This window comes from Grus americana, chromosome 7 (assembly GCF_028858705.1).
Source record: "Grus americana isolate bGruAme1 chromosome 7, bGruAme1.mat, whole genome shotgun sequence".
NCBI classification, from domain to species: Eukaryota; Metazoa; Chordata; class Aves; order Gruiformes; family Gruidae; genus Grus; species Grus americana.
In genome coordinates, this window is record NC_072858.1 from 5,152,913 (window position 1) to 5,294,251 (window position 141,339).

Genomic DNA, 141,339 nt, shown 5'->3' on the forward strand with positions numbered 1-141,339 from the left:
GCTCCTTCCCTTCTGCATTTGCACCGAATGAAAAGAGATTATCTAAACGCGGATGCAAGATCTGCCCCCTTTTCTGCATTATTGTAAGAACCTGATGGAGAAGGGAAGGAGACCGAGCTGGGTACGAGCTCGCTCGATGCCTCCTCCTTGTTGCTTCTACACCATCCTCTTCGGTCCGCTATTTGCAAGTCCCTCTCCCTCGAAGGGACTTCCCAAGCCTCCCACCATGCTCACCGCTGGCTATATAATAGTTGGATCCCGGTTTGTGATCTCCACTAGCACGTGTGCCCGTGCAAAGGGAGGGAGCAGCGCGACCCTTTGACGGAGGAGGACTTGGTGCAGAAACGAGAGGTTGCCCAGGGAATGGGGCCGGTTCCTTTCCGCCCGCTGTAGCACCATGTGCAGGCTCTGGGACTTGAGTTTTCAAGTTCCAGCTTTGATCTGCCTGTACAAAATAACCGATGCAGACAGGTACAAGGCTTGAGCTCCTGCGCAGCAATCAGCACGTGCATCATACCCTGAGAGAAATCTCTCCTGCATCCCCACACAGCTACCACATTAGGGGCTATGAGGGCATCTGTGAACTAATGCTTATTCCAGACAACATCTACGCTTAAAAAAAAATGGATTATTAGGTGCCACATCACACCTGGAAAAATGCTTATGGATCTGGGGGTTACGCTAGTAATTGTGCTGAACTTCTGTAACTGGCTGATGCGAGACCTAAGCAGAGATGGTGTAATGAAGGGATAAATATTCATGCTGTCCAAGTGCCTCGTCTTCTCTCCAGCCGGCCTTTTTACAGTGTGCTGCATTAAATCCTACAGTAAAACAAGAACCTAACACCCACTGCAGGGAACAACGGATTAGTTTCTAACAGGAGAAAAACTCACAGCCTAACACTTTTTCAGAAAAGTACACAAATATCTTTCCCCAAACTCATGAGATTACTTTCAACTTGTTTTGGAGAAGACAAGGAGCTAAACCACAAATAATTCTGGATTTTCTAAACATATTGGGTTTGTTCTCCAGCTTCCCCAGAGAGTGATCATAATCCTGTTCCTTTTTGTCACTGATATTTGCCACTAGAAGACTTAAAATTATGGGTCTATTTTCAGGTTTCCTTTCCACCAGTGCAGGCTCTGCAGTGGTCCCATCACCAGAAGACCCATGGTATCTTAAGCACTCAAGAAGTGGTGTCTGGAAACAGAAATTAGTTTAATTTCCACAGAAAGGACTTACATTTTCTTTTATTCAGTTTCTTAAAGACACTGACACTGAGATGAACAAGAATTTTATGATGTTCTAAGTAATTTCATTTGGTGTCATAATTACATCTTGATTAATTCTATCCACATGGAAAATTATGAGGGTTTTTTTTTTCTTTTTTTTTTTCCTTATCTGCAGGGTACATTTTAAAGATTTTGTATTAACTGCAAGTAATGTGAGTTGGGAAGACTGTAGCACTCTGCAAACAAAGCACCTTTAGTGGCTGAGAAGGGATAAATGACAGGTATAACTGTCCCACTGATCTCTGCATTGACATTATGAGAATACAAAGACCCTGGAAGCTATGGTGCAGAAGAAAGTAGGCTGCTAATACACATACCTCTGGCACCTCGCTTCTTCCACCGCTGGCACTGAACAGAACATGTCTGTTACTATCTTTCCTTCTTGGAGAGAAGCTCCTTGCAATTTATGGCATGTTGAATGATTGATCAGAGCTCAGCAGCCCCAGCCCTGCAGTACCCAGTGGGACGCATGCTGCAAGCGGTGCAACTCGCTTTTGAAACGAGAGGCTGGAAGACTGGGATTCTTGTAGGTTTTCTAAAATCGTAGAATCCTAGAACGGTTTGGGTTGGAAGGGACCTCACAGCCCATCTAGTTGCAACCCCCTGCCATGGGCAGGGACACCCTCCACTAGCCCAGGTTGCCCAAAGCCCCATCCAACCTGGCCTTGAACACTGCCAGGGAGCCAGGGGCAGGCACAGCTTCTCTGGGCAACCTGTGCCAGGGCCTCAGCACCCTCACAGGGAAGAATTTCTTCCTAATATCTCATCTAAATCTCCCCTCCTTCAGCTTAAGGCCATTCCCCCTTGTCCTGTCACTCCATGCCCTTGTAAGCAGTCCCTCTCCAGCTTTCCTGTAGCCCCTTCAGGTACTGGAAAGTTGCTATAATTAAGATTATTTTAATCCCTTTACCTTGGCCAGTTGACACCACTTTTTGAGTTTGGCAGATATTGTAAAAAAGTAAAATTTTAATTGCCTAAGCATGCAAAGTTGTAAGTTTTTCTCCCAAGTTCTGCTGTAGCCCCAAAAAGAACAATGAGAAGCCACGGAGGCTGCAGGACATACTTGCCCACGCAGGTTTGCTGCAATGCAGCTCCGACCATGCTGAATTCCCCGGCACTGGCAAAGTCTGCCCTTACTGAAAGCACTCACAACTTGTTCCTGGGAGTTTCCGCATGGCCTTCACCCCCTCATGATTTGTATGAGAACAAGAGACTGCAGCGCCTTGCAGGATGAGTCCCGAGGAAGAGCTGTGGATACTCAGAAAAATCCTCACAATTAATATTCATTTGAAAAATAGAATTGGTATCTCTTTTCCTTCCCCTCCCTGCCATTCTCTCTTGCGAAATAGCTTTGCAGTGAGGAACCTATTATTGGCCATTGCACATCATTAATTTTAGAATCATTTCTCTTCTGCTGCATCTCACGGTCCTGCACTACACTGCCTAACATTGTCATCCCAGCATAGGAAGCATCGCCTATTTCCAGCAGAACACTGCAGACCAGAATTACTCAGTCTAAGAGAGACCTAAGCTAGACATCGCAGAGCGGTGCAGGGGTGGAGCTGACATACAGATACGCAGTCATGAAAAGACATCGTGGATGAAGAGATGTTGCCGTGTGTAAAGGGACTGGGAGCGCAGGCAATGGCTGCAAAGCCTGGGACATTTCTCAGCAGTGTCTTGCTTAGAAATCCAAATTTCAAGAGTAGAAACCAACCCTATTAAGATATAGTTTACTGCATTTTAAGACTATACAGAGGTCTCAACATCTTATATCTTTGATAGGTTTATGACAGAGAATACATTTAATTTTACCTCTTTCAGCACCAGTGAGCCCATGAACAGACTTCACCGCTTATTGCCCGCTCCGAGGGCTTTGGCCGCTGGAAGACTTCACGGCTGCTAGGCTTATGCCAGAGCTTATGCTGGCAGAGCCGACACCATTCCTCACACCTTCCTCCGAAAAGCTGAAGCCGAGACTCACCCAACCGAGGCCCGCAGTGTGTATTACATGTAAAGGGGCTTTGGGTGCCAGGCAGACCCCACCAGTCACTACAGCTGCAGGACCAGTTCTTACGCAATTAACCTGACTTCACTCGCAGGGACAAAGCGTTTTCACTACGGCAAGCGAGAGGATGCAGGGCTAGGGATGCTTTTTTACCAGTACACTGCTTCTGCTCACCAATTTTTCTTAAAAATAATCTAGACGCTGGTTTACGTTAGTCCATATCCAATCCTAACCCAGCCTGTAAACACTTTGAAGGAGAACTGTCTTTTTTTTTTTGCTTTTACCCAGATAACAGGGGTCTATATGGATCTTCTACAATGGGCCATAGCTAGGGATCCTAGATCAGTACAAATAAGAGTGAAAAATAACACTGTTCTAAATTGCTATGACTAATTCCTTGTATTAGTAACACAAAACCCAATTCAATCCATATCACAGGTTTTTATCAGCGGCCAAGTACTAATCCACAATTTTACCAGCGTCTGCCTGTTTTTCCATGGAACAATAGCAAAATGTATTTCCAATTCTGATTTTGACTCATTAAATCCTGTTGACAAGATCGCTCAAGAATTAGATGAAACCCTTTTCAGAAGAACTCTCCTCAAGGTGCACACATGGAGAGCAGCCCTCAAATATGTCATTCCTGGAAAACCCAACACGACGTTAGGAGACCTGCTACTCCTGCTGCAGTGCCTGGGCAGAATACGGAGCGCAGAGTAAACTGACAAAATAATTGGATTATACATGCACAATTCAGACTTTCAGTTACTGGGTGCTTTCTTGCTTCTGGTTTCCACAGAAAAGTCAGGTTTTTGTTCCTTAAGTCCTCGTACTGCTTATTTACATATGAAAAGGTAAGTTTATAAAAGAGCTTTCCTATTTTACTGCATCTAATAGTTAATAATTTAAATCTGTGGCCATTATCATCATATAGATTGACACAAATGGCATATGGATCAGTCTGGGGATGAGGGTTAGTTTCTTTTAAGAGAGAATTGTTTTAGTTTTTGCAGGAAATTAATCAGGGGAATGGGCTTTGTGGAGCATGGAGCAAATCTAATCTGTTCTTTGTTCAAATTTGCCTTGCTCCAATTCCTAGCAATTGTAGACAACATGCTCTTTTGTTCGGGAGCCACTTGTTACATGCATAATTAGAGACTGCAGTAGCTGTGTTTAAAGAAAAACTGTTTTCCAATGTAATGTGTGATCTTGATAATAGTATTTTCATCAAAGGTAGCAATTACATTCATTAAGCTGGGACTGGCAAGGCAGCAAGGAAATTAAGTGGAAGGTGAATAAAAAGCTCCCCGTTTCTTTTTAAAATCTCTGTCTCTTTATAAGTTGAAATGCACCATGTTGAGCTGCAAACTGGAAAATACATACTGAATATAAAAAAAGAAAGAAAGAAAAAAAAATAAAGTCCTCCTTAACCTTTCTGAATAATGATCCCGAAGATATCCTAGGGACACCTACTATAGATGCACTTTTCAAATTAAAGGGCTTTATTCTACATTAATTTCTTATGCAAGTTTTAAACGAGCTCAACATATGATTCAGGTCTTTAAAGGCTCCAGGGCTCTCTAGGATTAATTCACTGTTCTTTTCACACATAAATTAATTGTTTTGTGTTCTCAAAAATAGCAAACAGCACATAAATCAACCAGTTTAGAAAAGACGCAAGGCTGGTGCCTTCTGCAAATCACTGAAGTTTGCTATTTACACTTCATTATTATAATATGTAACTTTTAAAGAAAAAGCTGGAAAAGTAGGACATACGTGGTTAATTCTAAGCAGATTTCTTGAGTGCATAACTCATGTTAGCAATTTGATTCCTTGAAAGACAAAAGTTGTGGTGCACTGAAAACCCATTCTTCCATCGCTCTAATTATATTTTTCCCAGTTCATAATTCAATTATGCATCACTAATCTATTTGCAAACATTGTCATATAAAAATAGCTAGTTGGTTGGGGTTGGCTTTGTTGTTGTTTGTTTGTTTTTTTTTTTCCCCTCTTTTTGCCTTAAGCCTTCTGAAAGTGAGATTTGCAGATGGAAAAATGTGAAAATCTAAAGACCAGAGCCCCAGGAGGGCTGTGCCCAGCCCGTGGCTCCCCCAGGCACTCCTGCTGAGCACACACACAGGAATCTCATTTTTTGACTCCAAAATGTAATCCTCCTTTTTTTTTTTCCCCCAGACACTGTATCGCAGGCTGAGAAGCAGGGGAAGCGGCTCCATCCCTTCATAGCTTTGCCCTGTGCGGACAGCCAGGGCAGCACACCACTGCAGAGAAGTCGCTGCTTCAGATGAGGGCTGAGCCCTAATTTTGCATGCAGGCAAAACACCCCCACTTCAGGGATCTCAGCAAGCGTCAACCAAAGCAGATGACATTGCAGCTAGTGGGGCAAGTTTAATTTACCAGCTCTTATGGCAGGACAGGTACCGAGAAGCAGGCGATGGCAGGTACCGTGCTCCCTCCTGAACAGGGATGTCCCAGTGCACTCTGATCTCGAGGTAAGAGAGGAAAACGAAGCCAGAACCTGGTTATCCATAACTCCAAAAATAACTGTTTCTCCCTCTGCCCTTCCCAGAAATAGAATATGAAACCACAGCATCTTGGACAAATTGGAATTTGCATAGTTCTGCGAAGCATTTCCTTCAGTTAGGAATGATTTAATTATTCTTCACTTCCTCTTCTAGAAATCATTCCTGGATAATGAGGTTAGCATAGAGCAGATATGTTTCAGTCAAGAAATAGAAGTAATTCAGTGCCAGAAGGCTTTTACAGTTTAAAAAAAAAAAGATTTTTGGACACTTCCAAATAGAAGCAGCAGTATAGAGAAGGTTGGCTATTAAATTACAGTACTCTGAGACACCAGATCGCCGGGTGCTTTAACCCTGTGCTGTGTCAGCACCCTGAAGTATTAGAGGACAACCACAACTCTCTCGCAGCCCAGATTCTTACACAAGGGTAACAAGACACATTTTAAATAATTATTAAATAATGACAAGCTATATTACCTCCAGAGAATTGTTTATCTCTGCAAATTGAATCACTGTAGTCAAAGCACAAAGCATGAAGAGCTAAAATACTTCTAACAGAAAATGGAAGACCTACTGCTGCACCTTACTTTGGACCTTGGAAACCAAATTCTGCATGGCAGTCAAATCTATTTTATGACAAATAGCTTGCTAAATCTAGCTTTTATTATTCAAGCAACAATCAAAACAACCTGCCATGTCAATCAAAAGTAGCCATTGCTGCAATTAAACCGAGCAAATTATTTTCTCTTTAAAGTGTGGTTGGACGGACATTGAGAAGACCAAAGTAATCTGGAATTTAAGAAGGGAGCGTAACAGTTTGTGTTTGGTAAAATTCATACAGTGGAACATAAGGAATTTTTCTCTGAACATGGGGAAAACAAGAGTATGAATGTAAATACAGCCTTCATCTCATATAACCATCTTCTAGTACATAATAGGGAGTCATAAAACATTTTCAAAGTTCAAAAAGTACCTGAGCTGAAAAAAGTGCTTTGCCTCAATTCTTGTGGGAACAATTGGAGCAAATGCTGCATTTGGTGCGTAAACATCCTCCATCTCAGGAAGAGAATGTCTAACATTTTCTTTCCCAAAACAAACAGCATCAGTTCCTCCACTAAAACACATTTGCTCCGTACCAACTGTATCTTCAACAGCGCCATTAACAAAGCGAGTTCTGTGAAGCTTTTCAGTATATAACTACATTTCCAGAAGCTTAACTTTGATTTCTGAATTATTCCCCAATTCTTTTTGGGTCAGTTTAGCAGAGCTGACACAAAGCTGTTCTGTATGAGATAAAAATGCAAAAAAAACCCCAAAAAAACCCCAGCATTGTGCCTACAACATCATTGCAAAGTTGGCTTTTTTTGCTTCAGCTTGTCCTTTAGCTGGTGTTGGGTGCACGATACAGCAAATCCATAAACAAAGTTATATCAGCTAATACTTTTTAGCATAAATAACATTTGCAGCTTCTGGGACTCTCAACCTTTCACACTCTCTGTTTTTTGTATCCCTACAGAAAAAAAAAAATATCCTGAGAAGCGAGTGTCTTTCTAAAATGTAATTTTCATGTTTTTGGGTACCATCTAAACAAAGGCAGAAAAATTCAGCAACGCAGTTATCAAATTAAAACTGGATGACTGCTCTGGCTATATTGAAAAATTTGCATTTAATTTGCATCTTTAGGATGCAAATTGGTGAACAGAAAAATCTTGCAGCATGTCCTAGAAAATAATTAAATAATTCAGGCCAAAAATATCCAAGAAACTTGCAGCAAAAATGTGATGAAAAGGATGATCAGAAAATTATTCTGCTCCTCTCATGGGTGGGTCATCATTTTGGCTGGATGTTCATAAAAGGAGGCAGGAAACAGCCTCTTGACCAGGAGAACATCAGCTCTGGGTATGTGTGTCAGAGCTTCTGGGGTGCTGCGAAGTGAAGACCAGCCCAGACTCCTTCTGCAGGCTCCAAAATGGAAACTTTCCCATTCAAACTTACCCGGCTCAGAGAGGCACGAGATACAAACTCCACACAAACCCATCACACGGCAGCTCAGCTCTTCCCTTCGTTGCCTCTACCCTAGGAAAGAAAGTTGTCTCACAGCTGCCAAACATTAAGGCATCTCTTGATTTGCCAACTTGTATTTGGCCCCAAACCAAACTGGCAGTAACGCACCATTTCAGCTCTTCCCACCGTGACCCTCCAGCCAGCGTTGCAGATGGAGCGCAGCTCGTTTGAAGTCCTGCTCACGTCTGCAAGTTGACTCCTCTCCTGTGTCACACACACCCAAAGCAGTCCAGCCCTGCCTTATCTGGTGATTTCTAACAGGCGGTTTTAAAACTGTCACCAGTTGTGACAGTGGTTTGTGCAACACTTCAAAACTGACTGTAGGACCTCCAGGTCTGGCTGGTTAGAGAGTGGAATTTACATTTCGGCCCACACATGCTAATTTCCTGATTAGGTGACCCCCAAATAACACAGCCTTGTAATGTTAAAGTTGGAGATTTACTGCTGTATTTTAGGTTGTCCTGTTGCTATTCTTTTTTTTTATTATTATTTTTGTAACAGAGTGGTTACAGCTTGTAATAACTTTCCTAAGAGATCCCTGCAAAATTTTTAATGGACAAATGTTTCTGCACATATATATTATATATATAAACCCAGTTCTGAAAGTGCTGGTTACTTGGCTATCGAGACACAGCTTCCTGTCAGGTGGGAAGCTTTTTCTTTAGGATCTTCAGTGAAGTCACCTTGAGATTTCTTTATAGGTAGAGTCTTCCAGCATTAGGAGCTCAACAGCTAATAAGATACACAGAGGAAAAAGTTTCAGAAAGATGTAAATCCAAATGACCTTGAAAGACAGAAGAATACATAAAAATGTTTTTGCTGCCTGTTGAGACCATCCATCTTTTTGATTTATATTTTAAAGTATTTTATCCAAAAAAATGTTACACTGTACATTGCACGTTCTTTTGAACATTAATATACCCATACAAATGGATATTTGAATGCTCCATCTATGAAACAAGCTATTATGAAACAGAGTGGTTAGTTCTACTCACCTAATGTATTAGACAGTTATTGCGCATGAACAGAGTATTTTTAGAGGATAATAAACGCCGAGATTTCAAAGCAGCTTAATAAAGTCTCTAGTATCAGATAATGAGACATTCCCTCAATGCTTTTAAGCTGGACTTTGTTAATTATAGGAACTGATCTTACAACTGGCATATTTAACTGAAATTATTATTGTAGTTCCTATTTGTTAGCCTGGATTCTCTATGCATTGATGTTTGGCTGTCTCTGGTGTGGGCTCAGGAAGAACTCTTGCTTCCTCTCACCTGCGCGTACAGCCCACCACGCTACGTAGCTGTAGGCAGTCAAAACCAGAAAAGTAAGACACTTCCTAACCATGCCTCCTCACCTGGACGCAGACCAAGGACTTACACCTCAGGGAAGACAAAACACTCTGTGACAACTGTATTTCAATACAACATAAAATGACAAATCACATGAAAATTCTTTGGGAATTGTACAATACACGTTGATCTCCCCATCAAGCTCTCACCTGATTTGTGCCTCTGCCAACGGTTTGCACAGTGGTAACAGGTAAATAATTATGAAGTATTTGTGGTAGCTGTTAACCACATCCATGCAATTCTCTTGGGAGAAGATCTATCACAGTGGTACACTCAATACATTCTGGGGTTGAGGAAAAACGTTTCTTCAGCTTTCATGTATTCAATAAGCAAGCTCAGGAAAGTTAAACAGCTGCTTTCAAACCAGCCTGTGATTCAAATCAAGCTTAGCTTGGTACGAAGAACTTGAAATGTGTCTCTCACCGAAAGCTTTCCAAACGGAAATGCAATAACATGTTAATTAGAAAATTCTTTACATAGTGAAAGGCTCCCAGTGAACAATTACTTTATATTTCACATAAGCCTTTTCTAACACAATCTTTATATGGGGAAAGGAAAATATGAAAGAAAAACCAACAACATAGAAAACATTATATAAAATGTTGTATTTGAGTATTTCCCATGTAGCAATTAAACCTTTCTGTGGAAACCTGCCTCAGACCTTTATCACAAACCACAATAATACTAAAGAAATCTGACGGAAGATATATTCATTCTCTCCCAGTACAAAAACTGCAAGATCTGGGACACAATTTAAAATGACAGATTATTAGAGAACCATTACCTGATGTACAGGATTAGCACTGTATCAAGTCAAATATAAAATTCAGGCACTTTTAATACATTCTCAATACAGGTCTTTTCTTCTAACTGTGGAAGCCCAGATGCAACGTTTGATACTGAAAATGCTGTTCCAGGGCAATAGGCTAGACTGACTAAGGGCATATAAAAGGAAAACTCACTGACATAAATACATATGGTGTATAAAGCAGCTTTGAGCCCTGCCATTAGCACAGGAAGCCTCATAGCCTTGACCAGGCCAGCTCTGCAGCCCTACACTGACTGGTGCAGCCAGCACCACCAGCACTCCTGTGCTCACAGTGCCAAACGTAGAACTGCCATTTATGACAGTCCATAAATGCCTGTCCCAAACTGAACAGGGGGTGAGGAGCACAGGCAGCTCTTAACAGCTCCTGGACAATGGCACAACACATCTACTAAACCAACGTCTGCGTTAGTGCAGCAACGGAATCGGGCTGAAGGGGATAAAACAAGTTAACTCTTCCCAGAGTCAGTGACCAGAATAGCTAATGTTCTCCACAGTGGTACGTGCCCTTTAAAACCGATGAAAGAAACTCAGTGGTTATAATTAATTTGTGCGCATATTCCTCCACAGAATTTTCTAGACAAAAATCAAATACAATACATACATTTCTTTCAAAAGTTGTTGTGTATAGCATACAGCATATAGAACTGAGACATGCGAAATATTTACAGCTGTAACATTAGTTAAAGGCTTGACCTTGCTTTTCTGAGAACTGTTGAGCAGCTGATGAGGCTGTTCAGGTTGTTTCCCGGACTATGGCATCTGAGTTCAGACTGTAGGAAATCACATTGTTTTGATTTTTTCCTTATTATTTTTTCAAATAGATTCCTGACACAGTTCTACACAAAGAGACAGTCCTTTTACATAATCCTGGATATCCAGCCTTTAATAGTCCTTCAAAGAGCTCTGCACTTTCCTCCATAAAGGGTTTGCTTTTAGCACTATATTAAGTCAGTTAAATATTGCCTCTCACTTCCTAGCCCCATGCAAAACTGCAGAAGCCAAGCTAAGACAGTATCTCAAACTAGGAGACCTATTAAACACTGTGAATCAAAAAATGATCTCTGCTGACACTCATGTTACCAAAGCAGGCTAAACTGCAGCAGCTGAAGACTGCCTCACATTAGCACAACTCATCACATTAATCAACACTAACTCAAGCATTTTGTAGTATGGTTATGATAATTTTAGACTTGCAGATAGATTGTGTTGAGCAGAGTAACTGTAGTTAACTGTTGAAGTGTCTGTAGTCTTAATTCTAGTCTAATAATCTCCCCAGCTGTTTCAATTCAGCTGAAAGAAAGCCTGCAAACAACCTGAAATGCATTAATAATGATAATTATGATAATGGTAATAATAATAATTCTAAAAGAAAACTTCAGAAATCATCTAGTCTACCCTCCTACTCTTGTATTTTGAAAATCTCAAAGCTGTTGATCAAACTGATATGGGAGGGGCTTTTTTATTGGCTTAATGATAATTACCACATTAATTCTTCGCCTCTCAACAGGCAAAGCACGTCTGTAGGGGGAGTAATTCACTACAGTAGTTACTTCCCTTTGAAGCTGACAAAGTCAGAAAACTTTTCCTCCTTGCTTGTTTCTTTGTATAAGGCACTGCAGTCCGCTTGTTTTACAAAATCATACTTGTTAAGTGTCATTTACCCTAGTTTTGCTAGAAAATCCTTTGGGAGTCTCAGTCTGTAACATTCTAAGCTCCCCTCGAAGTGAATCATCACTGACTAGCAAGCTTTAAAAATTAGATTCTTCTAAGTCAGCCAAAACCAGAAAACCAATCCTTCCCTCCCAAAACCACTTGAAACAAATTGCCAACTACAACAATTATAATGATTTTTCATATATTAAGCTTTCTATCTCTTGATTCTTAGTTAATTAATTCTCCAGCACTGCAGAGGTTTCTGCCATAAATAAAATGTCTGATTTCAAAGTAAACAGAGAGGGACAAAAAAGCAAATACCTCTCAACCCACCCCCCCTCTCTAAAGGAGAAAAAACTGCTTAGAGAACGGCTAACTTCTGTGAGGGAGTTTTCTAGTCCCTCCCTAACTCCCAGGAAGGCTCTGAGGATTAAAGTTTGCAAAATGCACCGAGCATGGAAAGGCCACTGTGAGGTAGTATCACAGCATTCCTATTACCTAGCCTGTATCTCTGTCTTTTTGCAGAACTACTAGAGCCTTCTTAACCCCATTTCACAAAGATTTCAACTCAACCTTTTCTGAAAAGAGAACTATAAATAGCCTCTTAGATTAAAACCCTTAACAGCTGAGAAGGCTGGAAAGGGAGGTAGATATTATCCACCTTTCAGTACTACAAATTGGGGCTGAAAGGGCTTAATTACCAAGATATACTTAAGAATACACTAAGGGCTGCTATAAAAATTACTCCAATTACAGCAGCTCCACAGACATGGCTCCACCTGGAAAAGAGGAAACCATCATTTTTGTCTCTTTCCACATACCTTTCCTGTACCCCATGCTAATAAAGAGCATAATGAACAAACAGCAGCTTCACACCGTGCAACAGTTCTGCTGCACGTGTAGAGTCCTTTCTTCCAGGTGGCTTAACGGAACCTTTCACATCAGGCAAACCGAGGATTTGGCTGCTTTTGTTTTCACTTTGAAATCTCGAAGTGGAGATACACTGTTTGCATAACCTAAAGCAAGAAAATAATTTCAGGCAATGTATGAGCTTAGAAGTGTCTTAGGCAGAAAGAGATACTTTTTACCCATGATTTGGATTTGAATGTGGAATTCATGATTTCACATAAATTACACACTCACTGTCCCGAAATGGGGAATTCATGGTTTTCCTTAATATTTTGTCTGTGATGATGTATTCTTATTTATGATTTTTATAATTACAAATAAATGTGTCATTCACAATGAATGTTCAGTGAAATAATTTCCATTAACAGTCAAGAAGTCCTTATGGTTTCAGTACTCCTGTGCTAAGTTTTTTGCAATGGTGCTCAACTGGATATTTGAAGTTCCTTCGTATATTGTACCTGAAATCAGAAGAAAATAAATTAGAAGACTATAAAACCACATTGAGTATATAAATAGAGACCAAGATATTGTTCTAACAGTCCCATTAGAACATTTACAATTATGAAGTGAAGCTTTACTAAGCAAGTTGTAGAAACAGAATTATTATTTACACAAATGTTCATATTTTATTATCTGCAAAAATTAAAATACTCTTCTGCTGGTACAACATAATGACAAGATGTTTTCCTGAAAAGCAATTCCTAAATAAGCAACACAATTTAAGTATTTACAAATGCTATCAGCAATAAAAGTCTAAGGGTAATACTGTTAGAAATGTCAAAATGTTAGGTCCAAGGATTATACTGGTAAACAAGGAAGTCTTGAAAATAAAACTCCACACAGATTCAGATCTTAAAGCCAAAGAAAGTATTTTCAATTTTTTTGAACTGGAATTTTCTTAATAGAATGGGACACAATGTGTGTGTCTGTATTTTCTTGGTATCTAATTAAACATTTTAACTAGCCTTACATACACAGGTATCTATACCTAAAGTTTTACCTTCTTATATCTGAGCCTTTGAATCAGTGTTGATTACAGTCTCATGGAAATGAGATCTTAAAAAAAAAAAACAGTCATTCATCCCCAAACTTTAATGCTACTAATGCTACAAGAAATACTTGTTAAGAAACTATCACTCACCTATCTTGCAGTCACGATAGTACTTTTCTATTGGATAATTTTTTGTGAATCCAACACCACCCATCCATTCAATGCATTTACTAGTTGTCAGTGTTGCAACCTACGGAAATAGTTTCTGAGTTAGAATTTCAGGATTCAACTTCATGCAGGTGGTAGTAAATTTTATTCTCTGTAGCTATTTAAAGTAAAATCAAAACAGCAATTAAAGCAGTTACTAGAACAAGTAGGAGGAGGAAGGACTGGTATTTTTGTATTCATCTTATTTATGCAAGTTATTTTAGAATAAAAATGACACTTTTCTAATCAGAGGACGTCAAGAATTCACTAACTGTTATTGCGATAGTTCACATGCTGCACTATGAAACAGACTAGCAGTGGTACACAAGACAGCAATTACAAAGAGGAAGAAGCAATCCAGTTTGGAATCATATTAAGACTTGCAGTTGTGACCAGCAGAGTTGAAATGGTCACAAATGAAGTCTCACCGTGCCATTTCTCCAGCGACAAAAAGAGAATTCTGAGAAAATGAAACCTCTCTAGATGAGCAAAGATATTAATTCACTTTCTCTGTTAATGTTTTTGCTTGTTTTTCAAAACTTTATTTAGGGGTGTGAGTTCATTCTCCAGTGGCCTACTTTACATTAATAAGGTAAAAGTACATTTGCAGATCTCACAGCAAAACATGAAAAGTTACACATTCAGTAGCAGAAGAAATGTTTAAACAGCAGTGAAATAAATCCACTAGATAAAGAAACTATGTTACCTCAGCAGCGTAGTATTTGGCCATGCTTGCCTCCTTTATGAACGGCCTTCCTGTTTCTGCAAGACGAGCTGCGTTGTAGGTGAGCAACCTCGCTGCCTCCAACTGCGTGGCCACCTGAGCTATCTGATGTTGCATCCCCTGTAATAAACACGCCACAAGTCAGACAGAACCGGTACTTAGTACTCAACTGGAATTTCTAGCAAGAACCATTCTTTTCACCAAGGAACATACCTACACGCTAAAATAAAAATACAAAACCTAGATGGACTAGTAATTCTGCACATCTCTGCATCGATGACGTTGATGTTGGAAAACTTCTGGGCCACCAAAGTCTTTTAGGGAACTGCACTCCCATTTTCTTTTTCCTTCTGGGATTCAGCAGTACTGGGGAACTTCTTGCCTGACTGGCTAGACAAGAAGGTCCAATGTGAACCTGTGTGCACCCATGAATATCAAGGAAAATTTCAGCCAAATCTTAACATTCTCTTCAGCACCACAGAGACACGGGTAGGTCAAAGCTGTGAGCTTAACTGAGAAAAACTTGAAAAAAGTACCTCTTAAATATAGCAGAGAAATAGCAAGGTGACAACCACTTCTTCCCATGTCCCATAACTATGAGACAAGAGTTAGGAGCAGCAGGAAAGTCTAGAGATTGTGACTGATGAATGGATTCAAAGGGAAGGAAAAAGGTGACGGAGGTCATCTCTAAATGGTAGGTATTACAGAAGAATAGGTTTATTTAAGGAGACCCAAACATTATGAGGATTGAAAAATGAACATTTATTTGTCTAACTTGCTCCTAAAACACAATGAAACCTTTCATCTTATTAGAACATTAACACTGCTCCCTAAAATTTGCAAAAATATATATGCAGGTCAAAATAACAAAATGATTCAGCAATTATAAATTCCATTTCCCATTCAAAAGACGCAGTTCCAATAATTTCCTAGATATCTGTGGGTGCTTCCTAGAATTTGTATAAATTATGAGTAGTACTAATGTTCCTTCCCTTCATCTGAGATGTAGGTTTCTTTTAACAAGAAAATTACTATAGTAATTACAATTATATATCTTCCTTATTAAACTATACATCATTTTTGCAACAAAGAGTCTTTTTCGTTTTAAGATACAGATATTATCATGAAAACTAAATGTCTTTGTATAACACAGGAAATCTAATAATTCAATCAGTTTTCCTCATCTTTTTATAATTTCTAGTGTCTCCAGAAAAAGGCCTTCCCCTACACCTCATGAAAGGGTATAAAAACTGGAACACATTCAACATACTGTGATATTAAAATCAGAAGAGAAAGGAGTTCCATGTGTATTATTTTCAAAGGCAGTGAATATACTATCAAGGAAAAGGAGTTACGTTAATGATGTTTTGAAGTTTTAAATGATTTATATGGTACTTGCAAAGGCACATAGCACTGAATTTATGTATTTTACATGGCAGATGAATGCTCATCTGAAATTGTTTTGAAAAAATCTTCTCAAATATTGAGAAATAGAGACATGACACAAGACAGAGCACAAATTATGCAAATCAGATTACTCATTTTACTGACTTCATCTACTGTGCTAATTACTACTCTCTTGGAGGAAACTTCGCACGTGTTCATTAACAAGTACCTGGAAATCAAATACGCTTTTCCCAAACTGGACTCTCTCCTTTGTATAGGGAATCGTATGGTCAAAACACCCCTGTGCCAGTCCTAACATCTGTAACAAATAAGACATACTGAGGTGAGTTAAGACAAAAAAACCCCCAAACTTTGAGGAATCAGCCTATTCCTCACTATTCCATTTGTGAAAGAAACTTTCTTAATAAAGGCAAAATATTTGTGAAAACATGATCACTAATTTTTGAGTAAAAGTTATGGGTCAAATGGTTGCACAAATATTAAGTATTTCTGGCAAAATTCTTAATTACACAGGAAAATTACTATAAACTAAAGATCTATAGATCTACATTACATTATGAAAGGAAAAATAATTTGAATGATTATTCAAAGCTATTTTCATAATAAAAATAATGTCTAATTTTATAGAAGACACTAGGCTGTCAGAATTGGCAATTTATATCGGAAGTTAGAAAATTAGTATAATGGAAGGAAACATAACATTTGTTCCAACGTTTTCTAGAAAAAACCCAACTCAACAGAACAATTTTAGAAGACCCATTGTCTTTTCACACACTCTCTTCACTCAGCAGCAAAGACAGCAAAACACAATTGTTACCTTGGAGGACAACACCCAAAAAACTACATCCAAACATTTATAAACAAGTAACTTGCATCTACCTTGGTGTCTGATTTGTTAGCCTAAAGATATATTCTGAAATCTGGAAACTAAACTAGTTTTACATTTTTTTAAACTACCAAATTTTGAGAAGGGTATTCCATTCCAAACAAGATAGTAAAGAATGGACCCTGCCTTTCATCTATCTTGGAATATATAGCTATTAGAAAGTAAGATCAGTTGGTTTCATTATAGAACTACCATCCACCTGAACACATTCGTTCTACCTAGCTTCTTTCCTAGGAAAAACAAAGCTAGGAAATTAGATTAGGGGAAGCATCAAACAAGTTAAAAAACCCCCAAAAAACCCCAAAAAATCCAAAAAGGAAATGAATGGCATGAAGAACTATCAAAAAGCAAAGTAACAGTATATGTAAAATTGGAACCTCATAAAACTTCTCTAAGTCAAGACAGGATACTACAACGTGGCAGTCAGCTGTCACATCAATCACCATGGTCAAACTCTTTTTAATGATGTACAATAGTGTATGGGTATTTTTGGCTAGATCCACATATTAAGCTGAAAGCCAAGGGCCCCAAGAAGATAAAACGACGACTTTGGGTTCAGACATCTAATCCTTAATTATTTAAGGTTCTAGAAGAAAATCCCCACAATACATAGGAAAACAAGTATGTGGGAAAAGAACGCAAGAAAATAATACAGTCTGCTGCTAATAAGCTGTATTGCCAGATTTGTTGCCGCCTTATATAAACTCATATAGATCAACTTCAGCACCTGTAACAATCTACGCAGCTACCTTGCACTAAAACTATCTGAAACTTTTTTCACAGCCACAATTACATTTTATAAGATGTTCATTATCTTTTAAAACTATTACTACTGCAAAACTAAATTCAATACTACAGGGCTTTAGAACTGCTGTTCTTGTCCATTCAAGTACATTTCTCTTCATTTGAAGGTGCCAAGAAAGTAGTAACTAAGATATAACAACTACCTGACCTTAACTTTTAATTAGGTTATAAGTGTAACTTGGAGTAATTAAGAGTAAAATCCAGATCATGTATTTTACTGCCAGAGCCTCTATATTATTTATATCTCTGGGAACAAGGGGGCCCACAGCCCTAGTTTTTAAATGCCATATCAGACCAAGTTTAATCACAGATAATTTTCAGAAATTATGGAAAAGCCAACCCATTTAGTAGCATAGTATACTGCCATGTGGAAAGTCTAAATTTCATGAGGACTATTACTTCCGGTCTGTTTACAAATTAGGGCAAAAGAAAAGGGAGATTGGTAGTACATACATATTACACCTTATACAGCACAACTACATCCACATCAAAGTAGAAACAAAGAAAAGATTAATTTCAAAAGTAAATTAAAAATATAAAAACTTGTAATAAGTAATTTTATTATAGGGCTGAACCTGATTGCCACTGAAATCAGCAGCAGTCTGAGATCCAAACAACAAAACACAACATTTTGAAATAACTCCAAGGTCAACAGTATTATCCCCTAAGATGCCATAAGGTGCAATTTTCAAACACAACAATGAACTAGGATACTTTTGCTATTAAAAAAAAAAATCATAGTTATTTTAAAAATAAGTTGTTGGGAAAAAATCAGTTATCATAAGGTCACATTTGGCAATCCCATACAATCACACTTGGAAGCATTAATATACATTTCAGTGTGTGATATTTTCCAAAGCTAGTTTTCTTTGTAAAATAAATTTGCATAATGGAAGATAAAAATGTTGATATATTTCAGGAGCAGTAAGTTAACCACCAAAGACAAACTAATTGCCATGTAATGTTTTCTAAATCTATTGCTTATGTCACTGAAGGACAATTTTACCATTTACAGTTCTTTCAGTATTTTACTGTAACTTAGATACAGGAATAGTGACATCTAGTGGCAATTTAGCTTTTAATAAAGTATTTTCTAAATAGTTTATTCTTACTAGCTTTAAATATTTTGTAAATGTCAATCCAAATTCACACTTATATACTGGTTGTATTCAGTATTAAACAAAATTACTCACCTGCGCAGCGATACCTATTCTGCCGGTATTTAGCATTCCAATTGCATACTTATAGCCTTGTCCAACCTGTCCTAGGATATTGGTCTCAGGAACCTGAAGAATAAAACCACTCAATTATTCCTCTTCTATTGTGCTTTGCAACTGCTAGTATGGTTCACAGGTGAATCAGTGCACGTTTTATTTACTGTTCTTCGTAACTTAAGGCATAAAACATAAAACTAGACATTTGATTACTAGAATATCTGACTAGAACATTTCCTGATACATGTGATTATAAACTGATCACTGAGAAAAACTGTATCAAAATTTAAGAAACCCAACCCCCCTCAAGACTTCTGTGAAAGAATAGGGAGGAAAAAGTTAAAATATGTCAAACAATCAGTATGTCTAAGGAACAAAAACATACTGGGAATTTAATTAACATTCTTTCCTTCTATATGGTCAAGCTTGAATTAGACACAAATTGTGCTTCAATAGCTAGACAACTTACAATACCTTAACGTTTTCAAATGTTACTGGGCAGGTAGAAGATGCTCTGATTCCAAGCTTGTCTTCTTTCTTCCCTACATGCAGTCCCTCTGTGTTGCGGTCTACTATGAAGCATGTGATTCCCCTGTACCCCTAGGATGAATTAAAAATTAATCAAGAACTGTTTTTTACACTAATATCACCAAATAGTGGTATAAATATCTCATTCCAGTACTGAAATTTTATACCTGCTTAATACTATATTACTAAATAAAACACTGGCACCATCACCTGTTCCTTCTATGCCTGCTAATTATGGTTTAACAAAGGCCAGAGATACCTTCCTATTAAAATATTCCATGTGGAAAATATAATCAGAACAATCTTAAGTTCTCTTGATAAGACAGGGGACTGGTATTCTGTAAATGAAACAAGACAGGACTGTAGTGTCTGTCCGTACTGAAAATCACTGGGAAAGCAAGTTATTGCTGTGCTGTGAAGTTACTGCTTGCTGTTGGAACACAGGTCACAGTCAAACAATGGACTGCAAGACGACATTGGGTATCTTTTAGACTAAAGTAGTCAAACAAATAATGGCTCTAAACCCATCTGTCAGATGATTCTATAGGATGCAAGATTTTACTTAAGCCCAATTACTTCAGCTACTCTTCTCATGGAAGGCTGCATACATACTACTCCTTTTAAGGTTGTCCAAAGTAAGAGCAGCAACTGATGAGACTGGTGTCACTGGGAACTGTGCTTGAATATTCAAAGTGCAGCATAATTGTAAGTATTGTAACAGACCTAATATAACACTCAGAATTGGTGCACATATTCTCCTTGTGATTCCAGTTTGCAGAATATTGACATCACTGTCTCTTCACTTTAGAGAGGTAGTGGGAATATAATAAATAAAGTAGTTTGGAATAATTTTGATGGTTGTTATCAGAAAGCTCAAAGACTTGATTTAGTACCAGATAATGATCTGGGCAGGACACTAAACAATGCATGTGACAACACAGAGATTGTATAGCCAATCTAAATTCTGGCATCTTCTACATACAGGCTTACAACCTTCACATCTTTGATGCCTTAAACTAGATTCTTGAAGTACAGAATGGTGAATCCTGACAGCTGTCCCTTTCTCTTTTTCCCCTCTGTGTAATTCTTATTCCCAATTCTCTTTCCTTTCCACTGCTCATTCCTGCTCCCTCAGCATTCCCCCAGCCAGAACCACAACAGTGTCTCTTATGCAACATGCTACAAGGTTCATGAGACAGAAATGCGAGGTGTTCCTGGCCGTGTTTCCATCTCTTCCTGTCCCTAACGTCCACAGCACCTCCTCTCACTGAGAGGGTGACACTGAGAGGCAGGAAAAGTTCTGCGGTTCTTCCAGAAGAGTTGCCTCTTGTTAAAGAGGAGGCTGCTGTTTCACCTCAATGACAGCCCATCTCACCAAACGGGAGCCGCTGGTGCAGTGTGTACACTGCAGTATGCAATTCTACACTGGTCTGTTCTCTCATTTATACTGACGTCAACTGTTACTTAATCTTTGAGCAGCACTGACTTTTAATCTCCTTCTTAAATATTTAAAAGCAAATTTCTAACTTTAAGAAGACAATGTATTATATATTTTTTAAATGTTACACTAATACAGAAACAACTCCAGATTATAAGGCAATGCACAGCAGTTAACAATTAAATAAATAAAAGTTTTAAACAATTTAGTTTTGTGTTTGATTATCACACTACCGTATTGGTATAGTACATTTTAAAGCCTGCAGTTGACTTTTCTGAATCTACTACCTATATCCAAATTGGTAACAAAACTTGAAACATGCATGTTCAGCTATGTATTTTTTCACCTGAACATACTCTGCTGCTGTATTTTTGTCAGTTTTCCAATGCATGTAGCATAAGCTCTACTTTGCCTTTTAACAACAGCAACTTGTCAGTTAAGTCAGAAGGGTTGGAAAGACTTTGACTGTCTGCTCTTCCATTACTCAGAACAATACCAATGCACGCTGTGCTCTTCATCCAAGCAATTACGATTCTGACATTTTTATTTTCCCTGGTGGGAGGAATTTATTAAATTGCAAAGAAAGTTCTCAGTTTTTGTTGGGAAATATTTTTGAACGTTTGCTGTCAGCTAGGAAAAGGTTCAAAGAATATTAACATTTAATATCAAATTATTAATAAAAAAAATCCATCATTTCATACATCATCAGCCGTTGCTGAAATGCAACTACTCTTTAGCAACTTACTAAGGACGGATCTGTATTTGCCATGACAAAAAAAACTCCTGCGTGTTCTGCTAAGCTAATCCACATCTTTGAGCCATTGATAATATAGTAGTCTCCTTTCTTTTCAGCCCGAGTCTTCAAAGAAAAAGCATCACTGCCAGATCCAGCCTCCGAAAGACAGAAACTGCCTATCTGTCAATTGAAGGGAGAAATTAATTTTACTTTTTACTGAACATATAGGCACAACATGCAACAAATTCTGCAATGAAAACAGTTAGAAACAAACACAAGTCTCTTAAATTCAAACATTTTAAACTGTTGCATCAAAGTAACTAAGTTTCAGATATGGAGATTAAGAATAGAAGCTCTATGCAATTACATGTCTCTCAAAGTCAACTGCTTTAAAGTTCTTTTCCACAGTAAATTAAATTTTAATGAAACTAGTAAGCACCTTTCCATTTTTACCTCTCCACTATGGATGACAGGATGTATCTGTATCTCCACAGATCTCAGCTCTAATCTGTGTTTCAAAGTTCACACATATTTTCCAAAGCTGCAGTAACATTTAGTTACTGAAAAAATAAAAAAAATCCCACTAATATTACTTAGCTATTAAAAAATATGTTAGAGTTTAGTAAAGTGAGACTTTGACTTACTGTATCTTTAGCGACTCTGGGCAAATAAGTTCGCTTTTGTTCTTCTGTTCCATATGTGGTAAACAACTTATTTGTTAGTGTATTTTGGAGTTCACATAGAAGAGCTACAGCCGGATCAACTTTGGCCAATTCTTCTACCACCAATATGATTGAAAAAAATGAAGCTCCAGTTCCTCCGTATTCTTCCCCAAGCTCAATACTCATCAGCTGAAATGTAGAAGATGCAAATATATCAATCTGTTAGTTCTTGTCAACAACTTGTTAGTCCAAGCTGATACTTAAGAGATTAAAATAAAAACCACAGAATGTAAACTATTTCCAGATCCTTCCCCAAAGACCTGTGTTCCTTCAATACCCTTAAACTAACAATTCTTCACAGAAGTCGGTAGTCAATTCAGGCAAGACATAACTAACATGCAATACACAGGCAAATCATCACCCTAATTTGATTACATTTTCCAGAACAATTGCAATCTCAACAGAAGTCTAATATTTAAGTTGTTGTTGTATAAAATGACATTCTAAATACAGACAAGCTTTAAGTTTGACAGCAGGGAAGGCTAAAATTGAATCCAGGAATGATTAACAGGTTATCTGCAACACAAGTCCTTGTGGTTGCCCCATAAGGAACATAGAAGAGTCCTGATACCCTTTTCCAGCAACACTTACCAGAGTCGTCATGGTTCTATGCAGTTATGCTTATCCAATTAAAAAACCAAAAGGGGAAGGGGAGATAAGGAACTCAAAGATAAGAGGAAGAATGCAGTATGGGAGTGGGACAGATGGAAAGAATATTACAGGAAAAGATGGAGAGTAATAATACAGTAAAAAAAAAAAAAAAGAGAAAGTTGCCCTGCTGATAATAAATCCCCAAATTGTAATATTTCAGTTCATTTGAATTATATCCTTCAATCTTTTCATCTAAAAATCCAAAAAGTGCACAGCTAGAGATTCATGAAATGACATCACTTTCTGAATAAAAGATTAAGTAAAAGTGTGCAGACCCCTTGTTCAAACAATCCCTGTATTACAGAGTCTTCCATCTTTGAATTCTGATCCATTTTTTGTACCAAAGGTGCAACTCGTTCCTGAGCAAATTTTGTCACTGTAACAAAGAGAAGAAAGAGTGTAAGTGTTCTAACACCCTGCTTGATCAATATAACAGTAATATGGTACTTCCAACAGGTTATGCATGTATTCCCTGACTCTCCCAGACAAGTTAATAAAACGACAAAAAGCTGCCCAAGTGAAACAAGGTAATGTGCCACAAGGCTCACCTATCACTTCTTTCTGAACTCAGCTGCAACTCTCTAAACCAAAACAAATACTTTCTATAAATTCAGAAACTTTGAAGGCATCTCAGCAACACTTATGCAACATTAGGTGACCAAAAAAAAATTAAGAAAATATTTCAAATACACTCTTTGTTTTATTAGCTGTATATCTTATTTCTTTATAAGTTAAACCTGCAGTTTGGGAAGATGGTCTCAGGCTTTAACACATGCTATTTTGAGTGCACAAAGTCCTAGAAATAAGACTGGTTTTGTTTAACCGGAGCCGTTTATAAGCTCTCTCCCACATGTGCAGGTCCACATTCTTTCACCTTTGCCCTGAGGATTCCCTCTGAAACACGGTCTTCTTTGTGCAGGCCTGGCTGCACGGCAGACACATTACATCTGTCACCATTCTGGGTATACCTGAAATCTCTGAAAACCAGCTAGAGCAGTTAACTGTAGCTGAACTAAACCTTTTAGAAAGGGCACAAGTCAGTGCCAGGCAACTTCACTTCTACAACAGCAACAGTTTTAAACAGTTAATATTTATTTATGCAGAGTAAACTGCACTGTGGTATGTGTAACTGTGCTATGGTAACATGGAAAAAGAACACTGCATTCTCCTCTTGTGAACTAAAGCAGTTTTAACATTAAGAATAAACAAGAACTACAATTAAATAATGAAAAGAAATTTTTAAGCTAAAATCTCCCTTCTGATCAGACATTTCTGAATTTTAACACACAGATAACAGGTACCCATATTTTTCAGCATCGTCTCCTCTTCGGTGAATGTTTGAAGTGGAGCACAGACAACTCCATCGCTGGCTAGATTTGGCATAAGTTCTGATTTGGAGGATCTAAAGACACATGGAGAAGCCCTCCAAGGAGCCAAGTATGCCGGCAAACTTCTTTTCAGCTGTTGACAATAAATACAGAACATGCAAGCAGTTAATAGATTTTGTATTTGCATACAGATAGCAATACACAATTTTACCCAGTGTTTTTATTCAGTAAACAAATAGGAAATATAACTTACATTCAATGTCTAGTTTGAAAGTTTTTGAGAAGGTATACACACCCCCACCCCCACCCCACGTGCTGAAAGAAAACTTCCTTTAACTACTCTTCTTTTAGGCCCAAACAATTTTCTTTCTAGAACTTTGCTAGCACAATGTTACTCTACAAAGTATTCGCAAACATTAGTCAATTTTAGTGTTTACAGCAAATAAACCCTGCTGATAGTATTTATTTTTATAGATGATTTAGCAATTCTGCTGCAATATTCATAGTAGTAAGTGTATATTTTGATAGAATTGGTATCTTCACTAAAAAATATGATGAGTAAATGTGAAATATACACACAAATATTTTTTACAGAAAACCTGTCAACTTTAATGACAGACTTAGGTTTCTCCTTGATTTTCTAGGCATCAGCAACTCTTGTTTCTAAAGCAATCTGATAGCACTTCACCTGGATTATTGGTATTTTGCTGTGAAAGGGTATAACTTTTAACATCACTGTGGATTTTTGTATTCAAACTGAGTTCTTATCTACCACTTAATGGTTTTCAGAATGAGCACACATTTCATAGACAAAGCCCTGGCATTTGAATGCCTCTGAATAGTTAATTTCTATATAGTTAGTTTAAATACTATAGTTAGTATGTTGAAAGTACCATGTAACTAATAATTACTGTGTCTTATTTGGTTGATTTATTAAAAAAAGTACAGGAAGGAACTAAAATTGAGTAACTTATGCATAACCTCTCCCCATTCATCCATGATATACAACAATCTCAAATGATATCACAAAGCACTGATGGACTTTCTGTGGAAGTATCTACAGATCGGATCTTTGCTACAGCTATCTGTCACTATTGCTGTGTCAGTGTGTGGAGATATTCCTGCCTTACCAAGACAACTGCTGACAGAAACCCCCAGCAGAGACTCAGCTGTGCCATAAAAATAACGTATAGGAGCATATGTCTGCCGACATACATTTTTGCCAGCACGCACTCTTAACCCCACAGCGAGCAGACCGACTGTGCTGTAACCAGACTGCTGTTTAGCTCACAGAACACAGGACAACTTTGCAATGCACACTGTGATAGCAGCATTCCCCAAGAAATGGCAGAAACTTTGGGGTCAGGAAGAAAAAATTCCTTTGATCCTTCTAATAAGTCACTCTCTCCCATGCTGGCTTTCAACATCTGTCATCTCCCTGGCTGAAGAACTGATGTAAAGCAGATCTACGGACTCCGTCTGTCTTAGAGACAAGATGCATAAATCTATTATGGTAAGAAAACTCTGACTTTAGCATAACCAGTCATACATGACAAAAAACCCCCAAACAAACAGTATGAAGCGGTAATATAGAAAACAAATATTGGTGTGAACATTCAATGTTCATTCACATTCAACACCTCTGGTCACATAAAATAAATACTGACTAGTGGGGCTGATTCATGAATACAAAGTCTGGATGATCAGCAATAGCTGAACACTTTCAAATGAAGACTGTTACTGGAGTCACCATAGGTCTTCACAGAAAAACAAAGACGGAGTTGCTTTAATAGAAATAAAATCCAAGACAACCATGTTCTGGAAGTTGTCAGTCAGGAATAGATTATTCACGGAACATCCAGCTATGGTAGCGTCACTCAACACCCAGCCGTGTAGCACTATTAAACATCCACCTGTGCAAGTCCATACTCTTAGCAAGGTCTGAGAATGAAAAAACTAAGTATATATATACACATACATATATATATATTTAACACGGTACACTTCCTGAGTAGTTACAGAATTACAAATCACACGTATTTCCTGCTTCTTCCACTACTGTGTTTCCAAGTACAAAAAAAGAGCATTTTTCTTTTCTGATGCCATAACCAAAGGTGAATCAATGAGAATATTTCACCAGTACTGACCAAGAACTGCCAGGAAAAATGCACAGTGCTTTTTCAAGAATACAAAACTTTCTGAAAAGCTGCAAGTAGGTATGCTCAGTAGGCAGTACTGTTGAAACAACAACTGGTAGTACTCTGGGATTACCTCTACTTTGGTTTGATGGCACCTCACACTTGGATGTAGAATTATCGACCACACAGGTGACCACATCACTAAATGCATGCGGAGGACTCTGCCCTGCCCAAAGTAGGAAGTGCAGACTTTGTAGACTAAAAAATACACAGATTTTTCATGAAAATGGAGAGCTGGACAAACTTGATTAAAAACAGCTCAGCAAGGTCAAGGACAAGTGCACAGGGCAGTATTGGTGGAGGTGACCTGCCAAACACCTCGCTAGCAAGCAGAAGCTTTGAAAGGCAGCAAACAGCTCAGCGTTTGTTACATGTTACAGCCATCACAGGAGGCCTGCTCTTGGCCACAACGCCAAAGGTTTTGAGAAAGTTAGCACTGACAGTAACCACCACTTAGCTCCTTTCCCCTCCTTCCCCCTCAGCAGAAACCACCCCAGGCTTTCACTCAGACACTCTCCTCGTGCAACCAACTCACTTGAGCATGGCAGAGAAGGGTGTCCTACTGCAGCAGGAGAAACAAAGGCAACCCATAGCATATGTGTGCAGACATAGTTTGATAAATGCTTGTTTGATACCTGATTGAGATAGCGCTACAGGACAAAAGGAATATTCATAACAAGGTTACCTTGAAAAGTCTTAAAACTAGTAGGACAGCCCCAAGGAGAGGACCAACATTGGCAACACCCACACACTGAGCAGCAACCCACAGGTATGCCAGAGGAACAGCACGGTGTAGAAATGATTTTTATTTCAACATTTAGATAAAAAAAATCAAGTTACTACATTATTGTTTACATTTTTATACTTAGAAGTCATACAGTCATATAGTATTACTAACTTTCAGATAGTTGTTTAAAGTGCATGTATGTTACCCAAATGCTTTGATACTGCTTCACTTTTTTTTTTTTTCTCCTTTTTTCTGTAGGTAAGGTAGTGATGTACACTGCTACAAGATTCAGACTGCCTGCCCTACTAAACACACGTATTTGAAAATTAGTTTCTGGGTTGCTGATAAACAGAAAAATCAATGTTATCTCAATTCTTACGTCCACCCCAGCTCTTTAAAGATTGGTTCTTTTGGTTTCCTTCTGTTTGTTTTACAATCTAAAATGAGATTTTAATGCTGGTGGACCTGGCAGTACCATTAAGATATAGATTTTAAAAAGGCCAAAGCAATACATTTTCCTAAGCTCACTTTGCTTAGGACTTCCACTCCTGTATCTGTCCCAGCTGGCTTCCAGACAGCTCCTATTTCTCAGCAGAGAAGCCCCATCACAGGAAGCTTGCTTGCCCTCATTTATGGGGTTGGTTTTCCTTTATTTCAATTGTCACAACACACCCACAAGTTGCCACGAGAAGGTCCCAGGCCAGCACGTCTTCTCACTCTGCACAGCAAAAGCATGTGTGTGTGTCACAAACCCAGGTTTTCTGCTTGTTTCCTTCATCTTTTGGTTACCCTTACAGTGCCACAAGTCTTCTGTCTGTTTAGGTAACTAAAGGAGACATCAAAGCACCTCTGCTGCTAGAGCTGTGCTGTCCTCTCACAGGCACACCACCCACGGGCTGTTCCAACTACAAGCCGTTTCACCAGACTTGCAAGAACTTTTCCCAGCGGGACCTCATACCACCCGTCCATACAAAAAGCCACAAGGCAGAAGGAGAAAAGGGCTTTCCAAACCCACCCTCATCCTCCTCACCCAGAGCTGCAGCTGAACCGGCCGAGCAGACCCCGCACCCCGCCAGCTCCGAGCCCCAGCGAGCGGCTCCCCGGGGACCGCTGTGGCGGCGGGCTGTCACTCTCATCCCCCGCAGGCCGCAGCCCGTGGCGAACGCGGGGGAACGCGGCACCCCCTTCCCACGGGCGGGACCGAAGGGCCGCGTAACGAACATGCGAGGGCCTCCTCGGCAGCGCCGCGCACACACGGCCCCCACCGCAGCGCTCGGCGGCCTTAACCGGCGGTCTGAGGGGAGAGGCGGAATCCCCCCGCGCCCGGAACCCCCAGCCCAGTGCTCCCTCAGGTGCCCAGCGGCCTCGGCGTCGCCCTGACAACGGGCGCGGCCGCACCCGCAGGCTCGGAAGCACCGGGGAACGCTGGCGCCCCGGTGGGAAGAGGGTGCCCACCCCGCTCAGGCGCCCCGCTTCACCTTCGCGCAGCTCCTCAACCAGCCGCCCGCCGCCGCCATGTCGGCACCCGTCCCGTCCCGCCCCCGCGACGTAAGGGCCACCACCCCCCTCGCCCGCCGGTGCGCGCGCAGCGCGGCAACCGGCGGGCCACGCCCCCGGCGCGGTCTCGCGAGGCTGCGGTGGGCCGAGCAGGGCCGCGAGAGGCACAACAAACATGGCGGCGGCGGCGGTGGCGGGCGGCGGCCGCGGCGCGGGGCGGCGGCGGTGAGTAGCGCCCCCTCCCCGCCGACCCCCGCCGTGAGGGGGTAGGGCGGCAGCGCGGCCCGCGATCCCCCGGGGCTGCGGTAGCCGCCGTGACACGCTTGCTCAGCGGCCGCGGGGTCCCCGCTGGGGCCTCCCTTTGACGTGAGGGGGCCGGGCGGCGGGGGCGCCTCGCCGGGGAAGGCTGCTCTCGGCTCCCCGCACGGAGCGGGTGGGCAGCGGCGGGGAGAGGCGGGCGGAGCCGCGCTGACAGGCCGGGAGCGGGGGGTCGGGTCAGGCGGCTCAGCCCCTCGGCTTCTCCCTTGTTTTGAAGCCGGGGACAGACACACAGGTTTACGCGAAGGTCTCCTGTGGCCGTGTCGCTTCCCGCCCACGCGTGAAGGCGGTGGAATCGCGCGGGGGGGGGTGTTCGTACACCGTCTGGCGTGGAGAGGGGGTGGTGGAGCAACCGGCAGTTTCCCGTGGCTGATGACAGGTCGTGGGGCTCGGCCCGGCAGCCGCCAGCGCTGCGAGTCCTCCTCCCCTTCCCACGGCAGAACTCCTCGGGCAGGGCTGGGAGAGAGTTCGGGATCTTCCTCCTTTGCTATGTTAATTTTAAGTTATTTGCCCTGGAAAAGATGAGACTGGGGCAGAGAGATCCCCCTCCCTTTTCCCCCCTTAATTCCTTAAAACAGAACAGGATGCGTGCCTGTGCTTGCAGTCATAGTATTTTATTCCCTTATAATTCCTGCAGTGTGAGTTCTTACTGCGTGTGTTAAGTGACTGGTTTTACTGTGTCTGAATTATTTTCTTTAGCAGAATTCATTAGGCAAAATATTTATAATGCCTTTCATCCCAGCACATCCAGTGGCAATTCTTCGGCAATAAACTTGGTACACATCAGCACCGTAAATAACATTAAATCCAACAGCGTAGAAAATGAGTAACCAGTATTCTACCCATCAGTGTGTAAAGCTGGAGAAGATGTAGTGATCTTGCAGAAAACATAGTGATCTTTGCAGTAAATACTCTGTGTAAGTAGAACTTGAGGAACATCTGGTGTGATCAGCCTATTCAGCACGTGAAACATGAGCTGGTCTGCTCAGGTTTCTAATAATTAGAATTGTATTTACTAGTTTGCGGTAGTGACATAGCAAGCATCTGATCTGTATCCTTCTTCCCTGAAAAAGGGAACTGCTGGTTGTATAGCTAAAAAAATACCACATAAGATTACAAAAAGTTCTTTTGTGCATACAAATGCAGAGGGTTGAAGCGGTTGATACATTTTGGCAATTTACCTACCTTGACACAATAAAAAGCAAGATGAATCTTCTCAAATCGAATCAATGAGGTAAAGAAAGGAAGCTTTATATAGTTGTTCCCCAAAATAATATCTTTTTCCCAATCAGATTTTTAAAATTTTGTGTAATTTTCTTTAAAAATTAAATGTCATTATAAAAGTAATAGATGAAATAAGTTTTTGTGCCTTACACGAAGGGATTCACAGATTCTTCTGTGAAAATATGGACCTTTAGTGTTGTTTCATGTTGAACCATTCAACATTTAGAATGGTTTAATTCTGAATTGTTATTTCTTATTATTAGAATTTGGTGAAAGTTGCCCTGGTCAGTACTCTGTATTGTCCTATACTTATCTTCCATATCTTTAATTCATATCCTCATATCTTTGTTTTATTGCAGGAGACACCAACAAATGGAACACAAATTAACTTAAGCCTATACGAGGCTGGTGACATCCGAAAGAGGGTAGGGAAAACTGTTACCTAAAGACACATTCAAAACTAACTTAGTGGTGATTATAATGATAGGTGAGCACAATTAGGTATGATGCGAAAGAACATACTTGTCTGGATGCCAAAAATGAACTAATGCATGTAACTAACTTTGAAAATATAGGAGAATGTGTTTAAATGTGGTCTTGAACTCAGGACTTGAGTTTTTGTAGGTCACCTAATGTTTTGTTTAGTAGCTATTGGAAAACAAAAATATATTCTTATTAGAAATGTAGCATTATAAATGATTTCTGATTATAATCTCCAGGAATAATAACGTGAGTGACTCATTGTCCTCTTTCCAACTGAATCCGAAGTTCTGTTTTCACAAATTTATTGCAAATTGAGACTCTAGAGGTTTGCCATTTACAGTCCCAGAAAAGAGCATGACCAATGACTTCTAGTGAATATTTTTATTATTTCAATGCAAAATAATGAAGTGGATCAAGACTTTTATGCAGGATAGGAAACTAAAATTTTGGGAGAACTATGAAATGCTGCTTTCTATACGGCTTCTTTCCATCTTTGCTAATCAGTGACACATTCAGTTGGTTTCCCAACATTTCATTTGCCATAACTGACAACTCTGGGATTTTTTTGGAGTCACATGTTCACCAGAGAAACTACTCAAATGATCAGTGAGGTTAGAAGTAGCTTTCAGTGAGATACATAAAGAAGTAGATGCAGTCTTTGAAAAGATTTTGCTGGAAGTGTAATTGTTTTAATAAAACTTATAGCAGTAGAGTGTTAGAACCTGTCTTTCAAAACATAGATGTTTTTTCAAGTTTCTTTCTTAAAACTCAAGTGGGTTGAGAAGAATAATGGACTTACATTTTTTTCCATTCAGGGAAAGTTGAGAAGCTGTGCTCTGCACCTTCTGTCTGATCTGTTGGGAGTACATTTTGGAGCATGTTTGCTACTTAGCAGGGAACTAAAATTCAGGTATGATCCATTTAAAAAAAAAAAAAAGCAAGTTGATTTTTATTATTATGTCATTTTATCCAATTTGATATTGTCCTTATGTTACTGTTGCTGAAAACAGTTTCCCCAGCAATATGTTTTGTGATTTTAATGAGTTAAAAATTCTAAAAATAATATTCTTAATGTTGTCAATTTGTGGATTGAGTTATGCTGTATGATAAAAGTAATCCTTCACTTAAAAAAAACAAACAACAAAAAACAAAAACCAAACTTGTTTTTATGAATGCATTCAAATTCAATGACACTTGTGATTTGAAAATATTTTTCCTTCTAGGCACAAGAGGTTGTAAACGTAAAGAGTGAATATGGGTGAAAAGAAGCCAGAACCTTTGGACTTTGTAAAAGATTTTCAGGAATATCTTACACAGCAGACTCACCATGTAAATATGATTTCTGGATCGGTTAGTGGAGACAAAGAAGCAGAGACTCTTCAGGGAGGTAAGCTAATTTTGGCACTAACAAATTTTTTTTTTTTTTTTTTTTTGAGAATGACTGTACTGTTTATGTTCCAGATAATTATGCAGACTACTACAATTGTATGGAAGCATTTCTGATAGTCGTTTTCACATCACAAAAGATGTTTATGTACTTTGGTTTTAATCAGGGTTTGTTCGTATAGTTCTGTATATTTGAAGACCAAGGGCACAGAGAAGTAAACGATATATGGCATATTCTTACAGCACAATAGGTCGTATCTCACTGATTCTTGACGTAAATCTCTGTTACATTATACACAGCTGGGACAGAAGGTGATCAGAATGGTCTGGATCATCCTTCTGTTGAAGTTTCACTGGATGAAAACTCAGGAATGTTAGTGGATGGATTTGAAAGGACATTTGATGGAAAGTTAAAGTGTCGATACTGCAACTATGCCAGCAAAGGAACAGCACGGCTCATAGAACATATCAGAATTCATACAGGTATGAAATATTCTGCAGTACTTTGCTGTGAAGCATTGTGGGGATATTAACTCAATGTTATGATTTGCATGTGAGGAGTTGGCATCTTCAAGCAGTGTGATACTTCTTAGAATTACTCAACAATTAGAACTGGTTTTTGGGAGTTTTTAATAGACTATTTATAAAGGTGTGCCATATACCTATTTAAATCATGCAGCTTCCAACTTCCATTTATTATTGCAGACTACTGAATTTGAAGTAACTATAAATGGGAATAAAGTTTAGCATGAAAGCATCAGTGTAAACTGAAGCAAGGAGTTTTTCCCTGCTAATCAGAAAAGTGAAAAATGTACGTGCTGCCACACGGAGATTTATAGTGGCTTTTCTTTGATGTCTTGCTATGAAAATATTCCTGTTTTGCACAACATTCTAGATGTGGAAGTACAAAACATAGTAATAAGAAGAAAGTTTTCTTATTGGTAGAGTATTCAAATGTGAGGGCATATCATCAAATAAGTGATTGATACCAGTAAGGAAAAGAAAAAAATAACTTACTGTGGCTTGTTTAAGCGCATTTGCCCCTGTTGGTTTTATAAAGCTGAAAAGCAAAGCTCTCAATAAAGGTGAGAATTTTCTAAACTGTTCATAAAGTCAGCTCCAACTTCTTGGCAAATGAGAGAAAACAAATGAAAGGTCTGTGTGAAATCTTGACTTTGGTGCCTGCTGAGTGTATTACACCGATACAGAAGACTTTATGGCTATTAACTAGAGTAATAAGAAAAAAAATTGTATTCTGCAAAGAATGGAATTTTTGATAGGTTTCCAGTCTGGTATGGACTGTCACAAAACTTTTTCAGTGGTCTTGGGTAGGTGTCATTCTGGGACTCACTTTGAAGCAAACATGTTGTAACCTGGATGTGATTGTAGCTCTCTTGAGGTACGGTTATTGTTAGTCAGATTCTCACTTTGCTGTGAACCATTGCTTCTACGCAGTAACTCCCAGGAAATATTTTGAGGAGGTCAGTGTTCCTTGCACGTGCCCTGCAGTGTTGGCTTGTTTCAATAAAGCGTAATGGGATAGAAAATGGCAACCAACTAGAAATCAAAGAGTTCTGAGGTTCAGACTCTGAAGATCTTGTAAATTCTCTTGTGCTACCGTGAGCTACCTCTGTGTGTAGCTGTTGCTGTTTTCAAATTCCCTGTGGAAATTTCGTGTAGTTCCAACAGTGGAAAAAATACTATGGCTTGTGTACCTGCATTTGACACAGCGTTAATGCCATGGCTTGCTTCAGATCTGCAAAGCAACAGTGTGTTTTGGAGCATTTTTTTTGGTCTAGTTTTTCATAAAGCAGTTACGGCTTCACCTACCATTTGTCTCATGGTATGTGGACGAGAGATATTTTTCTTTTAACAGATTTATTCTGTGCAGTGCTATTTCTGAGCTTGTGAAATGAAGGTCATATAGTGGGAAAAACTGTACCGATGACTTACACAGTTCATTTTTAAATTGTACTTACAGATGCAGAAGTAACATCAACTTTAAAATTTCATGTCTTTTCAGTAGCATATAGCTATTGCCATCTAAAAACTTGCATCCCCAAGCCCACAGTTACTACTGGCCAGTTGTCAACATGAGCAGATGGACTGCTAGAGCTGTGACGGGAGACATAAATTGCTACTACATGTTGGTATTGTGTGTTTGCTGATTCTTGAGATGTTTTTGATGTCTTTGGTGTGCATGGGGTTTCTCAGAATGACTGAAATAGTGTGTTGTTACTTAATATCAAATGTCATAAATTTTAGCCATAGTAGAGAGCAAAAAATCAAATCTTCTGTAAGTATCAAAATGTGGGTATTGCTATAGGGTCAGCGTTCCTTCTCTTGCTCTAGGAAGTTGCCTACCTTTTTTATGCACTCAGATCCTAGGTTAACAGTTCATTGGTTTTCTCAGAATACTTCTTATCCTGCTGCTACTTTAAGAAGTAGAGGTTGATAAGTGGCTAAAGGTAGCAGAACAATTCCTGCTGCAGATTGCTACCGTTTCAGCATGGTTGCAGCATAATATATGCAAAAGCAAGAAAGATTCCAACCAAAAATTGAGATGCTCAGAAATGTCCTCAAAAATGTCTGACCCAATGGTCATTATTCATAAGCAAACATTCCATAAGCTACACAAATTCGGTTTTTAGGGCAAAGCATAATACTTTGGGTTTGTGCCTTGACTAACATTTTGAATTGTTTCTCATGGTCGTAGTATATGATATCCTTAGCATTATACCAGAAGAACGGAGCTTTACGTGCGGGATGACTGTTGTCTCAGTGCTGCTGCAAGTATTCCTGTTATTAGAGGGTATCTGCATGACTCATTGATCAAAGAAACTTTCACAAAGGTGCTAGGAGAAGGTAGCCAGACCAAAGGCACACATCACTCTACTGAAAATCATGCAGTCTGAATTACTTCTGTTTCCAAAAGCTAGCTCACGGTGAGAGGGGGGATACACGGGGGGTATCAGCCTACTGTCAGTCAAAGAGCTTCAGCAATTTCAACACACATTCACACAGTGAACTCTTTACAGCCAAATTACTGGTTCAAACCTGTCTGATGCCTCATGAAATGCCAGTATAATGATAACAGTTCATATCCCTATACCAATCTGTTCAGTTTTATAATGTAGAGAAGAATCTCAGGCTGCCAGTGGCCTTTTTGTTTTCTGTATAGTTCCCCCTTTGCCTTTTTACAATATATTTCATGTCCTTAATTTTAATACAGCGCTGCATGGTGCCCTGATGGCAACACCTTAATGGCTCTTCAGAAAGCCCTGCTTTGTTTCTTTCTACAGAGGCAGAGAACTCCAGAACAAGGAAGGGTTTTTTTTTGTTTGGTTTTCTTGTTTTTTACACTTAAGGGCAAGGAGATCCAAGACCTGAGTGTCGTTTTGCTCAGAAGCGTGGTGGGGAAGTGCAGCAAAGGGCCAAGAGATGGATTGCATGGACTAGGAAGGCTCAGAGTGACTGAATCAGCATTAAAATAGGGAAGTGATAGCTGACTAGTAGCCTCAGAGCAATGTCAGTAAACAGATAATGCATCCTGGATAACACGCAAGTGCAGCAAGGTATCTGCCAAAGTAATTATGACCCAGGCATGATCATGCAATCATTATTAAGGGCGACTTACTGCAGAATCAACTTCATGCTGAGTCTGACAGGAGTATAATTAGTAGTTCACCAGCTGTGTTGTATTAAGGGCATGCAACATGGGATGCAAATTGTTCTCTCTGTGTAACCGGTTTAGAATGAAATAAGACCATTCAGATCATCAAGTTCTTTGTGAATGCAGGGAGTTTGTCAGTCTTTTGACATTGTTGTTTGTACCAAATCTCCAGATCTTTACACGTGTGTGTGTATATAGAGAGTGCGTATACATGCTTATGGAGAAATCATGGTTTCAGTTGGTGCAAATAAGGTACCTAGAGGTATCACAAAAATTGCTTTCTTTCCTCTTGAAGAGCCAGTGATGAAGGAAAAAAAAGTAATCTTCCATTCAGTATCCCAGGTTGTGATTCCAAACTGTGGGATGCTCAACATGAGAAGGGCTTTCTGTGTCAGTCACATGCCATCTTGTGGGGCCTGTACAGCGCTTGCAGCGTAGCGGTGGCCCTCGCTGCATTCCATCTCTGGCTTTTACAGTTGTTTTAGATGGATTTTGAAAGCCACAAAACAGATGTATTGCCCTGTATTTAAAATAGTAGAAAATGCTTCAAAAACCGCATAAAGATTGAAGAGGAGGAGCCCACTCACATTTTTTTTTGAGTCTGTCATGCTGTGTGGCAAGAGAATCAGTTGCACAACAGTGATTTAGAAATTGCCCTGGCATTCTAGATAGCAAGATAAGATGCTGTTTCATTTCAGCACCTGAACATGCATCAGATCCTTCAAGTCTTTCTAACATTGCAGACTTGGATCTAAAATCTGCTAAAAGATCAGTCTGAAAGGAAAATCAGAAGTCCCAAAGTATTATGTTACATATGTGTTGGCCTGTAATTACGTTTGAAAGTTTTCTAAGTACTTTTAGAAGTGTTAATGTGAATATCTCTAACTGTCATTTAATAGAATAGCAATGTTCTACCTATCAGAAAGAAGACTATCTGGTACTGCCATGTCTGAGAGAGCACACAGCAGTCCAAGAATTACCTGGCTTTTGTTTTCTTTAATAACTCTTTAGCCACAGGATCCTTTTTCAAAATTCTGTTCTTGAGTAGGTGCGTGTGTATGTGAGTTGTTTAGATAATAGCTCCAGGATGTTTAACAGTAGGAATGTTTGGAAGATATCAAAAGGATACTCTCCGTCAACGTTTAAACACAGTTATCATTAAGAATGATTATATTTTTGGTGGTGCAGACACTCCTGTGGCCAACTGCTTATGTGCTTTATAGGTGAGGTAGAGTATGGATCCAGTTAAGAGCACCACGCAGACATCATTGCATGCAGTTCTTGGCATCATTGCTGCAATTCCTAGTCAGGTTATCTGTTAGGCTAATTCTGCTCACATTTTTTTTCTTGTGCTTACTATCACTTGGGTGAGGCAGAAATGTCTAAATTTACTCCACTCTTCCCCAAATACCCAGCTGAACTCAAGACTAGCAGTGACTCTGAAGCTGAACTGTTTGATTAGGAGCTCCTGGTTAGCTACTTTCTGTTCCATGAAAAGCCTTTTTCAAGCACTCCATGAGATGCTATAGTATAATCTATTTTAATTTTCCAGGTGAGAAGCCACACAGATGCCATTTGTGTCCCTTTGCATCAGCTTACGAACGTCACCTGGAAGCTCACATGCGATCACATACTGGTGAAAAACCATACAAATGTGAATTGTGTTCCTTTCGCTGCAGTGACAGAAGCAACTTATCTCACCACCGCAGGCGCAAACATAAAATGGTGCCTATCAAGGGTACAAGGTCTTCCCTAAGCAGCAAGAAAATGTGGGGGGTTTTGCAGAAGAAGACCAGCAATTTGGGGTACAGCAGAAGAGCATTAATTAATTTGAGTCCACCTTCCATGGTGGTTCAGAAACCAGACTACCTTAATGATTTCACTCATGAAATCCCAAATATCCAGACTGAAGCGTATGAGAGCATGACAAAAACAACCCAGAGTAGTGGGTTGCCACGAGATCCACAGGACCTGATGGTAGATAATCCTTTAAACCAGCTCTCTACGTTAGCTGGACAGTTATCTAGCTTGCCACCTGAAAACCAAAATCCAGCCTCTCCTGACGTCGTTTCCTGCCAAGATGAAAAGCCTTTCATGATACAGCAGCCTGCTGCACCTGCAGTAGTTTCAGCTGTGTCAGCAAATATCCCTCAAAGTTCATCTCCAACCAGCCCAGATCCGCGGCCTACACACAATCAAAGGAACTATAGTCCTGTGGCAGGTCCCAGCAGTGATCGCAGCGCCCACACCAGTACTCCCAGCATAAGTAACAGTCAACCAAGCACTCCAGCTCCCACCCTTCCAGTTCAGGACCCTCAGCTTCTGCATCACTGCCAACACTGTGACATGTACTTTGCGGACAATATCCTTTATACGATTCACATGGGATGTCATGGATTTGAAAATCCTTTTCAGTGCAACATATGTGGGTGTAAGTGTAAAAATAAGTATGACTTTGCTTGCCATTTTGCAAGAGGCCAACATAGTCAACATTGACTGAGAACACGCTTTCATTTAGTTTTTTAACATATTACAGTATATTTTTCATACTTGTTGAAGGAAAGCTTGCACATTCCCATAAGGAATATTCATATGAATCAATTCGACAAAGGAGGCAAATTTATTTGTATGTTGTCGTAAAACTTGCCAGGGAAATTTTGTATAAGATGTGGTGGTTATTTTATATGTAGCCTTTCAAAAAAGCTGAGAGAGTGCTGTAAGAGATGGAATGCATTTACATGCTTTCGTTGCAAAATTTAAGTTGCTTGCACTTAATCCCAATAAACATTCTACAAATGTAGAAGCAGAGCACGTGTCCCGAAACATAGGATGCAATTATCGGACTATTTACTAGGCAAGACAAAAATATATTAACCATAAAATATGAAAGGTTAATACAATGACACACATGGTTTCTTTGGAGACATACTTACCCTTAAAAATTTAGCTACTCTAAACTGGGAAAACAAACAGAAGCAACTTTCACATACAAATACAATTTGATGTAAAACTTGCTCTAATCTGATAACGGTTAATAATAAGCTTTTGCTTAGTATAGTCTAAAACTTCATGCTAGGGCTCAAACACTAATTTAACTGTTATTTTTAAAACTCCACAAAACTAGAAGAGAACAGGTTATTGTGAATGAAACTGTGGTAGGAAAAAAGAGTGAGTTAAAAGCTTGTCATTCACTAGTTACACAAAGGAAAAATTAAACATGACACCTTATTTTAAACTACACTTACCAAAATTTTACATGTCGTTCTTTTTAAAATGAGGTAATTTTTAAACAGTCATAATAAAGAGCTTGTAGAACTAATATATATTCCGTGAGATTTTTTAACTGCCTTAAACTAATTTGTACAGATATTTAAAATTTGCACAATTAGACTTCTGTCTTGCTGATAGAAGTTCTAATAGAAACAAACAAGAGGTTTACAAATTAAAAATCGTTTGTTCAGTTTTATCTCGGGCCAAGCTACAGCTGATAGGTTGCCTGTATGTTTGAAAGTTGAATAATCTAGTTTATTGTAAACTTCAGTGAACTTGGAAGTTGGTTTGTCTTGTCCCCTCCGCCAGATTTGTTGTCCTTTTGGTGTGCTAGAAATCAGGGGAAGGGCTTCTGGGTTTTCTGAACTGTTCGTGTAGGAGACGGGCAAAGGAATACTGGCTGATGACATTTGAAGTCATTGTGATGAAGAATTGTAGGTGGCAAGTGGTAACTAAAGATGTACATAAAGTCATTGCACATGGGTTTTTTTTTTGTTTTTTTATACAGTACATCTTACTTTAGAAGCACCTAGGTGGACAGGCACTTTAATATAAACCTAAATAAAACATCCTAGCAAGATTAATAAAAGCTCTTAATGTGCTACACAGGAATTTGTAATGTTTCAAAAAGTGAAGAACTGTTACTTTTCCCATACTTAGACATGCACTTTTACCTTAGTTTGTCTTACTTGAGGCAAATTAAAGCTTCCCTTATGTATTCTCCTTTTACTATCAGCAAAATATGGCAGCAAATATGTTTTGTTAAAAGCAGGAAGATTTTATTAATGTTCTGCAAGTCAGAGGTTGGAATCAGAATAGCAAATGTTTGGCTTATTCAAATTTATACTATTATAGGAGCTAAAGCTTCCTGAAGCCAATGGAAAAACTTAAAATTACTTCAGTGTAAGGTCAACGCAGGAAAAACCACCCTTCTGAGAATTTTAGCTTCAGAAGTAATTTTTACTTTAATGAATTCAAAATTTGGGAACCGAATATCTTTCTGTCTACCTAAGTTACCTGCTGTTGAATTTTCTGTGCTTAAGTAACCTGTTGAAGGAACTGGATTCTTGGCTGCACATAGTCTTGTAGTAAAGAGGTCAAAAATATGCTGTTGAAGTATCTCCGATGTAGTGAAGATGAATGGTAACACACTATCACTCCTAAAAATGTTTTTTGTTTCAGGCCTGGTGGCCTGAAATCCATTTCAGTGGATTTGTAAAACAGAATGTAATTTCCATTTTTTATAATGGCACTCTTTATAATGCCAAAATAGCTCTTTGTTGCTTTATACTTTTAAAATTTATTTTATAAGCAAAGCGGCAACTCTGTATGCATAAACATAGAGTGTCCTTTATTTTAAGGACTAAAAAATTGACTGAGCTGGAATCCAGTTGGAAGTTACTGCTCCTGTACAGGTTTTGTAACATGATGCTTCCAGTCAAAGAATAATGTAAAAACGATAGTGCTCTCTTCATCACATATCGATGCATTCTAAAAATCTAAATTTGGCTAAAATACGATACTAGAACTACAAACGTCATTGTTAAACACATTACATTAAACATTACAGTTAGTAATTTATAGAGGTAATTTTCCTTGCCTTTTGATAGACGATGTAAACTTTTATTCCTAGGCTCCAGCAATGCCAAGGAAACTTCTGGAACGGTGGTGCTCCAAGGAGCACCTTCCAATCCTGAATGGTGCCGATCACAGCAGCCAAGTTCTCCTTGGTTTGTGGCTCCAGCCTTTCTCCCTTAACTCCAGCGTGCACAAATGTTAGAGATTTCATCCTTTCATTCTGTTTATGTGGTTTCTGATCCGTTAGGACTTTCATTGGCAGTGCCTGTAAACATTACAGTCTTGTCTTTTTGTGTTGGCTCATGGCTTGACGATTTAGAAAAAGGACTTCTGAACTGTGGTGCCCCTGAACGAAATTTTAGGTAGGAGTATAGTTAGGTCTCTCACAGAGGGAGCTGGTAGCAAGAGGAAGCCTGCGTGATCTTAGTGAAAAGGGGCCCTCCTTGAGGAGAGGATCTTCTTTTGCAGGGAAACGTATGTTCTTAATAATAGAACTCGGTATGAAAAAAATCTAACCCCAAACCTTGCAAATTGTTGTTTAGAAGTATTTTAATACTGCTGACTTAATACCATTGTTTCTGCTTCGAAGTATTGAAGGAAAAGAAAATTAGCTTTAACATCTATGAACCATTGAACAATGATAAAACTATTTTCCCTTCTTTACTTGTGCAAGCTCCCATTTGCAGGGGGTTTTTTAGGTGGCAGCGGGCTTCAGTATTCATCCCTCGATTCTGCCACCAGGTCCGTGGGGTGGATCCCTGCGGAATAACTAGTCCTCCACAGAGGTTCACCCTCCGGACAAGGATTCTTTTCAACATAATACCATGTGTTCAGTTGTGCCAAACTGTACCCTGACTATACCTGTTTCCTTCTGTCTGCTGAGTAGGTTTGGAAGGTTTATTTTCATATTTGTTTTTCATAATATTGTACATACTATTTACTGTAATTTAAAGGCCAGAATTAGTACTGGAAAGTTGTTTTAGAGTACGATCCTGACGATTCCCTTGCACAAGCAGGCCTTACTCAGAGTCAATGTGGGATACTTGTCAGGAATTGTGGGACTGAGTCCTTGGTTAGTAGGACTTTTCATGTTGAGTTCTCTAGGTGCTACACTGCACTAACTTGGTTTTTAAAAAAACCCAAATCCTTATATTATAAGGTGGTGATCAGCATTTTAACTTTATTAACAGGGAAGTTTGGGAATGAGCTGAAATTTTTCCATAGCTTGACTCTGTTAAGTTCTGTAGTTGCAAAACATTAACTTTGTGGGGTTTTTTATTGTAACAGGCTGTTTTATAGATTTGTTGACATTTTTAACATGCACTATTTATAGTAACTCTTAATACAGACTTATTGAGACTGAATATTCCAGTGAACATGCAAGTATTAGACTGAAGATCTTGGTAGATTACCTCAGTTAATACTTAAACCAACTGTGAAGCAGCTAATAGGGAAAAAATAGTTGGTTTTTTCACAGATACGTTTAGATGAAGAGGATTTTGACATAAAATGTTGATTGGCATTTTAACATAAAACTCAGTGCTGGAAGACACGTTCCAAGAGCATTTCCTAGCAAAACGATCTGTTGCTATTCGTTTTGTTCTGGAATGTTTTGGGGGTTTGCCTGTTTGGTTTTTATTTCTTTTTGACGAAGGGAATGTAATTTAGAAGTCTTCACTGGCAAGTTTTCTATTAATTTTAAGCTTCTTTGAAAATCTATGGCAAATGGATGTTCTGCTGCAGGAAATCTATTCCCTGCTGAAGCATTTTTCATTGAGCAGTCTTTGTGTATGTGCTTCTAAGTACCTGCTTTGTTAATAATATGTATTTCAGTGTAAAGAGCATATTTTGTATGCAAAAAAAACCTGTTAGAGTTGTAAAAATAAATTTTATTGTGTAGTGAATGTTTTCAGATGACAAGGTTAATTCTGAAATAACTCGACTATATCTAGTGTAGTTCATGTCGTGAAGCTTTGCTTTTGTAAGATACGAATAAAATAACTTTCTAATTAAGTCTCGTTAATTCTTAATTGAGCATGCTTCAACACATGGAAGTGGTGAACTGCTCCTGACTAGCTGTGGTCTAGATATGGTAAGGAAGATAAGCTTACCGTTTGGGTAAGCAAAGAACATGGTATTTATGTTTCAGTCTGCTTAATTTGAAAACAATTGATTTTAGAGCTGAACCAAGACACTCTCTAACTCCTTTTCACTGTTAATTTTTCACATTTGGTCATTTTCCAAGTACTTTGTTTCTTCATACTCATATTTCATTATCAAAAGTGCTTGTATGTCTGAAATCAGAGGTCTTACCAGGGTAAGGTGGTTGTTACTGCATACGGAACTTCTGTGTATGTTGTTAGCAACTCTGAAGCAGCACCAAACTTTCTCCTACATGAGTGTGTATGTGCTTGCAAGTCTCCAGACCCTTACTTTATCCGCATCTCACGTTTCTTGTTCTTTGCAAAGTTTCTGTTTGAGTCAAGCAGAGTAACCAAGAGCCTGACCTAAAAAAAGGCACTAGGGGAAATTAAAGCAGGATTTGGGCGGAACTCGGGTGCTGACATCCCTACTTTAGACACTGTGGTTTATCATCAACCCACCTCATGCTCGAAATGCTGAACTCCCATCTCACTACTTATACCTTCCCAGGCATGTATTCTCTGGAAGCACTCAGCTACCCCGGTGACAGAGCGGAGCAGGTCACCACCCACAGTCCTCTCCAGAACCTCAGCTAAAGGCGGCTCCAGGAAAGCTGATCCAGCTTGGAGTCAGTCCCGTTGTAGGCAAGGAATAGAACTGGAGGACTTCCAGGTGTTCCTCCTAGGCTAATGTGTTCTGTGATTGCGAGATTTAAAATCTAAGGATGGTTTGTTGTTGGCTTGATCTTCAAAGTCAAGCGCAGTGCAGTAGACCGTATTTCTGTCCCACAGTAACGGGACAGGAGGTGGAGATGGCACAAGCCTCCAGAGAAGGAAGATGCATCTCTTGGATGTTTTCAGTGGTGCTACTGAAACAGCGTTGCATTTTAAATGCCTGGACTCTTAAAAAACATTCTCTATGTGATTATTTTAAAATATATTTATTAACTATATTAGTTGCCTCATGTTGGAATGAAGAAATTATACTTGTAGCAGGGTCAAAATATTGATTTTGTTTTTTCAAATTATTTCCTTGCCGCAGGTCTTCCAAAAATTCGGCTTTGAGCTTGTTGAGTTCTTCAGCCAGGCTCTTCATCTCACTTGGGAGCACGTTTTTATCTAAAAGAAAATTAAAGCTGAACTTTCAACTTCATGTTTTAGAGACAAAATTTACAGACTTTGGCTCATGTTCTACAAATAACTTTGACCAGATTTCTGAAGGAGATTGCCTTAGTCACACCTGCAGGGTTGGGATTCCTTAACAATTTCATCGGCTTAGTTTAGAATGTGCTGTGCATACCTTTTGCATCCTTCATTGTCTGAGAGATGATGCGTCTGCATGTCTGATCAGCCTGATGGACAGCACTAGCTGCACAGGTTGCTCGATCCGCTTCCTATCCAGGGCGACCAACAGAAAGGAAGAATACATGCAAACGCATTAAATTTGATTTAAGCTGTCATCAGCTTTTGAAGTACTCTTTGAAAACAAGTAACAAGTGAGCAGCAAGTCAGTGACTGGCGCAGCACGCATCTGCTCCTTCGAATTCGGAGGCAGGTCAGTCTGCCTTGCTGCCTGCCAGAGACAGACGTGATGTGAGGAACTGAACGTTATTTTCCTCAGCGCGATGCGACATCTCCAAAAGGCGTTCTTTCTACTACTCTGGAACATATAGTGGTATTTTTAAAGGTCGTTCAGTGGTTTAACTTAATAAGAGGCTAGAAGTACCCATTTCAAACAGGATTAACTTTCTGTGTGTGCTTTTGCAATCAAGAAATGCCATAAATATTTCTCAGTTTCTGTCATCACTGTGTTCTGAATCCAAATCAGGAGTAACTGACTCATTCACCATCAGCTGAAAGAGCCATGACTGTGAAGACAAGCAGTGCTACCTTTTGCTCAGTGTTTTCCTCGTTTTGCTTCACTGGGTTTTCCAAAGCAGTGGTCAGCAAACTGATTATCTGCTCACTAAGAAAACAAACAAAAAGGTAAACCACATTAATCAAACATTTTCACTGAAGATTTTTCTTTTGTTTTATAATGACACCTCATCACCGGAAAAAAAATGCAAGCTTTCAGTTAAATTTATGAGGCAGGCAGTGGAATAATCTTTATACAGCAAGTAAGATGAAAAACAATGACAACTAAAACTACAGCAAATTATTTCCAGTCTTAACGTTTCAGACAATTTTTACATTTTACATTTTTAACAACAGTTTAGAAATGCAGTTAGTCTTGAGGTTAACTCTGCCAAGAATGATGGCTGTGAGTTCCCAAAAACTGGCACGTATTGCATGCAATTAACAGGGTTCCAAAAAATCACCATACAGAATATTTTTTACGCACTGTTTAGATACAGTAAAACCTGCCTGTTTCTGAAAAGAGAACTTATTGAAAAGCCCATTGTCAACACAGGGTAGCATACTTATCCTCTGAAGTACAATCAAAACTTTTCAGAATGAGGCTGTTCTGTTCCCAAGCATTTTTCTTAAGATCTGGCATTTCTATTTTTCTTGCCATTAACAATATTGTCTGGTCAGGTAACGGATGACTTCTTTGATGATTTCTCTGCAAGCAGCATTCAAGTGGACACTCTAAAAATATCTGGCAGAAGCTCAAGGAATCTAAAAGAACATAAATAGAGAATTCTACCTTTAAACTGTTCATGTAAAAATTTCTGAGAAAAGTGTGGGAGAAAGGAACTTCTATGCTAGTTCTGAGCCTGAAAAGAATACAAACCTAAAAATAATACAAACAATTTTACCTTCAAGGCTGCTCAAGTAGTAATTTCTGTGATCAATGTACATAAGAAAGGCTTTGAGTCACCTTTCTAATAATAGAGTAATAAAGTTGATGCTTACTATACTGCAGGAATCTAGCAATTAACAAATGGTCTGCAAGAGTACTTAAAAGGCAGGCAGTTAAAGAAAACTGAATTTCCTACAAAGCTGAAAGTGCTCTTATGCATAGGAACAAAGAGTAATTACATTTGCGAGCCAGCTGGTACACCTCGTATCTCATGCTCTGATAATAAAAATTGTCATCCAAGATCACGTAGAGCGGCCTAGACGTGGCTGCGTGCGTCCGGTATCGGCCAGCTCCGGCCTGACTGTCCGCCGAGGAAAGCAGCCCCTGCCCGTGGCAGCAGGCCAGGAAGCGCTCCCAGGCCGGCTGGGTGGCGGCGGCGGGAGCTGGCAGCGGGTCCCCGGTGAGCAGCGCCCGCAGGAAGCGCTCCAGGCACTGCAGCAACTCGCGCCGGCTCTGCTTCCAGCGGGCCGGCTGGGGAAGAAGGCAGCGCAGGGGTGAAGGCCCGCGCACCCGCGCCGCCCCGCCCCAGCTCCCCCACCGCCGCCGCCGAGCTCCCCGCGGCTTCCGCACCGCCGCCCGGCCCTCGGCCCTCCGCCCTCCCCAGGCCCCGCCGCGGGGGCACCGGCACCGGGAGGCCCCGCATGAGGGACGCGCCGCGCTGCCTGGCAACGGCCGCCGCGCGAGCCGTGACGCTGCTGAGCGAGGCGCCTCGGCTGGCCAATGAGAGCAGAGAGCGCGCAGCGGGCAGGAGGAGAGCCGCACTGACCAATGACGGCTCCGCCCCCGGCTCGCGCGGGTCGAAGGCCTCCGGCGGGATGAGCTCGTCGTAGGTGAGGAGGGCGCAGGCCCAGCCCGGGCGGTGCGGCAGGCGGCGGCGCAGGGCGCGGGCCAGGGTGGACTTTCCGGCCGCCGGCAACCCGCACAGCACGCACAGTCCTACCCGGGTGCGCCCGGCGCCGCCCCGCTCCTCCGCCGCCGCCGCCGCCATTGCCGCCAGAAGCCCGGCCGCCGCTCCCGGGGGCCGCCAGCGGTAGGCCGCTGCTGTGCGCATGCGCGGGGCCGGCCCCGCGGGAGCCCCCTGGCGGGCGGGGTGCGGACCTTTCACGGCGCCGCCGGCTCTGGAGAGCGGTGTGGTAGCGTGCCCGAAACAACCGCTTTCACCCAATTTTAGCTTGATAATAAATTGAATAATGGATTTTAGTGCACCCAGAAGCGTTAGACGGCTGAGTGATCCCGGCTGTGCCCAGCGATGGGTTTTTTTTGATGGCCATAAAATCAAGATACTGCTAAGTATGCTGACACTCATGATTAATGTTAAATTGTATTGTAATATGCTTGTTAATAAGGTCTAAATGATAGGAATATTTAATTGATAATAACAATTTAAGATTCTAAGGAAATAAGAAAGACAACACTTGTTTGGAAGACACTCCTTGCCAAAGCAGGTTTTTTGCCTGTGATATATTGTGGGTCCTTTTGTCCAGCTCTTCTGTGAAATGACCATATAAGGGATGAGAAGTATTTTCGTGGCGAGGCAATTCCATAATTTATTCACTCTTTTTTTGATTTTCTATTCCCAAAGTTGGCATGCAAACACAGCCAGTGTGTGACCTACTCTCCAATGTACAGGTTGCCCAGTATCCACAGTGCTTGCCAGTGAGTCTGTCTTTGCTTATCAGCAAAGGGGTTCTTTCCATCTCTACAGGTTTTCTTTCCGTTGCTGCTGTCCCTCTATGTGGTTACTTTTATGAACTCCCCAAACTGGACACTAGTGCAGCTAGTAGGAAACAAGAGATGGGATCCAGATCCCAGCTTTGATAGGGCTGCGCTGCAGACAAGGAACGCAGGTCTGGGAGGTAGACAGACTGCAGACTTCCCAAAAGGTCCATCTACGTTCTCATTTTCACAGTAGCGTATGATGAGAGATGAATAAATTATGTCTGTAAATAACAATTCACTTCTCTTTGGCCTGCAAGTAAGGCTGCACTTCACAAGAGTCCTGTTCTCTGATCTAACCAAAGAGTTGAACTTCAGGCTTCCAATGTAAAAAACCCAAGAGGTGAGGTAGAAGAGGCACAAATACAGCCAGCAGCAATTAGCAAATTAATGGGACATTACAAAATCTCTGTTCAGTGTCTCTTAGCATCAAGTTTTTTCCAGAGGTACGTGCTTTCAGGTGTTTTGGCTGCACAATGAGAGGACTGGAGGATTGCAATGTTTAATTTTTTCAGATCAGTTACTTGTCAGCGTTGGTTGAGGGTTCCCGAGAAACTTTTCAGACAGCTGGTCTAGGCGGGACTGCAGGTCGCTGAGGTCCTGAATGAACTGCGGGAAACTGGGTTTGTGCTGGCTGCCTGAAGTGTGGAAAACATTTGGTGAAGTATTTCATGACTTGAGACAACTGGTATTTCTAAACTAGTTCTTTATCAAACAGTTGCTAGCATTTATACATATATTTAACCCTCTCTGCTTGTCCCTCTCCCTTTCCCTCTCCCTAGTAGCATTTACATGCCCCATTATGCTGTTTTCTAGCAGTAAAACAGCATTTCTCCTTCAAGCATTTAATCTATTTTATCTCATATTATGCTGAATGAAAAATCCTCCTAGGCAGGACACAAGACATTAGGAACTTCACTTACAATGATACAGCAATGTAAACATAGCAAACGTGAAGTAAAGAAGGTTTTAAATACTACAAACCTTGAGCCAGGGAGATGCGATATGGTAAAAGAATCAGGACTTGACGTGGCAGGCTGGAAAAGTTATCACAGAATATCAAGGTAACAAAACACCCAGATTTCAAAGTGTGGCTAATTATTCAGTATTAAGCTAGTGGCATTTTAGAACTAATTTTCATTTCCTGTGACATTCTTCATATTCTCTTGCAACATTTTGTTTTGATAATTAATTTTGTTTTATCAGAACTAGATCTACAGCCTGGCTAAGCAGCTTCTCTGGTATTTGGCCACAGAATTCAGAGTTCAATCTTTGGCAGCTCTGCTAAGTAGCAGCCTGTTCCATCCCATACTACTCACAGCCTGTGTTGACAGGGCAGGCAGTAAAGCTCAAACTTACCCAAAGAGAACTCCTGTCTTAACACATTATAAATTATTTTAAATACTTGGAAATTCAGATGGTTTCAAAAAAGCCCCAATGTTGTCAGTAATGACATTAGAGAAAAGGCACTGTATAATTTTGATTACTCAACATGAAGTAACGCAAGTATGCATCTATCTTACCTGATTATTTCTTGTGTTGTCACTTGGTCTGTTATTTTGCTTTGATTGCTGCACATTGTTATCCCTGAAATAAAAACCACGTCATCAGGCAAATCCCCATTTGGTTTAATTACCTTCAGATCTGGATTCTGTTCCTGACTCCACCCCTTTCTGGCCTTGGCAAATAATTTCAGTGTGCTCTGCTCCTCTGTCCATGCAATACAATTATTGATATCAGTTAGGGAAGTGCAATGTATTTTGGGAAAAAATGGTTGAGAACTGACAACTGGAGTATCTGGATTAAACCACCTAATAGCAGGGTACTGGCTGTTAAACTACCTACTACTACTAATAGCAGGGAAGTCTTTTCTTTTAGGAGGTATGGAATTCTTTGTATAGGTAAATAGTCTATCTGGCTTGCTAAATTAACCTGCAGCATGCTCTCAGGTATTGAAATACGCATTTCTAGTAAGTAAAATACCTGTGTTGTCTTCTACTTTTCCTGCAAAGCTTTCTTTTTATTGCATCATTCTTAATTACTGCTAATACAGTAACAACTACTGCTGGCAACGCAACGAAGAAAAAAATAAGCAGACCATCCCGAAGTGATGTATCTAGAAAAAAAGAAAGTTATGTAAGATAGTAATCTCGTTTAACCTCATATTAAAGCATTTTTTCTGCTAAAAACATCTTTCTGTTGTAAAAAATACAATCTTCACAGAATTATAGATTAAAACTAGTAAGTCCACTGAAATTTATAGAATGCTATGATCAGAAAAGTAGGATTTGGCCTTACATTATCACAAGTTCTTTCTGCCTTACCCACCCCATGTTGTATGACATACAAACTTTTTCCTTTTCCATGTATTTTTTCAAAAATTCCAAAGCAGACAAATTAATTTGTATTTGCTTACCCACAGTTGATCTACACGTCTTGTTTATCTTCCTAAGCTATTAATAAATACAAAACATGCACATGGTCTCTCAGTGTGAAGGCCAGTGAAGTCGACTTCATGTTCCCTTTGCAGAATTCCGTGGCTCTTACATGAGTCAACTGCTGCTTGCTGCATGCACCTCCTCAACCCCTCTCATTTCTGTGAGATCCTTTCCGTATATAGAGGCTGCTGGTTTCATTCTCAAGCTATAGTCTTCCTTTATCACATCCATTTTATCAGAACTCTGTTTTAAATACCTAAGTAGATATCTAAATATCTATTTTAAAATGTAACAGTAGTTTATGTATTACTTTTAATTTCAGTAATTTAATGTATTGCTTTTTATCTCAGACAAAATAGAAGTTAAATTCTCCCTTGGACCAACTTCCCTGATGTCTGCAAACCTACACATCAGATAATAATGTTTGTTCTTCAAGTCAGTCCATGATAAAGTGTCCCATGCAGCAGAAAAAAAACAGCTGAAAAGAGACTGCCCCCCCCCTTTTAGTTGAAAAGAGACTGCCCCTATTTTATCGGGCACTGGGGGCAGGAGGGAGGCTGGTTTCAGTATCTATCTCACCTATGTGAGCTGGACCACTGTCAACGCTGCCGCCGTAGCCTGACTGGTTACAGAACGGAGGCGCCCATCCGGAATTGCAGTGGCAGTTCCCGTTGTTGTTACACACCTACAGTCAATACAACAGGGAGCAGTCAAACGAACAACGCCCTTCGTGAAGCATCCATTTTCAACCTCCAGTATATATTTGGAGTTACACATTAAGAATTGCATGTGGAAACAAGAAGTATTGCGTAGTATTGCTTGGGAATAAGCAATCCCCCTAAGTAACCCCAAAACACTGAGTGATACTGATACCAGAAGTTAATCCTCTGTAGAAGTTAACCTTTGTTTTGTTATTCCCCTGCAACAGATAACACTCCAAAGAACTCGGTTTTACAACCTTTGGACTCCGTTTTGGTTTTTCACAGAGACATACATAAATCAGGAATGAGTACACTGTCCTCCTCAAAGGAATATTTTCCTTTTACAATTCAACAGCTCAGTAATATTAGAAAATTCCCTAGGGAAATTCAGAAGAAATGTCCTTCAGTATTTGTGCTAAGAGGTTTACAACATGAATTACAGATAAAAAGGTGGACTTCACTTTTCATACCGGTCAGAAAAAACAAAACCATCTGACTGGTTATTGCTTTTACGCAGGGATTTTGCACCTATCTCTGTCTTCTAGAAACAAGGCATGAAAACACCATCTACTCACCCCATTATCATTACACTTCTGCTTCACATCACAGCTGTAGCCCAGATGACTTGCATCAACACATTCAAAACCTACACAGGCCTGGAAAAAGTAATTAGTATGTTTCAAACACAAAACTTCAAAAAATCCCATTCTTTTATAAATATATTGTATAAATGTATATGTTTACAAGTTTACAGTTTTTACTTAATTGCCAAGAAAAAGGGCTGATGAAACATTCAGTACTTCACAATTTTATAGCTGTATTTGTCTCAGATTTTCCTAAGTCTGTGGATGCATTTTGATGGAGTAATTTGAATAACTGACAATGTAGTTCACTAATTTGTAGCATCTCAGTTTTTGAAGAGCTAATTCATTGTTTGTATGTGTTTTATTATATTATGGCATAAAAATAAAAGAGTTATGTCATGCTTTTGAAAATTACAAACTTCACTGTAATGCTGCTGTGATTCATCTTACTTTATTTTCTCCACAGGCTGTTCCATCATGAACTTGAGCAGGATCAGGGACATCTGATCCTAAGTCAAAGTCAGAAGACCAGCATAAAACCCCAGATGCGTTATTGACCACACTCCAAGCAGGAAGATTTTGAAGACTAACAGATGTGCACTGGAGCTTGCCACACAGACTATGCCTGTATTGAACGAATGACACTCAGAGACAAGGTGAACAGAAAAACAGCTGGTATCAGTGCAAATACACCATCCAGTTAAACTTTTTAGCTTGCATTTCAAGGAAATATTCTTTTAAATCTCATGTTCTAAGAGCGTGTAACAGAATGTGTTTTTTACATTGAAGATTTTAGGGATAGCTTTTATTTGCTGGTGACTTACTGAACAGGACATTTCTTGTACACTCCACCTCTCATTCCACAGTTTCCAAACCTATCTCCTTTAATATTCGCTTTTTCAAAGCATACATCAGGTGCTTTTTGTGCCCCTGTACAAAACATAGTGAATCTTAGTAAGCCACTACCCTGTCTTAAAAATATGAGAAAGAAAAAGAAAAAATGGAAATGTCTATTAGGAGACTGCAAGTCTTTTTACATTAAACTATAAACATACCTTTTCCATATATAGCTTCACATTGTGAATCAAAACTCTGGCATACTCCATAGTAGCAATATGCCTTCATGTTGTCGCATGGGTAACCATTCATGATATAAACGTCATCTGGACAGTAGGCATTGCTTCCATTGCAGTATTCAGGTAGGTCACAGAAATCCATTTTCGATCTGCACTCTGCTCCTGCCACCTTAAACTAGAACCAGAGAGGAATGCCACCCTACTTTTAGTTTGCAACAGCAGAAATTCCAACATGAAGCAATGACAACTGAGAACATTTTGTGATTTTAAGAAAGACAAAATAGTTTTTCAGATCAATACCTAACGAATATCCAAAACTTCCCTCAGCTTCATATGCTTTAGCTATGAAGTTTATGAGCTCAGCCTGCAGAGGACTAGGGTAGATTGTACGAACGCATACACAAGCACAAATTAAAAGGAGCCAACTATCAGAGACTTGGGAGAAGCTTGGTGTTGCTTAATGGAGATCACTATACTTCTGAGTCGCTGATTGCTCCTGCCTCCTATGAGGGATGACACAGAGATGACATTCCATTTCTAAGCTACTGGCCAAGAATTGTAGACACAAATTCTCTGCTTACGTGCTCTCTCTACTGGTGAATGTAGTTTGATAACATGAAAATATGTCAAGACTACTATGGTAACTCTTTTTAAACATCAAAAAATACTAGTAATTAGTATCAATGTAGCTTAATAAAGCATAACCTACCTTGCAATTTTTGCAGCATAGTCCTTGGGCGCATTGCGATCCAGGAGTGAGTTTGCAGGTTGCAGCATCGCAACAAGGGTTAGTACATTCCTGAAGAACAGCCATGGACAAGGGGACACAGTGTTTTACCTTGCTACATAGCTAGGAAAGTACATCATCAAACCAAGTACACAAACAAACAAAACTTTAAATACACTCTCTCTTGCATGTTCTGAGAAGGACATCCTTCAGAAACCAGCATACAGTTTGGCTGTGTTTTTTACTACAAGTCATCAGAAAAACATCTGTTTTGATGTGCAATGGCACAGGAGTATAGCACAGATTTACACTTTAAATGGACACTAAAACAAGCAGAACACTTTGTTTTTTAGTTAACACTTCTTACCACCCCTTCCCCTACCTTATTTTTCCGCTACACTAGCAGTTTGACGTAGAGAAATGTTGGTATCTTCTCATGACTTAGAAGGCCTATACAATGGAACCAGGGTTTGCTGACAGCCTTTCCATTTATTGGTGTCTTTTTCGAGACACTTTTATTTTCTAAAGAATGAGTCAATATATCCCATTCTTTGAGGGGCATTTTGACAATGCAGATATCATCAACAAAAGTAATTTTGTTGTGGGCTAAGCTTAAGGGTTACAATTAGTAAACCGGTAAGTACTCTATAGATGAGTAGTCTCTTTTATGTAACAGAAATATCCATGTTGCTAAAATTAGCACAAAATCCAGTGGCATTTCCACATACTATGCACTGAAATGCACTTCTCTTTTAAGCTTTAGCTCAAAGTTCAGTGAAGTCCAGTAGCCCTTAACTGAGTTCATACCAAAATCAAAGTATGATTTTAGGCTTTTTCTAAAGTTTATCATCATATTGCTTGCAAAAACGTACCTTTGCAAGGCAAGCTCCTCAGATATTAATGCAAATCAGGTATACCAAAGGCCAGTATTATACAACTAATATAATATAATATAATATAATATAATATAATATAATATAATGATATAACAAAAAGTATCCAGTTGAATTTCATTCATTACCTGTGGTTTGCCACAGTCACATTCTTCATTGTTATCGACCACGTTATTACCACAGACAGGTTCTTTGTAAACATTACTTGTTTTGGGAGGATTTCTAAGGCAGTTTCCTCCTCCATTTAGAATAAGGTTCTCAAAATCATCAGCACTGCAGGTGCTGAAATTCCTGGATCCACTGGAAAGCACAGTATTTTTTTAAAATTATATATGTTTTCTCACAGGAAAAAATACAACTCAAGCTCTTAAAATACTGTCAATCCATAATAAATACCATGTTTCGTAAAGTTAGGAGATGACAAGATACTTAATTTTTAATTTACTTTGCATTAGAGCACAGTACTAGAAGTTAAAAATACTGTGTATAACATATATGCAAGTACTTTCAGAAGGCAGAGACCATCAGATTATCCATTCTGGTGTCCTCTATAAAACAGGCCTTAGAAATTCATTGTCTGTAATGAGTCTAAAAATGCTTGATTAAAAATTACTTTCCAGAAAGACATTCAGCTTAACTTGGAGTCCCTAAGAACTCAGGAATGCATCTTCTTACAGTAGTTTTGTCCAACGTTCAATTACCCTGAGTTACTAATACAAATATGGATAGATAAAATAATATGATCTTTTTCTCTTAAGGGGAAGCCGAAAAACAAATGAACTGAAAGAAACATAGGCCAAGAGATAACTGCATCACTGCAGGTAAATAACAAGTATTAAAATAAAATAACTGGAAATCTTACTTATCTGTGCTGTGCATAATATAGGACGCAGGACACCTTTTATCGTCGTGTTTCATTCCGAGATTATGCCCCAATTCATGTGCAACTACTGTAGCATGACGTAACATATTGTTATGATTCAACTAATAAAGAGAATCAGTGTTAAAAAAAATTATGAAGCTAAAGAAAATACTGTGTTTCTAACTACTGATTTATTCAAGCCACAAAGCTCTCGGAGGCTATGAAGACAGAATACTAAATTGCATTGCAAAGCAAAAGCAACAAGAGCAGACAATTTGTCACTGTTTTTTTTTTTTCCGGTAGGGCCAGATTCTGCCACTCTTTTATTCCTTCCATTGGGATCATATTCTGAATAATAACACAGTTAATCAGTCATGGCACTGATTTCAATGGAGTCTTCAATGACAGAAAGACAAAGACAGTTGAAGAACAGAATCTGCCTCTAAGATTGTCCATGATGTCGTGGCATCGCTATTGTAAAGACAGGAACCTCTGGAGATACTGGTGCTGTCCCAAGGGTGAAGGAGAAAAAGCTAGTTTCTGGCTAATTTTGCCAAATTTAAAAATCTTGCCTGTTTACAGCTGCATTGTGGAGAATTCCAGACACTTGAGAATAGAGTGCACTATGTTCACTGTCTATCCATGTGAGGATTCAAAAAATCCACATTATTTTGTAGCTGCATTCCATCCCAAAACCACTCTGGTTATGAACCTTAACAGTACAAGAATGGGCTTTTCTTACACAACCTTCAGCTAGCTGAATTACAAACAAGGTGATAAAAAAATTATTCAAAAATCAGCCAAATGGACTGGAATGTGACAAAGAGAGAAACTGGATTTTTTTTTTTTAAATACAAGTGTAAAAATATGCACAAGTCTTTACATCTTTACTCCGAGACCTGAGTGACTTGACCAAATAGGTCAGCAAAGTGCACATTATTGATTCAGATGTTCTGGAAGGTACCTCTGTAGAAAAAATGGCTGGCAATAGCAGTATCTACGACTCTGGATTGTGTAAATGCACAGGGGAAAGCCTGTTCAGGTACCTCCTGGTTTCACTAGCAGCACATCTATGATAGTTTAGCAACTCCTGTGCTAGTTTCTTCTGTTAACCACAACATTATGTACTTACAGTGCTGATTGACCCTCCCTGGACTTGTGAGCAGACAGTACCCACAAAAGCCATTCCAATGGATCCACTGTAAGAGCTTCTCCCTCTGCAACAAAAGCAGTTTGTAGGTGGTATGGAAAGAAGGGCTGAAATTTCATGATTTCTGCTAAAAAACACTGATGAGTCTGAAACAAATACTGCAAATGAAGATTTGGTCTTCTTGAAGTCAAGAAGAAATTTATCATCATATCAGGGTTTCACTGTAATAAATAATGAACATCAGAATAACAGAGCTTGAAAATAATGATGAATCACCTAAATCTGCTGTGTCAGGAAGGGACCTCTGGAGGTCATCTGGTCCAACCCCCCCTGCTCAAGCACAGCCACCTGGAGTTGACTACCTATAAAGAATTCATTACAGTTTCTTGACATTTTTCCAGGTTAAAACAGTTTGGATGCTGAGTGAAGTTTACACAAACAAACGCAAAATCATATACATTAACAACACTGGCAGCATAGCTAGTTTTTCCACTGAACAAACACTTACATGATGAGATGGCTAATATCATTCCGTGATCGTGTAAGAAGGTATTTCTGTCTCCAAGAAACGAATCTACTCAGTACATCTCCGGCTGAACCGTCCATTACAGATATGTGGTTTGTATCTGACCAGATCTCTAATCCAACCAAAACAATCTGGATGTTTAATGCTCTATACATCTGAAAGTAATATAATGATAATGACTGTTCATCAGTCTGTTTCAACTGAATTATGAAAGATTACATCACTACTACTGAGTAAACATTAAGCAGAACATAATGACTGAGATATAACTTTAGTTTCTTTGAATAATTAACAGTTTGATGTGAGGAAAGACTATATGACTGGAGACTATCTACTTCCTGAAGGTACCTAAACATATCTTTCAGTTGGGGAAGTTGGAAACACCATGTTCATTCATTTCCTTAGCTAATTCTCTTGAGGAGAAATTTGGAATAGGTGATCAGAGAACTTATGGAATTGTTCACAGCACTGACAGTTTGCTTAATAAAAAAGAACTACATACACTTGAGCAGTCAAAGTCTGGGAGCACAGAGAAGTGGTTTAACAACATCTTGCATCTCTCCCTCTGTCTACACCTCTACAAGACTTCTGTGTAGATTCATGAGGTACCTTAAATGTGTTACAAATTGCTGTGTAACTTCCAAATACAGTTTCAGAAAATAATTGTTCAGATTTACTGCATTACCTGTTCTTTTGAAAACTATGATAAAGTAGAAACTACTGAATCTCAACAACTTATCTGACCTACCCCATCAACATAATTAATCAGCTCAACTGTTTCCTTTTGCACTGCAGCAGGATCAGAGTTCTTCAGCAAAAACTGTAAAATATCATATGAGAATATCAGAGAAAAAAATTTAATGGTTTGATAAAATGTTTGTAGCATTGGATGAAATCATTACCCTGTTGTTATCCACAACCACAAATAATTCCACATAGCTTTTCTGTGGCAGGACAGCTCGCTTCTTCTGCAAATTAGAAAGCACAATAAGTTAATATAATGAGCGGGTTTTACTTATCTTTCTTATGATTTTCATTTCATGGATTTATAAAGCAATGATGTATTTTTAATGTGGCCTCGAAAGCCAGTTTGCCTTAGATTTCCACATAAATATCTGTATGTTAGTAATTCACATCTGCTCAGGGAGATGCATGGGCTGAATGGCAGCTTCATGCCTTTCATGTCATACCCATGCCTGTCTTGGGCAGAGCTCTGCTTTTCTGCTGAAGGATTGCTTCAAGCAAAATTCCCATTCTGCTCTTCTTCTGTTTCAGGATTTCCTTAGCAGTACTCCCACCAGTTTGGGGTCCATGAAAATGAAGGCAACAAGTGGCCTGCCAGGCCAAAGCCACGTGCAGTGATACCATGCCAAAGCAAGAGTTCTGGAGACCCTTGGCAGCTGGAACACACTGAGGAGATGGCTTGGACTGGAGCTCTCAAGAGAGAAACAGAAAGGTATTTACCCTCAAAAGCTTTTCCCTGGTAGAGGTACTGTTCAATAAAAATGTGTATTTCACAGACTGCTTCACAAACATCTTCTCATGATGAGATGTCCCATTCAGCACACCACATCTGAAGGGGGTATCCTGCATATCTTCCAACTGGTAAAACACGTGTTCAAATGTGCTGGATGTGTTGAGCGGTTCCATTCCATACCATTTGCCACCAATGTAGAGGATTCCTCTAATAATCATAAAAGAATGAAAAATTATTCCACAATTTTTCCATTGTGGTTATGACTAGGTGAGTGAATGGCAGCTGGATGCTTAAAAACTAGAACTGTTCATACCACTATGTTGAAATAAATTATTATCTTAAATTATCTTAATATAGGGGGTAAATTCAAATGCCCAACAGGATCTCAAAAGACGAAACAGAACATCTTTGAAATACTTGATAGTACACAAGTGTGGGCTCCTTGAATCAGTAAGCGGGAAAGCCAAATTGTTACTAAATGAGTCTGGAATGTGGATACGGAGCTGATGCAGATGGTCTCTTTTAGTCCTTATCTTTAGTCTCACTCCTAGCCCCATGCAGCTAAAGTAATCTAGCATTTTAGAAAAAGGTATCTTCTAAGACAGAAAGAGAGGCTAAAAGCAATCACCAGTGTGTTTATAAAGGCAACAGCAGTATTGACTGCTGAGTGCAGTTAAGTATAAAGATTTTGCATCTGTCCATGGCTCAGGAACACCTGGTACATGCCCATTTGCTGTACCAGAATCTTTCAGAAGCTATTATCTTGTTCTCCAGAATCTCAAAACTACATTTAGAACAAGAATTCTCTAGTTAATATCTTGCGAAGAAACTTCTTCAAAAATGTGTGCACAAGGTAACCAGAGGATTTGAGTCTGCCTAAGTTTGCAGAACAGTCAAAATGAAATATCTGTTCTGCTTAGTGAACATGCCATCTCATTTTGCCAACTCACATGGACTAATTCTGCAGGGAGAACACCACCATCTTTAATGCATTAATCTGGCCCCTTTATGTTTCTCAGAAAAATGTAATTTTCTTGTGTTGAAACACAAAAAAATGTTTCAAATTTGGTTAAAACTTTTTCCACATAATTGTTTTTTCTTTTGAAACATGCCCATCCACAAAACAGAATTGTGTGCAGGAGTGTGTGAAGTTCAGCAAAAGCTTAATCAGAGAGCATTTCTTCTACAAAGGTACCTCTGGTCAAGATATTCACATCAAGTAATAGAGGCCTCAGTTCATGCCCATGTTCTGCCTATATTTAGATGATGCTCTCATGTTATCTTTTTTCAGTGAGGGAATTTTGGAAAAGGAATAAAAAGTGGTAGTTAGGGAAACTATAAAACCTGTAAAGAGTTTCAGTTTCATCAAAAGGTGAAATATAAAAAAAAAAAAAAGCAAGATAGGATACTGTTTTCTCTCCAGCTGTATGATGAATACTGTATTTTTACTGTTTTACTTTGGTACTGCACAATTATCCTGAAGTAAAAAGCAAGAGGTAATACCTAAGGCCATCGCATGTGCTAAGAGCAAGCATTGAGTCCGCAATTCCTTCAGCAGTGCCATGATAATAACAGTCTGTCTGAAATGCAACAAAACCACACAATTAATGGCAAAATAAGGTTATTGCCTTCAAATGCAAACTTGTTTTGTAACCAGCCTTATTATTTGCATGACATTATGGTTGGCTTTTGCAAATTTACAGAGTTCACTGTTCTAAAAGTAAACCCAACCTCCTTGGGAGTAAAATACTGCTTGACATGAGTAAGCACAATAGCATTTGGTCCCTTGGTTCTAGAAAACAACCACATTCTTAGTTTAACCCATCACCATCTTTTAGCAAAATCTTTTTATCGACATTGCTCATCCTGTTCTTAAAGAGACTCCTCTCAAAGGTGGATGCATAAAGCACCCAATCAATTCTCACTGAGCTCACGCGCAGTTGAAAGTTGAAATTTAATGCAAAAGCATTTGTAGGGCTTGTTTGATTCAGGACCTCAAAACTATCGAGCTTTGATGCTGCCATTGTACCTTTAATTGCATACTATGCAGAGGTGACCTAATGAAATAGCTCAAATTCAGTCTTGGCATAATCTCCTGGTATCTCCTTTCATACCTTGGAGAACAGTGATGCTGTATCACCACAAACAGCCCAATCCCTCATAAGACATAAAACCTTAGATTTTGTATCAGTGGCACCTGTTAAACAGAAATGCTACAATTGCAAAAATTCACAAAAGCCTCTTTCCCAGCAAATATATTTCTCTTCTGTAGATACTTGATGTGCATCACTTGCAGTTTCCTCTCCACTGCCAAAAATGTAATCAGTTTTCATTGTCCTATTATAGAGATACGAGGACACTTGGAATTAATGGTTGTGCATTCACTTTTGCTTTGAAAATAGATACATACACATCCTTGTTGTCATCCTCAGTTCTACCAAATTTTTAGTATGGCTTCAATTCATAAAGCTTGGCTTCTCTGGTTTGAAGAAACTCTTACACAAAAGGGGAATTTTATTATGTACAGTACCTTGGTTTTTGATTGTGTTGCCTCCATTTTCCCATTTTCCCCATATGTATATAGCATAAAGTCTTCGCTAACAAGCTTTCTGGAAACAAAAATAAACTACTGCTCTTTTTAACAGTCTAGAAAGCAAGAAATAAGTCAAGAATCCTACTAAGTACTACATTGTTAGCAACACACTCATGCTCAATTATTACTAAAATCCACAGACATGAAACAAAATACCTCAAAAATGAGCTGCATTATTTGGAAAATAAGTTATTTCAAAATATTTTAACTTAAATATCCATAGAGTAGGATCTGAACAGACTATGTTGCATCAGGGCATGGACTATTACAGGCTCAGGAATGAGGAACAACAGTCATAGACAAATTTCTTCAAGTACAACACTGCTAACAACCCTCCCCTGCCTGCTAATAAAGAACTAATTTCAAACTGAATTCTAATTTTCCATAAGATTTTTCTGAAATCCATTATCTTGTAGTGATAAGATAAAAAAATAATCAAATTAAATTTCTGTACAACTAGAAAAAATATTATTCCCTTTTATTTGCAAGCTAGTACCATAACAGAGACCGTATTTAACAGAGTCATTTTGTAATTAACTACAATCTGCCATTTGAATGGTTTCTTCTGAATTTTTTCTGTCTGTATTTTTATACTCTGCATACTGTATGCAACTAAATCCCAAGATGGAATGATTTCTTAGAACACCCTATCACATACTTATTTTTCTTCAGTTTTAGGAGGTATGTTCCATTTCTGGTTTTAATTGAGTAAGAAAGATTGTCATCTGAATGCTCCTGAAAACAGAACAAAGGATATCACTTAATTAGGTGATTTTCTACTTGGCTGTGTCAGTTCCATGTTTTCTTTAACAAGAGAAGTCCAACTACTATGTATGTCTTAAGTATTTACCAGATTTACAAAGTACACATTCCTAACCCTCATGTCTTTCAAAGTCTCAGCAGCACACTCTTTCTTATAGAAAGTTTAAATTCTACTGAGCTATAAATTTTCATGTAGAAGACGGAATGAAAAAGTACACAAACTACACAAGAAATGAAATATGTCTGCCATTAGAGATTTGTAGAGGGGAATGTAAAATATGTAGTCTACAGAAAAAAGAAAATGTAAAACTTGTGCTGTTAAAAGAACAAAAAACCCGAGTGTTAGTACAGCTAAACCCAGACTACCATGCTGTGGTTCTATAGGCTCAGGAACAGATGGTCCTCAGACATGAGGGGAGAGGAGGTGATGCAGCTTGGATGAAGGTGGCCAGACTCGGTTGCCCACAAAGGGCACAGCCCACATTTGCACTCTTTGCCCAACTACCACATCATGTTTCGTGACACTCCTTATGTAAATTATTGGGAGCCGGATGAACAACTCACAGATTCTTTCTTCCTTAATTGGTTTGCACAAAGATGATTAAGGCTATTTCATTAACAGTTACTTCATTAATGGAACTCGATATCTGGAACAAAGTTAAGTTACCTCAGAACTGAAGAATTAAGGCCCAGGTCTTTCTCTTTTAACTCATTCATTGAACCTGTGCGACTCTGTGGGACTATTTGTACAAACTGAGCATCAGCCCTTGAAATCCTCTGGTTATCCAAAGACCGGGTACAATGAGCAAAAGAACATAGCATGGATGTTTGTTTGAGTTCAACATCTAATCTGACTTGGAGGAAATGGAAATATTCTTCATGTTCCTTCCTACTTCTGTCTTACAAGGCTGTTAACAGGACTAGAAGTTTAAAGGTGCCAACTTAGATTGAAATCACAGACCTTTGTGGCAACAAATTTACTCAAAACTAGTTGAAAACACTAAGAATCTGACAAGATAGTGCAGGGTACATTTCTTCGCAAAAATAATCTATATTTACCATACATTGTGTATGTAATATAGGACAGTATTGTGAAAAACAGCAACATCAGAAGAAAAAAAATCAGATAGAATAACAAACCTCATGAAAAAATGGGTGATGTTTCTCTCTGCCTGTCAGACTTCGAGGAATAATTATTTCTAAGGTAGAAAGTCTGGATGTCTGTTCAGAAGATACACCTAAAAATAAAGTTTGAAATTTCTAAAGAATCAGAAAGGATAAGTAAGACATTATGTTGCCATCTGCACAGTGTGATTGCCGAAAGACCATTCTGATCTGGCCATTAATGGAGAATTTCACCAGTACAGGACCTGACTGCCCATGCTCAGTTTGGCCTGTTCTGTCTCTGACAAGAGTTCTTGGATTATGCTGGGAAAGTTGCAGAAATCAACATTTTCATTCATGGCCAAGTTACTCTTCATTTCTGAGTGTTTAAACTAAATATATGTGGCCTCGTTCTCTGCAGAAATGCTGTTTTTGACTCTATTCATAGTTAATGACCACACCACCCCAAACACAACTGATGTAAAGTGCTAAAACCCACAAATTTGAGGAAAAGTTTTCTTAAATAGAGTGTCCAAAACTGGCTGGCAATCTTGGCTTTCACTCTTGGTCTTAGTTACTTACATTATAAGCTGGGATAATGGCTCATTCATTTTTTCTCATTCTTTCATATAGACAATATCAAACCAATTTAATTATTGTTTAAACAATAAATCCCTCAACCAATATGACAGTAACATAATAGAAGATCCCAAGAACAAGAAAAATAAAATAAAATAAATCCCTTCCTGTATTCAATGCCTACTTTGACAGTTGTCATGGTTTAACCTGACTGGCAGCTAAAACAACTACACAGTGTTGGCTCACTCCCCCCCGCCCCAATGGGATGGGGGAGGGAATCAAAAAGAAAAAAAAAAAAAAAGGTAGAACTTGTGGGTTGAGATAAAGACAGTTTAATAGGACAGAAAAGGAAGACAACAACAATGTAATAATAATAATAACAACAATAATACACAAAACACTAGTTCGCGAGCCAAGCTGCCTCCCAGCCCACCCCCCAGTTATATATGGAGCATGACGTCATATGGTATATGGTATGGAACATCCCTTTGGCCAGTTGGGTCAGCTGTCCTGGCTGTGTTCCCTCCCAGCTCCTTGTGCAACCCCAGCCTCCTGGCTGGCAGGGCAGCGTGAGAAGCTGAAAAGTTCTTGACTGCCTGGCAACAACTAAAAGATCAGTGTGTTATCAACATTATTCTCATCCTAAATCCAAAACCCAGCACTATACCAGCTGCTAGAAAGAAAATTAACTCTATCTCAGCTGAAACCAGGACAATAGTGATGAAGAAATAGTTTAGGAATGGTCAAACTGATTTAAAAAAAAGTAACTTAACATTAAAGCTGGGGTCTTCTGGAGCACACAAAGAAAAACTATCGAATGATTTAAACACAATCTTAATTCTCACATATTCTGGATTATTAACTTTGTAACTTTGTCTATAATTTTTGAAACATTATTTCTTCCATGACTTAGACTTTTAACTTAATGTGCCACAGAAAATCCATGCAGCTATCTTCTCTGTCCACCCTTCTGTCCCCTCACAGTAATTTTTGAAGTAGCTGGCCCATTAAAATCAACTGTGCAAGACATGCTAACATCTCACATAGCATTAAGTTCCTTCAAGCTGTGTGAAATCACCTCATCGGTGCCAGGAAGACTCTGCTCATCTGTAAATCCACAGCAGGGCTCTCTAGGAGTGGCTGATAGATGTGTAGTACAATTATTTTGAATGGTGGATCCAACTTTGCCAGGATGTTTCAGAACTTGCTAGACAGATAACTGGAGAATGTTGTTTCTCCAGAAGAATAAATTCAGTCCCTAAATACACTGGGGAATGTTTTTTACTGGTTACAGAGCCATTTGCTGTGGTATCGCTGCCTAGCTACTGTTAGGTCCTGTGCTTGCTTGTGTTTCTACTTCCTTCTGTCCTTTCCTTGATTAAATCAGCTCCCCCTTCAGCCCTCTCCTCCCACTTAAATCCCTTTAATTGTATTCCTTTCCCCTTTGCCCCAAATAAGGAATACTTCTGGTTGTGCTCTGGATATAGTTCTGCCACCCACTGTGCACATAACCTTGGCTCACCCATTGCCTAATGCTGCCTTTTGTTTGTTCCAGCAACAGCCAAACCTCCATAAAAAGTTTGTAGCTTTTTACTTAATATCAGAATTATCTCCAGAACATCATGGTAACGCAGGAAGCTAAAGATAAGAATTCTGCTGAGTATCTGGTTTCAGGTAAATGGTTTTATAAATACAAAAACAATCTCCAGTGATGTTGTTTTAAAATTGGCTGAACTTGAATTCATCTTCTTTTGTCTTGTCTGCTCATCAGTCTGGTTTGAGTATTCATGTTGGTTAACAGAGACACAAACATTGCTTTTAAACAGGTTACGGAATCAACAATAACATGGGTTTTAATAACAAAAGCGTTAATTTTTCTTTTATAAGGAAACAAACAGATTTCTTCTCATTCATAGTAGCACAAAGTCACCCTCAGCCTCCTACGTTTCTGTGAAAGGAATTCATAATTGCAAAGAAGCCACAGAATCACCCATTCAAAGCAACGAGGAGGATTCTTCAGTGTAATCATGATCTCTGCCTATTAGATAACATCAGGATTTTTAAAAGCTAGGTGCAGGTAGCATATGTTTAACATTAAAGACTGCCATTGCAATCAAAATGTGGAAGTCTGCAAAGAATATCAGCACTCAATATTTACTTCTGACTTTGCTCTTAATCTCCAATAATTTTTTAATCACAAAATCCATTCTGTTTCATGAGTTAAGTGTATGTTGAACTAACAGTGGAAATGCAGCTCTAATAATTTATTTTTTGACACCCAAAAGCAGGAAAACATCTAATGCATGTCATAAAAATATCACTTTCTAAGAAATATTTCAGGTGTTACATCTAAATCTAAAATGTGAAGCCAAATCATAAATGGAAATGAGGCAATGAGGAAATAAACCAAAACTGTAGGAATTTCCCTCACATAACTGAAGAAGAAATCTTTTTCTATAGTCTTTACTATTGATGAGAAGAATGACAGTAACTGCAGTTGTCACAACCAGTGTCCTGTACGGAAGAGGGTGTATTTACATACCTACTACATCCTGGAAGAAAAAAACACAAAGACCTCAACTATAAAAAGCTTCAACCTGTAATATTTTCCAGATGCCTTTTTCTTGAACAAGATTTTCTCAATTAGCAGGTCAGCTAATAGTCTAATACCTGGGGAGAGCCGTGACTCGATTTGAAAGGTGTGCATCATTACGATCAGGACCAGAGAGTACAAGAAGACTTGGGAGAAACTTTCTGAATATGTAACAAAACCTGAAAGCTTACCTTTTATCCAAAAAGGTTTTCCAGTTAAAGTGAGTCCAAAAGTGAACAAAAGTAGGCTGTATTTTAACATGACTAGAATTCCCAGAGAAACTACTACAGTATCCGAGCAGACGCTGTGTACCTGGCTCTTAGCTGCTCTACACAGAACTAGAAGAACGAGAACCGTCTGCTCCGAAGGTAAACAACAGAAAAAGCGCTCCGATACTTCATCTCTGCTAAGGAAACGGGAAGTAAAATTTAATCCATTAGGCTTGCAAAAAAACTGGTTAGACAGCTTACTGCAAATAAAAAGCAGCAATTCTTAAATGCTGATTGGAGAAAGAGCACCAACCCATGCCAGGATCAAACTAGTTTATTCTAAAGGATTTTGATATCACGGTGAGATCATGAGATTAGAAACATAAAATATTGTTACCAATGGATACAATGTTTACAATGTTTATACTGGCTATTGTCAGCTCAGTAAAAATCTCTAGTATAAAACAATCTACTCTTTGAAATTGCAACTTGTTTTCCATTTTTTAATCTTTACTTTAAAAAAATCAAAAATACAATGCATATGAACACATGGAAATCCTCCAAATAGGGATTTTATCCAGTCCCTTCTATGTTAAAGATAATTCTCCTCACCAGACGTCTGTAATCTTGTGAAGCTCATCATTCTTTCAGGATCAGAATAATCTTCAGAGGCATCATGCAACCGCATTGCCACCAAAAGCAGAAAATAAATGCTTCTAAAACTGGATGAATTTGCAATGCATTTGAGAAGTATGAAGCACATTTTAATTAATTCATTAATTAAAACAGAGCAAATCCATTTTTCCATTAATAGTAAATCACATAAAACAATGGCTTAAGTAAAAAAAAAGTGGAGAGAGGCCGACTGCATTTGTAATATTAGCTTGTACAAAGCCTGTTCAAGCCCATCTTCCTATTTTCACAGATCTCATTAGCGTTCCTGCACCATGCACCAAGTGGAAGAACTTGATATCTGCGTTCCCTGGGTTTACTTCTGTACCGCTGTGTCAGGAGCAGCTCTCCGCGACTCCAGAAGCTGGGATCCTACTGAAAATTAAATGAATCCAATCTTTTATTTATAGTCTCTCTCCTACATGGTACGCTATTAGCATTGCAACTCAGGAGAGAGAATTCCATTGCTCTAAATTTTGCTATTTTATCAAGTTCCGTAGCACTGACGTGCTTTTAAGGCTTTCCCATCTCATCGAGAGCTTTATTTTATTAGAAAAAGGACTAATACTGGCATTTGCCCACACTGTGGGTGTTACTTCAAAGCCGCCGACGGCTCGCCGCTCCCCTCTGTGTCAGCCTTTGCCCGCCATGGGAGGGCGGGAGGCGGGCCGTGGGGTGGGCGAGCGAGGGGATCTCAGCCCGCAGCTGCCACCCTGGGAGGCAAGCCCCGGGCAAGGGGACAGCAGTTGGCGGCTCCATTCCCGCCGCAGTCCTGAGCTGCCGCCGGTACCTCAGGTGGGGCTCCCGCCACACCACCGGGCACCGCCCGAAGCGCGCATGCGCATGCGCAGACCCCCCCCCCCGCCCCGCCGCCTTGCGCAGGCGCCTTCCTCCCGGCGGCCGCCGGTGACGGTCGCTGTCGCCGCCTCAGTCGGTGTCGCCGCTCGGTTCTGCTCGCGGCGTTGCGATGGCGAGCGTCTGCGCGGCGGAGGAGGCGGCCGACCCGTCCGGCGGCCCGCGGGAGTCGTACTCTGTGGTGGCGGAGTGCTCCTGGCCCTGCGCGCCGCCGGACGGCCTGGCCCGGGCTCTCTGCCTGCGGCGGGAGGCGGGCGGCAGCGAGGCCAGGTGAGGGCGGCGGCGGCGGAGGGGACCGCGTCGCCCCGCTAGCTCTCCTCAGACAGGGGCCAGGCTGGTGGCGTGAGGGGGTGCTGGGTTAGGCCTGGGCGGGAGGACGGGCGGCGGGGCGGGAGCGGGCCTGGCGGGGCAACGCGGCCGTGGCGCTTCCCTTCCGCAGCACCGAGGCCGTCGTCGTGGAGAGGCGGGCGGGCGGCGGGAGCGAGACGCCCTGCGAGCTGCACCTGGAGTGCCGGCCTGCCGGCGCCGGGGAGATGGTCTCCGTCGGCATCCTGAGCGAGGCCCGCAACATGGAGGTGTACGTGGGCGAGGAGTACTGCGGGACCGGCCGGGGCGAGAGCCTGGGCGCCGCCCGGCCCCCGGGGTGAGTGGCGGCCTCTGGCCGCGGGCACCGGGGGGTGCCTGGAGCGGGGCGCGGGGGTTTGCTCCTGGGTCCCGAACACCGTCTGGCCCTTCTCTTGCTGAGAACGTTGTTCTCTGTGTATCTGTAAGGTGTGCCTACTGGTAAAGACCTGATGTCTGCACCACGAAAGCCAGCCACCCAGTCTGTCTGGACAACAGATCTGCTCGCCTCTTCAGCAGGTCTCTTTTAGCTGATGTCTACCAAAAGATCTCTTGTCTCTTTGCTACGTAGTCATCTCGCACTTTAAGAACAAGAGAGAAAATAAAGGATTTGTTTTCCCCTTCAATACTTGTTCCATGCTTTGCCAGGGGAATTAAAGCAATGTCTTCTCTTTTGTTTTTAAGTCGTTACATGGCACATCTGCTTCTTAATTAGTTAAATAAAAACAAGCGACTCAGAGCCTCAGGGAAGATGTGTGAATAACGTACTGAACCTCAAAAGCTTCTCTAGTAATGTACGTACGCATACAAATCTTTTTTTACATACGTATCCGATAAGATTCAATACAAGTTGCATATAGGCATTAAAACTGCTATACCGCATTAGAAATATCTTCTAGTCTTGTTTCTTATCTAAATATTTACCCATATAGAGTATTTCTACTAAAGAAAAAAGTACTTTATATAGTGATGTCACAGCTCATTTATTTTATTTTTCTAGCGAAACTTCTGAAAAGGTAACTTTATACAAAAAGTACTTTAAGTTCGAACGCCCTGCAGCCTCCTGTAGAATTAAGGTAGGGAGTTGAACAGAATTGTTTTATTTTTCTTTGTCTTTTTAATCACTTAATTGACTAAATTGCAATGCTCTTAGTCAAATTATTGTTTTTAGACACCTCATATAATCACTTAAAAATGTTAGATGGTACTTTGTCTTGATAGTAGAGCTCTGCTTTTAAATTTGTATCACAGTTTTTTGAAGACTTTATATGAGAGATAATATAGTCTTGGAGGAAAAAAACTTCATAAACCAGATAAACTCCAGATAATCAACCGTTGCTATATAATAAGAACTGTTAACTCTGATGTGGTTAAATAACCTTATGAAAATCTGTATGGCCATTGCTCTTAAGTGCTTGGACGATCAAGGCCTGATTTATTGTTGGGTCACGCAGGCACCTCTGTTCCAGTCAGAATTTTCTGAAGAGTAATAGCAAGGAGAATTCAGCTTAATTTCCTTGGAAAAGAGTTCAGCATTGGTTTTTTCCCAAGACTGAAAGAATGATGTATTGTCCCATACATACAAAGAAAACATGAAACTATATTTTTCCCTAACCAAAATATTTTTTTCCTTCTTGCAATAGCTGCTCTCCATTGGTGAGAAACAAAGAGTACTCATCAGTAAAATAATTGTACAAGTGAAAACAGTGTCTGCAAAACTAGCAACTGATTTTCCTTCACTAGGCTCAAGCATAGATCTAGACAGAGTGCAAACTATAATGGAATCTATGGGATCTAAGTTGTCTCCAGGTGCTCAGCAACTCATGGACATGGTCAGATGTCAGCAGAAAGTAAGTCGTGCTTTTCCATAAACATGAATAGTACTGATCCATGACCTTACCTTCTGTAACAGTTACTCATGTTCTAAACTGATGTGTTGAAAAAGATTTTTGATTTATTTTTTTTAACCCAAACTTTCTGCCATTTTAATTCTGGTTTAGCTATTGCCACTCTTAAATAAGGAGTGCAATGAATAAAGATTGTATACTCAAGGAATCAGTGTGCATACACCAAGTCCAGAGTTAAGAACTCTGTATCATCATCATTTTAAACTTCACTGCCACCCTACTATCCTTTTGTTCATTTTGTCTGTTACTACTTGTCAAGGATTGTGGGCATGTTCCCTGTAATGTCTGGGGTGTAGGTAGATGGGCTGGTTTGTCTCCTTTATTGTTATTGAAAGCATGTCACCTTCAACTAAAGGGAACCTGCTCTTACACAGCATTTATTTGATTTAGGTCCTAATCCTGCACAGTAGGCTATTTCAGCAGAATCCTGAATACATCTGATGTGAATAACATTCAGTCTTGGGGAAATAGCATGGTAAAAATGAAGTCTGTAAAACTGTTGTTACTTAGAGACTGACAAGATAACGAACACATAATATGTACAGGGACAATCTTTTCCTGTGTTTTTCCCTAAGAATACAATTCAGAACTACTTTGAAAACCTTTACGTCACACTAGTAGAATGCTGATTTATAAAGTATCTGTTGTTATTATTGTATAATTTCCAGTATATTTTAATACTTAAATATTAATTGTATTGTGGTTTTTTTCCCATCAGAACAGTTTACCTCTTGGAGACAAACTTAATTGGATCTTTGGGAAAAATTCGGACTTTGGAGGTGACCATGCCATAGATGGATTGCGCAGTGCAGCTCTTCAGATGTCACTAGATCAACCAGCCAGTGAACCTTTGTCTGTTAAAAATGACTTAACAAGTGAAACAGTATATGAAGACTTAAAAATAAGTCATGATCTGAACACGGAGGTACCTGAAGGAGGGAATACTTCTGGTTCTGAAAGACTTACTACCCAGCAAAATACAGTTGACCTCAGAAATTATTTTAAAGTTATGGGATCTTTGCATATGCAGGAACAAGTGAGCGAAACCCCAAGTGTAGCTAACCCACAGGTGCTTCTTCCTTTTCTTCAAAACTTATGTAGTCAAGTAAATCATCTTCGACTAAAAGATGGTGATAGGCGTTTTGGTAAAAATGCAGTGACTAAAGAGGAAGGCATTCAGTGTGATGGGTAAGTTAAGTTTGATACACTTACTAAACTAGTAGTTTGACTTTATTTATTGACAAGTTTAAAAACTAAAATACATAATGTAAGCATTTTATTCTCATTAACAGCAATAGTGAGTCTTAAAATATGTGGTTTTGACAGCTGTGTGGCGATGAACATGATTACAATTTTTCAGATGGAGCTGCTTGAATATAGGAGTTTTTTCAGAAGAAATCACAACATCACTTGTTATTACTAAACTGTTTCTGTCTTTTGCTGCCACTTTTTATCCTTTCAAAAAAAGTATGGTCTTTCTGAAATTTTCATTTACATTTAGTTTGTCTTTCCCATCTGTTAGTACATTTTCATTTTGCCTGCTACTACCTCTTAAATTCTTATCTCCTTTTTTCACACTATGTGCCATGATCGTTTTACTGTACTCATTGTATCTCATCCCACTGATCTTTCCTGTCCCTCCTCATTTGTTGGCATTTACAGTGCAAACCTGGTGGTGGTAGTAGTAGTAGTAGTGCACCTGTACCTAAGGAACAATAGTGGAAATGGGGACATGTAGGAATTAGGGTTCTAATAGAGCCTGAATATCTCCAGCTCTTGGGAAAGCAGTATTTTTAAAGAATGCAGATGCAAAAATAAAGAATTGCATCATTTGTATAACTCTTGAAAGACTTCAGGTGAGAAGAATAAAGTCTGCCGTACTGACAGAATTTGAACTCTGTGTGTACTGTTGAGTTGTGTGTATTTTGTTATATGTAACTAAGCTGTCTAATGCGTAATTGAGCCTTTGAAAAAATAAGGTTGAAAGAAGATGACTGTATACCCTAGCATGTTTACAAAAATTTCTGAGATTTAAAATGTGGCAGGCAGGCAAGGTATTTCACTTGTGCTAAAAACCTAATATCATCTAAAGTTTATTGTCTAATAAAGAAGATTATACATTTAGAAGAAATTCAAGTGCCCAGATCTCTATCATGCTGCTTATCATTAAGAAACAGATTATACTTACTCTTATATTTGCTCTTTTCACAGAGTAGAACAGCAGCCTATTTGCTCCTATTTGGAAAAGATCATCTCAAAAAATATGGATCTGATGGAGAAAAAACTAGTGGACTATATTGATCGCCAAATCCAGGCTCTTCAGACACATATAGATAATAAAATGGTTCTCTTAATGGACTTGGTTCAGAACTCAAAGCCAAACAAAATTTCACAAGCGCACTATGATTCTAACGAGGGGTTCTCTAATGGAGAGAGGTAGATGTGTATAGATACAGGACTTCAGTGTAAGTACTTTAAGGGCAATTACACTTTACAAAGTATTTATGGAGTTAGAACTGTAAAGAACCTCGGTGTTGTTGACTTGCGTTTTGTTACTGTAATTCTATCCACTATTGTACACAGTTGTTAGTTTTATGAAAAATCCTGAGAATGTGTGTTTTTTCCTAAACACAAGAATTTTGTATGCCCTTTGTAGCTTATTTATTTAAACAGCCTTGCTAAAAGCCATATAAAACAGTTTCCCAGTTTCGGTTTGAACTATGGAGAAGTACTCTAAATAAACTGAGTTACAGCTTATCTTTTTACCTACGTGTAATCGGTTCACTTTTTTGTTGTCTTGATTTTTGATGTGCAACGTGTGTAATGTAGAACAGAATGGCTTCTTTGTGCTTTTGGTTTATTTTAATGGCACTCCTGTTGAAGATGTTTATTACTCCATCTATAAGAGGAAGGGTAGTACTGATGTTGCCTAACTGAGACTGTGTAAGGAATCAGGTTTAGAGAGACAGGCTAACTTCAACCCCAGCCCGGGTTCTTTGAAAGCCTTGCTGGCTCCACAGGCCACCTGAGTTAGGAATGTAGGCTTGTTAAGTGGTATCTGAAACAGGACTGTCGTTACACTTTTTCCCTCCTGAATTAATTGAGCCTTGCACGAACAACTGAAATGAGCGTGTACTTGGCAGACTTGTATTCGTCCATGTTTCGTTATCCTAAGAAATGTACGTACTTCATTCATGGTTCCTCTCAAGGGGACTTTGTTGCCAGATAGAACATTCTGGGGTAGGTAGGATCTGCTGCATTTCACCAACCTTAGGCCAGAGAAGTAGCCTTATTACATCATATTTACTTTAACCTGTTGGGATTGGTTCTGCTGTCATTTGGAAGGTAGAAATGTGACTCAAAGCCCCTCTTCTGTGGAAGCTCAAGCTTCATACGTCATTCTGTTCATCGCTCTTTGAATTCTGGGGTGCACCATTTAATTTGGACTTAATGGTAGACCCTTAAGTTGGGTGCGCAGACATTAGTTGTATCTGGTGTCTTAAAATGCATTAGTAAAAGCTATCGATGAGGAAGCAAGTGTTGACTCAACAAGCAGCATAGGCACGTACAGTCCAGTACCCAATATTTCCTTCTCCAGGAAAACTGATGTCTGTTGGAGACTGTCAGATTTTGATGGTAGCAACCTACAGGAGTAGATTTTGAAGAGAGGATAATTTGCGTTGAACAGACATCTTGCAGTTGTTCCTCAGTTTAACTCATGCCAGGTGCAGTTTGAAAGCGATTCATAAAGATAAGATATTTTTTTTTTTTTAAGACAAAAGGACCTAAATTATCTTGTATTCTACAAGTCACTTTACACCTGTAGAGTTAGTTTTTAGATGCCTTCTAAGAAACGCCTTGAGGTAGACACTTGCACTTGTTTTCAACTCAGTGATTTAAGGTAGAGTACTGGGTTGAGAGGTTTTTTTAATTACATAAAAAGTTGAAAAAGTTTCCAAGCACTATGTTCCACCATGTTACTTTATTGATTTTTTTTTTTCCCTTTAGTTAATATGAGGTCTGGATTCTTTGGTAGCTATATCCTGCTTGGTGTTTGTGATATTTTAGTATCACAGCTACCGCAATGATAATATTTGAAATTAAAACCACAAATGAAAGAGTGTAGAAGTTGTAGTGTTGCAGATTTGGGGTTTCTTCAGCATCTGCTTTAGTGAGGGATTCTGTGTAGAGAAAAAAGTGGGTCATTTAAAGTTTTGAATGCCATGTCATTTCAATGGAAATTAAATAAGCATTTTTTCAGATATTTTGGTTCTGAGCAGTTGACCCACACCGATTCGCAAATTCTGAATCTGTAGTACTGAAGAGTTGTAAAAATTTGTAATAAAACAATAGTACAGAAGAGCATCACAATGTTAACAAATCCTTTGGTGTTGCTGCAACTGCGTTTGTCAAGCAGTGACATCGTTATCCTTAGAACCCGATAGATGGGAGACACATTGCTGAAGCAAAGCTGGGCGAAAAAGAAACTCGTGATTCTAGCCCTATGCCTTCTACTGGTTTACTAGCTCAGTAAAACTCACTATTCTGTAAATTGTGAAAGATACTATGAGAATTAATCCGTGCTTTGTAATACTTTGAGCGTGATCTATTTGCACCTGAATCCTTTTCACGTTATATATGTGTCTAGTTTCTAGTATATGGATACAAAATCTTTCACTATTGAAATAAATGGGAACATGTTTAAAATGCTGCTAGAGTTTGGAGAGGTTAATAATTATTAAAAAAAAAAAAGAAGAAAATACACTTATTGCTACTAAGAGCATGATTAAATATTTTTTAGATCTGACACCTGAAAGTGTGTGGCACAATGTGCTTTTCTCAGGTGAAGCTTTGGGCTCAATAAAAGTTAGAACAGTGAGCATAGTGGGAGTAACAACGCAAGCTTTTTAAAGTAGCTTTTCCATGTTTTGTAGTCTACGTTAGCTCTCGGTACTCATCTAGACCACTGTAGAGCAGACTGCACATTGTGCTAAAGAATATGTCAGATTGGGGCACCAAAGCTCAGTTGTCTTAACAGACAGCTTTGCAGCTCTAATTGAAAAGCATGGTGCTTTTGATTTCTGCTCCAGTGGCTGTCCTTTGTGTCTGTGTTCTAATAAGCAATACATACAGTATGAGGATTGAACATTGCTTGGAATAAGTCATCTGTGTTTATCATCTGGCATAGAACTTGAGTGAAATTGAGTGGACTGTTAGAAGATACACAGATTATAACAAAACTTTACTACGAGTTGGAATGTGCTCTTTAAGTAGTCTGTAGCTTGAGAAATGAGCCCTGATCCCTATGTATGCTTCATCAAAATATATCATGTTTGAAAATCTGAAATCTTCTCTTGCCATTCATAACTCTTTCTGAATACATGGTCAGATCCTGCATACGCTAATTTTGTAACTAGGAGCGAGTGCTTCTCTTTCTACTTCAAAGAGCACACCTTAATCCAAACGGCCATTAGTCTGTCAATTCAAAAAGTACTTCTGTGATCTCACACAACTCAAACTTCATTGAACCTGTTGCTCTGATGCCACGTTGGTTTTGAACTACTGTAATTCGCTTATTTCATTAGTAGAATGAAGGTAATGAATTTACAGCAAGGAAGAGCTTAATCAGATTCTTAATTTATGTATTCCTCTTACCTGAGTGATCAGCAGACCTGAGTTCTCTTTTCAGGCGGATGGGACCTACTACGGTATGGGTTTTCCATGTGTATGAAGAAATAGCTCTTTTTTGCCTGGAGATACAGCCTTCGGTACAGCGAGAGTTTGCATTGTTGTTGTCACAAATTAAAATGTCACACTGGAGATAAACTGATGGAAAGCTCCGCAGGAACCTGAAGGCGTTAAATTTGAATCGTCCATAGTGTTCAAGTGTTGGGTAGGTTACCACAGTGTCATCCTTACTGCAACTGCAACAGAAGTTACAGAGCTGTTAAAGTAGTCCACATACAATAATCATTCTTGCCAACTACTGTTAATTGTAACTACAGCACTTAACTAGGGCATTATTTTTACATGTGGATGAACAATGATGTGCTTTTTTTCCTCTCCCCAGTGCACTATGGTGCTTGTGTTTCCTAGCTTATTTATGCATTGCCTTTAAATTTTGATGAAATTTAGCTTTCAACCACAGTCTGCTAAAGAAAATAAGTGGAAGAGAGACAAAAATAGAAGACCTACAGTTGACACTTAGATTATATTTTCTCACATATTAGGAGACAGTAATAAAATTAATTTAGAGTCTTACCCACTTCTGATTAAGTCATATGTTAGCGATCCAAAATCAGGTCGTGGAGATGCGATACAGGTGTCAACAAACACCAGAAGATTTGGGTCAGTGGAATGAAGGCTGACTTGAGCAAAAAGAGTTTGGTTCAGGTCTACGTAATATGGGGACTGACGTACAGGCTTGGAGAATGAATCTGAATCATAAAATGACATGCTAACGTTGTATCTTCCCACAGCAGTTGTGTTTTGGATTATATTACTTTTTGTTATGTAAATGACTTCTAAGGTTGAATTGTTTTCCATTTTACATTTCGCAATAATCTGAATGCTCTTTTGACGGGTGATAATGCTGCCAGTTGCAGAGACAGATACGATGTTGGTGTAAGTGATGCTCTGACCATCATCCTGTAAAAGGAATCAGTTGTGATTATCTGAGCAGTGCAGTTGAAAGCAATTGTATAAAGTTATAAAGCCACCCAGCTGGTCTTATCAGAGGCTCAAGATACCTTTGAAATGTTGAAACAGATTGCAACCAAAAACCCACTATCAATCCTCCTTTTTTTTTCAAAACACTGAACCAAGCCATGCAGCAAAAAGGTTAAGGAATACTGCATGGAGTTTGGAAAGTACCAAAGTTGCGCTTCAGTCATCAGTAGCAAAACGATGCTATGAACTAGCTCGTGGGAATCTTCACATCTTAGGGTTTTCCCCCCCCCCCCCCGCCTTTCCTTGTGACTCCAGGATAAGTGCCAGCTGTATCATTCGCAGAGAATGTTTAAGTTAGGTACCTAACATTGTGCTACTTCTGATAACCTGGGTTGGAGAGGGAATGAAACGTTTGGGTTAATTTGTGTGGATTCTCCCTGACTTCCTTTGAAAGGCTCAGGTTCTTAAAGAGGAGAAACATTCTTTTTGCTTCAAGACTGGAAACGTGCAATTGGATGAGTGAAGTGAAAGTAAATCTGCTGTTAGCTTATTCACATGCTATTTTAAACTGCTTTTACGAGCTCCTGTCATTCATAAACTATTGTTAGCTTCACATAACTTTTATCCCACTTTACCTTTTTAGTTGTTCCACAGCTGGCTAATGGGAAGGAAAAGATCACGGACTCTGTTATAACTGGCCTGCAAGATGGATCATTCAGCTGTAGGTGAGTTTCGTTATAACCAAGGGAGGCCAGATAAGACTTGCTCAGGACAATTTTCATGCTATCTGAAGAGCATGTGAGCAATGCTGCCATTGAAAGAGAAATTAAAAAAACCGTTAACAAACTGTGCTGCGGTCATTTCTCAGTTGGTCTAGATCCTTGGACCTGTTGCATGGTATTCGATTTGTCAGTCTGAAACGGCTCATGCGTGTTTGAGGTCATGCAGAACAAAATTTCATGCTCGACTTCAAAAATGTTAGATAAGCAAAACCATGTAAAACTCATGCTGAACGTTTAATTTTAAACCCAGTAAAACAATGAATTGCAGCCTTTGTAAAAGGGTAAAAGAAATCAAAGTGCTAGTGCAGAATGGCAGGCAAGGAAATTGATAGCAGACATCGAGGCTTTAGAGGCGCCTTTTCCACCTCAGTTAATGAGGAGATGGGCACATAAACAAATGGAACCAATAAGGAAAATGGTCCAGCTCTGGGGGAAAGGGAATTGCAACACACCTAAACGCTGTTTGACTAACCAGTGCAGATTCTTTTCCTAACTAACCAGCCAAAAAGGTTTCATCTTTACATCTCCAGGATGGTAACAATACTTGCTTTGTCCAAAAGAAGGAAAAACTCAGATCTTCAGTGGTGCTGGCCAGAAAAAGGACCAGAAAGTGAAACAACAGGCTTTCTTTCACAGGTGGGTCAGGTAATAACTGAATGCTCTATAGGTGAGACTAATGTGGGATTTTTATATGTAAAGAGGGTTAATGACAACCTATAAAAAGGCTTAAATCCTCAGTATCAACCATCAGTTCTTTTCAGTATTTATAAGGGAATCATCATATGTGAGAATAAAGAGCAGCATCCTATTTGTGCAGCAAGTGTACTTACTGTCAGGCTCCACAGGACCTGGCAGCGGAGCACTGGTATACTGAGCAGAAAATCCTTTGTAGGAGTTGGCGTAGTCTGTAGACAACACAACTGTCATAACATTTGAAGAAGATTCAAATGCGGGCTGAGCACGACCACATACTTTTCCTATTAAGCCAGTGTTAGTGGTGAGGCCATCATAGACTGCTGTGAAGTCAAATTGGCAGTTTTGGTCTAGTTCTAGGCTGTAGACAGAGAAAAAAATAATTATGAGGAAATCTGAGTATAGAGAACATTGCCCATAGTGGAGAGAGGATCTAGTGCAGATACTTTATCTGATGAATTCCAGTTGACTGAAAGAGTGGAGAATAAAAGAACACATAAATAGACATTATTAAACCCAAATAAAACATGCAAAACCCTTAAAGGCAAGAAATGCTTAATAAGAGTGTGATTCTGCTCCCATTGAAATAACAAACATTTTGCTATAGCTCTCAACAGAAGCTGGATCAGCTATGTTTTTATAGCTATGGTACTACATACATTGATTGCTACTTATTTACTAAAAATAACACCTTCAGATACATATTTTTTATATATATATATATGTATGAAAACAATCCTGTTTCTTAAAATAAAGAGCTTTTAAAGTGTAGGGTTGACTTAGCAGGTCCTGAAACCTCTTGTGTATGTCACCAGGGGAAGGTTCTTGCCCTTTTTATCACTCTGCGTGAGAGCTCAGCTCAGTGCTTGCTGCCCTTGGTGAAAAGCACCAGCTGGGCTGTGGTGGGGTACTGGTACCTCTGGAACATCTCTGTTCCTGAGCGAGCAGATGGGCTCTGGCCAGGACTGGTGAGAACATACACCACACTGTGCAGAGTTCATCATCTCAGAGGGCAGTGGTTGGGGTAACAATTTCCTATAGAACCCTAAACATTCCATACTGAATTCTTAGACAGCGTTTTGCAGTCTGAATCTCTCAAGGAATGTTCTTGAAGATACTACCCTTTCAATTCCCTTGATCTTGAGACTTTCCTCCATGCACAGTGTCAGCTGATGCAGGGAAAGCCAAAAAAGGTCTACCAGCCCTCTACATGTGGGACACCAGCCCTGATAAAGAGCAATATGGGTCAGGGAGGTCTGTGCCAGTGTGGTTTCTTTACACCAGTGCACCCATTAGCATTTATACTTGGAAGTGCTTAGGCCAGTGCTACATTATTTTCTTTGCCCAACGCCCAGCAATACTGAAGAGGATGAACTTTGGGCAATATTTGCTTTATTCTTTTGACCCTCAGTTCTAAACTGCAGATACAGTGCACATGATGGTTTTAAACATGTCCCTTATGTAGCAAAAACTATTTGTACTGATGGATTTAAATTCAGATCATTCAGGCTAGCTTAGAATGGACCTGCACCTGATGGCTAGTCACCTGAAATGCTTCCTGCATTTCACTGGCTGGCACTGCAGTAGCTATAGGGTAATGTATAGTGATGTGGAACACACTGCAATTAGTTTATCGTAAGAGTCATCAAAGCGTGTTTGTTTTAAAAGTGTACAGATGTTCTGAAAGTTTGAAGGTGCTTCTGCTTCCTGTGTTTAATGCCTTTCAATGGAATGAAAAAAGTAATAGAGCATTAGGGCATTTACTTACAAAAAATCCTGGAATTTTAAGTTTATCTTCGAGTTTTTTGCTGTCTGTATGTGCCAGACGCAGTATGCAAACTCAGGGTAAGCTGCTGGGTAGTTGGGGCTGGTAAGTGTCCCATTGGGACCAGTTAATTGTCCCCCACAATTTTCAATTTCTGAAAAGAAGAGTAGATATATTGTAACATAATAGTACAGATAATGAGCCATAAATATAAATTAAAGACCTAAAGTTATGTAACTAGCAGGATTGTTTCTGTAGGATTCCATTCATTTGGAAATGAATAAAAGTACTACAGATAGAACTTCTATAGAGAATTTCAGGGCAGGTGGATGCTACAAAAAGCAGCCTGTTGTTACTATGGTATATCTGCAAGGCACAGTGTAATGACATCTGAGATACCTGTACATGAGTTAGCTTTGATATTGTGCACAATTTAGTTATATCTACATTTTGGGTAAGTTAGGTGCCACCTTGAAAAACTGGTAATGAAGATGCTACACCAACCAAAAGAAACCCCGAGAGACTTTATGTTACAGAAATCTATGAGGTCATGATCTATGTAGAAGTGCAAAATCTTCAAGTCTGAAGAAGATTTTACGTGATAGACAAAGGCAAAATAAAATCAAATCAGTGGAAACCTCAGAAAGACAAATGTAGACTAGAAACAGGGCACAATTTTTCAGCAGCACAGTTAAACACTGGAGCAGCGTAAACTAGGATATGCTAGCTACTCTGTAAAATTGAAGCTTTTAAGAGCTTAATACCATGCCACTCAGATCAGCAGAAGCAAGGGATCTGGTCACAAGCTAAGACTGATTTTGTCCAAGCTATTCTTATCTTTTAAGGAAAAACAAAAAGGAGCTTGTTGAATGAAAACCCTGTGACTTCTGTGACCTGTACTCGGCAGGAGTTCTGACTAGATGCTCATATTCTCTTTCTGAGTAAATACTATAATATTTGCAAACTGACTAAATGTGTTTGAAGCCTGTAAATAAAAGTAGAGTCCCATAATGCTTTCTTTGGAATCATTTTTCTGAGTAAAATGTAACTTTTTAGGCTCTCTGCAAGTGCACTATTGTTTTGCTGCTTCTTTCCTTTCACTGATTTCCCCCCACACCATTCTCTAAGGCCTGAAGAACTGAGTGAGACTAATTAAAGATTCCCTTAATAGGAAAGTTTCTTTTAATGGTGCAAATCAAATGGTATTTTAATGACTTACTTGTTTCTGGTGAAAAGTAGTAATAGAAGACAAAGAAGTTTCGTGTGAAAGCCGCAGAGTTTGTTGTTATGAGAAAAGTTAAACTGTCTGAAGATGATTGAAGCACTGGGACTGCATCAGTGTCGTTACATACTTGTCCAAGAAGAGGCGAATTACTTGAGGGACCATCATATACTTTAATACTTTCTGTTTCACAGCTTGACGAAGGAGCAAATCTTTTGAAAAAACACAGTGAGAACTACCTAAGCTCGCTGACAGATACACAGGCTCATTGGAGTCCACAACACTGATTCAATACAGAGAAATATTTGGAGGCAGTACAGAAGCATGTAGAGGAAATACTTACTTAAAATAGGAGAAAATGAGCCTAATTGTTTGGTTTGCGTTCCTCTGGATTTGCCAGACGCAGCTTGCATTTGCATTCAGTTCAATCCTTAATGCTTTGTTGAGGTCATGAAGTGAAGCACCGCAGCGAGGTACACCTAGTGCAGAAAGGCAACAACAAAAAATAGCCTGCGAGGATGTCTCTCAAGTTTTGTCTTGCAATAATATTTCATCCTGCACTATGGAAAGTCCATCATGGAACAGACATGCAAAATGTTGTACTATTTTTATTTTTCATTTATATTACTGCAGTTTATGAAACCAGAAGAATCAAATAATAAACGAAATTAGAATATACATTTTATCCTTGTTTTCCTAGGACCAGAGAATGTTAGGCGAACACATATCACAGATGAAGCCAATGGCAAAACTGGAAATCCTGAGTGATACGGGATACCTCAGCAATTCTCTTTAGCCAGGTTTGTCACCACAAGCACTTCAAGCCTTGGGTCTTCCCCCTACACCGATTTCCTAAAGATCATTGAATCCAGTTCCAAGGTTCAGCCCTTTACTTAAAAGCATTTGTGAACCTACGCCTAGGGAATCAAAAAGACTTTCAGATTTGAGCTTCTGAAGGACTATGTGTAGTATTACTGTATATTTACTGCTGCATGCAGTTCTGACCCTCCATCTGTATAAGTGTACTGCTGAACAGGAAAAGCTTCAAAGAACAAATGGCAACGAAGATGATCAAAAGTTTGGAATAGCTTTGAGACAAGGAATAAGTACGTGGACTGAAGCATTTCAGGTCAGAAAGGGGAGTACTAGGGGGTAAGGTAGGTGCTAGAGGTCTATAAATTCATGGAGAGGGTTAATATGAGATATTCTCTTCCAATACAGTAACTCAGTGGCCTGGAATGAAACCAGTAAGTTGTGGTTTTGAAACAAACAAAAGTAACTGGCTCGTTGCACGTGGATCTTTGCTGCAGGGCGATGTGGATGTTAAAAGTAAAACATAAACCAGGTCAAATCCCTGAAAGAAGAAGCCTTTGGTAACTATTAAACACAAAGATAGCATTTCCTCTGTTTCAGAAGTCCTGAACCACATTTGCTGGTGACTGGGAGAGTATGCTGGGGAAGTATTATGCGGGCTTGTATCCATATTCTTGCCTGAGCATCCGCTCTTGACTGTTTCTGGGTTCAGGATGCGGGGCTAGCTGGATTTCAACCCAGTTCTCTTATGTAAAAACTCACAAACCAACCATGCTTGATATCACTGACATCACCTAGTAAGTTATGAAGTAGTTGCAGTAATGACCATTGTATAGGAAACTTTAGAGAACGTTTATCGTCCAGTGTGGGCATAAGATCTCCTTTCTACTTTAATATTAATCTAAAAATAATGGTCTAAAACAGCAGGAAGAATTTCCTGTACACTGTATGCAGTCCTATATAAAAAGGTCAGGTTTTCTGATTAATTCCAGAGGGAAAAGAAAGGTTTAGAGGAGACCTTTCTCATCACATGTGAAACCTCCCAATTGTAAGAGCGTTACAAGGTCAGCCCTACCCTCCCTTTCATCCCTCTGGACTCTTCTGCAGCCAGGCACCACTAGAGCAGCTCTGCAGCAATATTTCAGTATCCCACAGTAGCTACCCACCATTAATCAGGGAAATTCCTGATCTGAGTACAGAATGGTGATCCCAAATCAAGCAATGAACGACTTTTTATTGCTTCTGATTGAACAAAGGAAAAATGAACAAATCTCTTGTAAAAAGCAACCCTTTCCCAATTAAGTCACTTTATTCCTGTTACTCCAATACAGTAATAATTTATAAATGCAAATTTCCATTCTAGAGTAAAATATCTTCAAAATCAAGTTCTTAAGTTAAAAGTTTGCCATAGGAAGAAATATATTGAATTTTTTTTTTATTTACCATTTTTAACACTTGCTGGCACATCCAGGCATTACTATTGTGCAGCAGTACATTAAAATAAGTTGCACTTTTAGAGATGTTTAACACTTTTCCCTTCAGTTGCCTGTAAAATACCTATTGTGAATAATGAATAAAATTTCACAGATGAAGTAAAGACTCGATTTCCATACCCGTGGATTCTATTGAGTTGTCTTCAACGAGAGCTAGAGCAGCGAGGAGAGGCAGGAGGAGGAGCTGTCTGAGCGTCTGCATTTTGATGGCAGCTGGGGAGGTTAGGCTTTTCTAACTTTTATACCTCCTGCTATTTCTTAATCATCCTGTATTACATGGTATCATGGAGGAAGGGCCTAATCTCTCAGTTACTATTTCTTCTTAACAGATATAAATGAGAAACTAACAGATGTGCCCTTTTTTTTTTTAATGCGTACCACGTGGAGTAAGTTTAACTGTGTTTTGGTCAGCTCTCGTGGGTTCAAAGCACGTTTTTCAGTAGGTTTCATTGACCGTCTGTTTGGGTGTGTTGACATGGGCAGGAATGTTCTGGAAGGGATGTGCAGACTCCCTTGGGAGACACGTTCAGCAGTTTGCTCTTAGCAATGGTCGGCGGGAGCTTGGTTTTACCCACCTTCATTTTGACATCTATGCCTTTAGGTTACACTGGGCAAATCACTCCCTGTCCTTGCTGAGGATTCCTCAGGTTGTAAAGTGTGACTGTCGTAATAGAGTTGTCATGAGTAACAATTCCCTATTGCTGAAACATTCATGGATGAACAAGGCCAGATTCATGTTAGTCACAGATTTAAAGGAAGATTGCACTGCAACCACTTGGCAGATAAAACTTTCTCAGTCCCACAGTAGAAGCTACGAAAAAAAAAAGGAATCAACCTTTCCTTCCCAAGGAAAGGAAACAAGCACAGTCCTAAAAGCCTCAATTCCTTCTAGCACGAGTCTAACGAGCATTGGTTCCAACATATTTACACTACTTTGTCTGTTTTTCCATAAGGACCAAAGCTCTTGAAATCCACAATATTTCCTACTACAGCAACAGATAACCAATCTTTAAAGCTTCTAGAGGCTGTGCCAGTGCCACAGATGTGCGATTACCCTGACCTCGGTTCGGTGCGGTACCTGCCTGGTGTGTGAGCGGCCAGGGTTCACCCAGGAGCCACCTGCCTCTGATTCTTTCCAACACAGGGAGCAGGTATCCCACAGCTGTGCAAACAGGTGTTCTCTCAGCTTTACTAGAGAAGTCAAATTGCAACGCAGACCTTCTTGAAACCCATCTAGGTACTTTTATTTCATAAAATCTTTTTTTTTTTTGGTACAAACCAATTTTTTTTAATCAACAAACTGAAATGCATCTGTAATCATCCTATATTTCTAATCTCAGATCTATGCCTTCTTTAAAATAATTCTCTCTGATTTTTAACTTACTTTGGGGAGTTTGAATGCAACTCTTCATCATGACAATATACTTATATTGCCTCTAAACATGGAGGCACAGAATATGTGTAAAAAGACGTTGCATGGCATTTGAATTCCCTTTAACTTCTGGAAATGCTAAATTTGCATTTAGTCTGTATAGCCTTTCATTTCTTAAACCCACACACATACTTGCAAGGAATTTTCAAATGCTAACATTCATTTTGTATGCATTTAATCTGTGAACTGGTATGTGGAGCCCTGCCAATTAATGCTGTGGCCATCAGAACCAAGAAAAAAAATGCCTATAAATTACCCTGGTAATTTATTCTGGTAGTTACAGGTCAAACTGTTTGGAACTACTTGGGCAGAGAATGGATTGGGAGCAGCCCTGAGGAGAAGGATTTGGGGGTGTTGATTGATGAAAAGCTCAACGTGACCCAGCAATGTGCATTTGCAGCCCAGAAAGCCAACTGTGTCCTGGGCTGCATCCAAAGCAGCGTGACCAGCAGGTCGAGGGAGGGGATTCTGCCCCTCTACTCCACTCTCCTGAGACCCCACCTGGAGTACTGCGTCCAGCTCTGGGGGCCCAGTACAGGAGAGACATGGAGCTGTTGGAGCGAGTCCAGAGGAGGCCACAAAGATGATCAGAGGGCTGGAGCACCTCTCCTATGAGGACAGGCTGAGAGAGTTGGGGTTGTTCAGCCTGGAGAAGAGAAGGCTCCAGGGAGATCTAATTGCGCCTTACCAGTACCTGAAGGGGCCTACAGGAAAGATGGTGAGGGGCTGTTTGTCAGGGAGTGTAGTGACAGGACAAGGGGATGGCCTGAAGCTGCAGGAGGGGAGATTTAGATGAGATATGAGGAAGAAATTCTTCCCTGTGAGGGTGCTGAGGCCCTGGCACAGGGTGCCCAGAGAAGCTGTGGCTGCCCCTGGCTCCCTGGCAGTGTTCAAGGCCAGGTTGGATGGGGCTTTGGGCAACCTGGGCTAGTGGAGGGTGTCCCTGCCCATGGCAGGGGGTTGGAACTGGATGGGCTTTAAGGTCCCTTCCAACCCAAACCAGGCTGTGATTCTATGATTCTATGCATATGAATGATTAGGAAATTTTCTTGTGCTGGAGTTGATATTAAAGGACTGGACCCCTAAGCAGTGACCCACGGGCTGAGCCCTGCTCACACTTGTGGCTGGTTGGCAGCTACATCTGCACAGACAAGTCTGAGTGTTCAAAGTGTTTTCAAATCTTGTGTGTTAAGCCTGTGTTCAGACAATGACGTGTTCAGATATCAGGTGATGCCGATATATTAATGGCCCAATTTGAATTTCCTCTCCTACCTGAAAAGAAAATGGCCACGAAGTCTTCATGGAAGTCCTTTAAGATGAGAAGAGTACAGAAGGTGTTTTAAAATAGCAGCTCCTCAGAACAAATTAGTGTGCATTTTAGTACAAAGGGACAAGGATTCAGCTGTTGTAACACTGTTATTGAAAGGCACTTTCTCTCACTGCCTGCACCTGAGTGCAATAGCAGGGAAAATGTGATTTCAGGCATTTTAAATCATTATCTGTGAGCAGCAGAGCAGCAGGGTTATGAGTGTGATGGCGTGCTGTATGAACTAAGTATGGTTAGGAAATACCCTGGCTCGGGACGGGCACTATGGTCACACAGGATGAAGGCTTTGGCAGTGAGCCTGCTTGGCAATGCCAAAGCTTAACCACCAGGTAGGAGATTGGATCCAGAGCCTTTGTGGGAGTTCTGCGTGAGTTTAGCATTTGAGAGCTGGCCAAGTTATTAATGGAGAGTCTGAGTTTCAGAATGACTGTAATCCCTTATTTTGAAGGGATTAAGCATAAAAGGAAAAGTTGCTGAAAAAAAGTGGGGTTTTTTGTCTTGCGTGACACAGCCTCTAGATGTTAGGCATCCTTATTCAGTACAGGGCATCTCATTATGAGTTTGAGTCGTCTGCATGTAGTTACTATATGGAAACTGAGTATTGGCCTTAAAGATGGTTTTCACCCGATTATCAAAATTTAATCCATCCCTTTCCCTGAGATGACTGCTGCACTCCTGTAAAATTCTGCAATCGACAAGATATTTTTCTCTATTGTGAACTGAAAATTATTAATTTCTTCCCCCCCCCCCCAGTCATTCCAGGTGGGACAATTTAACATTAAAGTGCAGAAATACTTTCTTGGCTCAAAGTGATATCATTTGAACAGATATTGAAAGGAAAAGGATGAAGCAAATGCTTATAATCAGTTCTAATCTCCAGTAATAAAACCTGAAATATGGGAACATTATAATAGCTTATAGGTATGCAGAGATTATATCTCAGTACATGTACAATATTTTTTCCAAATGTTTTTGAGTTCCTATTTAAGGTAATTGCTCAGGCATTCCTGGTTACAACGGATGCTTATTGTTTGATTTATGTTGCAGTGAGCTCAGAAAGCAGCACTGTGGTGTGTGTATCTGTAAGGTAGGTTAACCTCCCTTAAATCTCAGTATTTGAGCTCTTTGGTCCAGTGGGGAGAACTGGAAGAACTGAGAGGGAAACAAAGTCTTGATAAGAAAAATCAGCCAGCTGATCCAGTTACTGTTTGTCACTGAGAGTATTTACTGAAGTTTAGGATTTTACAAACCTGGAATATAGATCCAAAAGATCTGAAATTAAGGAATGCAAGTACAGTTAAGATTAAAATACCTTTAGATTTACACCCCCTAGTATAATGCATTTTTAGAAATTAGTAGCAGATGTGCAACACACTGATCACATATATAAGTGATCAACATAAGGATAGAAGAAGCATTATTTGGGCTGTTATTATTTGGAGACAATAATAATAATGACGTCGTCATCTCTTGCGCTTCTTTTGCCTCTCATCATATAGCCCTGGTAGCGTTGGGAAGGATAACTGTATCTGTTGCATGCTAATACTTTGCACTGTAGGCAAACTCTTGGGTACGTGGGACCTCTGAAATTGAACTGGACAATCCTCTTGCCTGGTGAAAGGTAGCTCCTACAGGTTGGGTCCCTTACACACCTGAGAAAAGAAAGGAAGGAAAAAACCCACGTATAATTGTCATACAAAAATTGTGATATGGTCACTAAGCCCATTTGTTTCATTGGTTGCAAGAAACATTCCTTCAGAGATTTCTAACTGTGATGTTAATCCCAATTCACAGCACAGAACTCCTGAACACAGATGCAACTATATGGAATTTAAATCTGTATGTTGGTATACTATGGAACATAACGTATATAAATATCACACGCATATATGTAAATGTATAAATCTAAAGCACCTGATGGAATTCTAAGTATGTGAGAAAGAGTTACTGTGTAGGTCTGTTATCTTTCATTTCAACCTTACACTTTCTGAAGAGCTATGAAGAAACAATTCCATACCCCAAGTCAACAAAAAACCTTTCATTGGATGCTTCATTCTTCTCTAAAATTTTTATATAATTTGTGAAATACCTTCTGTGAATTTATACCAATTCTTCTTCCCTAGCAGAATATTATGGTGAATTAAAAATAAAAAGCTAACTAACAAAACTGTGTGGTTTTGTCCTAATAGCTAGTTCATTTAAAATCCTGCTGCTTCTTGCATGTGGGTGACTCAAATGTGTTTCAGGACTGTGTATCTTTGGTGTATGTATTTATTGTTGTCCATATGAAGTCAATCACATGCAAGGAATTATTTTGAAATGGTTGTTGAGATATTTTCCTTACTCTTTTCTAAAGAAATCAGATGCCACAGTTGTAAAGTCATGAGGATTTGGAAAGACCACACACGTGTCTGTAAACAGCATCAGATTTGTCTCTGTGCTGTGGAGCGTAGCAGGAACAAACAAATCCTGGTCTGGATGAGATCTTCACTGAATTTGAAAAAGATAGCGAATCATAAAAGGCAAACTTGACAATAAATCATATAGATGGAGTTTACTGGTATGGAGACACTGTAACACTGGGTATCGTGTAGGCACCAGCGTCCCTGTGTGTTTTGCAGTTGAGGTTTGGCAAGAGAATTTGTATTTTTGCTGTAGAAGGTGTCAGAACTGGATCCTTCCATTGTGTTGGAACAGGTTGTGGCTTGATGGGCTATGAGTTTAGAGCTTCAAAGTATGGCTGAAACCTTTTCCTGAATGTCTCTAGAAAGTCAGGCAAGCTAAGGGGTAACAGGGTTGAGCTGTCCATGCTGGGAGGATCCCTGGCCACCGGAGGTGGCCCAACCACAGGTCCCAGCTGAGGACATTGTTGAGTTGTGAGAAAGTCTGCAGAGCCATATGAGATAAGAGAGGTGAAATTACTGATGAATCAATTACTGTTGATTTGAATGCAGTTTGTAGCTCAAGGACTCAAGAGGGAAAACACCAACATGGAGAGGTAGAGAGTCGTAAAGGGAAAAAAAACCATGGAGAATGGCAGCTGAGAACAGTGGAGGATCTGTCTGAAGGAGCCATGGAGGAAGAGCAACCCTTCCCTGCCTGACTGTCGCCTGGCCAGCAAAGGCTTGTTGGGAGTCTCCTCAGTGTGGTGAGCATGCTAACGCCCAGCTCGTTAAATCCTGCTCTCTGTTGTATGTTGGAGTGAATACACCATCGGTTTATGCGTTGCAGCTGTACATAACCCACATGGAGTCTCTTTGTTTCGGGCACATTTAGCTGCCTACAAAGTGACCTGACAAGGGAGGGTTATGAAAGGGAAGTGGAGTGGGGAAGCGAGCGAAATGGGGAAGGTTGATATTATCGTATAATAACGAACTTTTAGAAACATAATTTTGTCGTGGTGTTAATATAACGTCTGTCTATGTGGTGGATGTTCCATGTCAACTTCCCGAGTCTTGGCATTCACAAAGCCATGGGGTCGCATCATCCAGTAACAATCTTTAAAAATATTTTTGAATTTTTTTTTTCCATAAATAACTTTGATAATGTCTTGGCATGTGACAGTTTCAAACCCAAACGCTCCTACCAGCCTTCTTGTGCCACAGCCTTTGCGTGACATGTGAAACATGGCATGGGAGTCAATCCCAGGCCTGCATTGGGGGTTGCTCAGCTCAGGTCTCTGTTCCCTGCACGGTCGCCTCTGGCATTGGTATAGGGTCTTCTGGTGGTCACTGTTGTGAAAATGTCCTTCCCTAACTCTTATATCAGTCAGTGTTTAGAGGATGAAAGTGTATTAACTTTGTTAATATATATTTAGTTCACATTATAAACTGTAATGCAATGAGGTAGTGACATTTTACTGGAGACTCCAGTATTGTTCATGCTTAAGTAAAACGAAGCAAAGGACAGCCCAGCCCTGGAAAGAAGGACTTTGCTTCATGGAAGCTTAGAGCTGTCCATGAAGGATTCCCCTGGACAGCCAAGATAACACCAGCATCCCAGCCACTCTGACACATCTTTGAAACCCTCCCAGCATCATCTGGTGTCATAGATCAGTAACTTCAGCAAGACTGACTCCAGGGGCATCTGGATCAATAGACAGGCAGCAAGAACGCTGCAGCAATAGAGTTGCTTTGCAGAGTTTTACTATGATTAGTAATCAGTTGTGTGAGTGTAATTAGTCAAATAGTGTTGAAGGGTGTAAGAAGCCAGTGCAAAACCATGTTTGGGGTGCCCCAGTTTGGCTGGGACACCTCATGCGCATGAATACTTACCCTTGTAACTTTATGCTTTGCATCCCAGGCCGCCTTGGTTGACACAGGCCAGTTAAGAATCTTAGTAACATCACCCGCATGTATTTAGGCAGATAAGTAAGGTTTTCTGGAGAAGAAGAAATTTAATGTTAATAAACCGTATGTAAGTATAGAGTAAAATGCAGCACGTATTAAACACCAGTGTGCTTTGCAAATGCAAACGTGGGCCTTGCTGCCATACCTGGAAGTAGCAGCTGAGTGGAGAGGAAATTAATTTCTCTTTCTTTGATGGTCACCATTAAAATCTCATTACTCCCTCCTACAGCTAACCCCGAGGTTACACATGTTAGCGCTGTCCGTCCGTTCTCTCATGGAAGAGGGTGAGCTCACTGTGATAACGAGCTGTTTCTTTGCGTTCGAGCCCTCCAGAGCACCCGGGCTGACTGGCTGGCAGCCTGGCAGGCTACGGGTGGACGTTTTAAACGTATTTTTTCAATAAATGCTGCAGACACAGGCCAGCTCATCCGCTTGACACTTACCACCGAGGATGGTCTGGCTGCCAGCCCCTGCATCAGCGACATGCGGTCCCTGGGTAAGCGGTGGCATCCCCAAGCTCTCTGCCTGCTCCTTGCATCTCCAGCTTCCCCTGTTCTTCTGCACACGGATGCCCTCTGCCATAAACCTGCCAGGCTTTCCCAGCTCACATCTCTTACCCAGCGTATACTGCACTTGGGAAGTCATTAAAAAGAAGAATGAGAATACCTTACCTGGGTTTATAGGTGCTGGGTCTGGTTTTTGACGGTCTTTTAACATGGAAAAAAAAAAATAGACTGAATGAGGAAAATGTGTGCTTTTATGTAATCAATTAATATGCATTGTAATCAGCTGAATGTATTAAGACTAGGAAATGTTGGTAGCACCAGTTCTGAGGAACAGAGTTGTCACGGACAAAGAGCTTATATTAAGAGAAGTGTACAGCTTGAATACTAAAGATGACATATTACTAGCACTAATGGGAACAAGATTTAATTCTCTTTGGTCCTTTGTGTAGGCAGATGGTCCCATGCTCAAATGCATGCTTTGCATCTGAAGTTCAGTTTCCTGTATGTTGTCAACACAAGTCTCTATGTTTGATTGATGCAGCTGAGTGCCCTTTACCAGTGCGTACCTGACAGGGCCAGACTTTAAAAGAAAACCTGAGTCTGCTAGCTAAGCATTGGAGGCAGAATATTTTCAATCAATGAACAGAACTTGCAATTCAAATTTTTCAACAGATAAATCCCATTGTAGAAAAGTTTATCTGAGGTTCAAACCAAATACTGCTGAATATGATAGAATCATAGAATACTGGAATGGTTTGGGTTGGAAGGGACCTTAAAGCCCATTTAGTTCCAACCCCCTGCCATGGGCAGGGACACCCTCCACTAGCCCACACTGCCCAAAGCCCCATCCAACCTGGCCTTGAACACTGCCAGGGTTTGTCAGAAGGGTTTCCATCCACAGACTCAAATTCCAGTGGATATACAACTTAGGAAAGTGCAGGGAGGATGACTTCCTAGGAGTGTGATGACCCAGAGCGAATCTGAGTTTATACTGGTGTGGTGTGTCTGCCCCAGCGGCTTTCCCTTCCCTAGTGCTTTCAGCAGTGCAGGTATTAGTTCCATATCAATATCAAGAGTGTTTTCCATCCCTTGATTTGTATGGAAGCCAAAGGAATTATCCCTGAAGTTAATTACTAGATCCATGAGATTATGCACGCAATGGAGATGGGGAGCCATCCCAACACAAAAATCAGATCATGACTTTGCTAGGTAACTAAGGAGTTAATCCAGAGTAATTCTGTATTACTTACAAGCGGTAACAGCTGCTGCTTCAGGAGTTGGAGAGTCTGACAGAGTGGATGAGTTCATTACTGTGAGAAAGGAAAATATGAAATTAAACATTGTCCCTATTTTAAATGTATTGATGGCTTAAGGATATTTGGCAACTTAAATGATTCTATGATTCTGTGACTCACATGAAAAATGCTAAACTAGTAAACTGCTCACCACGGTTCAGGAGATGACCAGAAATAAATACCTGCTATTTCAGCTGTTGTGGACTCGGTCGGGACTGTCAAAGAGAAAGTAAAAGCCAGGCTTTAGTAATTGTTACGTTACTGCGTGAGCAAAGCAAGGCCCCCAGCAGTGCCTGGTGCTGCAGCGATGGCAGCGAGGTCCATGCAAGGATTTCTCCCGTACCAACACCAAGCCCCTTTCCTCCTTTACTGTGTATGGAAGTCAAGGGAGAGGCGATAGGGATTGCCCCTGAAGCCGATGGTTAAATCCACGAGAAATTCACACACAGTGGAGGCAGGGAGCCAGTCCATACATGATCAGAACTTGGGCAGACAGCTCAGCATTGAAGCCAGACTAACACTGTATTACTTACAAGTGGTAATGTCTGCTGGTTCAGGAGTGGGAGAGACTGTTAGTGTGAGAAAAAAGAGATTAAATTAAATATTGCCTGCATTTTAAATGCATATTTTTGCCCTGAGATCCATAGCAGCATCCTCAGCTGCTTGCGATATTGTGCTCCGCATGGTTCAGTAAGTGACCAGAAATAAATATCTGGTGTTTCAGCCACCATGGCCTCCATCAAGACTGCCAAAGAGGAAATAAAAGCCACGCTTTGGTAATTTTTTCAATATTGAATGAGCAAAGCATAGATTGACAATGCAAAGCAACATTATCATTTAGGTGTAATTAGGTCTGGTATAACGAGATCCTCAATCCACCTACATTACAGCAGTTTACCCCATAATTTGGAATTTGTGTAAACCAGCTCGTGGTGTTTCCACTGCCGTTGAGGGTGGATGGAAACCACGTGTATGGTTCCGTGTATCGCCACAGAGGCAGAAGAGCTCAGTGTGGCAGGACCCCTCTGTCCACGGATCCCACCAGGAGTTTGTGTTCACCTCAGCACCTTGAGTTCTTCAGCTAATGATGCGGTAAGGGCTCTCACCTCTGAGAGAGCATGAATTTCGGCTCAAAGCTGCTAAAGTCCAAGGGAATCAGCACTCTGCTGCAGGATAAGTTGTATTTGACTAAACCTGAGATAAATAAACGAACACTGAAGTACCTGTTGCTTCAGGTGTGGTGAGCTTCAGGGGGACTGTCAGGAGAGAAAATAAAAACCATCAAAAGAAGGAAAGCCAGATCAATGCTTTCAGTTGTAAGGCGAGACCAGCAGCAGCGCAGTCAGGGTTCTCCCCAAAGCCGTGACTGAGGTGATGTTTTCTGAAGCCTTGGAGAAGGCTGCAGGTGTTTCTGCCTATCCCTTGGTGTTTCTGCCGTGCCATTCTCCCTGCCTCCCCGTGCAATGAGTACATCTGTCGACAGTGGGGCAGAGAAGCAAACCTGGTGGGGACAGGTATAATTTCTGTCCTGCCTCCTCACCCCGGATGAAATCCAGTATGAATTGCTGCTTGCAGTGAAGTAGTTCCACCCACTGCAAGATCTGCCGGAGCCTGGAAGATGAGCAGTCCATAACTCCTTTTAAATTACATGAATTATGTGCAGCTTGGGAAGGTTAGTTGGGAAACAAACATTTTGTTCTGTATATTACTAAAAATGTTTAAGCAAGCCTGGCTTTTGCTGCAATACAGCCTCTTGATACATCGGAGGAGAAATGCTTTAAAGTTGAGCAAGACTGAGTGGGTTGGGAATGTGGACTGATAGTCTGAACATAATTTCTTGTTAAACGCTTGTCCTGGGGCATGCAGCTTACGTAGAGCACATCAAAGATTTTTTGCAATTGTTTCTCCAATATTCATTGTAATTATTTGTCAGTAACCATCAAGTAAGAACAGTCCCTGGTACCAGGAAAAGGGGAGAGGAGAAAAATAACAAAAATGAAATCAGAATGAAAATGTGAGCCTCTTCAGAGGGGTAGTAAAAGCTTTATTCACTTGTTATTCACTATGTAAGTCTCATGGCTACCGTTATTCATTATATCATTATAATATAATATGCCTTAGCACAGCATGAGTATCACTTCCCTGTAGGATCTCACTCTCTTTTGGGCAGAAACAGCTGAGTTCAAAAAGATGCAGTGACCTGCCAGCCTACACTGATGTCTGACACACCACATTCCTATAGTGCCAGAGCCTCCAGCAAAACAGTTTCATCTTGCATCCTCAGCTAGCATGAATTTTCAGTGTTTTCCTCAATAACTTTCATATAAATATGATGCAGATCTTTGAAAATTACTACAAATTTATAAAGAGAAGAGAAGAGAAGATGTTTATAAATCTGCAAATCTGACACAAGTATTTTGAGGCTTTTGGGCAAATAGTCTTTGTCCCAAAAGCAGATTCCAGGTTGGTCTGCCAAAACCAGTGGTCCTCTCTGGAAGAAAATGTCTATAGCCCTGCTCTTCCCTCTCTGCTTCCCCCAGACCCCGGGTAGAGGAATCCCTTCTGTGAAGGTTGAGATGGCCCCAGGATGTATGGAGCCCACAGGGGCTGGTCCCACCTGTGACCAGGGTGCTCCTGCCCACCTTCTTGGCACTCATTGGCCTCCCCTCTCCCTGCTTGGCCACTGCCAAGGGTCCCCATTCCCATAGTGGCTCCAGCCTTGCACGAAGCTCTTCCTTTCACCCATACTGGCTTGCATGCGTGGCTTGGGAAACTTAATTCACATTAAATAAAATGTAAAAGGTGAGTACCTTCACAGATAACACCAGCATCTTCCTTGTGGTAGCAGTCGTGCATGCCCAGCCCAGCGTGAGAGCATTGCTCCAGGGAGGACTCATCCCCTCTGCACGCCACGTTGTCCAGGAGAATATCTCCTGTGCCTTCCCCAAAAAAGGCATTGATTTTGGCTGAGACTGGCTGCCCGCAGCCCAGATGCCTGCACACAACTGTGGCATCCGTCATGTCCCAGCCGTCATCGCAGACGGTTGCCCAGCTCCCGTTGTGAAAGACTTCGAGGCGTCCCGAGCACATGTTCTCTCCATTCACCAGTCTCAGGGCCATGTCTTGGAAAAGCAGAGGGAAACGCATGGGCACCCAGCAGCCTCAGAAATGGGCTTTCCAGCTGCATTTATCAAATAGCAAAAGCCAACTTTGTTGTGTTGCACAGAAAGTGGCAAAAACATGAAATTAATCTTATTGTAACGAGCCACATTGTGTCAGCTCATCAGCTATCATAAATCCTTACTCTCATAGTGTGCCATATACACTAGGTAGTAAATATAAACCTTTTTTTTTTCTCTTTCAGGCTCTGATGTATATGTCTGTAGCTAACATAACCATTCCTATCGACACCAGTATTCTTTAACAGCAAAACTCTTAGATAAGCCTCAAGTATCTCAGAAACTCATCTTACATGCATTTATTTGCTTTGAAATTTTTACCCATATAATTTTTGCCTTCCTAACAGTACTTAAGTTACTACATAAAATGTATAAGCTGTGAAAACTTTGCAAGACCCATCTAGGGAGAACTCACCAGCTGGAACGGGCTCCGTTGTGACTGGGGGAGTAACTGGCTCTAGGAAAGGAAACAGAAGAGTGAATTTCTAATTTTACTACAGAGGATGCTTAATAATGTTCTTCAGTTCCTGTATGAAAATAAAGAAAGCAGTACTGACAGAGAGCAACCCATCCATCTCTGGAAGCATCACCACCAAAAGGGAGAAAGCTGCAAACCCCTTTTTAAATGTCAGGTGTTAATCGTTGCCGTTACTTTACAGATGTAATCTTTAATTGGTTTAGGTGTGGGACATACACACCAAAGAGACACATGTCTGCTTGGGTCACGTGTTTAACTCCACTTGAGGTCTTTACTGAAAAACCTAACTCTATTAAAAATTTGTTTTGATTTTTCCCCAGGGAAAGGTATCCCCAGGATAAGCTGCAAACCAGCATTCTTTGTGCCAGGTCTCATCCACAACCCCTTTCAGCAGGTTCCGTTTCACCTCGGTCATTTCAGGCTCATAGAGTGCCCAACACGTGGATGAGCTTTGTTCATGGACCACCACTTGCCATGGTACAGAGGCTGCAGTGACTCGGGCTCTCCAACTGCACACGTGTTTCCAGTCAGAATATAGAATTGCTGGAAAACTGGGAATTGATTTGGAAAAAATCCTAAAGGAAGTTACTAAAAATATTTTGCTCCTAAATAAAAGAAAAGGAAATTTGATTTACTAGTCATAGTTCATAATTTATGGGACCTCAGGACTAGGAGGACTGAAATATAATAGTGATGATGTAGAATTATGATTCAAATAGTAATGCATAAAGCAGCCAAGTAATGGAATAGGAAATGGCACCTAAGAAGATTGACAATGATATTCCAGGTAGCCAAAGAATCTGAGAATTAAAATGAAAAATTAAAACACAAACCTGTGTGAATAAACTGCATGGGTTAACAAAAAGAAAAAATGTGGTAGGGACAGCAATTCTCATAGGTCTTTGTTTCAGGCCTGAAACAATTCCACTGATGGAAACAAGTCATGCATCAAAATCTTAGCTGCAGGCAAGCTTGCGTTGCTCACGAAGCAATAGTTTAGGAGACATGTGCTAGCACACCTGCGCAAATGACGCTGGCGTCCTCTTTATGTTGGCAATTATGGACAGCAATCCCTCTGTGGGAGCACTCCCACAGGTCGTCTTCATCCCCTCTGCACTGTACGTCATCGAGGAGGATGTTCCCAGAGCCTGGGCCAAACTGGGCTTCAGACACAGCTAGCAGAGCTTCTCCGCACCCCAGCCTCCTGCACACCACCTTGGCGTCCGCCAGCTCCCAGGCGTCATCGCAGACCGTTCCCCAGCTGCCGTTGTGATAGAGCTCGACGCGGCCCGAGCACTTGCCGTCGCCGTCTGCCAGTCGCAGGGACAGAGCGGAGGTGTCTGCTGTGGAGAAAGAGCCCGCAGAGCGCATCAGTGGCGTTTATCCACGGCAGTGGCCAAGTGCCATCCCGGTGAAGACAGGAGCAGGTAGCCCACAACGTAGTCTGCTCTGACAAAGGATCCTCCCCTGAATTTCAGTGCTGTTGTAGGATATTACAAATGCTCGAACCCATCTTTCTACATGGAATACTCAATGGGCATGGACGTAGTCCTCTTCCACAATGTGCTGATCTCTGGGGAAAATGATCCTCACCCATGCAGCTAGCTGCCCCTTCTTCCCACTTTGTGCAAGGTTTTCAACCTTTTATTTACCATCTTTCTCATCTATACTGTAGTGCTCTCTAAAGGATGAACACAAATACCCAGAACCAACCTTTTCCTGGGATACGGTTTGGGGTTTTTTTGTTTTTTCCCCTTTAAATAATGCCTGGTTCAGCTTCTTTTCCCATCCTTGCTAACCCTCTGGCATAACAGATGGTTGGCACAGCATCATTTCCCCAGAATAGCAGCAGAGCTATTTCTACAGACCATGCTCATTTCTGAGAGCTGGGTACTTATGGAATACTCCACACATTTATCTCACTTTCAGAGGGAAAGGCTTTTAGAGATCTGAAGTTCCAAATTAGTTTTATGGGCCTGGAGTGTATTTTTCTTTCAGAGACAGAAATCAGGGACACCACCAACAGCATAATGGAATTCCTCCTAGTTTGTGGCCATCATAAACTGTACCGAGTGTACACGCCTGTCTTACTCCTTGGTGGGTCAGTGATTATGAGGTTTTCATTTTGGGACATTTTGCTGTCACCTGGCAGCCATTTGTAACTAACTAACGCACATCCATTCAGAACGAGGGCCATGCTTCCTAGGACTCTGTTTCCCCTTAATTCCTTTTTGCCGACCATGATCAAAGCTCCTTCCATCCGAGTACCATGCTTATCATTTACTTCTGCAAAAGTTGGCTGTAAAGAAATGCCAGCAGCAATGTGCTTGGCTCACTTCCCAAGATCTAAGTCTAAAGTTCTACAAGACTGCCAAATATGATTTCAGGGAGAAAAAAAGATAATTGGGACAAAAGATAATTGAGACAAAAGAAAATTACCCTGTTGATCCAGGTGTTGAGTATTCATCAGCAGTAGTGAAAGGAGTCAAATAAAAAGTTTAAGAACTGGACTATATTAGCTATCTAAATCCAGGTGGGAATAGTGAGAAAGAGGCAGATTAAAAATTCTGTATCCAGATCTTGACTTAAATTACAGGCAGAAATAAATTTTTTGTGATTCAGCTGATATTAAAAATGGCTTTACCAGGAGGGAGGCAGCATTCCTATTAAAGTCTGTAAGTAAATGAAGTATTTCATTAATCTGAAATATGAACATCAATCTGAATTTTTTGGGGGCACTTCTTCAGAAAACAAAGGACTAAGTTACAGTCACAAGAATCTTTAATGTATTCTTCTGGGGGTGTCTACAGACAGCAGAAGGGCAACTTTTTACTTTCAGTAAATTAATAAAAGAAAATAATCAATATCCGTATCTCTCCAAAGTCAATGCTTTGTGCTTAGTTAAGTGTAGAATACAGTCAAACGAATCAGTGAGCACTTAGTTTTCCTGAGACTTTAACACAAACAACAGTTTACCTGCAGTATGTACAAATTAAAGTAATGAGATTATTAGTTAGAGCTATAAAGGAGCCTTTTTTCACCTATAACCATTGAACAGCATCCCTGTTACACACAATACGCATAAATAAGATGGAATTGTTTGCTCAAATACTTGGTTGAGTAGACATAGGCAAAATACTTAATAGTTGCAAGCACATAGTTCCATGGTAGTTCTTAGGAAACCATACATACACCATGTATTATGTTCCTTCAGCCTGCATAATAGTCGACAGATCACTCATTTAAGTAATTCATGCTCAACTTCTCGAAGCCGAGCAAATAAAAATAAATCGTGAGGGACCACATTCATTTCTCAGTTTCACCGGTGTATCCAAAGAAGTGCAAACTTCTTTCATTCAGCTGGAATAGAGCCCATTCTGAATAAGTAAGGCAAGCAGCAAAATCTGATCAAAACTCTGTGAAATATTCTCCAAAGTAAAAAAGTTTTCATTTCTATCCTTTTGAAAGTGAAATGACTGGCAGAAAAAAAGTAGAAAAACACTGACTGAAATCTTCTTCACTGTGCTGAAGATTTGTCTGTTCATTTCTAAGGCAATACTTGTAGAAATTAAGGCGGATAGATCCTAGATCTTGAACACGAAAATATTGTTTGAAATTAGGTGAATGGGTGGAACAGTAAGGAAATTGGTATTACACTTTCTAGTGCTCCCGCCACTGGCATTGAGTCACAGCTCTGAACTTCTGACAGCATAGATAAGGCTGCAGAAGATAAGCAGTGTTAAAAGAAAGGTTGTAAAGAGAGGAATGATCAGTTGCCTTGCTAACTGTTTATCGTGTTATGCAGCACGTTGGACTAACAGATGGCATGGGTGTGAAACAGCCAGCCACAGCTACCGTACCATAGGGAGATCCACAGCCCTCGCCACTGAGGCTGGAACAGAGCAGCTAGAATGGCAGAAGTAAAGGCAAGATCTGTGCGCTCTCTGGAGGACACGATGAGAATTCAAAATGATCTTCATAAACTTAATAAATGTCAAAAATCAGCAAGCTGAAATTCAATAAAGGCAGGTGGAATGGGCTGCTCATTGGAAAGAGAAAACCAAAACACAAAGGCAAAATCATCCTTTCAGCTGGCACAGGACCATGGAAAAACTGGAAGCTGGTAACGTTAACACTACAGTGAGCCAGTCTGGTCTCAGCCTTGCTCTCAGAGTGATAGATGGGAGCTACTTATTCTCCTTGGTCCTAAAGAGACCTCAGCTGCTCAGGCGGTGATTGCACGCTTAAGAAAGAGATAATGGGGAGAGCTTGGATGAATGAATCAAGAATATAATAGGCTTGAAAATCATGAGCTCTGGGGAATGCTTTAAAGAGCTGAATTTAGATTTTGTGTGAAGTGTCTTTCACTATTCTGAAGAGGGCTCTAAAGAGGATGGCCACCAGACCCTCTGCTCCTCAGAGTCCTCGGAGAGCTAAAAGAGCAACTGTAGGCACTACAGAAAATGTCCATCAATAGAAGAACTTTGAATACAGCGTCCAACACATTTTTTTGTGTGTCTTGAAAATATCTGTGAAGTTCAGAGTTATCTTCCCTGGTTGAGATTTGCATAGGAGCTTAAAGCTTCCTGGTGCTATCAATTTCTGTTTCAGTAGAAGAGGAGGTAGGACAGCATGTGGTGGACAGGAAGGTCCCAACTCAGCTGATGGCTGATGCTGTCTGGTAAAATTCTGGTTTTAAGATTTTTTTAATACCCAAGAAATTATCATAGATTCATTAAAACAGGTCATTCATTAAAAGCTTGCAAATTGTATTACAAAATAGATGCCAGAATAAGAGCTGCCCCAACAAAGAGAGTGGGGAAAAGGTGGGACACATGCACTCACATTGCAGCACGATCAGCGCTGAAGAAGGGCTGGACCCAACCTCTGTATAAGTTAATTTCCCATCCCCAGCAGGGACCACTGGGAGGTGCTGAGGAGGAGTACATGAACAGGACAAGCATACAAAGTACGCTCAGATTTGTCTCCTGGCTGCCTTTTTGCAACTCAGGGACTTTCTGAGCCCCAAATGGCGCTTTGTGTGGTGGTGCATGACAGAGACATTTCTGCTCCTAAAGAACGCAAGGCGCAGAGGTTGTATCTGACTGTTCCTTACCTTTGCTCAGCGTAGATAGCGATGCTGGAGCTGTCAATGGCTCGGTACCATCTGTGACTGGGGCGGATGTGATCAAGACATCTGTTTCTGTGACAAAACAATCTGTTGAAGCTTTGAGGAAGAAAAACCAATAGGAACAATGAATAATAATGATCAAACACAAATATGAACCAGAATTAAATTTTTGGTTAAAAGGATCTGGATTTGACATTTTGCTAGAAAAGTGTGAAAATACAGGAAGCTTTGTTTCAGAAACACACATGGACTCTATCACCACATAACACCATGATAAATACATATTTAAAATTTGGATTTTTAAGCTTCTTAGCTACTGGAGAATGAAGCAATGTATTCTTAGCCCTTTTTATCAAAACTTCATTGCATATATTTTCCATAGAGTATGGCCTTCCCTTAGCTCGCTTAGACCCAATATTGATTTTGCAACTATAACTTTGTCCTTGTAAGCTGTGTTTAGGATTCCTGGTGTAGATACTACCTTGGTCTCTTCATTTACTGAAGTGGATGCGAAGAAGGAATACAGGGATGTTGAAAGAACTGTGAAGGAGTTGAGGGAATACATTATTGGAGAAAAACATCAATCAGCGATAGAAACCGGAGCTGATGATTGCTGATATGATTTTGATTACGTCCTTGAAGGAAAAGTGAATTGGATCGTAGCCTCTAAAATCTGGTAATTTGAGTCAAAACTTCAAGTAAATAATCACCCAGATAGGGTGATATCTTGTTAATATCAACAATAAGGATCTGGGCAGCAGATCTGGGGGCTTAGGCAGCAGGCATTCAAGTGAACTTTCTGCTGATATTCTCCACAGGCAGCTCCACAAAACAACTGCAGCATGACGTGCTTTGCACTCTCCCATCATTAATTCCTTGGTGAGGGAGTCCAACAGGGATGAGTGGGAATGTACAGAGAACCAGCTGCTGAACTGTGCCAGGTGGTGGCATCTCCATCTTTAAGACTGGGAAAGAATTATCAAAGGTTATTGAATCTTTAAAGTGAAGATTTAATTATTGTTGCTCTCCGCTTCCCAGACAAAAGCACTGATATTTGGGCACTTTTGCTAAATTATACAAATAGCACAAGCAGCTTAAAGCTCCAAATTGTTTATAATTACATATCTCTCAAACTTTGACAGCCAAATATTTTAGAAATGAAGTGTTTAGAAGCTGGATTCTTTCTTCACTGAGATGATTAATTAACAGTTGACTGATCTTCAACTTTATTTAGTTATTGTAATCCTACAAATGTAATCTATTTTAAACAAACTGAAACACTATTATTATTAGATTTTTATGGTATAGTGTCTGTTCTTACCTTCAGCAGCTGTGGAAAGGATTTCTGGAGCTGAGGTACCACCGTCTTCTATAAGTGAACCGGGTGAAATGGATGATTCTGCAGTATTTTCAGAGGCTGTGAGAAGGAAACGAGAGGGAAAGCGCATTCAGATAAGGCTGAATGACTGAAATGAGCTCTTGAATTTAATTGCCTTCAGGCTTTCTGGAAAAGGGAGTCTGCGTATTAGTTGTCTTCCACATCCCCTGACACGGCTCAGAAATGGATCTTCATGTTAATGCTTTGCACTACCAGCATCGAAAAGGTTTCAGCCTTCTTTCACTGAGAGTGAGAAAAGCAAAAGGACTGTGAGAAGCAAAACTAGAAATGGCAGTAACATTTATCGGTATATAGTTTCCCAGCACTGCAACAGGGCGGGTTTTGTCACCTTTACTGAGAAGTTCAAAAAGTGAAGTAACAAAGGGCATTCTGGTTCTATGGAGGGAAATGTTTGTTACAGCTGCTCCTGGCTTATCCGACGGAAAGCTTTTCTCCCAGAGGTACAGTAGTCATTGGAGAAAGGAGGGAGAGGCTGTCGGGACTGACACTGAAATACAGCATCACAGCATCAGTTTTTCCTGCAATTCTCTGCTGGATCTCCTTGCCCTGTGGAGCATCACCATTGGCAGGTGGGGGCTGTATCGAAGAGGAGAGGGATGCTGGAGGGAGAGCCAGCTCTCTCATCCCCAGCTCGCTGGGCTGAGCCTGCAACATCCCGGGCCACAGGTTGGGAGAGGCTGAATCTGAGATGAGAAATTCGCAAGAGGGAGGACAGGACCTGTCCTTCATCCTGGACTGGCTTGATAAGAAAGACCAAGCCTGGAGGCTTACGAATGATTTATAATCCAGATAAGTAGTGTTACAAATGTTGATAAACATAGACTGGGTGGCTTTTTCCTGAGTCATGCTTCTTAAAGAAATAAAAATAAAAATAATGATTTCCTTCAGATTCTGTGATTCAAATTCTGCACCGTTCATCTTCCCTTGAAGGAGGCTTTGCACACAGCATTTGCAACTCCCGATCAGAGTAGTGGTAGTGTGATAGCCTGCCCATGCCTCCAGAAAGCCAGCAGGTTGGTACCGAGCAGATGGAATACATAGACAAGCATTAGCTGTACTGAGAGATGGTGATCTTGCAACATTTCTTGGCATCTCCACTGATATCCCCTCCTAACCAAAACTCATAACCACGTTTTTCTAACATGCTGCATGTTATGCAAATGCCCTTTACCTGTCTGCAGCGTAGTCAGGATTTCTGATGTCCTGCTTTCTTCTGTGATGGCGGTGGAAGCAAGGGAGGCACCTGTGCTACCAGAGGAGTCTATAAGGATGAGAAATTAAAAGGTTGCAAGTAGCAATTAAAAGCACAAGTGTGATTTGAGAAGCACGTGACTTGATTTAGGTCTCAGACTTGATAAAAAACAGTCTGCTAAATAACCGGAGAGGCAGAGGTCCAACTGAGGGAGATGAGTGCAAATGCCTGGCTGTGCTCCTTAAAGTTTCTGGAGATTTTTATGAATCTTGGACACACAAAATCATGACGATCTGGATGATCAATGATTTTGCTTTACAAAATTTTTAGTATTTATAACTATGAGCTCAGAGGTATTAATTATTAAATGCATATATTCCTGATATGTCCTGACAGCTTGATATTTTTAAAGTGAAGATGTTGTAAGGGGGTTGTTCCTTCACAGAGATGTTTAACTTGTAGTTGTCTGCTATGAATATTCTACCGATTTACATGGTCAGATCATAATCCATCTGAAAACCCCAAATTAACAAAATATTTGTTTTGCAAAATGCCTGTTCTTACCTATATAAACTGTGGTTGGGATTTCAGGAGCTGATGTGGCATTTTCCTCTGTGACAACAGTGGACTCAGAAGCTGTAATGGAGGTCAAGAGAAAGTTGAGGAAATAAAAAGGAGAGATTGGCAGCAATTAGGAGTGAACATGTGAACTGTAATCTCGATGAAAGTAAATAGATTTGGGCTTTGCAAGACAGTGAGTCAATGCGTAGCCTTTTACTTTTGCTGAAAAAAAGCTTTCACCTTCATTTAATATTTAATAATAAAGATAGTAGATATTTCTGACTGCATTCTTTTACTACCAGAGATGCAACATTTATTTGGAAAGATACGAAGTGGCCATTGGTAGGGGAAGTAAAGAATGAGATTTGTCTTGTGCTTTGGAAGTGACTTTCAGCATGCAAGTGTGCCTCACCTTCCTCGAGGGTTGTCAAGGTCCCTGGAGCAGCCGGTGTCTCAGTCCCTGCTGTGCTGGAGCTGGGTGCAAGGGAGGAATCTGCAGAGGTGGCCAGGGGGTGGGGAAATACGTTACTAAATAGAGTCACTACCATGTAGAAAAAAAGACATTTCAAGGATCTGGGAAATCATTAATATTTCAGGCTTCATGGAAAAGAAAGTCAGTTTCTTGGACTTTTAACTTTTGGTAATGTGGGTCAGAAGAACATTTTCCAATTAGTAATTGTGGGTGAACTTGGGAGACTGATGGAACCAGTGCACCTCTCAACAGGGTATAAACACACCTTATTCCTGTTCTACCTTTGCATTAACTTAAGAAACAGGAAAATTATGCAAGGTTATTGAAAGAATTGGAGGTGAAGAAAATATCCAGGTAAGAGTGCCTCAGATGAACTGATTGTAAAGATCTCACCATAGATACATGCAGTCCTGATAATTGTACATGCAGGTAGACTTAATCTCATGCCCATTTTCCCTCCAACCACATTTTCCTATGAAAATGAAGATGGTGTTGGCCATTGGCTCTTCCAAGGCTAATTACATGCAGAGTTATTAAATATTTTTTACTGAATTCCTCCTGTCTGCTATAAATAAATTGCACATATTGCTCAAAATTTCCGCACATGACATTTGCAGGTTTTTTTCCCTTGCCTTTGCCAGCAGAAGTCAGGGGTTCTGTGGTAGACGTCACAACAGTGCTTTCTGTGGAAAATGGTGATGTTTATATTGTTTCAAAATAGGCTGCTTCCAGCTATGCAAGCTTTGATTTCAGTTATGTTTATGATGAGTATTAATTTTTATTTTCAATTCCGACACGCCTGGTTCACATCAGGATGTGCTTCTATCTCCTCTTAACTGGTTGCCTTTCTTGTCTTGTGAATGGCTTGTAATCAGATGTTGACTAAAGTAGTCCTGAACTACCTTCTTTTCACCATTTTCATAGTCAGTGCTTGCTGCTACCAATCTTGGTATTTTGTCCAGGACATCATAGAATCACAGAATGGTTTGGGTTGGAAGGGACCTTAAAGATCATCTAATTCCAACCCCCCTGCCATGGGCAGGGACACCCTCCACTAGACCACGTTGCCCAAAGCCCCATCCAACCTGGTCTTAAACACTTCCAGGGATGGGGCAGTCACAACCTCTTTGGGCAACTTGTTCCAGGGCCTCACCACCCTCACAGGGAAGAATTTCTTTCTAACATCTAATCTAAATCGACCCTCCTTCAGCTTGAACCCATTCCCCTTGTCCTGTCACTACACTCCCTGATAAACAGTCCCTCACCATCTTTCCTGTAGGCCCCTTCAGGTACTGGTAAGGCCGCAGTTAGATCTCCCCAGAGCCTTCTCTTCTCCAGGCTGAACAACCCCAACTGTCTCAGGCTGTCCTGATAGAAGGGGTGCTCCAGCCCTCTGATCAGCTTCGTGGCCTTTCTCCATTTGTTTCTCGATCACGCAGACCAGACTAAACACAAGGAACCTCCACATGCACACAGTTCAGCTCTAGTCTGATTTCCAAGCTCTGCTCTGATGTTTCTTGCATTTATGCTCAACAGGAAAATCCAAAGAGATTGTTAAGAGTGCATAATTTACTTTTTTTAAATTTTTTTTTTTACCTGAACAGATGACGCTGACATCCTCATTGTGTCCACAGTTATGTGTGTTCCAGCCGCTGTGCTGACAGTCCCAAAGGTAAGATTCAGTTCCTCTACACTGCACATCATCCAGGTGGATGTCTTCTTTGCCAGGGCCAAAATAAGACCATCCCAAGACAGAGACAACTTCACCACAATCAAGTTGTCTGCATACAACACTGCCGCTGTTCATATCGAAGTGATCATCACAGACTGTCCCCCATTTGCCTGTATGGTAAACTTCAACCCTCCCAGAGCATCGGTCCCCTCCAGATACCAGTCGCAGTTGTGGATCTGAAACTAGAGCAAAAATCATAGAATCATAGAATGGAAGGGACCTCAAAGCCCATCCAGTTCCAGCCCTCCTGCCATGGGCAGGGACACCCTCCACTAGCCCAGGTTGCCCAAAGCCCCATCCAACCTGGCCTTGAACACTGCCAGGGAGCCAGGGGCAGCCACAGCTTCTCTGGGAAACCTGTGCCAGGGCCTCACCACCCTCACAGGGAAGGATTTCTGCCTCATATCTAACCTAAATCTACCCTCTTTCAGTTTAATACCATTACCCCTTGTCCTATCACTGAATCATGCCCCCACCAAAAAAAAAAACCCTGTCAGGTAAACATCTCAATTTGTTTATTCCCAGGATATCTAAACTTCTTAAGTCTAAGCCTGCATCCCTGTCTGTGCAGGGATGGGCTGCCCAGTGTTTCTGTGTCCCCGGTACCCAGGGCTTACTGGGGAACACCTGCAGTGCACAAAGCAGTGCAGGGCAGGGAGCTGAGCAGCAGAGCTCAAATCAGTGCGGTTAATTCAGCCCTGTTCGCATGGCTCTGCTCCGTACAGGACCTGATCTGTCACGGCAGGTTATCGTTGGCTGTGCTGGTAAGATAACCAGCTCACCCAGAGCTTGCTCATGTAACTCTGCAGATGTGCCTGGTATGTTCACACTCAAGAGCATATCTTACCCTCTTACCTTTGGGTTTAAATCCGTCTTTTATCCAGTTTGAAAATTTATTCCATAGTGAGTTTAGATCTCCAGTTGCTGAGTCTCCTGGTGAGTTCCACCATAAACTGCTTGCTGTGGCAGATAAGCAAACATATCAGCACTGATGTAACTTATCACAATTCTAGGTATATTTTATGTTTTGCTATGAGATGATTCCCAGTATTTGTTGATACAGAATTAGATACAGTAAGTGTTGGTATGTGGTGGGTTTTCAAAGCAATCCTGTGGTTTCTCCGTGTGTCTGGAAGGATGTGCTCATTTCCTCATAGTTCCGAGGAAGATGACTGTAGAGGACCTTATTTCATGGCAGCACAAAGAGCAAAGGGATCTGACCCCAGAAATCCTCGTGTACATCCTTCACCTCCAGTGAAGACATGGGCTTCTGGGAGCTGAGCTCTGCCAAATTTCACTGGGGCAGTAGAAAGGGTTATTACCTTTGCCAGACCACAATAGCAGGGGAGGCTGTGGACCATTTACCTCTGCAGACTGTGACAGTTGTTTTGGCTAACAGCCCAGCATGTTAGCTTAAATCTTTGCAAATGCCTGCTCAGGTCTGCATGGGGAGCCCAACTTTGTCTAACTCTGCAGTGAAAAATATACTATATTCTTCTTAAGGTATTTAAAAATGTATGTTTGATTAAACCAGACCATGGCATCATGGTTTAGATACCAGGGGATGAAATGGTCTTCCAGAACAGGATACCAACCTGTTGTCTCATCGTATGGTTTTGATAATCTGTAGTTTTAGTCACAAAAATACCTTTGAAAATCTACTTATAGTCACTGAAAGGAAGAAGGATTTAGGCTGACAGGGGTCAAAGCAATGTTTTAAAATAGCAGCATTTTAAAATAATATCCCTGCTCTTTCAGAATTAGCATGCTCTGAAGAGCTGTGCCTGATTCAACCACTAAAATCAGGAGAAATTTCATTTGGGGATTTTTTTTTCTTTTTTTCAAATTGGCATTGGGTCTTCAGACACTCACTTTCACAGACTTTTACTTTAGAGATACTAAAATCTTGGGGTTTGCAAGACAGGATCCTAAATGATTTTTCCAATCAAAGTTAACCCAGTCTACATCAGGTCAAACCAAAGGCAAAAGTGAACCTATGGAATAAGGACAAAGATTACAGGGTTGCTGAAGTGCTGGGATTTAAACACCTTCTTGAAATGCAGCTTAGTCCTATAAATAATTCAATATACCCAATCCCTTGATCTACACTCTGTGAAATTGTCTCTTTTTCTAAGGGATTGACGAGAGTTTATTCATGGTGTCCACAGTGATAATTAAAGATCAAAGCATCTCATTCAAATTAGCAAGATTATAAGGAAGGTTTGGGCTTTTTATTTTTTGACGTTTGAAGGAACATGGCACTGCAGTAATGCATAGTCCCACCTTGGTCTGGCAGGCTGTTCTCTGTTTCTTTTTCTCTCTCTCTGCATTTTCAAATGTACAGTATAGAAGAATTTAAATTCAAAACTAGAATATTAGAAGAACATCATTTAGAGAACAACTTCACCAAACTATTCCCCTCACAGAAGAGAAACTATTCTTCAGTACCTCCAGTTTTGGAATATAACCTATGGATTTGAGCTGAATCTTTGAATTAGAAGATAAATTAAACCAACAATTTTATGGTACAAAGCTTGTCAGCAATATTCTAGGAGACTCTTTGCCACCACTTCCCAGCAAGCCAGTCTTTATTAGTAACTAATTCTGCCTGTACGATTTCCTTGCAAGCATGAGAAAATTTTAGACGCAGTACCTGGTTCAGAGAGAAGAGTAGCACTTAACAGCAGCAACCAAGTGAGACTCACTTGAAGGTCCATTTCCATTGCGGTTGTCTGTTCTAACCCAATGCAGTTTCAGAATTTATACTAAATGAGTTCTGGTCTACACCAAAGGTGTGTGCTGTGCAATTTGATCTTTCTTCCTGAACTTCCAGATCAATGCCAAGGAAGTGATTTACTGAGTATTTTCATTTCACAGGGTACATCCAGACATCCGGATAAGCAGATCCAGATCACAGCGCTGTTCCGGACTGGCTACCGAGATCTTCCCAAACACTCCCCGGGCATCCTTTTGGCCGTGTGTTGGTGATGTGGTTGTTCCAGGAAGCAGTGATTTACTTTTGGAGATTAGGCTGTTTGGTAAGGATTCTCATACCACCAGTTATGTCGGTTTCCAACTTACTTACAACCATACTAAACCAGATTAAATTGGCGTGACAATGAGGTTGCTGAAGGGAATTAGTCACCTTCCTTACTTTACAGTAACCACAAATGCTGGACATGATGAAGACTCCACTGACAATTTATGCCCTGCTCTCCATCTACCAGTTTCACAGCTCATAAGTTTCTGATCAAACTAGACTGAGATTTTCCCCTTGTCTTCAAAGGACAAGCGTACACACTGTCTGACAGGCCTGTGTGTTACATCCCTCATGAATATAGACCGCACGGAGCCTAAGGAAGTGCAGCATAGAAGATATTACACAAAAGAATATTTTTCAGGTGAAGGGGAGAAACTAGAAACAGGTTTTTATTCTACTGGCAAGGGTTATGCAATCATAGGATGAGAGGCAGAAGATATTGTAGTGCCAGTATAAATACGAATTAATAAAGGGCTAGGAGAAAACAGGAAGAAAAGTCATTGTGAAGAGGAAATGTACAACAGGTCATGCTGGAGATTAGCCTTTGCCTCCTGTTTTCATGGTATCTTTTCAGACTAGGTGACTTGCATGAAAAAAGGGAATCCCACCTAGAAAGGCCATCTTACACAGCTGGAAAAGATTTGTCTCTAGCAAAGCCATGGATCCAGCAGGATCCCTCCAGCCACACAGCTTTCCCCCTGGCACGAGCTGATGGTGTCAACATCACTGTGGCTGATACTCCAAAGGATGCCTCCGGCTCTATCTCATCTGTGCTGTCAGGGAAAAGATGGGTCTCAGCTAAAGAGAGGAAAAAAGCAAAGCTAAATTTTTTTGGCTGATTTAAAAATGACCATCAATTCTTTCTTTCCACAAATGCATTTCTTATTTTCTTAGCACAGTACGATGTGTGACATCTATCTAGATATCCATGTCCTTACCTTCACAGTACCTTCATGAGCAAAACCAGTCACGTCGAGTGTCTAAACTCCTAGTTCCCTGTGTGTGTATTATTTGAATTCAGTGTCATTTCCTGAAGTGACTAAGTGGGTTTATGGTAGACCTTTATCAATATATTTCTATCCACATATCTCTAAGCTAGGCCTGAACAGTACGGTATGTACCAGTTTTCTTTCCTGACAGGAATTAAGCTATTTTATACAAACATTTTTTCACTTTTGAATGAAAAAGAAATTTTAGAAACAGCCCAAAACTCCAACTGAAATGTCATTAAGATTTTCTTCTCAAAACAATAACAAACAAATTCGTTACATCTTGTGATTCACCTCTGTTCTAAGCACTCTGGGTTTAAAGATTTGGATCTGAACAATGTCACGTGGACGGCACAGAAGTCTGATATGCACGTGCCATTTCAGTGCACTTCATATCCACCTTATAATGAAAGTATTTCTTTGGCTGCTGCTGGACTTTCAATAATAGCCTCTCTAGGAAGCGTAGAGTCCTGTAGAAATTGCTAATGTGTCAGTCTGGTGACTCAGCCAAACATTGTGCTCAGCAGTAAAGCCACTTGTCCAAGGAATCCCATGCAGCAGGAGCATGGGTGTTAATGGAAAGTGGGGACATAATTCACATCATCTAGTTGTAGGCATCTAATCTATTTATAAACCAAGCTCTTGATCAGTGGCATTTCAGTGCATCTCTATCTGGTGCCTTGATATAGGGATAGGAAATATGGGGAACATGGCTGAATGCAATTATCTTGAGTATGAAGAAGCATAAAGATTTGCTTTTTCAGCATTCCTCAATCTCTTTTATAAAACAGGTCCCAAAGAAAATATTAGACCCATCAAACACGTGGAGGGCTGAGGACTCCACTACCCAGCTCTTACCTAGTGAGGCTGGATCTCACCTTAGGCTATTTTACACCATATCTAAGAAGTAATGGTGGTAGGTGCAAACGCTAGCCGGGGCAGATTTGTACAGCTAATCCGTAGTGATAGGTGACAAAGAATGACCAGCCACATTAAACATTAAACCACATTAAACATTGCAGCTCCCATCACGGACATCGAAGGAGCCATTGGAAAGGAGGTGGTAAGACTTCGGTCCAAAGCTAAGCAAGCAGGCTAATCCTGTGTGGCAGGAACCGGCGGTGATGACAGTCAGCCCTGACCTTTGTGGTCTTGGAATAGCAAAGCTCTTTCCCAGAAGTTCTTCTTAAAGAAACCTATTAAAATTCGCTCATAGAAAACAAACAGTGTTTGTCTGTGGTGGAATAGTTTTATGCTAGAGGTTGGGTGTTAATCTTTCATCACAGAGTGAAGTCTTGCTGCACTGGCAAAACTACCCCTCCCTGGAAATAGCTTTTTCCAGCTTTTTCTAACCACATACGAATTTCAGTGTATATTTTGTATTGTGAAATCTAGCATCTGACTATTGGGGAAATAGCATACATGAAGTATGGGATATGTATGTGCATACACAGGCAGAGGTACATATGTTTGTATACGTGACATATTCTCCACAGGACACCTCTGCTGAGGAGCAACTTCTCCATGACGTCACACTGCTCTGCAGCTCTGACTGGACAACTTCTCCAGCATTTGCAAACACAAGTAAGCTCACCAAAGGCACTTAAACATCTAATTTTCATAGAAAATTAGTGTTACAATTTCCATAAGGGTCTGGGTCTAACATGGTTTAAGGGGCTAAAAGCAATGGGACAATGCAGGGCTGTTCTGGAGGCTCCCACCACTGGAGGGCACCGAGGCACCGTCCGTTCGGAGTGAGCACTGGGTCAGACGGTCTAACAACACGGTGCTTTTGCAGGGTCCATAAAGAGGCCACCACTTTAGCAAATACCTTTAAAAGTCAGCAGAGGTGAAAATACACATGTGCAAAAGAGACAGTTACAAACAGCAGGACAGTTGTTTCCATTCCTTGCCTGTCTCCTGCCAAAGTCGGAGGGTATGTCTCTGCCCAAATGGAGATCAGGAGAAACTGGCCCACCTCAGGCATCCATCTATTTCATCTGCCCTTGCAGCTCTTCACTCGTTATCTCTTAAAGAGGTTATAAACCATGACACCTGTTAGCTCTTACATCTAATTTTTGTAAATAATTTCTCTGAAGTTTCTCTGAAGGAATAAACTAGGGCTGACTGCCTTTCTCCTATACGTGTATTTCTTGGACAAATACTTATTTGCATTTCTTCTTTCCTGAAAAAAAGAAATTACTAATGTATGTGAACTCACAAAATAGTGCACTTTTTTCCATGCTATAGTAATGTATTTGTTGTTTCTTTAAATATACTTACTGCACTTTTGAGAAGATTTCTTATGCAACAAATCCCGTTTTTTACTGAACCTGTTGTGTTCCCGCAGTCTAGTCATGTCCATGTCTAGTGCCCTTCCCTAGTGGAGGCGTTCACAGTGCCATACAGAAACAGCCCTGGCCGGTCTCAGCTGGTGGGGCTGAGGGACCAGCGTGCCGAAACCTGGATCCCTGCACAAGTGAAATCATCTGCCCCTTCAGGGAAATATTTCTCTCAGGTCATGAAACACCTTTGGGAAGGACATGCTTAGCTGTTTAAAAAAAATAGTGTCTTTTGAAGTGTGATGAAAAATGATTTAGTTAAATATAATAAGGACAAGCCACAACATTGATTTCAGAAGAAACGCCGTGCTTTGTTTCATCAGTTATACTTTTTGTTTCTAATAGCAGAGAAGGACCAACTCCAAAGGAACTTTTGAGGACTTCAGGATGTACATGTAAATGAAGGTTCCTTATTTTTTCTACTTTGAAAAACACCTGGAAACAAACATGGGAATGAAATAGTATGTTGCCAAAGAGTGGCAATGTGGAAAAGATGCACAAGGAAAAGTGAGCCAGCAGAGGAGCCAAAGACTGCCTTTTTTTTTTTAATTTTTCCCAGCCCCGATCCCTGCCACCTCTGGGGCAGCAGAACTACCCGATAACAGCAGTCCTTGTCCTGTGTACACACCTATCTCTGCACGCCTTAGGTTAGCAGGGGGCTGGGTGCAATGTGCGTGCAACAAAGGATGATGAATATCTGTTGTACAGCTTTGTGGTATGATTTGCATTTGGAAATATTCTGTTGAGGTTTGGAGACCCTGGGTATGTGCCTGGTTGCTTGCTCCTATTAAGGCCCACGATGTTGTATATTCACTGCTGCTGTTACCCATGCCATCCATATGAAGCTGTGTTATGCCCTAATATTAGTTGCTTGGCTGTCCAGGCATATTCTCAATGATAATTAAAATGTGTATTCTTTCAATGCGTTCTTTTTTCATGTTTTCTCTCTGCCAGCCATTCCACTAAATTAAATCCCAATAAGTTCTGAAGTGAAAGGTATTTTTGCACGCTGAAGAATGTATAGAGAAAGGGGCAAAGCCCAGGTGAAGTAAATCACATCCCTCAGAACATAACCTTCAAACAGATTCCCCACATTTATGGTGAATTTATTGGTAGAGCATGGTGGAAACTTCACATGTGAAGCCATCTGCTGTGGACACAACTGAGTCCTGACTACTGGGTCCAGCTTCCTGGCCCCAGAGGAGAATTGTCTTGGGATAAGGATGTAACCATCCAGCCTCTGGAAGCCCCAGTTCACCCCTGTGAATCCTGCGAGGGAAGATCTATGTCAGAGATAAAGGCTATGCCAACGTAAATGGGTATTGGTGATCTTGGCTCCGCACGCAGTGGGACAGGTCATTTCATCCTGTTACCCATCTAAGGTTTTGTGTCAACACAGGTTGCTTATCTTGGCGCCTGCTGCATTCTTGAAGCTTTTCCTGCTTTTCACATTTATGTAGACAATGCTATACTCTTAATAAAGAGGTTTTCTCAGCCTCTAGCAAACCCCTTGGATCTCAGCAGGTACCATGGGTAGGGGTCACACAGAGTACCACCAGTGCTGGTGACGATCTCCAGCACCCTTTAACCATTTGTTATTACAAAAATGGAAGCGGTCTTCTCATGCATTGGGGGTGCCAGGGAGTGAGGTGTGACTAATATTGCCTTTAAATTTCTTTTAAGTAGATTTTGATAGTAAAATCAATGCAATAAGAAATGAGGATTGAAGCACTCAGTCTAACCAAATGCTAACTCTGTCAAATTCTGATTCCTTCAAGAAATAAGATCCATTTATGAAAGCTACGTTTCTATTTAGAGCTTTATCTCCTGAGAGTTTGGGGAGACAGTAACAATTTCTCAGGATTTTGATTCAGAAACATCTCTACATAAGAATGATCAATACATTAGTGATTAAAAAGTGCAGAGACAACAAAAAACCCCAGCACATGAACAGCCAAACCCCAACCCAATTAACTCCCAAATTAAAGTCATCAAAGCTCAAATCACGGAAGAGGAGAGAGGAATAGCCTGAGCCAATGTTTCCACTGATTTTGATTAATTGACTCCTCCTGATACTCCTTCTCATGAGTAGTGTTCAATTAAGAAAAAAATTGATTAGGGAAATTCACAAATGCTTCTCTGGAGAAAACACTGGGAATTATGCATGCATAAAACTCAAGGATTTTTTTAATGCAATATTAGAGCCCTAGTAGAGGACTTCAGCAGGGCCCTTGTGTGGTTCCTGCCGTCCATCAGCCTCAGTGGCACCTCCGAGAGAGTAAAGAGAATGGGTCTGGCACTTTGATTTTCCTCAGGAAATTAATGTAGCAATGCTCTGGTTCTTGATTTATAAGGTAGCTGAAGATACTAGATGTAGGTGCAAAGCTGCATCAAATTTTGATACATATTTACTACAAATAATAATGATAAATGGAACTGATGCTGACCTGGCTTTGTTTTATTAGGTACTAATGAAAGATGATGAAAAGAGTAATTAACAAAATAGGGAAGATGAATTAGTAGAGAAAACAAACAACAAGAAACAATCAGGCTAACTACATCAATTAATTAGGAAAACTTTCTTCCCTGCATGAGTCCTCAGTGGCTCAGATGTAAGAGGAAAAAAGTGCACGTACAGAGATGTGTAGATCTCTTTTGTCTGTATGCTGAGATTTTCCCCAGTGCAGGCTTGCACACGTAAGGCTGTGCGAACACCACGCCATAGGTATAGGAGCTTTAAGTGACCAGCAAGGAGTGCTTCAGAGGGACATCTTGGAGTGGCACCTTCTCCTGCCCCACGCGTCTGTCTGTCCCAGGGAACAGCGCTGGGTGGTGGTGATGGACGTGAGAGGTTGACAAGGCATGAGCGTGCTCTGCACAGAAACTATGTAAAAAAAGCAGATATCCCATTTAACAGTGACATTTTGGACAACTAGTGCAGTTAGAGCCTTAGTATGGAAAAAAGGATGAGTAGTAAGCAATCTTACTCAGTGGAAGCATTTATTACTTATTTATGATATCTTATAACCACATCAGTCAATACATATGTCTTAGCTATGTATGGAAAACATTTCTGACTATCCTACCTCCATGTATTAGTGGGAATTGCGCTGAATCTCTAGTCATGAAAATGTTTCTCCTGGATCAATCTACTTGTAATCATGCTTACTTTCAGTTTATTTTAATTGTTTCCAAGCACGAGGAGAGAATCAAAGCACAAGACTGATAGATTTCCAAGAGAATGCATATAAAGTGAGATTACTGCAGGAAGACTTATTGTTACATGTATTATAAAAATATATTATTTTCTAAAGAGTGTTTTGACATGAACAAACAGCACTGTTAGCTAAAGTAAAAAGGCATGGGGTGACAGGAGAATAACACAAACACTACTCTGAGGAGCTGTGCTCTCCAAGAGAAGAGACTGTTAGGGATGTAATGTGGACCAAGTATATGTCCGCAATGGAGGACATCTGGCTTCCCTTTTCTGATCCCAGATTGTGGAATCCTGTGTCAATCGAGTTAACAAAGTTTGTCTCACAATTTTCTTACTGGATACATCAATCCTAGTGGACTCCATAGAGCGAATAGAATAGAAACATTTTCTATTTGGTTACTTGAACTGAAGGTCAAGAACATTAGTCACAAAATACTCAGCCTCGTGAATCTCAGGTAATTAGCAAATGAAGTCACTGAGACTTTGAATTTGTAATAGATAAAAATCATTGGAAAGAGGCTTTCCTCATCATTCCTCACTGAGAAATCCAGTTCTCATGGACACTGGGGATCTGTAAGGTGAAAGTGCCTGCTGACATTTCTTGTAGATGCCTCAGCAATTTGCCAGGCTTAAAGTTAATGTACATCTTCATCCCCTCTCTATTCTGCAGACCCTGTAAGAACAACCGAAACGCGATGAGTTGAGCTGGCAAATAGGTATGAGATTCATATTTGTTAGGTCTCAAATAGTCCACAGAAGTATAGCAAGGCATGATTTTGCATCATGGGCTCAACTCCTAATGATTTTTCAGCTATACTTGGAAATGCATCTTATGGAAAATTCTTGAAATGAAAAAAAAATAAAGCAGCAAGTACCTGAACAGACAGCATTGGCATCTTCATTGTGGCCACGGTTATGTGTTGGCCATCCTGTATGAGAGCATTCCCATATATAGGATTCATTTCCATGGCACTGCGCATCATCCAGGAAAATGTTCCTTGATCCTGGAATGAAACGTGCATTTCCCAGTGCAGAGGGCTTTTCCACATCCCAGCTGTCCGTACACAAGCCACACATCGTTTATGTCCCAGAAGCCATCCCTGACTGTCCCCTGGCTTCCTTTGTAATAGACTTCAACATGACCTTCATGTCTGTTTACCAACCTCATGGACACTTCTGTGAAAGACAAGAGTGAAGGAGATAAGACATTGCAGGTTGCCAAACCACTAAGTTAAAATTCTGGAGTAGTTCTGGAGTTGATTCAGTATATCACAGCGGCTACTGGATTCTCTCCTGGCCTTTCCTCTGCAGGGAAGATAGAGACAGCAATGTAATTAGTGCCAGCAGACCTAGTGTCACTGGGGGGCAATTTGCAATCACTTGGTTTTTCCTGGGTCATTGTTTGAGCCAAAGATCCCCTGCTTGGGCAGGCAGATGTTCACAGTTACCTAAATCAGGTTTTCCTTCCCAGCTGAATACTGGTTATGAAATTAATAGTAATGAAATAAATGACCTAGGTTAGATAAATGGTAGTGGACATTTATCTATTGATGTATTAACAATGAAGTATTAAAATTAGTAAAAGCAGAATCAAGATTTTACTCATCAAGACTAGAGTGACCAAGAGATGAGGTTAATCAAACCAAAGCAACACAAAGTGACCATGACTTTCTTATAACTAAATTCTCTTTTTTTCCTTGCATTTTAATATCACTTGAGGGCCTTTGAGTGTCATTAGAAAATGGAAAAAAATCTCTTAAACTTTTTTTTGTATGTCAGGTAACTCTACCCAACAGATAAAATGAAAAATACTGTTTTACGCAATGCCTTTTCTTTTTTAAGACTTTGGACTTTTAGCAACCTGTTGCAGTGTGTGGGGTTTGTGTGGCAAGGTTTTGGTAGCAGGGGGGGCTACAGGGGTGGCTTCTGTGAGAAGCTGCTAGAAGCTTCCCCTGTGTCTGACAGAGCCAATGCCAGCCGGCTCCAAGACAGACCCACTGCTGGCCAAGGCCAAGTCAATCAGCGCCTCTGTGATAACTTATTTAAGAAGAAGAAAAACACTTAGAGAGAGAGAGAGCGCTTTTGCAGCCGGAGAGAGGAGTGAGAAGATGTAAGAAACTCTGCAGACACCAAGGTCAGTGCAGAAGGAGGGGGAGGAGGAGCTCCAGGCGCCGGAGCAGAGATCCCCCTGCAGCCCGTGGTGAAGGCCATGGTGAAGCAGGCTGTCCCCCTGCAGCCCATGGAGGAAGGATGAGGGGGTGTAGAGATTCCACCTGCAGCCCGTGGAGGACCCCACGCCGGAGCAGGTGGAGGCACCTGAAGGAGGCTGTGGCCTGTGGGAAGCCCACGCTGGAGCAAGTTCCTGGCAGGACTGGTGGACCCGTGAAGAGGGGAGCCCATGCCAGAGCAGGTTTGCTGGCAGGACTTGTGACCCTGTGGGGGACCCACGCTGGAGCAGTTTGCTCCTGAAGGTCTGCACCCCATGGAAGAGACTCACGGTGGAGCAGTTCGTGAAGGACTGTCTCCTGTGAGAGGGACTCCATGCTGGAGCAGGGGAACGATGAGAGGAGTCCTCCCCCTGAGGATGAAGAAGCGGCAGAAACACCATGAGATGAACTGACCGTAACCCCCACTCCCCGTCCCCCTGTGCCGCTGAGGGGAGGAAGGTTGAAGCCGGGAGTGAAGTTGAGCCCGGGAAGATGGGAGGGGTGGGGGGAGGTGTTTTAAGAGTTGATTTTATTTTCTCATTCCTCTACTCTGTTTTGCCTAGTAATAAATCAGATGAATTCCCTCTCTAAGTTCGGTCTGTTTTGCTCGTGACAACAATTAGTGAGTGATCTCTCCCTGTCCTTATCTCGACCTGCAAGCATTTCGTTATGCCTTTTCTCCCCTGTTTGGTGAGTGAGGGGAGTGAGAGAGCGGCTCTGGTGGGCACCTGGCCCCCAGCCAGGGTCAACCCACCACATGCAGTGAAGAAATTTTTCACACTCAAAAAGTCCCATCCTTTCAGTAGTCTATGAACCAGATGTACATTTCAGTTTCAATTACTAATTCTCCTTAAAGATTAAAAATCCATGGTTAGCTTCATGAAAACTGGGTAAATCAACATTATTGCTTTCATTGTGGTCAAAATGTACTATATTTTAAGAAGTTCTCATGCATAAATTACTGAAGAAACTAAATAAGATGTAAATTGGTAATAATTTAAACAGGAAGATGCTTATGCTAAGGAAAATTATTTCAAGATAAAAATGGTTGAATAAATACAAAATTGAAATTGCCAGGTATTTCAGTTCCCATAGAAGCTGTGAGAGGCGGAAATAGACAAAATACACATTTTAGCAATCACATTTTTTGTAAAAGTAACTATATTTTTAGACCAGGTTCTTCACTGAGAGGGCGGTTGGTCACTGGAACAGGCTCCCCAAGGAAGTGGACACGGCACCAAGCCTGTCAGAGTTCAAGGAGCGTCTGGACGATGCTTTTGGTCATACGGTTTAGTTTTAGGTAGTCCCGTGGGGAGCAGGCAGTTGGACTCGATGATCCTTATGGATCCCTTCTGACTCAAGATATTCTATGATTCTGTGATAATACTTCACCTTTCTTTGCAAAACCTATTTTTGTTTCAGAAAGTGTTCAACAACTGGCTAATTAAACTCTTTGTAATACATGTGTTCTGAAGGTGACAAAAACAATGAGACATGAGATTATGAGCTGACTTTCCTTGCTAGCAACTTGAAAATCAATGGAGAACACGATAAGACTTTGCAACTTTTTTACCATCTGACAGATATTAAAAAAAAGTTGCCGGGGTTAAATTTGGGTAAGGACCTAGAACGGACAGATACCTGAGCATGGCATTTCCTTCTTCAGAAGGGTCTGACATGGCTCCAAAAGAGTGGTGACTCTAAACATTTGAATTTAGTTTATCCTGATTATCTCACTCAAATAAATAATCCGCAGGCATTCTTCAATAGAAGCTTTGTCAAGGTGAGGCATGTGGGATTAGGACCTTAAGTTAATGAAAAGTCTCCTGTGTGAAACCTTGTTGGTTCTGTAAGGGCAGAATGTGCCTCGGGATAGCTTTTTGGTGCTCCTCCCTAGTCTTGGTAGTGAGCAAATAGTATTGGTTAATACAGATTACAGGGGATTAAAATAATGTGGTGGTAGTATAAAAGCATTGGGTGGACTCTGAGTGACACTGACAATTCTTTGGAAGACAAAAGTAAATTAGATCAACTATTAGGGTGACGTGTTTTTAGTGACCCCTGCAGTCTCAGGCTATTGGAGGAAACACTTTACAACAGGTTTTTAAGGAGCCATCAGCAGGGAAAGTGTTCTCTAACCTGTGCTGTGCACCAGACTTGAGTTCCTGTGGTTTTAGGCCTGATTTTAAAGCATCTTCCAAGAATGAAGCATGTGAGTGTCCTTATGGCAGTTGCATAGAGTTACACGGACACAATGCCGTCATGATCTAGTGTGGATGGCACATTGTGTTTTATCTGGCCAGTGATGGACTTAACAAAGAAGCCAGAGCAGAGAATAGTGTAGCAGAAGGTCACTGCCATTGGTATTTCACTTATTGAATTAAAAATCGAATGCATGTGGCCCCTTAGGGACTACTTTCGTACTGGGTGTGCAAAATGTATACTGCGTGGCTTCCAGCTGAAGACCGCTGTTTCCCCTTGGCTCTGAACTACTTCCAGATTAGTACCCACATTGATTAATATTATTCCCAAAGCTCACAGAAACCGTGTCGCAAACACCTCGCTATCAGGAACAGATCTGCTGATGCTGGTGTATCCAAAGCAGTAATTCAGACCTAGGCTGTGTCCAACCTCTAGGCCATGACTAACCTGCTACACATATGAGCAAATGCTCCTACCTGCTTGCTGAGGTTCCCTCTCAGTGTGTCATTATACTTTTGCCTAAGCCCTCCAGTGCACTAAAGAAAATTAATTACTTATCATTATGTATTTTTTTTTCCTACAATGCATTAAAATACAATACAATACATGTGTTTTCTACATTACATTACAAGAAATAATTAAAAACTTTGATGGCATCTTCAGTCCTCAAGCCCGTTATACACTGATGATATTGACCAGTTTGAGTGGGCTTTGATACAGGTTACAAAATTCGCCAATATTGATTTTAGAGGAAAACACAAGAGAGAGGGAGGTAGCACTGAACAGCATAAGGCACAGTACCTGAGCCCTGCAGACATCCTCCGTGCAGCAGTAGCATCCAAACAGTGGTCAGCATGGGACTCATGTTAACCAGGTTCCCTATAATGCTGATAAAACATGTTTCAGAATTTATAAGCATGTAGACTTAAAGGGGTGTGCTCTGCAGTTTGACCAGCCTTATTATTTTTTAAGCTAGTGATTTCATACAATGGAGATACTTTTATCTTTTAAAAATATTCTCTTAATTTTTTTTGGCAAGGGTTTATTTATATTACCTTGATTTTTTGGTTACCTTAATTATTGTTTGAAGCCCTTCTCTTCTATGGGACCAGTGGTTAAACCCTCCCCTTGGCATATCCAGTGGCAGTCACTGGCCCAGGAGGAACCAGCTGCATGCAGCCAAGGAGAAAATTAGTGATGCCAAGTGAAAAATGATGCTAGACTTTTTCCACCTCTCAGTTTCTCCTCTGTCCCGAAGTGGAGCTAGGGGGTGGTTGTATTTCCCATCCCCTGGCAGACCAGACCCCCCTAGCCCACGTCCGTGGTGGTGGCTCTGCCCAGGGTCTATCCGGGTGGCTTTGTGGGCTTAGAGGGTTGCAGGGGTTTGCAGCACTTCCCTCCCTGGACCATGTGTGCTGTCCATGAGCCCGGAGAGAGCAAGTCCCAGCAAGGAAAGCCCCACCTGGGGCAACTCTCGGGGCAGGGGTACCATGAGCTGGCTGAGGTCTTAACCACACACAGCCATGCCCCGGGCACCAGGGCACCTGTAGCTGTAAGCATTACCAGGGCGATGGACTGCCTTATCTGCTAGGAAATAAAGTGCTTTTTTTTTTTTTTAAAAAATGCAATGCCAGAAATCCCTCAAGACTGCACAAATTCTAGTCTGTATTTTCAATAGTTAATTTTCAGCTTGAGCTGTAAGTGTCATGCCAGCTGTCATACTTCACAGCCTTCGGAAGCATCTCATGTGACGCCTGGATTAATCCTTGCAGTGTTGGCAGAGAGTAGTCCACTTGTCTTCCTCAACAATACATTCCTTAGAGAAATACAGTGAACTTTTATGAAACAAAGGTGGCTTGTTTCACACTGGCAAGGCTCAGCTCAAGTGTTTACTCTACATGCACAGTGTGCAGCTTTCAAATGGAGGCTACCCAAGCTGCCCTGGAGCTCGAAAAGAAACTGAAGCGATAGGTTTTGGCCACCCTCCTGCAACTGGGGCTTCATAGTTGGCTTTCTGAGCCTGCGACTAGGGACAGCAGGATCCAGTGTTTTGGAAAAAAGGCCTGGCTTTGCCACATTACTATTAAATTTTGCTCCCTGCCACCTCTTTGCATGGGAGAACAGAGCCCTCGTATCAGTGTAACTCAATTTTCATCATATTTCATGAAAAAAGCTCTGCTCAAAACCAGGCTTAGCAATGGAAGATGGTGGTAACTAATACCAAATGCTTCAGAAACACCTCAACATCCCCAGCTGAACCTGTGTATAGACCTTTTATAACCAGATAACTTCAGCAAATGAGGAGCCCTCAAGTCGGAGTCCTTTTGTGCTAGCAACTGGTTAGGCACAGAAGAAAATTCAGTCTTTGTTCTGAGTGCAAGGAGTAACAAGATCATAGAATCAGAGAATCCTAGAATGGTTTGGGTTGGAAGGGACCTCAAAGCCCATCTAGTTCCAACCCCCTGCCATGGGCAGGGACACCCTCCACTAGCCCAGGTTGCCCAAAGCCCCATCCAACCTGGCCTTGAACACTGCCAGGGAGCCAGGGGCAGCCACAACCTCTCTGGGCAACCTGTTGTTGATCTTGACATGCACTGGGAATTTATCTGCATGGTAGGAGCAGGGATGAGAGGGGAGGAAAAAGAAGATAGGAAGGGAAAAGTCATTTGGAAAAAACATAAGAGACTTCATCCCCATCACCAGTAGATGGGTTTCTATTGGAGTTTCATCCCCATCCAAGTAGATGAATTTCAGCCTCCAAGGCTACCAGGCAACACTCATCTGACTGCAGCGGTTCAAACCCCACATTTTATCTACTACATTTAGTCACTCACACACCCACAGAAAACTTCCTTAGACTCAACAGGTTTGCAAGACTATAAGGACAAAATACAGCCCTCACGGTCTTCATACAGAAAGAGGAGGAAAGAGAGAAGCCATCTCTCTGAAACTATAGTTTCTGAAAATGGAAAAAAAAATACAAAAAAAGAAGATGACAGTCATTCAAACTTGGCAGGCTCTTTAGAACAACAGCAGTCCAATTCATTTCTACATTACAGCATGTAACTATTTAACTTATTTCAGAAAGAACAAGGAAAAGTCTGCTTGGATGGGTACCAGGTGATTCAGGGCAAAAGAGGTGATCCAAGTGTTATTCCAGGAAATGAAAACAAACCTCACTCCCAATGACCCAACTGGGTCACTGACAAGTTTTCTCAGCTAGGCATGACATTAAAATATGCTTTTTGTGTTATAGTTCCTGAGTATGAGATAGAAAAATTCCTGAAATACACAAGCTGTTGTGAGAATTTTAATATCTCCTTATTTTTTTCCCAGCTAGATATAAACTGCCAAAAAAACCCCCCAAATTAAATTTAAAAACCCCATGAAAATAAAACTGGCAAAATAAAGAAAACCAAATAAATAAGGAAAATATCTTCTTGTAACACAAGGCATTTAACAGAAATTGTGCAAAAAGTTGTGCTTGGGTTCAGGGATGCTGGACAGCAAAGGATTGCAATTCTTTTTATTTTGAACTTGTCACAAACAAAGGGCAGTGGTGGGTCAGCCTCAAGAAATACCTTTGCTATTTCCTCTGAGTTTATTAAGCATAGTGGACAATTCAGCAACCCAGCTGCAGTTGCTGCCTGCCTGATTTCCTGCCCAAGGTAGATTCTAGTGCAATCCTGTTAATAAAGCTTGCCAATGATTGGCAAGTCTGATGGAGTTATTAAAAAAATAATAAAATCATCAGTCCAGTGAAAATTATCTCCAGAGTATATTCATTTAGTTATTCAATTGGAATTTGGTGCAAGCATTCAGTCTCAGGCATTAAAGGACACCAGAGTCAGAACTGTAAGCAGAAGGTTATGTTTAGCTGCTTAATTCAGCTTGATACTCCTGAAAAACTGTGGGCTGCTCTGGCAAGGCACGGGAAGAAAGTAATGAAAACAAGAAAAATTGTGTTTCCTACCCATACCCTGCAAACCCAAATAAGATATTTTTTTTAGTCTCAATCTACAAAACATGGGTATTTGTTATTAACAACTGGAAAATCAATCTACTTGTTGGCTGTGGGACCCAGAAACAAAATAATGTTTCTTAATACCCAATTATAAATATTTTTCTAGTATGTTCTGGGGAAAGAGAACTACAGACTTGAATTATCTGCTTCATATTGCAAAGTAAGAATAGAAGGATAAACAGGACACCAAAGCACAGGAAATTCAGCATACAAACAAACAAACATCAACTTTATTTCTGAGTTTTGCTTTAACTTCAATGCTGGCTAAACAGGTTGCATGGTAACGCTGGGAGCAGCACGCTGGCAGGAACCCACAGAGCCCATACAATTTTTTTACCAAAAAAGGTATATGTATTTGAAACCAAATTGCTATGGATCCATTCTCTTTCCATTAAAAAAAACCAAACCTTCTCAAGTGCCACTTCAGAAGAGCTGTTCAGGGATGTGCTGTTTCTTTCGAGTTATAAATACTTGCAGCTACGTGGTCTGGATATACGTGGTGTAATTCAGTCATTGTCCTCTCCCAACATGGCTCATGCTGCAGGGGATTTTAGCATGATGTTGCAAACACCATGTTTAGTTGGTGCTGAGATTGTTGGTTGAGTACATACTGCTGAGTGAACAAGTACCTACTACATGGTTGAGTGGTGACAGACACACTAGGAAGAAATTAAATAATCTAATACCAAAGTCGGAGAGTTATTCAAAGCAAAAACCTGCCAAGTGATGGTTGGTGTGTCTTCTCTGAGGATGGAGGAGGTGACAACAAGCAGCCTCCAGAAAGTTCATTCAAAAAGAGCAAAGGCAGTGGCCTCCGCGCACTCCTGGTTCTTGACGTCCTCGTGTTTGCAGGCACCAGGCTTCACCATGTGGGTGGCATAACACTGATCCCACACAACCTGAATAAACAAGAAAACAAATCAAAAGGCCAAATAAACAATTTTAGTTTACATTTTGGCTTTAATTCTCTGTATTTTCAATTAGGAGATGAAAGGCAAAAATCCCAGATCTCGCTTTTCATGTTTTCATGCACCAGAGGTAAATGTTTATGTGGGATTTGGCCATTTGCATTTCCAGCATATTTCAGCCTGATTTATGAATGTGCACAACACACTCTGAAAGGCTGGGTAAGTCCTGAGAAGCCAAAGTCCTCACAAGTACAAAGCATACAACTAAGAGGGGGGGGGGGAGGAGGGCGGGGGGGAAGAAATGACATAATTTTATTGTGAGCAGCAACTAAAAGTATTAAAAGATTGTACAAAACTTCCTTCTGGAAAGGAGACATAAAATGTCTTTGAACATTTAAATGACATTTTGTTGAAACCTGAAAAGTGTCCTGACTGAGATTTGATCTCTTGGATGAGATTTATGGTTTTGCCAGGTTTAGGATATATGTCCAAGGGAAAGCTTCCAATTGTTTTGACAAGCCTTTAGATCAGATTGTGGGGTTCAGCCTTAAATATTGCAAACAAAACACCATTATCAGCCCACTATCTTTTCGATTTAGATTTATTTAATCTAGAGAAGTGAAAACTTAATTAAAAACCATCGACCTGCAAATAGGTAAAATGCACCTAAAGAGAAAAGGGAGAAAATAACTCCCCATGGCCAGGAGAGACAGGGCAAGAACTAATGGGCTTGAATGGCAACAGTGAAAATTGAGGGTAGATATTATGAAAAGCCTTTTCTATGGTGCCACTAATTTCAATAGTGAGTCTCATTAAGCATGAGAAGAGATTGCCTAGGGAAACATCTGTTGTGAAGATGTTGGGCTGAGGGTGCAGAGGAAGCTCCAACTAGTGTGTTTTTGGATGCTCTGGGTGAGCAGTGGTGCCCGTGGCCAAGGAGGAGGTGGCACGGAGGGGGGCTGGCATGGAGAATGGAGGCAGCAGCAGGGACCTTGCAGCTGTGTGGGAAACAGGCTGCAGTGCTCATGGGGACAAGTGTCACAATGTGGAGCGAGAAGGAGACCAGGGCCGTAGTAGGGATCTCAGGAGCAGCAGGTGTGTGTCATAAGGAGAATACAGAAATGGCAGGAGAGAAAAGAGCAATGGTAGCTACTCTAAAATGGCTGGGGAACTCTTTCTAGACCTCTCAGGGCATGATGATTTCTGTGGTCTGTTGCTCTTTATTTTTGCAAATACATCTATCATCCATGAGGAACCACAGAGTCTTTCAAGACCTTCCCTGTGAGGTTTGGTCATTTGTTTTACCTTTGCTGCTAGACTTGATTTTATTTTTTACCCACCCTTTCCAGTTTAACTCCATTGAAATGCCTTGCTGTAGCCACACACACACAAAGGTCTGCCCAACACTCATACAAAACAGAGGTACCTCACACCTTTTCACAGCAGTGTGTAGGAGTGTTTCAAAATACAATTGATGGGCAGAAAGTCAAATACTGGAGGGAAAGCTTTCTCTCTGATACCATGGAGAAACACTGTGTCTGTAGAGGACAGTTCTTCCTTGCTGGCACGTAGGAGAAGCTCCCGTCACCTTTCCTGAAGTCCTCCCCTTTGGTGAAGCTATGGGAACAGCAGCGGATGCAGGACCTACTTGGATGGGAGAGGGTGCTCAGCCATCAACCAGCCATCTGCTTTGGAGGGAGCACAGGGGCGGGGGAAATGCAGGCAGACAGGTCCTTACGAGTCCCCTGAGCAACGTGGGTCACTTTGCTTTTGTGTGTGACACGCAGAGGAAAGTAAAGGAAACCAAAAGAAAAGGCATTTCTAAATCAAGGGTCAGCAATCTGGCTTCCTAGAGGCAGATATTTTCTGTAAATTTGCATGTGCAGAAAGAAAAAGAATTAGCTGATTCCTTTTGAAGCCTATATTAAGATATTTAGAAATTCCCTAGGTAGTGCAGCAGGGGCTCAGTCCACCGCTTGGTGAATTTTTAATCCAATAGACCACGCTCTTCAACACAGTAAAACATTCTTTTGTATTTTAATCACAGAGACATTAATTTGAAAGACAAAATAGAATTATTGCTTTGTAAACATTCGTTCCTTTGATTTTAAATTACCCCCCTCACACAACAGATTACTTCAGCTTGGAAATCTCTGCATTTTATAAATAAGCACAGATCCATTATTGTTTCAATGAGAAATTTAGCATTAAAAGCAAAGCTCAGAATAATTAGAATATTGTATAGCCACAATTCCAGATGCCATGGTAAGATCAATTTTTACATTTGCTTTCCAGACATGACCTATTACTTTTCCCAAAATAAAATCTTCTTCCCATTTAATAAACTTTGAAATATTTATTGATGCCTCATTCACATTTTTAATCCAGCTCACAAAATGTTGAGGCATCCGATAAATGGTCTCAGAAGGATGTGAGAAGGGAAATAGAGAGGAGAAAAATGATGTAATGATTGTACCAAACAACTCGTGACATGAAGGTTGAAATTATTTCTTAATTATTTCAGAGCTGTTAGGCTTACAAAGTTATCCTAAAGCATTGCGACAGGCTACGATTCATTGTAGATAAAGACATCACAGCTTCTTACAACTGGCACATATGTGACTGTCGCCAGTGAAGCATTTTGGTTTGCCCTGTAATCATTTAGCAGCTGATGCTGACCTTTGATCTCGCATTATCCCACGCAAAAGTGGCTTCTTCAGTGCAGGTCTCGCAAGAAAACCGGCAAGAACGAAAACAACAACTGCCGGGATGGTGGCAGCAGCAGCAAGTGGTGTGAGGGCATTATCGGCAGCAGTGGGAACTGCCTGGGGAGGAGGCATGGAAGAGCCCAGCACTGCGAGCAAAGGCAGAGGGGGTTCGGGCTCAATATATTAACGATCAGGGCACAAAGAGCTGATGCGTTAAAAGGGATGGTTCTGAGATCAGAGTCAGAAATAACCTCACTTCTTACAGTTTCATTGCTTTAAACTATTTGAACAAACCTTATATTAACAGGGATGACAACTTAACTATGCAAATTTCATAAGCAGAACCCAACTGAGGGAATTAATTGTTTCTCAAGAAGGCTGGGAGTTTGCTACCCGCTGGCCATCTTGTTACACAATCAGACTGGAGTTACAGCACTAAATTGGGTTACGTGCTACCTCTCCTTTGGGACAGCCAAAGCAGTTACACTTTGTAGACATGCAGGTGACAACAGGGGGTTTGCAAGTTGCTGAAAGAAGAAGACATTTGTAGACATTTGGGTCAGCCAGACAATCCTTTCCTTCTTATGGTGAAGTTAGCAAAAGCAGATTCCAGTGACAGATGTCAGAAACGCAGAGCTATGGCTTTTCATGAAGCCCTAAGCAGTCTTAGAGTAAATATGAGAGATATTTATTTGCCTTTACTAGTATTCCTACTCTGAGCACCCCCTTCTCGAAGCTGAAGTGGTCCAACAACCACGTTCACTTTTTCCTCAGCGGGACTCGTATGTCTCTTGGATCTGCTAATGCAGCCCTGGTAGCAGCGGGAGGAATAGTCACGGAGCCTGCACACCACCAGCTCACACTGCAGGTAGACTAACGGATGACGGCTAATGAACTCAAAGGCATTAAATGTGAACCGAGCAAAGTGGCTGTCAGGGAAGGAGTATGTGGCATAGGAAGAATCTCCACATCTAGAAAGAAATGAAAAAGAGAATTAATCTCCAGGCATACAATAGATTAAACCAAAATTATATCAGAGCCAGGTACTAAGAAAACAATGGAATAAAAATGCAACTTTTATAGCATAGTATGCACTTTTTAAGTATAGACTTATTTAAGTCCTAGGTAGCAGCTAGAGCATTGGCAACTCTTTTTTTTTTTCCAAGAGAGGACTTTAGGTGGTGAAGAGGGGAGAACAGACTCTTTACTACATGTCTGTGCTACACAAAACATGAAAAAATGCATCTAATACTCGACCTCATTTCACTAAAATATTTAATGCTTAAGACGATAGATTCCTGCTGCCAATTTTCACCATTTCATCTCATCTCATCTACCTCACTCCCACTAATTTGAGTTTTGCATAGAGGACAAGGATGAAGTAAGTGAAACAAAGTGCTAGTAAGATCTAAATTTCTTATTTCCAGGCTCATACTGTAAAAACAGTCTGTTGATAATGAGATCTGAACCAATTCACATTGGCTCTAATCTTTTAAATAAATGCAGAAAAGGTATTAGAGTCATGCTTCTAACAACTTGAGAAAGCTCTTACCCGTTCTCGAGTATATTATAGGTGAGAGTGCTAAAATCATGTGGATCAGGTGATGCCATGCATGCCTCCACAAACACCACCAGATTTGGGTCAGAGCTGTGAAGATAAACTTGAAGGTACAAATTTTGGTTCAAGTCAATGTAGTATGGGAAGTCATGCACTTGATGTAAGAATGATGAGGAGTCATAAAAAGTGATGTTCACATCATATCTTCCAAACTGATTTTCATGCACGTCTACAGTATCCTCAGCAACATACATTAATTGTATCCATGTCTTCTGTAGCATTTTGCAACTGATATGTAAGTGAATATCCTTTTTCCTCTTGATTATGGACCCAGAAGATCTAAATTTGATCATGTTGGAATAGTTGATTGTATCATTGTTCTCCTGTTTAACATGTAATATAAAGTGAGGAATTGTATTTTTAGCATGTTCTAAGCTTTGATAGAGTAATATGTAATTTAAAATGTAGATTCATCTTAAACTCTTTAAATCAAGAAGCTTGATGTTGGTCTTCTCTGCTCACACATTGTACATAAACTTGCTGAAGTATGTAATTAAACAGAAATCAGTGGAGAAAAACTCTTTGTTAAATCCAAGGCACAGCTAACTCATTGAACATCTGTACAAAACACCGCATGTGTAATGCACATTCATCCCAAACCTGCATGGCACTTAAAACACTATGTTTACTTTAAATCACAGAAAGTTCATATAACTTCCATGCTTTCCTCCCTAGAAGCTCATTTCTATTAAGCATGGGGATTCCCTAAGGCATGGAAAGCTAAAAACCTCAGGTCTCGTTGATCCACTTAGCACTGTGGACCGCAATGGCCCTTTCGTGACTCTTTTAAAGCGGGTCCTGTAATTCAGCGCGCACAATGGTAAGCGTACCTCTCGCATAGTCCCACAGCCATTGTAGGGAATATTGAAGATAACCTCCTGTGAGGTGACTGTTGGTTCACAGTGATTGTCATTCAGGGTGACCATCTGTGCCGAGTAACCTTGAGACTGGAGATAGTCTCTGCTAACCACCGCATGCATGTAGTCTGGCAAGCACTGAAGGGCTGGTAGAAGAAGAAAATAAAACATATTAGTGACTTCAGGAATTTGTTTATGATTAAAGGTTGTAATTGAACTGAATGCTGTTTTTTTCTTAATTTAGAAGGTAGATAGTTCACCCCCCCCCAATATTTCACATGCATAATTTCATTTCCCTAACATCTTTAAATACACACAAATATTTATTTTGCAAACAAAAACAATAAACAAGCTTGTCCATTGAGAAATACCAACCCGGAACTTACTAGTGTTGTGATCTGCTGGAATGGAGGAGTAGTGAGCCTGAAACCCTCTGAAGGTGTATCTAGAATCGCTGTGAAAGCGAATGGTCATCATGTTTGAAGAGGATACGTAGGTGGGAAAGGAACCAGAACAAAGTCTCCCAAGAAGTGGGGAAGAGTGAGGAGGCCCGTCATAGAGTTCAATGTAGTCATCCTGGCATCTGCTGCTTTGCATCCTGGCGAAGAAATGTCAACACCTTGCCAAATGAGTTTCCGAAACTCTGATTTAACTGCCCAACACGTGATAAAATCTTTCAGCACTTACAGTTTTCCTGGCAGAGCTTCTATTCATTTTGTATGTATTTATAGCAAATATACTGTTGCGAGCAGAAAACACTACACTAATCCAGATTTTGTTGTAGTCTTCCAACTGCTGGATGTTGTTGAAAATATCTCTAAAATTGGGAAGGTTGCCTGTTTCAAATAAGTTTTCTAACTTCTCAAGTAAGTTTTGACTTTGTTATTTGCCCAGAGAATCAATGTGTTACTTACACAATATCTCTAAACGTGAGCACAACACGGAAGTTGTTCTCTACTTGTATTTCCCACACGCAGTCAGCGTTGTTCGGATAACTTCCAGGGTAGAATGGGCTCTGCAGCATCCCAGAGGAATCTGAGATTGAGCCACCACAAAAATAAGGTGCTGCAGAAAGAAATGGAAGAGAATTTACTTACTGTAACTTCTACAACATTGTACTTGAGCTGTATATGTCTCATCCACAGGTCCTGAAAAGCAGGTCTCCAGCTGACTGCAGATATTCTGTATGACCCACATCAAACCAAATATTTGTTTTTGCATTAGGTTTACTTTCACGTTGCATTTGGGATTCCCTGTCACATCCATGATGTCACTCCACCCTCTTCAGGCTGGGCTGGTAAGACCTTGATGCTTTCTGCTCTGGTCTCTACTTTCTGCAGTTGAGATCTGATTCTGGGAGGTGTCATGACAGTCAGAATGGAAGTACCTTCCTGAACAGACAGCATCGCCTCAGTTACTCTGCTGCTTCTCTTTATTCCTTGAAGGACTTTGGAGGATAAATTAGTTGCAAGTCTTCTAGGGAACTCTGTAATTTTATGGTCTCAGACTCAAATAAGTGCTCCAGGCTCCTGGGCCAAGTCTTAAATATATCTCATTTCTCCTATAAGTGTAGCTGCAAAAAGCTTCCACATTCCTGCCAGCATGAATAGCATTTAATTCTTATGTTAAACACACAGATAGTCCTAAAAGTTTTCATATAGGAAGGTGAGCAGAGGCTCTGAACTTAATTCCTACAAGATGTGACACATGAAGGCAACATCCTCTCCCTATTTTACATTCCAGCACAGGGACACTCCCCAGTGCAGCACACTCCTTCCTGCCTCAGATTTTGGGATTCTTGGGCTATCCCAAGCTTGGGAGCATCAGCTGTACCCAGACACTGCCCCTTTCCCTGATCAGACTGGACAGGCTCTTGGGCACCTTCAATTTTGTACTATTTTCAACTGTGAAAGGTCAAGCTCTACATCTAAAATCTGCTTTCTAATGCAAAAATAGTAGGCTGAAGACCATAGGAGCTCTAGCGAGCAGATGAGCCAAAAATTATACCCATTGCACACAGCTTCTCTGATAAACAACCTGTGACTCTGAATGCAAATGGAGAGCATTTCAATTAAACCAGTATAATTTTGAAAAAGAAGATACATTTTTTAAGGAAACTCTAAAGCAAGACAAATTAAGTTATACCATCAGGGAAGTAGATAAAGACAAAGATGGAAAATTAAAACAATTCAGGAGAAAAAATGATGTATGAGTGCTGTATAGAAATTATAATAAGAAAACTGTATCACACGCACAAAAAATTAGTCAATAGAATAACAGTGTGCATGAAGTCCTGGCATGGTTTTATGCTGTTGCCCTTTAGATCTTCAGTGCTGAACAAAGCACCTACACCACCCTGCCAGTACTGATGTATGTGGTTAAAAGTTAGAGATTTAGACAACACTTCCTAAGCCTTGACCCAGCTGAAGAGCCAGGTGAGAAAATGGCTTGCCCACAGCCAAACAGCATAACTGCATAATGAGTGTCACTGAGATGCAAGGGGATATCACAGCCTGTCTAAGAATTAGCATGCAAGTTTAAAGTGATATTGCCATAGAAACAAAAATCAAATTCAAAAAGCCCAACAGGGAGACAGCCCACAAATAAAAAAAGTGAGAAGAGCCACAGAAGAGCATTACCTGATGGAGGCATTGGCGTGGCCAGGGCAGCTGTGGGTGCAGAGGAAGAAAAGCCACAAGTGAGATGTGTTGCTCAGGAGAAAAGTGCTGGGGCACAGACACGGTCCCACCTCAGGGTATAGGGTAACACGGTGGGGATCTTGGTGAGGAAGGGATGGGCACGTGGGGGACTGTGAGCTCCAGAGGAGAGCCAACCTTGCCTCTGCTGCCCACGCACCTGCACAGATGACGCTGGCATCCTCTATGTGCCTGCAGTTGTGCACGCCCCAGCCGCTGTGCCTGCATGTCTGGAGAGAGAGTTCGTCCCCATGGCAAAGCACGTCATCCAGGAAGATGCTCCCGGAGCCGCTGCCGAAGTGTGCGTTGCCCGGGGCGGCCATGGGCTGGCCACAGCCCAGCTGCTGGCACACCACCTGGGCATCACTCAGGTCCCACAAGTCGTCGCACACCGTTCCCCAGCTGTTGCCGTTGTACACCTCCACGCGGCCCTCACAGCCATTCCTCCCGCCGACCAGCCGCAGGTGGGCACCTGGGGTGAGGCATGTGGCACTGGGTCAGGGTGCCTCCAGCCCAGCACCCTGTGGTCTGCAGGTGGGCGCCTACAGCAGGGAGCCTGCATGGTTGCTGCAAGGCAGGGGATGTGTCTGGTGGGCATGAATTACCTGTTGAATATGGCCAGTCTGTGGTGGGCACTGGTGCTACAGATGCAAGGAAGAATTTAGTATCAATGAAAAAGGCTCTGAACACAGTCAGCGCATGTCATGCACCCTGAATTAACCTGTCTTCAAGGACCTCCTGTCCTATGGCACTTCTTATCTTGTGGAGGTCTTTCATTCAATTGAAATGACCATCGTGACTTCTCTGTTTCACAAAGCCGTCTCCTCCCTAGGCAGGAACCACACGCCCATGGAGGTCTAACTTGCATTACAAAACATTTGATGCAGTAGCTTTCTCTTTTCCAGTCACATCCCAAATCCCAAAGCATGTCTAGGAAATAGCTATGGGACTTGCTACCTGAGCAGGAACTTAAGGGGCAAAGGCAGAATGATCCCCTGTCACAATCCCCCCCATTGCAGTGAGAGGAAATCCCCCCCCAGTTTACTTCACCAACAACTTCTACAGAGGTTCTACCCCCAAGTCTCACCGCCCCCCCCCAGTTTACCAGCTCTTCTCCATGCTCTGCTTGCATCCTCACTGTGGACTTGCATGGCTGGAATGGCCTGACTGGACTGGCCCAGACATGGGAGACTCCCACCAGTCCAATCAGGTCTGGGAAGGGAGGTCAGGGCACTGAAGAGATCAGTGAGTGACAGTGGACAGGGTTACCTGGTGTGCTCTCTTCTGCTGTGGTAACCATGTGCACTGTGGTGGCTGTCTCCACTGGGGAGGACGTCTCTTCTAGGGAGGAGAATGATGCTGCAGCGGTTGTCTCTGCTGGGGAGCTTGTCTCTGCTGTGGGGGTTGTTAATGCTGTGGTGGTCATCTCCACTAGGGAGGTCATCTCTGCTATGATGGTTGATGGTGTGATGGTCGTCTCTGCTACAGAGGTCATTGCTGCTGTGGAGGTTGCCTCCTCTGTGGAGGTCGTCTCTGCTATGTAGGTTGTCTTCAGTGTTGAGGTTGTTGGCATTGTGAAGGCCATTGGGGTTGTGGAGGTCTCTTCTGTGAATACGGAAGAAAAACACCACCCACATGAGGACCGTGCTTGTGCAATGGGTACATCTGTGTGTTAACTACAAGCCCAGCTCCTCAAGAATGAAGCGAAATCATTCCAAATTACTCTGATGGCATACTCCATCTTGACTGGGGTCAACGGAGAGAAAGGAGGTGGGTAACAGCCAATTGAAAATTGTTCTCAGAAGTGGTATTTCCAGATGTCAAGAGCAGGAAAGGTACTGATGTGGCACCTACTCCCAGACACAGGACACCACGGCCCAGGCACAGCTGGAGGCTGTCCTCTACAGGCCCCTGCCACAGAGTCAGGAGCTCTAGGGTTGCTGGCAGCAGCAGGGCTTGGACCTATCATTGCAGATGCCCTTCTGCAGAGTCTCAGGTCATCCCCAGGAAGCAGCCCGGACAGTGGTCTTGGGGTGATGCTTGGTGCAAGGCCAGGAGGGGATCAGGCCAGCATGAATTACCTGTTGAATACGGCCAGTCTGTCGTAGGCTCTGGAGCTACAAATGCAAGAAATAAATGGCACTTAGAAAGACACTGAACCCAGCACACATATGGTAATAGAGGTGTCGGAGCAAGTTTTGTTGTTTTCTTCCAAGTGCAAAGCACTGATGTAGCCAGAATTTTCTTCTAGCATGAATTCAGCTCTCTAGGCTCTTCCTCTGAGGAAATGTGGAAAACTGCAACATATATAAAACACCTGAACAACCTGTTGCTGTCAGCCATGTCTCAGTTCATAACCATCTGTTGTTAATACAGGAGAAAATAACATACACATTAACTACTTTTTCTTAAAAAGTAAGGGGAAAGTAAAATCAGAAAACAGCAAGGTGGCAGACTACTCAAAATGGATGGATATTTGTAAAGGAAAAGAATATTAATGGACCTCAACTTGAAGGAAAACTTGAAAAATACAGAACAATGCAAAGCGAGTTGTCAGCTATGGCAGTTTAGGTTGTGACTGTGAAATTGTTACTGCCCATAATGATGCATTAAAACTTGCAAGAAGATGTTTCATCTAGCCCCATTCCTACACTGCATACAGGACATAGCTTTGCCTCTAAATTTGACTTGTTTCCTTATTCTCTTTGTCACTGCTGAGTGATTAGACAGAATAAAAGTTCTGCATATTGCAACGCATATCTGATCTCTGAGTTTTTTAATTGCTTTGCACAGAGTAAGCAATCACAGTTTGTATACTACCCTAGTGAGAAAAACATGAGTCCATGCTGGGTCTGCAGGGTCAGTGGAGTGAAAAGACAGGGTTGTTGGAAGATCAGACTCTGCTTCCCGAGAACAGACCTTTTCAGAAGGTCTCAAGAGTGTGCCCTTTCACAGTTAGAAAATTCTTCATAATAAAGTGGGAAGAAAGATTAGACGTATATCTGGTATAACTTTCCATCATATGTCTTGAATGAATGAAATGTTATCTCAGGAGGAGAATGTCTGCATACCCCTATGCTGACACATGTATACTGAATGCAATTTATAGCAAAAGTATTTAGAAAAGAAAAATGTGACAGCACCTGAACAGACAACACCAGCATCTTCGTAGTGGCCACAGTTGTGTATCCTCCATCCAGAGTGATTACAATCCGACAAGGAGACCTCGTTTCCAGTGCACTTCACGTCATCCAGCAGGATTGCACCCGAGCCTTGCCCAAAGTAAGCACTTCCTGGAGCTGCGATGGCCCAGCCACATCCCAGCTGCCTGCACACAACCTGGGCATCCGAAAGGTCCCAGGAATCATCACAAACTGTCCCCAGCCATCCTTTGTAATAGAGCTCAACGCGACCTTCACATCTGTGCCTTCCATTCACCAGCTGGAGACTGGTCGCTTTGGGAGAGAGGGAATTGAGCACACAGTCAGACAAATGAGCTGGAGGTGACGTTAGGAAGTCATCTATTCTGTCCTCTTGCCTCATCATTCCTAGCAGGTGCTTGCCTAGCCCAGTATTAAATGCCTGTGAGGACACAGGTGATGATACACACCTCTTTACTTCCTCTCTGCCACATCTCAAAATCAGCCACATATATTTTATGCAAGATTTCCACAGAAAACTTAGACAGCAGGCTAAGCACAAACTATTTCAGCAAGAGAGGAAGTTCTTTAATGATAAGAAAAGCATAATAGGAAAGCAAAGGAGAGAAAATGAATTTCAATATCTGAATGAAATCTAGGTAAAGCCGTATTAAGAAAATAACACTTTTTTTTTTACTTTGTTAACAGGAAGACAATGGCATGTTTTAAGAACACATTTCACATTTATGTATTTCTTTTATTCATTGTTGTCAAAATGTTTTATGCTAAAGAACAAGGAGACATTGCAATTTGCGTTGAGTCCTACTGGAAATTAGGACGTACAGCACAGCTTTCCTGCCCTCAACCTGTGTCTTAGCAGAAGCATGCGTCTGCAACACTTCTACATGATGTACAAAGCCTCTGCTGACCTCGCTGCTGGGGGGATTGGCTCAAGCAGATCACCAAGGCTTCAGGGACACAGCAAGATGCAGCTTGGACAGCCAAGACCATGGCTTTTTCCTAAACTTATGCTCATGGGGCTGCTACAGCGCTGCATAGAAAAACTACCAGGCAGGTAAATTGCAATTCATGAGATATTATGCACTACTGAAGGACAACGAGGAGTGCACTACTTTGCTTAAAATGCTGTCAGAATTAGACCAAATGAATCCTTCAGGAAAACTACAGAATTTTGGAGAAAAAAAATAGCCATCCTTTATTTTTCTTTCTGGTTTATTCAATTTAACTAGAATTTCTTTCCTTCCTCTAAAAATTTTAGGAGAATTTTAAGGACCTAGAATCCACACATCACAACCAAATCCTATAGTTTTAGAGTAATTTAATGGAAGAATTCTACTAAGTGTTCAACAGAATGGACAATGGTGTCAATGGGATTATAAAAAATTCAATAGGAATCCAGTGGCTTCATTTCTTATATGCCAGTGAAATGATATTAGAGTTTGAAATAAAGAAATACCTAATAACCTATCATGTATATATCTGATTACTGCATTCATTCAGGTAAAACTCATCTGCTTTCCAGTTTGAATTAGCTTGATTAGACATTCTGCAGTGACCATTATGAAAATTTGAGAGATCCACTTTTGGTGAAGAAGTTTGTTAAAGACTTTACCACTAAGTGTAAGTGAGCAAATAAATGCTGTAACTTAAGATTCACAGTATTTACACTTTGGAAATCAAAACATGCATGCTGCACTTGTTATACTTTGCATTTCTGCCAAATACATATTTAGCTTGTTATTAAGCACTGAATAAGTCATCTAAAGCAAAACCAATCTGAGAAGTTAACAGCTCCAGAATTTCTTCACTGCACCTAATTCTTTATTGTTGGACTAGAAGAACTGTGTCCAAACTAAATTTGTCCCTATTTGTATGCGTTTAACTGGCAGTTCAAAGGGAGAAGTTACAAAAGTGCCCCTTGACTTCTATATCTGATTCGTTTCTTCAAACATCTACTTGGACACGCACATTTTTGAACCACACTAATAGGATTTTTGAGAAGTGAAACAGCAAACCTGTCAAAAAGTCAGAGTGGGATTGGGAAATAAAAGCTAATCTAAACCAGTTTTATTTGCTTTCATTCTGTGTCTGTCATCACTGTGAGAGCATAACCATCAGCTGGGCATGCAGTTAGATAGGTTGCATCCTGCCCCACACTTTAAAGGTATCAAAAAGAGAAAAGTCTGTGATTACAGGCACTTACTCTGACCCAGGAGACAGAGGCAGGGGCTGGGGAATGAAGCCAAGAGAGAAGAACTGAGCAGAGAGAAGCAGAGAGAGGAACTGGAGCAGCAAGAGTGAGATGGCTTATCACCAGGCAAGCAGAGGACAGATAAAGAAAAATGGATGAAGTGGATAATGGCAATATAAATTATCATAATGATGCTTAAATAACTACTTAGAAAAATCACCTGCAATTATTCTAGGATATACATAGAACTATTTAGCTCAAAGTCCCCTAAGTCACTTAGGAGATGGAAACTAATAAGGTAAGGAAAAAGTCAATGACAAAAAAATGTTGAACTAAAAGAGTTTCATGTCTTTCATTACTTTTAGATGTCCTTCATTCATCCACAGTGCTAGATTATGAAAACTAACTTCTTGTTATATTTCATTAAATTGTACACAAGATCAAGAAGAATCAAATAACACAAGCAATATTAAATATATAGCATAGGTATGTGTGCATATACTCTGGAATAAATATACATTTTTCAAAAAAGAAAAATTATTCCATAATTCTTAGATCAAATTTCTGGAACTGGAAGAATGACTCATTCGTAACATAGTCACAGACACAAGTATCACAATGATACAAGGCACTAAGACAAGTACAACCCCATGGCAGCAAAATGAGCTCCACTAAATGTTTTAAATCATTCTTATTCACTATGATGATTAGTTCATAATTTTAGTAGAACAAAACTGTGCTCTTTCATCCAATTTCCCCTTTCAATCTTTTGCCCAAGCCGATACCAGCATGAATGTGATTTCTATTCATGGAATGAACAGAGAGGACCCCAAGCAGTCTTTATAATTTTTTCATGTGCGCTGGAACAAGTCAGTGCTTTACCTGAGTTGGCCTCCAGAACTGCTGGACCTAACAAGAGTAGCCATGTCAAAATCATAGTGGTACCCATCTCATCAAGTGCTGCTGATAGAAAGGACCATCACAATATATAGTCTGTTTCTGAAGGGGAGTGGCTCTATAGGTTTCTCTTTCTACAGGAGAACAATAAAACAACCACAGTCCTATGATCTGAAACAAAAATATGTTTGATTTGTTATTCAAGATTTTGTAACTTCCTGGGTTCTGCAGAAAGATAATATCTCAAGAGTAACATTTTCCATTGCCTGGAAGAAAATATTTGTGCTACTATAGGTTTCACAATCACCTCATTGTACAAAGAAAATGAGTTCCTATCCAAAGATATCTTTCAATTCTGGCTGCTGAATCTCAGGATTTTTCTTTTATGGGGAGATTCCTTGACAGGTCTGGGGAAGGTAGTGGAATATTGAAACGTAAATGGGTTTCCTCCAGCAAATAATAAAAGAGCTTCATACCTTGGTTCCAACTAGTGAGGCAAGTCTCTCTGGGGAGCCATAAATTTCTTACAGATTTGGCATATTCAAATAAAATAAGACCTGGTGACCCTGTTCAAGTATGACTGGGGGGGTGTCTCTGAACATAACCCACCAAGTGTCTGTTGCTGAATCAACATGAAGATAGCAGAGAGACACTTAATCAAGACAGATGCAACCTGTCAAAATTGCTAGCTCCACCACACCGTCAATTCCTCTGCCAACAGCAGCAGAGCCAGCAGCAAGAAGGTCAAGGTAGGAGGTGGTTGCAGCCTCTTGGTGGACGTAGGAGTCACTGGAGAGACAATGTGATGGAGATGTGACGAAAGGAGAGGAGGCAATCAGTGGTCCTGGGCTGAGCTACCAGTCCAGGGCCTGGGGAAAGAGAGCTGGAGTGGCAGCAAGAGAAGTTGACTGAGAGCGGCATGAAATATTGCTTGCTGGTTTCCTTGTTTAAGACCCACAGCCGTAAGCAGAAAGGAGCTCATACTATGGTGTGTAAGTGATGACTTTGTCTCAACACGTGGGTAGTTTGCTGCAGATAATTGAGGACAGAGTCTGAGCCAAGACTTGTAAGCAAATCATTTTGAGATACCTGAAGAACCTTGCAGTTGAAGTCAACAGCTCCAGCCCCAGTATGAACCCATTCCTCTTGGGCACTTTGCAGTTCAAGTCAAAACTCTGTTCACTGAAAGACTGTTAGATTGCAAGAAAGTGTCAAGAGAATGAAGGTCAGCTGATAAAATCTATGAAAACTGTGCAGAAAAAATCAGTGGATGTTATGCATAGTTAAGTAAATTACATAGGTTCCAATTAACTTTAGTCTAAAATTTCTTTTGAATCATCAAATGGGGGAAAAAAAGGTTCAGATTTCTATTAAGAATCTTTCTTAATGTATTCCTTGTTTAATTTTGCATAGTGACAATTACAGCTGTGTCATTCATTGAAGAATGAATCCAAAGCTTTTCCGCAGCATGAAATAATGCTTAATTCTCATCCATCGCTCTCTTGCCAGAGTGGTTACTTTCCTGTGTTTCTGTGTTTTAACCATTTCATGAGAAAAGGCTGGTGACCATCCCAACACTGAAGAGCCATCTTCATCTGATTCCTACCTCTGCAGCCATCATGGCTTGGATGGCATTATCAGGAGTCAAAATCTGTGGCACAGGTTTTGCCATATACAAATGTATTGCCTCCAGAGACAGTCATCAAGGATGAAGACTAAAGTCCAGGAGCCCAAGGGGAAAGTGACTTAGAAAGTCTTCCCACAAAGGCCAGCATTATTGGAATGGAAGAAGGAAGTGCAAAAGACAAGAGGCCAAAGATAAGGTTGGAAGCCTTGAAAGTGAACTTTGAGAAGGGTAAATATGTTTCTTCTTTATACAAACAACAACATTCGCACATGGATGAGGAAATGTACACAACACCTGGTATTCACTATTCATATTCTTCTGGTTTTGACCTCTTGGCAAGAAGCAGAAAAAATCCAGTAGATTTGACTGACCAATCAAGCACTGTAATCAGTGAAGCAAGAGTAAGTGACAGATAGCAACTCCTCTCCCAACTCTTCTAATAACTGAAAAGGGTGGGGAGGTAAGGGAACACGAAAGGGATTCCCAGGTGGTTCAAGTGAAAAAAAAAGCCTGTCAAACTGTCCAGGTAAATGAACAACTCTGATTAATTAATTCTTCCCTACATTCCTCACTAATGAATTCTTTACTACAGACTTCAAAGATCTAGATATTTCTAGAGATCTTGATTATCAAACAATCTTCACAGTAGGAACAGATAAATGCTATGTTCAGATTACTTTGAATGAATGAATGAATGCAAATGCCATACGCCACATGTTTTCATCCTTCCCATTGGCTAAGAAAGTCTCTTGCAGTAATACATTTTTGTTCTCTAGGACTTCTTCATAGAATCATAGAATGTTTTGTGTTGGGAG

General features: G+C 40.7%; 8 protein-coding genes and 1 long non-coding RNA gene across 12 annotated transcripts; 3 read left to right on the forward strand and 6 right to left on the reverse strand.

Moving 5' to 3' along the window:
• Nucleotides 1-9,842: 9,842 nt before the first annotated feature.
• On the reverse strand, nt 9,843-28,752 carry ACADSB (acyl-CoA dehydrogenase short/branched chain). Its single transcript, XM_054831152.1, has 11 exons — nt 28,687-28,752; nt 24,257-24,416; nt 23,231-23,331; nt 22,227-22,433; nt 21,592-21,762; nt 19,355-19,480; nt 18,860-18,952; nt 16,185-16,274; nt 14,552-14,689; nt 13,789-13,888; nt 9,843-13,105 (listed from the first exon to the last, which is right to left on the reverse strand). The coding sequence occupies exons 1-11, from the start codon at nt 28,723-28,725 to the stop codon at nt 13,035-13,037; spliced, it is 1,296 nt and encodes a 431-aa protein (XP_054687127.1). The 5' UTR covers nt 28,726-28,752; the 3' UTR covers nt 9,843-13,034.
• An 81-nt stretch (nt 28,753-28,833) lies between these two features.
• Nucleotides 28,834-42,648, forward strand: IKZF5 (IKAROS family zinc finger 5). 3 transcript variants are annotated; one of them, XM_054831156.1, is made up of 7 exons: nt 28,950-30,074; nt 30,226-30,257; nt 30,607-30,672; nt 31,546-31,640; nt 31,954-32,117; nt 32,417-32,599; nt 37,342-42,648. In XM_054831156.1, the coding sequence occupies exons 5-7, from the start codon at nt 31,985-31,987 to the stop codon at nt 38,283-38,285; spliced, it is 1,260 nt and encodes a 419-aa protein (XP_054687131.1). In that variant the 5' UTR covers nt 28,950-30,074; nt 30,226-30,257; nt 30,607-30,672; nt 31,546-31,640; nt 31,954-31,984; the 3' UTR covers nt 38,286-42,648. The 3 variants fall into 3 exon arrangements, with proteins under 3 accessions (XP_054687128.1, XP_054687131.1, XP_054687130.1); XM_054831153.1 differs by lacking the exons at nt 28,950-30,074; nt 30,226-30,257 and adding an exon at nt 28,834-28,930; XM_054831155.1 differs by having other exon boundaries at nt 28,950-30,257.
• A 1,055-nt stretch (nt 42,649-43,703) lies between these two features.
• On the reverse strand, nt 43,704-46,671 carry PSTK (phosphoseryl-tRNA kinase). Its single transcript, XM_054831157.1, has 6 exons — nt 46,351-46,671; nt 45,764-46,055; nt 45,202-45,400; nt 44,669-44,744; nt 44,079-44,172; nt 43,704-43,897 (listed from the first exon to the last, which is right to left on the reverse strand). The coding sequence occupies exons 1-6, from the start codon at nt 46,633-46,635 to the stop codon at nt 43,704-43,706; spliced, it is 1,140 nt and encodes a 379-aa protein (XP_054687132.1). The 5' UTR covers nt 46,636-46,671.
• Nucleotides 46,672-46,933: 262 nt separating this feature from the next.
• Nucleotides 46,934-65,682, reverse strand: LOC129209006 (disintegrin and metalloproteinase domain-containing protein 9-like). Of its 2 annotated transcripts, none has more exons than XM_054832682.1 (22): nt 65,557-65,682; nt 62,230-62,327; nt 60,986-61,062; nt 60,265-60,343; nt 59,238-59,314; nt 57,722-57,941; nt 57,160-57,225; nt 57,006-57,077; nt 56,240-56,412; nt 55,714-55,798; nt 54,582-54,703; nt 53,848-54,019; nt 52,809-52,898; nt 52,079-52,274; nt 51,848-51,953; nt 51,474-51,648; nt 51,015-51,095; nt 50,318-50,423; nt 49,284-49,416; nt 48,824-48,887; nt 48,285-48,337; nt 46,934-47,938 (listed from the first exon to the last, which is right to left on the reverse strand). In XM_054832682.1, the coding sequence occupies exons 1-22, from the start codon at nt 65,624-65,626 to the stop codon at nt 47,860-47,862; spliced, it is 2,394 nt and encodes a 797-aa protein (XP_054688657.1). In that variant the 5' UTR covers nt 65,627-65,682; the 3' UTR covers nt 46,934-47,859. The 2 variants fall into 2 exon arrangements, with proteins under 2 accessions (XP_054688657.1, XP_054688658.1); XM_054832683.1 differs by lacking the exon at nt 65,557-65,682 and adding an exon at nt 63,851-64,046.
• LOC129209007 (uncharacterized) lies at nt 51,506-64,947 on the forward strand. Its single transcript, XR_008577953.1, has 5 exons — nt 51,506-51,679; nt 54,478-54,540; nt 55,716-55,782; nt 57,533-57,713; nt 64,660-64,947. It is a non-coding gene; the product is annotated as an uncharacterized LOC129209007 (long non-coding RNA).
• A 1,451-nt stretch (nt 65,683-67,133) lies between the features above and the next one.
• On the forward strand, nt 67,134-72,625 carry C7H10orf88 (chromosome 7 C10orf88 homolog). Its single transcript, XM_054831000.1, has 6 exons — nt 67,134-67,371; nt 67,541-67,744; nt 68,444-68,519; nt 69,087-69,293; nt 70,069-70,538; nt 71,562-72,625. The coding sequence occupies exons 1-6, from the start codon at nt 67,214-67,216 to the stop codon at nt 71,788-71,790; spliced, it is 1,344 nt and encodes a 447-aa protein (XP_054686975.1). The 5' UTR covers nt 67,134-67,213; the 3' UTR covers nt 71,791-72,625.
• Nucleotides 72,626-73,315: 690 nt separating this feature from the next.
• On the reverse strand, nt 73,316-83,051 carry LOC129208441 (CUB and zona pellucida-like domain-containing protein 1). The gene is made up of 9 exons (XM_054830999.1): nt 82,908-83,051; nt 80,825-80,960; nt 80,479-80,693; nt 79,263-79,413; nt 77,632-77,855; nt 76,655-76,827; nt 75,613-75,998; nt 75,006-75,274; nt 73,316-73,531 (listed from the first exon to the last, which is right to left on the reverse strand). The coding sequence occupies exons 1-9, from the start codon at nt 82,987-82,989 to the stop codon at nt 73,359-73,361; spliced, it is 1,809 nt and encodes a 602-aa protein (XP_054686974.1). The 5' UTR covers nt 82,990-83,051; the 3' UTR covers nt 73,316-73,358.
• Nucleotides 83,052-86,978: 3,927 nt separating this feature from the next.
• LOC129208685 (deleted in malignant brain tumors 1 protein-like) lies at nt 86,979-101,913 on the reverse strand. Its single transcript, XM_054831865.1, has 12 exons — nt 101,806-101,913; nt 100,470-100,580; nt 96,373-96,696; nt 95,291-95,332; nt 94,507-94,818; nt 92,920-92,952; nt 92,230-92,265; nt 91,879-91,911; nt 91,652-91,711; nt 90,567-90,602; nt 89,821-89,926; nt 86,979-87,198 (listed from the first exon to the last, which is right to left on the reverse strand). The coding sequence occupies exons 5-12, from the start codon at nt 94,814-94,816 to the stop codon at nt 86,979-86,981; spliced, it is 834 nt and encodes a 277-aa protein (XP_054687840.1). The 5' UTR covers nt 94,817-94,818; nt 95,291-95,332; nt 96,373-96,696; nt 100,470-100,580; nt 101,806-101,913.
• A 22,733-nt stretch (nt 101,914-124,646) lies between these two features.
• Nucleotides 124,647-134,233, reverse strand: LOC129208686 (deleted in malignant brain tumors 1 protein-like). Its single transcript, XM_054831866.1, has 9 exons — nt 133,918-134,233; nt 132,809-133,120; nt 130,867-131,017; nt 130,339-130,550; nt 129,926-130,098; nt 129,030-129,418; nt 128,192-128,448; nt 127,934-128,004; nt 124,647-124,760 (listed from the first exon to the last, which is right to left on the reverse strand). The coding sequence occupies exons 1-9, from the start codon at nt 134,231-134,233 to the stop codon at nt 124,647-124,649; spliced, it is 1,995 nt and encodes a 664-aa protein (XP_054687841.1).
• Between the last annotated feature and the right edge of the window lie 7,106 nt (nt 134,234-141,339).

Excerpts from the sequence above, each read along its gene's own strand:
- ACADSB (XM_054831152.1), bottom strand. The coding sequence starts at position 28,725 with ATGGCGGCGGCGGGCGGCTGGTTGAGGAGCTGCGCGAAG. Across the intron at positions 22,434-23,230 it reads AGGGATTGTTTGAACAAGGG|CTGATGAGTATTGAGCTTGG; the intron begins GTCTGCACACTT and ends TCTACATTTCAG. Across the intron at positions 13,106-13,788 it reads CTATCGTGACTGCAAGATAG|GTACAATATACGAAGGAACT; the intron begins GTGAGTGATAGT and ends TTCTGATTTCAG.
- IKZF5 (XM_054831153.1), top strand. The coding sequence starts at position 31,985 with ATGGGTGAAAAGAAGCCAGAACCTTTGGACTTTGTAAAAGATTTTCAG. Across the intron at positions 32,118-32,416 it reads AGCAGAGACTCTTCAGGGAG|CTGGGACAGAAGGTGATCAG; the intron begins GTAAGCTAATTT and ends CATTATACACAG. Across the intron at positions 32,600-37,341 it reads ACATATCAGAATTCATACAG|GTGAGAAGCCACACAGATGC; the intron begins GTATGAAATATT and ends TTAATTTTCCAG.
- PSTK (XM_054831157.1), bottom strand. The coding sequence starts at position 46,635 with ATGCGCACAGCAGCGGCCTACCGCTGGCGGCCCCCGGGAGCGGCGGCC. Across the intron at positions 44,173-44,668 it reads AGGAAAACACTGAGCAAAAG|GAAGCGGATCGAGCAACCTG; the intron begins GTAGCACTGCTT and ends CGCCCTGGATAG. Across the intron at positions 43,898-44,078 it reads GACAATGAAGGATGCAAAAG|ATAAAAACGTGCTCCCAAGT; the intron begins GTATGCACAGCA and ends ATTTTCTTTTAG.
- LOC129209006 (XM_054832682.1), bottom strand. The coding sequence starts at position 65,626 with ATGTTAAAATACAGCCTACTTTTGTTCACTTTTGGACTCACTTTAACT. Across the intron at positions 54,704-55,713 it reads AGGGAGGGTCAATCAGCACT|TTGAATCATAACAATATGTT; the intron begins GTAAGTACATAA and ends TCTCTTTATTAG. Across the intron at positions 54,020-54,581 it reads ATTATGCACAGCACAGATAA|TGGATCCAGGAATTTCAGCA; the intron begins GTAAGATTTCCA and ends TGTGCTTTCCAG.
- C7H10orf88 (XM_054831000.1), top strand. The coding sequence starts at position 67,214 with ATGGCGAGCGTCTGCGCGGCGGAGGAGGCGGCCGACCCGTCCGGCGGC. Across the intron at positions 67,372-67,540 it reads GCGGGCGGCAGCGAGGCCAG|CACCGAGGCCGTCGTCGTGG; the intron begins GTGAGGGCGGCG and ends TCCCTTCCGCAG. Across the intron at positions 67,745-68,443 it reads GGCGCCGCCCGGCCCCCGGG|CGAAACTTCTGAAAAGGTAA; the intron begins GTGAGTGGCGGC and ends TTATTTTTCTAG.
- LOC129208441 (XM_054830999.1), bottom strand. The coding sequence starts at position 82,989 with ATGCAGACGCTCAGACAGCTCCTCCTCCTGCCTCTCCTCGCTGCTCTA. Across the intron at positions 75,999-76,654 it reads GCTGTGGAACAACTAAAAAG|GATGATGGTCAGAGCATCAC; the intron begins GTAAAGTGGGAT and ends TTCCTTTTACAG. Across the intron at positions 73,532-75,005 it reads CAGGTCTGCTGATCACTCAG|AATCCCTCACTAAAGCAGAT; the intron begins GTAAGAGGAATA and ends TTCTCTACACAG.
- LOC129208685 (XM_054831865.1), bottom strand. The coding sequence starts at position 94,816 with ATGGCCCTGAGACTGGTGAATGGAGAGAACATGTGCTCGGGACGCCTC. Across the intron at positions 92,953-94,506 it reads TGCTGGTGTTATCTGTGAAG|TCCCCCTGAAGCTCACCACA; the intron begins GTACTCACCTTT and ends CTCTCCTGACAG. Across the intron at positions 89,927-90,566 it reads CCCAGCACCTATAAACCCAG|AAAACCTTACTTATCTGCCT; the intron begins GTAAGGTATTCT and ends CTTCTTCTCCAG.
- LOC129208686 (XM_054831866.1), bottom strand. The coding sequence starts at position 134,233 with ATGGCCTTCACAATGCCAACAACCTCAACACTGAAGACAACCTACATA. Across the intron at positions 131,018-132,808 it reads TGCCAGCGTCATCTGTGCAG|CACCTTATTTTTGTGGTGGC; the intron begins GTGCGTGGGCAG and ends TTCTTTCTGCAG. Across the intron at positions 130,551-130,866 it reads CTCACGTTTAGAGATATTGT|GATGCAAAGCAGCAGATGCC; the intron begins GTAAGTAACACA and ends TTTCTTCGCCAG.